General features: G+C 33.6%; 1 protein-coding gene across 3 annotated transcripts; it reads left to right on the forward strand.

Moving 5' to 3' along the window:
* The first annotated feature begins 36,838 nt into the window (after positions 1-36,838).
* GABRG1 (gamma-aminobutyric acid type A receptor subunit gamma1) lies at positions 36,839-98,209 on the forward strand. Of its 3 annotated transcripts, none has more exons than XM_006198094.3 (10): positions 36,839-36,977; positions 37,593-37,880; positions 53,125-53,273; positions 68,313-68,380; positions 79,894-80,114; positions 80,943-81,025; positions 84,091-84,228; positions 84,356-84,508; positions 89,203-89,414; positions 97,724-98,209. In XM_006198094.3, exons 2-10 carry the CDS (start codon positions 37,777-37,779, stop codon positions 97,991-97,993), a joined length of 1,398 nt encoding a protein of 465 aa, XP_006198156.1. In that variant the 5' UTR covers positions 36,839-36,977; positions 37,593-37,776; the 3' UTR covers positions 97,994-98,209. The 3 variants fall into 3 exon arrangements, with proteins under 3 accessions (XP_006198156.1, XP_072829837.1, XP_072829827.1); XM_072973736.1 differs by lacking the exon at positions 97,724-98,209 and adding an exon at positions 90,093-90,153; XM_072973726.1 differs by lacking the exons at positions 36,839-36,977; positions 37,593-37,880 and adding an exon at positions 51,648-51,717 and having other exon boundaries at positions 97,724-98,109.
* The last annotated feature ends 45,970 nt before the right edge of the window (positions 98,210-144,179 follow it).

Consider the following 144,179-nt stretch of genomic DNA (forward strand, 5'->3'; position numbering starts at 1 on the left):
CCTTGAAGATGTAATTAGTTAAGATGAGGTCATAAGGAAATGAGGTGGACCCTTAATCCAATAGACTAACATCCTTATAAGAAGAGGAGAGAGAAATACTTGAGGAGAGAGGCATAAGAAGAAGCAGGCACAGGATGAAGACAGCCATGTAAAGTCTGAGGCAGCTCGGAGTTATGCTGCTATCAGGCAATGGATGTCTAGGGCTACAAGGGGCCAGAAGAGGCAAGAGAGGATCCCCCACCCTCAAGACGCTTCAAGGGAGCATGGCCCCACCAACACCTTGATTTCAGACTTCTACCCTCCAAAATCTGAGGGAAAAATTTTCTATTGACGTAAGACACCCAGTTTGTGGTACTTTGTTTTGGCAGCCTAGGAAATTAATGCAAAGGTTATGTTAAAAATCATCATCAGCAATCTGATCCAAACAAATGCTAATAAGACATATGCCAAATATAATAGCACTTATTTCTAATCAGAGGGTTTCTACGTTTATAGTGAGACCCCCCCAAGCGTTTTCTTTTTGTTATATAGATCTCATCTCCAGTGTCATTGTGTTAAAGAGGTCTTTCCTGACCCTCCTACGTAATGTTTTACTTTTCATCCCTGCCCCTGAGTCACTCTCTATCAAATCACTTTTTGTTTTTTGATTATTTGATTGTTTATTTATTTTTGTTTTGTTTTCCCCTCATGGTATTTAAACTACCTGAAATGATCTTATTTACTTACTTGTTTTTATCTCCTCCTTGTATTCTAAGTTTGACAACTTGTCTGTCTTGCTCATTTATTGATGTGTTTCCAGACCCAAGAATGATGATTGACATATATGGTAAGTATACAGTCAATATATGTTGAAAGCAAAAGAAGGTAGGTAGATAACTGGGTTAGAGAAGCTGATATTTGTCCTTCTTAGTATGTAGAGTAGTTCTGAAATTCATCAATGAACGCCACATTTCCCCTGGAATACCCTTTGGATGAAAGATCTTCTCATTAAAGCTAAATAAATCTCTAAGCCACTTACCATCTTTCTATGGTGGCTCACAATGGGAACTGCCCTCTGTCTAATATCTAATTGATCCTAGTAGAACTGTGTTTGTATCTTTATATACAGCTCTAAATGATTTTGATAATACTGATTCAGAGAGTCACCCAGTCAGTATAGTGTGCAAAATAATTAATTCTATATGATCATCATTGTGTTACATAAAATAATTAGGCTTTGCAATTATTAAAGATAGCAATAATAAAATTTTATAGTTATTGATGACCTAATTAATAATGAATAGCAATCATTATCGGTTCAATAAACGTTGTAAACAAAAGTGCTATATTCCTCCTTTACACGTAATAACACTGAGGTTCAGTACTCTAAAAAAATCACAAATTCAATAATGACAAGGCCAGTTTTTCATTACAAGTTGTACTGATGCTAAAATTTGTGCACTTTAGCTCATAGTGAGAAAAAAATGTGACAATGAATATATGTATGTTCATGTATAACTGAAAAATTATGCTCTACATTGGAACTTGACACAACATTGTAAAATGACTATAACTCAATAAAAAAAAGTTTAAAAAAATTTGTGCACTTTAAACATTTTGCCTAATTGTTATCAGCAGCAAATGTTTATTGAGTTTTTTTTTTAATGGCTCACAGAGCTTGAATATAAACCCAAACAGTCTGGTTTCAAAGCCCATGTTTGTAACAAGTGCTCTAAGCAACTTCCTCTCTGGTTTTAAATGTTACTCTGGTCTTCAATAGAAATATACTGTTCTCTTAAAATGTTATTTCATGCTGCATTTTATATTTTTAAGGATAAATTAAACACAGTTGTCTAGTCAGGGACTCTCTTATAATGAATTAAGATAAATTTTGAAAATGTACAATTATAATCTGGGTGTTATAGTTCTCATACACGCTTACTGTAGTAAAATGAAGAAGAGAAAAATTTTAAAAAATCATTTATAATCCCTTCCTTTAGAGATAACTACTGTCAAGAAATCTTCGAATCAGAAACCAAAATGGTACCTAAAGGTAAGAGAGAAGGAAGTTTAGAGAGTATAAAACACTTTAAGCGCTCAAGAACAATCAAAAGGTGTTTTGATCATCAGGAAAACCATTGAAGCCTCCTCATTTTCACGTGGTGTTATAAATAGAAATCACCAAAATATGTGCAGAAAATACCATATAGCAAGGTCACTTAACCTTCTGGCGTCTCAGGTCTTCTTTGAAATATAAATAAAATAGGCCCTAGCTTACTTGCCTCAGGGAAGTTGAAGGATAAAATTAGATTAAAAATGTGACAGCTCTGAAATATTTTCTCTCTTGCTGAGCACTTCCCCACAACTGTACTCTGTTAGTCTGCCCTCTGACCTTTCTTCTCACTTGAGAATCAGTGTCTAAGCTGGGGCTCTCTTTGCCTCCTTCCTCAACACAGCATAGAAAATCACAGGACTGCATACTCTCTAGGCTACTTTCTGGCTCCGTGCTGTGATTTCTGGGAAGAAATTAATTCCAAATTGCTAGGAGGAAAAAGGCATGCAGAAAAATGTTGAAAAATAGCTTAAAAATGTTGTCTTCTGATGGTTTAGTGTGCCATTGGTCTAAGCTGTTCAGGTCTTGTGAATTTCTCCTTATTAGTAAGACTGATCGTCAAATAATGAAGCATTGAATTACAGTTGACCTTTGAACTGCGTGGATTTTGTTCAATAACTATATTGGAAACTTTTTTGGAGATTTGCAACAATTTGAAAAACCTTATAGATGAACCAAGTAGCCTAGTAATATTGAAAAAAATTAAGAAAAAGTTGGTTGTGTTATGAATGCACAAAATATACATAGATACTAGTCTAGTTTACTATTTACTACCATAAAACATACACAAATCTATTATTCGTGTATGGGCTAGGCTACTGTGAAGCCATCGTATTGATTACACTAGGCAACCACAAAGTAATCATATTGCTGCTTCTTCATTATTAACGCATGAATTGTTACACCTGTAAATAAACACAATTTTCTTTTTCACATTATCTTTTCATTTTTGACGTCTGGTGTTGGCAGTATGTATAACATCTAGTGTCTTGTATCATATAAGACAATATTGATACAGGTAGTGACAGATCATTCATCTTGTAAACAGATGATGCAAACTTACAATGTTGATAAACATAGTACAGGATTGTAAGTGTATTTTCTCTTTCTTATGATTTCTTTTAATATTTTCTCTAGTTTACTTTATTATAAGAATACAGTATATAATATAACATACAAAATTTGTGTTAATCAGCTATTTGTTACTGGTAAGGTTTCTGGTCAACGGTAGGCTTATTAGTAGCTAAATTTTGGCAGAGCCAAGAGTTATAAGTGGATTTTTGACTGTGAGGAGGGTTGGCATACCTCATCCTCAAGTTGTCGAAGGGTCAACTGTATCATACCTACTACTTTCTTCATTCTTGGGACTCTCATTTTACCATTTCTTACTTTTTTTTATTTTCAAATTCTCTTTCTTTACTTCTGTATTTTTTCTAACAGCGTTTAAATATCTCATTACAAAGGAAATCCTCAGCTTCTTATTTCTATCTTGTTCCTGCCTTATCTAATGTCTTGTTTTCACATATAGTCTCCTCACACTGTTGTCCATATGCAGACTCTAGTTACTTCCCTCTTCAAATATGTTTTCTTAGAATCCATCATGAAAGTAATGTACATAATGATTAACATTTTAAACAGGTTGAAAGAGTTTATAATTATAGCCCAGAGTCTCCATCCTGTTTCCCAAAGTAAAGTTTTCTCAGTCAATCTCAGGTCCTGGAGGAAACCCATTGTCCTCTGCCACATGGCCCTCTTACAGGTCCTCTCACAACCCGAGAGCTTAGTTCTTTAAGTTGAGAATGAGAATTTCTGCTGCTTTCTGTCTCATTTTCCAGGGACAGTCTGTATCTTTTTAAAAGAGGTTCACCTTTTAGATCAGGACAGGCTCATTTCCCTTTTAATTAACTCAAAGTCAATCATCTAGGATCTTAATTACACAAGTAAAATTCATTCACCTTTGCTACGTTCTATTGGTTAGAAGCAAGTCATAAATCCTACACACACTTAAGGGGGAGGCATTATACAACTGTGTGGTTATCAGAGCCTGGAAATCTTGGGGACGATCTTATAATTCTGTTTACTACAGATTCCTCAGTGTAATCTTCACATTTGAGTCTGTTTAGGATGGCTTTTCTATAGAGGTATTGTCCAGTAAACTCAATTTCATCAGTCTGCTTCTTTCTATCTTTTGGATGTGTGCCTTGTTTAACAGAGCTTTCCCCATCCTAGTATTATGAGAACAACATCTGTGGTTAGTGTGTTTTTCCAAGTGCTTTTACAGTCTTATTTCTTTCTTTATTTTTTCCTTTCTACATTTTGTATATGAATTCTTTGATACATCTAAATTTTTGTTGTTGCTTTTTTTGTTTGTTTTTTGTTATTTAGAGATCTTGCTAGCTGTCCTAGTGCTATTTATGGAGTAATCCGTTTTTGACCTACTGACTATAAATGCTACCTTTATCACATAATAAATACTGTAAACAGTTCATTCTCTTGCTAAAACTTTCATTCTATTTAATGGATCTAACTATTTTTTTTTCCTGCTCCAAAACAAAATACTTTTTATTTCTGTGTTCTTATACATGTATTTACTCCTTGGAGAAATATTGTCAATTTGTTTATTTTATTCAAACTTTTCTTGGATATTTCCAAATGTTTATTACATATATATATATATATATATATGTATTTCAGAAACAGCTTTCCTAAATACAAATAATATTGGTAATTTTAATAGGACCATAATATGACATATTAATTTAGGAATACTTTACACTATAATAATATTACATATTTTATTGATGAAAATGGATTTGCTTTAGTTAACTCTTATGTCCTTTAGTAGTTTTGATTTTAGGGCTCTTTATACATTTGGTTCAGCAGATGTCTTGAACTTTATTTTCATGTGTGATTTTTATAAGAGGTATGTATACTTTCTTTCCTTATACTTTTGAGTTGTTTACTTTCATTGTTTTTTTGCAAAATGACTTTGTGTCAAGAATCATTATTTAAATATCTTATTTCATTTCAATAGTTTTTAATTAATTATTTTGAATTTTCCAAGTATATAACCAACCAAGTGGAGATACTGATTTTTTTTCTCTTTCTTTTTCAGTTTTATTCCTCCTATATTTTGCTCTTGACAAATGACATTGAAAAGTGCAACCAAAAAGAGTAAATAATGATAATAATAGTGAATATTCTTTGTTATTTTACCATGGGTTCTATTTGTCAGAAATAAAGCATTAAGCTAGAAATTAGATTGAAATTTGTGTATTATGATACCAAATAAATAACCATCTAAACTATTTTAAGAAGTGCTTAAAGCGGAATTTGATATTGTACTTTATCAACTATATTTTAAAATTCCATTAAGTTGGTTATATGTTTATTCCAGCATATTATTATAGTGACTATTTTCTAATGTTATTAAACTTCTCTTGCTTGTGGTGTATTAATTTTAAAGTGCTGCTATAGCCTAATAATAATATATTGAATTTTTACATCAGAATATATAGGAGAGATTAGAATCTTTTGGTCAACTTTTTACCTATTTTCAACTAAATGTTATGCTGTTTTTAAAATAACTTTCCATAGAACTCCATGATTTAGAAGCTTTCTTTATCTCCTTATATTTTAAAACACTTTAATGACTCTAGAATGATCTGTTACTGGGGTGTTCGAAAAAGTTTACCTCTGAACTTTTCTCAACTCTAGAACAATGTGTATTGAACTTCATGGTGAATATGAATCATTGAGGATTTTGTCTGAATGCAGACTGATTTAAAAAATGTAGACTTGGATGCAAGATTCTCCACCTCTAACGAGATCCCAAGTAATGCTGGTCCTGAGGACACACTTTGGGTAGCAAGGTCTAGAGTTTTTTCAAGGTTAAATTTTCTCTGTTACTTTCATGACAATGGGTCTCTCAGGTTTTTTTTTTTAATTTATAGGGGTAAATTTGGAAGTTACATTTTTCTAAATTTTTTCTTTCATATCAGGTTTTAAAATCTATAAGAAAAAAGCTGAACAGATTCATAATTCTAAAAAAAGATTCTTCATCCTTATGGACTTGTTTACTTTTATAATATTATGAATTTAAATTCTATTTTATATTTATTTATTTTATTCTTTTAAAAGGAATATCTCTTGATATTAACTTATGCCTACTGATTTTATGTATTGCTTAATTTATGCTTATATTTAACTTTTTTCTGGTTTTGTGTTATTTTTTAAATTTCAATTTTTTAACATTTTTTATTGATTTATAATCATTTTACAATGTTGTGTCAAATTCCAGTGTAGAGCACAACTTTTCAATTATACATGAACATATATACATTCATGGTCACATTCCTTTCTCTGTGAGCTACCATAAGATCTTGTATATATTTCCCTGTGCTATACAGTATAATCTTGTTTATCTATTCTACAATTTTGAAATCCCAGGAAGACATACAAATGATCAATAGACACATGAAAAAAATGCTCAATATCACTAATTATCAGAGAAATGCAAATCAAAACTACAATGAGGTATCACCTCACACCAGTCAGAATGGCCATCATTCAAAAGTCCACAAATGGCAAAAGCTGGAGAGGCTGTGGAGAAAGGGGAACCCTCCTACACTGCTAGTGGGAATGCAGTTTGGTGCAGCCACTGTGGAAAACAGTATGGAGATTCCTCAAAGGACTAGGAATAGACTTACCATATGACCCAGGAATCCCACTCCTGGGCTTATATCCAGAAGGAACCCTACTTCAAAAAGACACCTGCACCCCAATGTTCATAGCAGCATTATTTACAATAGCCAAGACATGGAAATAGCCTAAATGTCCATCAACAGGTGACTGGATAAAGAAGAGGTGGTATATTTATACAATGGAATACTACTCAGCCATAAATACTGACAACATAACGCCATTTGCAGCAACATGGATGCTCCTGGAGAATGTCATTCTAAGTGAAGTAAGCCAGAAAGAGAAAGAAAAATATCATATGAAATCACTCATATGTGGAATCTAAAAGAAAGCAAACAAACAAACAAACAAACAAAGCATAAATACAGAACAGAAATAGACTCATAGACATAGAATACAGACATGTGGTTGCCAAGGGGGTGGGGAGTGGGAAGAGATAGACTGGGATTTAATTTTCAATTTCTTGAGTTAGATGTTTAACTCATATAATGTTAATTCATAATAACTGCATTATTACTTCATCATAGTAATAATCTTTAGTAATTTTATTAAGCTATACTATAAAATTCACACATTTCAAGTATAAAAAGTCAACAATTATTGATTTTACCATATTGTGCATCCATCACCATAAATCAGCTTTAGAATATTTCAGAATCCCAATATAATATTACTTTTTGATAAAAACTAGGAATGTTTTTCTACAGATTTTTACTGTATTCTTTAGCCTTATCATATAGTTTTACTTCTTAATGTCTTAATTGTTAGTACTTTCTAGTCATTCTGCAATTTTAGTGTTTTTGACCAATTTTTTTTAAATTAAGAAAGAAGATATATCTACACCTCCATATTATGTACTTGGGATTTTATTTAATATTTACTAAATTAACTCTTATTTTTATTGTACCATGTTGTAGTTCTCAGGTTTCTAGAATATCATAGCCTTCTGGTTCCTCATCTTCCCTTTTCTGTATTATTCTTAAGTCCTCTGGTCTCCTTTTACATAACTGTTTCCTGAAGACTTTATTACTTTTCTTATTTCCTCTCTCTCTCTTTCTCTTTTTCTTCCTGTTTCTCCCTCTCTCTCCCTCTCTCTGCCTCTCTCTGACCATATTTTTACATGGGTATTACTCAACCACAAAGCTTAATTACCACTCCTTTGTTAAGTTTCATACCTACATATCCACCATAAACTTCTTGCCAAGCTACAGACTTATCCAATGGCGGAGGAACATCTCCCTTGGAATAATAATGCATAAGCACCTAAACGTAAAATGTTCAGAACAGAGTCCATTGACTTTTGCACCTTATCCCTTAATACCCCTATGCCTTTTTGCCTATTCAAAGCCAAGTAAATTACAAGATACTGTTACCTGCCTTAGAAAGAAAGTCTTTTGTGCTGTATCTTGGGCATGTTGGTTTGGAGTGTGCTCTGCCCTAGTTTCTCTCTGCATTCATGTCCCCCTTCCTGCTTCTCCATTGTCAACTCCCTTCATTTACATAACTTACATTTCAGTGTATGGTTAAAGGCATGGACTCTGGCACCAGACTGCCTTCTTTCAAATCTGATTCAATCAGTGTGACTTTGAGTCTCTCTGTGAACTTAACCTCTCTGCCTCATAAAATAGTACAACCATTACAGGGCTGTAACAATTATTTAATAATAAACATATAAAGCAGTGGTGCCTGGCAAAAAATTAGAACCCAGGAAATGTTTGCTCTTATTTTAGGTCCAAAATTATCTTTTTCCCATTACAAAAATCAAAAAGCTTGAGAAACAAAAAGGGTTTTAGAATTTATTTGGCAAGAAAATCAACCCTAGCCTGATGTGGACTTATTTGGATACAAGACCTGATTTGAACTAAAGTGACACTATTATGTTATTTATAAATTACAGTGTATATTTACATTTCTACACAGAAATAGAAATGTTTTGAATACTTGAGTACTGCCCCAAATCTCATTAGAGATGTTACATAATATACTAAATATGTACCATCTTATCTTTCTAAAATGTGAAAAATTCTGATGTCAGAAATGCATCTGGCTCCAGGATTTCAGAAAAAGGATCATGAATTGTACTACAGTTTAGACCTTAGCTTCAGTATTACCCTCTTGTGAGAGCCTTTCCTGAATTCCGAAATATCTCTTATGTGCTGTAATTGTGCCTTAACTTTATCCTATCATAACGTTTTTGAACTATTTTATTTGTTTGTAAAGTGTGTGCTTTTTTATTCAACATAGTACCTGGCAACTAGTAGTATTAAGCAATTATGTATTGCAGACTATCTGAACAAATGTATTGGGTAGAACATCCTTACACCAAAACAGACAGTCATATTAACACTTATTTAGTGCCTTTCTGAGCAATAAATTTATTGCATAAATTCATTGATGCAACAATGAATGAGACACAGAATCTGCCTTTGAGTCAATTATAACATAGTGGTTAAAACAAGAATATTGACATGTGATTCACTTTTAAAGAGATTTATACTCTGATAGTGAAATCCACAAGGTGCTATGGGTACTTTGAAGAAGCACCTTTGGAATTCTGGAAATATTTCCTAGAAAAAAAGACATTTGAGCTGAGAGTTGAAGGAGGAAATGCTGTTAATTCCACGAAGAGAGAGTACTCTGAGAAGACATAGTAAGGCTATGAGCAAAGGCGTGAAAGCATGGAACTGCCAGATGAGCGTGAGGAATCAGAAGCATAATGATCTCCTGGCAATGAGGACGAGTAGGAGAGGAGATTAACAAGAGCCAGAGTCAACTGATATCTCTCCTGGAGATTAATAATCATTGTTTTTCATTTGTAAATGAGAGCTCCAGACAGCAAGTGATAACTGTGCATGAGAAGAATAAACTCTTCATCTATACTAATTGACTGACTCCTCCAAGGGAGGGTCCCCTAACCTGAGATTTTCTTTAAATTTAACCTTTAACTAACCATAGTTATTTGATGATTGGGTTCTATAAACATTGGTTTTCTTGTCTGAAAATTATACTGCTTGATTTCTGCCTCTTGCAAAGATGACAAGAGAGGAAGTACAAAATAATCTTTGTCTGAATAGGTGACTATAAAAAATCCAGATACAATAAATGTCTCAGTTATTATCAAGATGACTAAAGATTAGAACATCCTGCTTTGCAATAATTTTGTTAGTAATATTTTAAAAGAATATTAAAAAAATTCAAATTACTGCCCTAAGGAAGGTTAAGATTAGGATTTACTAGACAATCTTCAATATGAACAGCTGGACTAGTGACCTTTATTGCAGTAAGAAGAGGAGAATATCATCAGATCTCTAGAGAAATCCTCCATGTTGTTGGCTTTTACAAACCTTGTACACAGTGTTCAACCTTATTCTATTTAAAATACAGTTACGTGGTGCACCAGGAACTAACATAGTGTTGGGGTCAATTATACTTCAAAAACAAAGAAACTCAAAAAAAAAAAAAACACCCAGATTTGTGGTTATCAAGGGCAGGGGTGGGAGGAGGGGGGATTGGATGAAGGTGGGTCAAAAGGTGAACATTTCCAGATAAGAGAAAATAAGTACTAGGGATGTAGTAATGCACAGTACGATAAACACAATAAACACTGCTATATGTTACATTTGAACATTGTTGAAAGAGTAAATCATAATAGTTGTCACAAGGAAAAGTAGATTTTTTTCTATTTCTTTTTTTATATGAAATGGTGAATGTTCACTAAACTTACTGTAGTAATCATTTCATGATGTATGTAAGTCAAATCATTAGCTTACAGACTTTAAACTTGTACAGTGTCAATTATTTCTCAATAAAATTGGAAAAAATCAAACCAAAAAAAAAATACAGCAATTTTCACAATATTGATGACGAGACATTGAGTTAAAGCAGAGGAAAGAGATGACAAATAGAGCTGCAAACTGGTTCCTATTGTAGCTTCTGGTCTCAGACATCTATTCTGGTTCCTTAGTTCAAATTGTGCATTGAAAATATAAATTATTTTTTTCTGGAATATTTGGAAACTTAATTTCTTCCTGTAAATACAACAATGAATTGTGTTTTGCTATTTGACTTCTATGCATCACATTAGCTTTTAGGATGTAAAGAACCAAAGTAAGCAGGAAACCATGTCCACATGAGAGCAATAATAATCAACAGAAAACTGGTTGCATTGAACAATATGAAGACAAACCCACGGGACTTTCCTTGTCTAAATTTTTTTAAATCACAACTCCATTGGATGCTTGGTCATTGCTCAATATTGAAATAGGGTTATACCTATAAAAGTCTGAGAGGCAGAGGGTAAATATGGTACTTATTTCATTGACTAACAGAGAAAGGGTCATTTATTCAGACATTACCTTCAAAAAATTAGTTATCAGAAGGATGAGGTGAAAACCATAAAATCAAAAGTCTTCTAAGCATTTTATTTTCTCTTTAGATGTAATGGAGTCAGTAGAATATAAATTTCACAAGGAGCTACCTTGTATGTGGTTTATTCTGCAAGGACTCTCCTGAGCCTCCACAGTACCTGGAAACTGGCATGTGATAAAAAATAAAATACAATGTTAAATGAATGAATGAAGAATAACGGTAAAATGAGACATTTAATGACAAGGAAGGAGGGGAGTACTTATATGCTTTTAGTAATTACCTTATTTAACCCTCACAATAAGTCAGGAAGGTGGGTATTATTATCTTAGTTTTATAGACGAGAAAATAAAAGCAAAGTTAGAATGTACCTCACCCAAAGTATGTATGTATGAATTTATATACACGTATTCATACTATAAAACTAATGTGTGTATATATGCACATATCTATCACCTATTTTACCCCTTACCCACTTGTCCATATGCCTATCATCGCGTCTAAAAGATCACAGAAGCACAATAGATCCACCTTCTTTTCCTCTTATTAAGGGTCTTATACTTAACATGCAGATTAAATAAAATCTTGGAATGAATTAATATTTAGCTTTGTATAATACTATAAGGTCATAAGGTGATTTAAAAAGCAAAACTTTCTCTGCTGTCTCTTTCCCTCTCCTTCCCTCTCATATATAATGATGGATTTCTGTATATAATAATTGATTTGTCTAGCTTTCTTCTCAATGACTTAGGAAAAGACATTTGTGTTTCCAAATTTTAGCTACTTCACTAATTCAGAACTTTTATTCATTTCCATGAAAACCCTGGCATTTCTCTAGACTTCACACAAATTACAGGGTAATATATTTTCCAGGTTATTTGAATTTGTGTCTAGGGATATCAAAGGGACAAGAGCTTAAAAGATAGATACAGTGAATCAGAGAGCTAAGGAGATAAAAAATTTAAAGTAATATATTCGTTTTGATTGTGCTAACCTTTCCCGACGGACTTTGAATAAAATTACTTTCGGAAAAGAATGAGTGTTCAGAGGCTTTAGGTTGTTGAGAAAATGAGGTCAGTACATAAATGGTAGTTAAACAAATCCATAAAAATGATGACTTGAAATTCAAGTGTACTTGGATGAAGTATTTATCAAGTCATATAAAAGATGTTCCCCTAAGACAGGCTTCTTGACATTGACCATTTGGGGATTATTTAGCAAGGCATTTGAAAATATCTCAGTATATCATTTTCAGAACTCATTCTTTATAAATAATTCAACTACTTCATTGTGATTTGTGTTCATCTGAAAAAGATTTCAGGTCCTTTTTTGCTAAATACTGGGCCAAAAAGTGGAATCCAATTCATTTTATTTTCCAGTAATGAAAATATTACAAATTGTTCAGAAGAGAGACAAGTCCATTAGATAAAGAGTGCTGCTCAGCCTGATTACAGACTCTGTACTATTACATTTCTAGCCAGAAAATATAAAAATTTAAGTTTTTATGTAAATGGATGTGGATAAATTAATGTAAATCTCCTTCCAAGTTTGAGGTGGCTGTGTGACTTGATTTGACTAATGGGGTGTGTGTTTTTTCTGACTGGAAGCTTTAAAATCCACTGTATGATTAATCATATTTTGTTCCTCCTGCTACAGTAACCTTCAGGACGAGACAAGGTGGAGTCCTTGTCAGTCCAGGTCTCTGACTACACTGAGTAGAGCTCCTCTGCTGACCTTTATTGCACCTGGAACACACCTGAGAAATGTACCTGTTAATTCTGTTTTTGTTTGTTTCTGAAATATAATTTAGCCTCTTATGACTGGTACACTATAATTTGGAAAAATATTGTTTCTATATACAAATAGTATTTAGGCATATTTGAAAGTATAGAGAAAGTCACACATTAAAATAATTAATAGTTTTATCCAAAAATACTAAACACATATGCTACAGGTGCTATGGTAGCTAGGAATAAATAATCAATCATTGTGAATTATGACTATGTTAATTAAAATCTCATTCATGGTCAGTGAGAGAAGAAATCTGACAATAATTGTATGTCTAGTACAGTATAGGGGCCCAGTAGGCACTCCATAGACAATTTTTTTTCCTTTGTCTTTTAACTAGCAAGGCCATTAACGACTTTATCTTAAACAGGAGTTTAGAATTTGACTAAAATCAGTATTAGTCATGCAAACTTATAATACTGAGTTCCCAGGTTATTGCATTAATAAAAACTCACTCAGCTCTTTCTTTCAGAGTTTTTAATCAAAGCATAAAGCTCCAAATTATCAGTGATTACTTTCTCTAGTATAAAATAACCATACTAAAGGGTTTGTGTGTATTGATCACTTACAAGTTAATATAAATCCTGAATTATATGTTTATATGTTCCATTAAATGATTGATTTGTCAGTGTTGATATATCATATAGGCCATGTTTCCTCATATCTACATGCTTATACATATGATGTTTAACACACATTCACTGAGTGCCTAATAAAGTGCCATACACTATGATCAGAGACAGCTGTTACTCTTCTGGAAATGACCATTTCTGGATTTGTAAAAGAGGCTTTGCTAACAATTTTATATATTTTAATGTTCAGAATAGTATGTGACATAAAAATGATAGAAAGCAGCAACTAAACCTGATTGTGTTTAACGTATTTCCATAGTATACACTTTCTCATGATGAAAACGACCATTTATATCCAGGTAATACCCAAAGTCTGACAAATTTCTGCCACTATTCCTCCTGCCACCACTTTAAATTTCATCTTTATCATTTCACTGAAATGACCATAGGAACTTTTCCCTGACTTAACTACATCCAGTCCTCCTTCCTTCCATTAATTCTGCATTAAGTCACTAGAGTAAACCTCCTGTCTCTACTTTGTACAAATAAAACAAAGCAAGCATAGTAATACCAGAGTCAGCAATCCTAAGACTATCTTCAAATCTCTTTCATCTTCTATATCCAAGTAAGATGAACCACATATCCCTGCCTTACTAGAGCAGGCAGCTGTTGACCAGTATTTCAGCAAGGGCTTGTCTTTCCAAATACAGATTAAATTCCATCTTGAAGAATTTGTTCCATCACTAAACTCCTGAATCACTTTTATCCCATAAACCTCATTTGGTACTTATTATTTATTGCATAGTATTATGAATTCCTTTGTACTGTGTCCACATGTTATTTCTGAAACTAAATTTTAAACTTAGGGAAAGTAAGCATGTTGTGTTTCCTTCCAAAATATCTATGACACTTAAAGGGTACGTTCATCAATGTGATTCTAAAAACTGATACTTTACTAAATTTTTGAAAAAAAAAATCATTGAAAATTGGCATATTAGCAAGAATTTATATGAGAATACGAGAATTACCCTCAAACATGAGAAACAAGCTTACTAAATAAAAATGTTCTGAGAATTAAAAAAAATTATATTCCCTAATCTGCAGAAACTTTTAGTAGTCTTCAAGATCCCTTTTTGAGAAAACTATTTAAATAAGATAATTCATCTTTCCTCTCCAATGCCTAGCCTTCAGGCTTTGGCATTTATAAATCATTATCCAAGCAGGGTGACTTTTATTTTAGTATGATAACATTATCTCAAGAAGGATGGAAACAAAAAAGATATCAAAAGTATTTTTTAGAAGAGAAATGTGGTTAAAAAAGAAGAATGTTTGCTCTGTCAGAGCAAACAAAAGATAAGGTGGTAAAGAATTGTGTTTGTCAGTGAGTAAGCAGAGCCTATATGTTAATGAAACAATAGGAGATGTAGTTGTAAAATTAGATACAAAAACAAATATTGAAAAAGACAAGGAGAATTCATAAAATTCAAGGAACATGCACAGAATTTCAAGCCAAACTTTTGCCAGTGTTGTGGAGTTAAAATCACACATTGAGGAGGATCATGCCTTTCTCATTCTCTGGCACACAGTTGGGAGCAGAAAAACAGCAGAATAAAGGATTATAAAATCCCAGATGTTTTATGAGCAGATAGTCACTCTATCTACTTCTCTAAGAATCTCAGAGGCCAGTGGAAAAAAGATAGTTATGTCAGTTTACGAAGACTAACTATCCAATTGCTTAAATAGTTGAGATTAAAAGGTAAATCCTACAAATGGGCTCATACTCTTTTCTTCCAGATCACCTTTAAGAAGTTATAATTTCAGATTAATATTTGTAAAATACTTGGAACCAGAAAGATGTATCTGATTTTGAGACTTATAGAGAAATAACAAAAACAAATTGATTTCTAAAAAAATAAATAAATAAATAAATAAGAGCTTACAATTAAATCCAACACAATAGTAAATGCTTTCAGAGAGAGTTGATAAGGCAATTCACCTCTGGTGAACCTTGGTGATGATCAGCTAAAGGATCAGATTCTCCCTTGCCCAGTACACAGAGAAAACAAATTTCATCCATCCTAGAAACAGTCTTCAGTCATGGGGCTGTTACATCTTTAGAGTTCCTAGATTGAATCTCTGCTCTTCCTAGTATTTGAAAACCTAACTTTTCCCCTTGCTTTACCTCACCACACCAGATTAAATTTCTATACTGTACAGCAGACCTCCTCTACTCACACTTCCTTCAGTCTCATTCAGTCCACAAAACTCCTAAGGTTAGACGGCCATGTCTTTTTGTTCAACTGTAAATGGTTTTTCATGCCATGCCTCCAATCTAGAGATGGTGACTTGTGTACCAAACAATGGCAGGTGCCCAATCAGGCATCAAGTCTTGTCATAGAAGACTAAAGAAACAGGCAGCAAGCTGATTGCTCAAAAAACACTGCTCACTGTTCTTGATGACAACTCTGACTTCTTTTAAAGATGGAAAGAATAATATTTTACTATAAAAGAGCTCCAGGTTTGCTATTGTCACAAACCATCTTTGATGAAAAAATATTAAAATATATGGGTAGCCTCAGCACCAAGTGTATGCTGATAATGTGCAAAATTTTCAAAGGAAATGTAGCTTTAAATTCTTCCACTTGCCCTTAAAACACAGAAATAATCTGATCCACAGAGACTACTGGTCACTACAGGGGTGTAAATACCACCTGGGAAAAGTTTATTGAAGTTCCCACATGTACAAATGGTAGAATCATTACTTAACAATGTGTGCTAAATTAATGCCACATGGTATGGGGAAGACTGACTGCCAACACCCTGACCCACAAAGTTGTTGCTTTTGTGATATAAATATTTGTATTATGTTTGGATCTTATTCTCTGAAATTTTTCATTCTTGGTTTTATTTCTTTCTCTCTCCCTTTCTTGCTCTCTCTCTTTTTAAAACAGATTCCTAATGGGAAGACTTTCTTTTTCAATACAGGGTAAGTGTTCAGTCATATATATATATATATATATATATATATATATATATATATATAATGTATATGTATACAAAAATGTAGAGAATTTATATATAGAATGTATATTATATATAATGTGTATATAATATACTACATATTTGTATCTAGCTTTTATAATATAAAAACATTAACATTTTATATGTTTTCAAATGTTTCTTGTTTCTCAGCCTAAACATTCACAACTTCTATGAATTACCTGTCATAGATCTTTCCCAGGCACGGGTCTCACCCCAGTGGCTCCCAGTCTCTACATTACCATTATCATGTTCTCGCTCCTTGTCTTTCAGACTTGCTCATCTTTAGCTTTAGATTCTCCCTTTTAGTTTTAGGCTAATTTTTACTTCTGTTATTCTTACAGAATAACATATTGCCATATTGATGATATCTAGAAAGGGAAGGATAGGTACTTTACGTTTATGATGTGATTTTAGAAGGGATTTTTTTTTTTTACTATCCTTTTCTGATATTTCATTGTTAGTGTAGAGAAATGCAACTGATTTCTGTATGTTAATCTTGTATCCTGTTTTATTGTTGTTGTCTATTTTATTTTTATATTTTTATTTATTTATATTTATATATTTCTATTCATTTATTTATATAGTTTATTATATGTTATTTTTAATTATCTATTATATATACTTATATATTTTATTATTTACATATACACCCATCCTTGCTTAAAGATCATATAGTAGAATGCTGGTTTTCAAACTGTACTTTTTGCAACTCTTATTTAGGGAGCTGATTAAGGATTGCTCTGGTTGGATGGTATAGAAATAGAATAAACAACAGTGGAAGAAGTAGGCAGGGATACATGACCTGTGCCCATGATTATCCAGTTCAGGTCTACTTTAAGTTTTTTGTATATTGGGATTTGTGGTAAGTTTTTATCAGAGAACAGGGCTCTATAAATAAAACCAATAGCAAAGCAAAACAAAACCCAAATGTTTCAAAACAACTGGATATACTTCAAGCTCTGCATTGTTAGATGAAGGAACACAGTCCTTAAAATATCCTTTGATTAATGCCTAAGTCACCATTTTAGACCATTTCCTAATACATGTGCCAGTCCCCTTTATGCCGTGACACATTGCTTTGCTTTATGTTAGTCTTTATCCGTTCTATTTAATTCAGTTTATTTCAATAAACATATTATGCCCCTCCTGTATCCCATGCATACATTAAGCACTAGAGACATGAAGATGGATAATATGTGAATGCTTTCCCTCCAAAATCTCAGTGTACTTACCAGACAACAGAAAACATAGATTTCAGAATACAGAAGTAAATACTACTATGAGGTACATCCAAATAGAATTAAGGCCTGTTAAGGCAGGGGTATTTGAGAAAGGGCCTTTATTGCTGATTTTGTTCATTCTGGGTACCAGAATCTTAATTCTAATATTCAGAAAATATCCACATGTTTCACATATCAAGACGAAACAGCGTTAAAGTTCTTTCATTTGTGTTTCTTTACATCATGATTATTTAGTCTTGTCTTTGAGGAAGCCTGTGATCCCTTTAGTGAGAGGCTATAACAAAGCCACTTGAGCTGATGTTTGTGAGAATGACTTTTCATTAATAGATTCTGATGCCATGAGTTAGTTTATAATCATAAAGTACTGTCAATAAACCCATGCTTCTAATAAATTAGAACGACAAGAAAAACACGGAGAGGATATCTTTAAATTTGGGTAGAAAAAGTCATCTTAGTTATTTCGGGTATTCAAGTCCCAAGTTTCTTTTATGATTAAAGGAATCAATGTTTTTTTACCAATGGTATCCAATTTGCAATTTCCTTCTTTGATGTTCTGCTAGCATCATGTTACTTAAATGAAGCAAATATGCAGTTAGCTTTAAGCAGCTACTTAAATTCTTTTGAAGTATAGTGGAAAGCAGCAGGGTTTTGGACTTAGGAAGATCTGGGATTTAAACACTAGCTCTGCCATTTAGTAGCTGTGTAACCCTGGGCAACTTATTTAACTTCTCTGAGTTTTCATTACTCTATCTATAAAATAAATATAATCATATTAAATTGGAAGATTTCTTCTAGGTATCAAATGACATACTAAATATATTCAACAAAACCTAACATAGATCCTACTAAAAAGTAACTATTCACATAATGTCAGTTATTATTAATGTTATATACTGAAATATTTCTCAATTTTATTTTTTATTTTGCATATACAAATATCTTAGAATAATATTATACCTAATTTGAACTACTTTGTATTTAGAATATTCTAGAGGCTTTTACCCAAGACCAACCAAAGACATAAGGAAAGGCTTGGCTGCCATGAAGAGGAACAGAATAAATGCAGAGAAAGTCTGGTAACACAAGATTAGTTTATAACTGAAGATGGACCACGGCAATAGCAACTATTATCCCTGCATTTCACATGATTCAAGCACCAAGTAAGAAGCAGCAATAGTCTGGCACTTAAGGAAGGACAAGGGCATGTAGAAAGATCTTATCTGTGGTGTAGGTGTGCAGAAATTACTAACATTGAAAGAGAAGCAAGGCCACTGAAAAAAGCTGGTACTCTATTCCCTACTTTACACACAAGGTAAGGACAGCCCATTACTAAAAGAATTTGAAGACTATGCATCTGTATCAGTCAGGGTTCTTTAAAGAATTAGAACTAAAATGGTGTATACAAACAGATGCATAGAAAAAGATTTACTGTAAGGGATTTTCTCACATTATTATGGAGGCTGAAAAGTTCCATGATCAGCCATCACTAAGCTGGAGGCCCAGGAAACAACTGAGAACCATGAGGCCAGTGGTATGAGTTCCAGTCTGAGTCCAAAAGCCCAAGAACCAGAAGCATCGATGTTCTAGGGCAGGAGAAGTCAGATATCCCTGCTTAAGCACAACAAGCAGATTCTCCCTTCCTCTGTCTCTTTGTTCTAATCAGGACTTTAACAGGTTGAATGATGCATTTGTGAGGGCAATCTTCTTTACTCAGTCTCCCTATTCACATGTTAATATCTTCTGAAAATATTCTCATGGACACACCCAGAAAAAATGTTTTGCAAGCTGTCTTGGTATCCCTTAGCCCAGGCAAACTGACAGAGAAAATTAACAATCATAATATCTTTGAAGGTAATAATAACAATAAAAAAACCCAAATAGAGTTCAACTGCAAACTAAATTAGCTTACCGCCCTACACTGACAGCATGGCAAAAGAGGCATGACCATTTTCCAGCATAAATACTATTTACTTTAGTTTTTATTATTCCTGACACTTAAGAAAATTATGACATCTAAAAATGTAAGACAAAAATTTAAAATTATTGTCAAGAGATAAAGCAATCAACAAAATCAGACTTGGGGATGGTCCTGGTCTTGTATTATGAGATAGAGACATTTACATAAAATTAGTATGTTACAGGATCTACTGGAAAAGGTAGGTAACATACATATGTGAGGCAATTTTAGCAAAAAGATGGATAGTATAAGAAAGCAAAATAAGAATACTAGAATTTTAAAAAATGTCATGAGATAAAGAATTCCTTTGATGGATTTATTAGTAGGTTGGACATAAAAGAAGAAAGAAAGAAGAAGAAAAGAGGGAATTCAAGAACAAAGAAACAATATGGAACAGTCAAGTATATGGATAATTGGAGTCCCAGAAGGAGAAAAGAAAATTGGGGTACAGAAGTAATATTTGAAGAGATAATTGCCAAGATACCCACAGACTCTTAATCAGTATATATATAAATATATATATACACACACACAAAGAGAAACAAACTAACAAAAATTACGCACTTAGATACATCATAGTCAAAATGTGGGTGAAAAAATATTTCAAAAAATTTTAGCACAATCAGGAAAAAAAAGAGAACGTTACATACAAAGTAAAAAAATAATCTTATTGATCAGAAATTATGCAAGCCAGAATATAAAAGGATTACATCTTTAAATAATGGAGAAAAGTAAAAACACTCAAGGCAGAATTGTATGCCCAAAGAATATATCTTGCAAAATACTAAGATGAAATAAAGAACATTTTTTATTGCCAGCAGACTATTTTAAGAAATTTTTCAAACCATGTTAAGAAATATGATACCAGATAGAAATTTGAATCTAGGCAAAGAAAAAGTAATATGGGAAATAACATACACACAAAAAAAGACGCATATAGAAACTACATATTTTCTTATTCTTAATATCTAGAACATATTTCATTCTCCAAAGCAAAAATGTATTAATATAATGTAGGACTTACAACATATATAAAAGTAAAATTATGAGAATAATAGTGCAATGGGTGGGAATACATAATTGATTTATACTGTTATAATTTTCTTAAACTTTTTGTGAATTGGTATAATATTATTTGAATATAAAATCTGATGTTAAAGATAACTATTGTAAGCCCTATGGCAACTACAAGAAAAAGAAATACAAGTAACATACATAAGAAACTACATAAGAAAATATGCAATTTCTTTAATTCAAATTGGATTAAAGACTTAAATGTAAAACCTGAAAGCATAAAAACTCCTAGAATAAAACATAAGCAGTAAGCTTCTCTGTACAGGTCTTGGCAATGATTTTTATAATCTGACACCAAGAGCAAAAATAAGCAAGAGGAACTACATCAAGCTAAAAAGCTTCTTTACAGCAAAGAGAACCATCAACAAAATGAAAAGGCAACCCAGTGAATAGGAGAGAAATTTGCAGATCATGTATCTGAGAAGGAGCTAATATCCTAAATATATAAATAACACATATAACTCAATAGCAACAAAAAAACAAACAAACAATTGGGTTAAAAAATAGGCAGAAAATCTAAACAGACATTTTTCCAAAGAAGACATGCAGACGGCCAACAGATACATGAAAAGATGCTCTACACCATTCATCTTCAAGGAAGTGCAAATCAAAACCTCAGTGAGAAATCACCTCACACTTGTTAGAATGGCTATTACAAACAAACAAATAGCAAGTGTCAGTAAAGATGTGCAAAAAGGGAACCCTCATATAATTTTGATGAGAATATGAACTGGTGAAGCCACTCTGGAAAAGAGTACGGAGGTTTCTAAAAGAAGTTTAAAACAGAACTATCTAGCAGTTCCACTTATACAATGAATGCAAACAGTAACTCAAAAAGACATCTGCATCCTATGTTCATTGCAGCATTATTTGCAATAGCCAAGATATGAAAATGACCTAAGTATTCATTGATAGATGAGTGAATAAAGAAATTGTGGTATGTTGTGAGTATATTACTCAGCAACAAAAAAAGAATAAAATCTTTCCATTTCTGACAACATGGACGGACCTAGATGGTATTATACTAAGTTAAATAAGTGAGACAGAGAAAGATAAATACTCTATGATCTCACTTTAATGTGGAATCTAAAAAAACAGAAAGCAAAACCAAGTTCATAGATCCAGGGAACACACTGGTGGTCGCCAAAGGTGGGGAATGGGCTTGTGGGAAAAAAGGGTGAAAAAAAATATGACATGTGCCTCCTGGTATGATGCATGGAGAAGGATATATTTTTTTGTTTGTGTTCTTGCTAAAATTGTATAACTGAAATCTAACATGAGGAAATGTCAGAAAACTCCAGAGAAACATTCTACAAAATAACTTGTCTACTCTCTTAAAAAATATCAAGGGTAAAATACACAAAGACAGATGGGCTATAAACAATATTATTCAAACAAATGTCAAAGTTTGATTAACGCCTATAAATTAGATAATAGTATTGTAACAAGTTTTAATTCCTGATTTGGATCATTGTTCCTAGGAAACACACACAAAATTATTTAGAGCTGAGAGATATCTTGTCTAAACTTATCCTTAAATGGTTTCATAATAATGATGATGATTGATAACAATATTAGGAAGCAGAATATGTATATATGGAAAGAAAATGATCAAAGGTGTGGAAAAATCTTTACCTTTGGGACTATCACAGGAGGGTGCTCTTTTTTTTTATTATTCTTTTCTGTAAGTCTGAAATTATTTCAAGCTAAAAATTGACTAAATAAATAACTTCAAAAAGAGGTATAAGTAGTAGTGAAAATAAATGAAATCATAAAAATACTCAATTAATACAAAAAGACATAAAAAAGGATGAAAAGAGAGAAAAGAACAAATGGAACAAACAGAAAATAACTACCAATATGATAGATTTAAAACTAATCAAATCCAAGATTTGATTAAACTAAAATGGTCTAAATATCTCAAATAAAATGAAGGGCTTATCAGATTGGATAAAAAATAAGACTCAACTACATATGACCTACAAAGAAACTATGTATAAAGGTGTACATAGATTAAAAGTAAAAAAAGAACGAAAGGAGAAATAAAATAATAAAAATAAAAACAGGAATAATTTAAATTAAAAACAGAAAAACACCAAAGAACACCAATGAAGCAAAAAGGTGGTTCTTTGAACATATCAATACAACGGACAATCTTCAGCCTGAGTGATCAGAAAATCAAGAGAAAAAAAAACACAAATTATCAAAATCAGGAATGAAAGAAGTGGCATCTCTAGATTCTACAGGCTAAGTTTTCCCAATTTTTTTTCTTTAAAATGACCACTAGTAAATATCGGAATTTCCATGCCACAATACAGCCTCTGTAGCCTAGTACTGTTTGTTTGTTTGTTTGTTTGTTTGTTTTTGCAACCATTTAAAAATGTAAAAAACATTTTTTACTTTGTGGGGCATAGAAAAACAGTCAGTGGGCCAGAGCTGGCCCTCAGATTACAGTTTGAAAACCTAGATTAAAAGGATAATAAGTCAAAATTATGAACAATTTTAAGTCAGTAAATTAGTACAATTTTCTTAAAATATACAAACTTCCAATATTCACTCAAAAAGAAATAAATAACAGAGTTGACTACATACTTATTAAAATCATTGAGTCTGTAGTTAAAAACTTCCCAACAAAGAGAACTCTATGCCCAGATAACTTCACTGGGAAATTACTAACAAACATTAAAGGAAGAAACGGTACCAGTTATACATACATTCTTCTAGGCTATAGGAGAAGGTTGAGAATTTCCAACTCATTTTATGAGGAAGGAAAACACTACGAAATAATAACCCTCAAGAACACTGTATTAGTTTCCTCTGGCTGCTACAACAAATTACTACAAATTTGGTGGATTAAAACAACAGAAATTTATTCTCTCACACTTCTGGAGGCTAAAAGTTTGAACTCAGTATAAGTGGGTGTAAATCATGGGGTTGGCAAGGCTGCACTCTCTCCAGAGGCTTTTAGGAAGGAATGGAGTGTTCCAGAGGCTTTTAGGAACACTCCACTCCTTTCCTTTCCCAAAAATAATTTGGCATTTATGATAAAAATTGTCAGCAAAGGAGGAATAAAAAGGGACTTTCTCAACCTGGTTAAAGGCATTTACTACGTCCCATTCCCCAGTGCAGCTAATATCACATATAATGTTGACACATTTCTGCTAAGATCGAGAGAAAGACAGTGATGTCCTCTCTTACCATTATGAGTCAATGTCATAATGAATGTCCTAACCAGTGAAATGAAGCAAGAAAAAATTAAAGGTATAGAAATGGGAAAGAATAACTAAAACTAATTCATACTTTGATATAATTATCTACATAGAAAACCCAAAAGAATTTACAAAATTTCTCTAGTATCAATTAATGTATTTAGTAGAATTGCAGGAGAGAAGCTGCTTTACTAAAACCATTTCAATTTATATCAGTCATCAAAAAATTAAATTTAAATTTTAAAATTACTATTTAAAATAGGATGAAAATGACATCTACAGAAAAAAATTTAACATAATATATTCAAGATTTAAAAATATAAAATCTAAATAGACGGGAAATAAAAATCAAATTTTATATTTCTATATACTTACAGTAAACAACTGAAAATCAAAAAATATAATTTACAATAGGATAAAAAAGGGGAAGCACTTAGGAAAAAATCTAATAAAGTATGTATAAAATGAATATAATGAAAACTAAAACATCAATGAGAGAAATCAAAGAAGATCTAAATAAACAAAAAATTACTTGGAAGACTCAATATTATTAAAATGTCAGTGATTCCTAAATAGATTTGTGGATTCAAAGTAATTTCAAACACAATCCTAGCAGTGTACTTTTTTTTTATAGATTAATAAGTTTATTTTAAAATATTTATGGACGTGTAAAGAATCTAAAATAGTCAAAACCATTTTGAAAACAAAGAATGAAGTAGAACTCCCAATATCTGATTTCAAGACTTATAACAAATGTACTGTATTCCAGACAGTATGGTATTAGCATAAGGATCATTGGACCTGAACAGAGAGTCCAGAAATAGGCTTACATATATATTAGCAATTAGTTTTCAACAAAAGTTGACAAGGTAATAAAACGGAGAAAGAATAGTCTTTTCAACAAATGGCAATGCACCAGCTGGATATCTACATTAAAAAAAGGAGACCAATGCATACTTTGCTCAATACTCAAAAATCAACACAAATTGGATTGTAGACTTAAACTTTTAGAAACAGTCATAAGAGAAGATCTTTCTGAGCTAGGATTAAGAAAAGAGCTCTTAGATAGATCATAAAATCACAGACCATAAAAGAAAACCACATTGATACTTGTACTTCTCAAAATTAAAAATATTTGATCTTTAAAAGACACTAAAGAAAATAAAAAGACAAACTACAGACTTGGAGAAAATATTTCCAAACCATATATCCATTAAAAAACTAATATAAATCCTTATAATTCAACAACAGTAATAATGATAATAACAATAATACATTAGAAATGGAAAACAATTTTGAATAGACTCTTTACTTTAAGAGAGAGATGGATGGCAAACAAGCACATCCAAAAGGTTCAACATCGTTAAAGACCAAAATGAGATTTCATTACACACATGTTAATCAGCATGGCTGAAAAATGGCAATGCCTAATGTTGACAAGAATGCACAGCAACTGTTGCACACTACTTCCAGGAAAACAAATGGTGAAGTCACTTTGGAGAACAGTTTAGCAGTTCATATATAATACATAAGATGCATCTGTGTATATAATATAATTTAGTAAAATATACAACCCAGCAATCTTCACCCCAAGCATCTAACCAAGAGAATGAAGATATATTTCCACCAAAATAGACTGTATAAAACTGATTATAGCAGCAACTGGAAAAAGAAAAACATACATCAACAGGTGAATGAATAAACAAAGCTTGGTACATCCATACATTACATTTTGATTCCCAATAAAAGGAACATAATATTGACAGCATCTAATAGAGCAGAATCTAAAATTTTTTGTGGTAAATGAAAGACACAGAAACACAAAACTGCATATTTTGTGTTCTGTCTATATTACATTCTGGAAAAAGCAAAGTACAGAGATAGACATCGAAACTATAATTCCCAGGACAGGGTATGACATGGCTTGACTACAAAGGAGCATGGTGAAACTTGGGATAGTGGAAATATTCTACGTCTTCATAGTGACACAATTGTATATATTTGTCAAAACCTATGGAATCGTACTTCTAAACGGTAAATTTTACCATTTGGAAATTATCTTAGTAATCATGATCTAAAACAACCTAAGCAAAGTTATTTACATTGGTTTCTGTTAGATTTTAACTGTGTCAAAACTTCCCAGAACTAAATTCTGTCATCCAGTATATAAGTACATTTTTCTTTTAGCCTCATATTTTTTACTATCTTTCAAAAAATGCCTTTTAATTTTCTTTCAGGGTGACATTGATCAATTAAATCTATACTGTCCTTGTTTGGTTGACTAACCAACTTTAAATCCATACAGACTACAGCTACCAAACAGACTAAAACAACATATACTCCAAAGACTTCAAAGCCATGACCCTCCACCATGTCTGTCAGCAGCAAGTTCTTGCCCTGCAGTCAACTGAGCTATAGAGAGGGCTGATGGAGTTCTCTGAAAGCAATAATTTCTGTCTTGAATTCCAGTATGAAAAAAAGTAAACTTCTGAGGCTAATCCACATATAAATTAACATGGGAAAGTGATATTATTTGACCTTGTTTCCTGATCACCCCATTTCCTTTGTATTCTGAAGGTATATAAATACATGGTAATTGCACTGTGCTTAAAATTTAAATGATGTTGGTTGTGAGCCTAGAAGAAAGATCAGCATATATGCATGTCAACAGCTATATGAGTAATTTAGGGCAACAGTTCTTAACCTTTAAGGGAGGGGGAAAAAGAATCCCTTACAGGTAGTCCAATATGTGCTGAATCAATGAGAGTTTGATGGAACTTCTTCCCAGAAAAAAAATGCATGTATATTATTCGTGTAAAATGAAGTTCAAAGACTATGAATCCCATCCATCCTTATATTAAGAGGTCACCAAACCCTAAGAGAAGGATAATCATTTTGTTGGTTTAGAAATACTCGTTAAGTTCATGGAAATATGTTAATATTCTTATAAATGTGATAAATTTAGCAAAGCTGGTCATATATATAGTGAGCAAATATGTATTGACTGCATTTGGCCATTGTATATGGTATCAGTGGTTTCCATGCAGGCCTCTGTATCCTTTGCTTAGGTATCTCCTGAGAAGCTTCTTAAAAATACAAATTTCAGAATTTTACCTCTGAAACCTTGAATCAGATTGTATAAGGTGGTGGAATTTCTATTTTTAAAGTGTCCACTTAAACAGTTGGATTCGGAAATATGGTTCAAAAATTAATAAGTCCTAGGCTACTTTTCAGTGTTTATAAAAGCATGAAATTATCTAACATGTTCTTTAAGTTAAAATTCTTCTCAATGAGAAAGAATTATTGATGACAAATTTATTCCTAAAGACCATGGCAGATAATTCCATGCCTTCATAACCATTTAAACATTTGTTCTGGGCAGAATGATTTATGGATGTCTTTAGCAGCAATGAAGGGACTGTTATCAAGTGAATCACTGACTTCAAAGAAAAAATATTGTAATATTAAAATAAAATTCAAAGAATTTCAAAGAATTTTCAAAGAATAACATACAGATGTTCGTAATTCCTATGATGGAAAAAATATAGCTGAAATTAATGTCATAAAGACTTCTAAGAATCAGCAGTATTAATCAAATATTTAATTATGGGGAAATATTTACAATATTATGCATATATGTTGTGTAAATTTCTAGATGCTTTCTCCCCTTCTACTCTACTTGTAAAATATTTTAATATGAATTTGACCTCATTTTTTTTTATTTCTCCCTTCTATGCCTCATAATTTGTTTCAGAGAGTAACTGTCCACATTCGTATTCTTTGTCATTACCCTGGATAGCCAGACAAATATATTTCTCGCTTTTACCCATGAGATATAACATAATTTCCATGATTAACTTTCAAATCTTGTTTTGACCAACAAATATGCAATGTATCACAATTTTGAAGGGCTAAATTTGCACCAAATCCTTGTACCATCTCAGTTTCCAATGAGAATTCTCTCACCATATTCACCCTTAAATACCATCCTGTAAACCCGAATTTGTGACAAATCTTCAATTATTGATTATGTCTTCATGACTTAAATGTTCTCATTTCTATAGCTAGTTAGCTTGCAGATAGGTAGACAGACTGACAGATAATTCACAATTAACTCTTTTTGATTCAACAATTACAGTGTAGCCACTACAGCTAGGTATTAGGGACCCAAAGGCAACAGAGAGGGTCCCTGCCATAGAGAGGGTGTACCCTATGTTATGACAAACACCACAATATAAAATACCAACTGCTATAAATGGAACACATATACACTGTAGAAGTACAGAAAAATAGTTGTGGATATCTGATGATGATCGTATATATGTGGGATCTGTCCATAAATATTTAATGTAAAAATATCTTTCACATTGAGAGTCAACACATCAGACCTTATTTATCCACAAATATTTAGACACTAGTATTCTTGGAGACCTTATAATTTGGATTTCTTTCAGACCACCCTTTACTTTTGCTCAAAATGAGTCAGGCTTCTGTAAAATTTTGTGGGTGGTGGTGAGTCCGAAATGGCTATAGGTCAGCAGGGATAGCAATTGGAGAAGAAAGCTGGCAGTGAAGGAATAGGGAACAAGGGAAAACTGTAAACTGTGGTATTTCTTACAACCTCCAATCTTAACAACTCAAGTAATTTGCAGAAGAAAATGGCATCCTGGGAAGGGTCCTATTTAATCTGCCTGCTACCAGGTGGCTAGTTGATGACCTTGGGGAATGGTACCATACTGGGAACTAAGTATTAGTATCTGCTATTCCCTGGTTGGAAATTTGCCAAGTCACATCATACTTGGTGAATGTATGTTGTTAAGTCTGCACATAACATTCATCACTTTGTGTAAGAGTGCAGTGTGTAAGGGCATGGGTGACTGGGGAAAGAGGCTAACTGATACAACATATCATCTTGTTCACATGAATGTAAGGTCTTATTTTGCTGAGACTATCTTTAGTCAGAATTCACACAAGGAACGGAAAATATCTAGATATCCTGTGTTCCCTGTCTATCCAAGCATCTCTTCCTTATTTTTTCTTATCACCAATTTTCCAAATGTGTCCCTTCCAGTCTCTGACTTTTAGTCACAACCTATGAATTAATGTGGATACTGTCTCTGATAATCTCTAATTTCAAAAAAAACCAAAACCGAAAAAAAAAAAAACCCAAAAAACTATGTACTACTCAAAGTTCTGCCTATTGGAAGTTTCTTTCACTTTATTCAGGGGTGTCCTGGAATAAAACTGTTAAACTGAAGTTGTCTCCTTTTGGGTGGTTCTACCTAATCCGACAGAACCATTTGTAAATAAGGCCTGAGTGTTTTTTGTTGTTGTTGTTGTTGTTGTTGTTGTTTTCATCCTCAGTTAACTAGTCACAGAAAACTCCTAAAGAGACTCTAGGTGAAGTTTGAGAGATGGGGCAAAGGAGCTAGAGTAAGGGCCATAGGCATCTGAGTCACTTGCTGTCAATAAGTACAGTTCTTTTGGTGTGGACGGCACCTCCCCTAGGGTTAAAAGGAGAATTGGAGACTCTAAATGGTTTTCCAGTATTTAACGTGTAGTTGCTGCATACTTCGTTGGACCAAGAGCTGCCACACGACAAATGAAGGAGGAAATATGGAAGTAGAAGGAGGCTCTCTCCCTCTGGACCTTAATGGCCATAGGAAACTAAATTATTCTTTAGCTGCCAGTCAAAACCACATAAATAGACATATTGTGGGCTATAAACTGGATGAGTAGGGAGTTAGGCACTGGACAGGACCCATTCAAAGATGCCCTGGGGGCTACTATTTCAATGCCGGTCGTGCCAGCAAGACATTTTTAAAATAAAATATATTAGGCTATATATGAGGGGAATGAGTAATTGATATAATAAAGCTCCATCAAGACCTTTAAGGTTTTCATTAAATGTCAGGCTTTGATATATCTCCAAGTGCTGGACCTCTTCCTGTAAGTGTCTCATATCCTAAACAGGACTGTATTCCTTTGAATCATGGCTGCTTAAGGGTCATTTTTCAAAAACTCTTTCCCACCTTTGACATTTTTATGGGATGGCCCTTTAAAGTAAAATATGAAAGGTTTTCATGACAATGATGCCCTGGTATGTAGTCACTAAAATAACAGTGTTGGTTAACCTGAGGTGAGTAAAAGTGTCCTGGACAGAAATATAAATTATTTTCTCTAAAGCAGAGATCATGACTCATCTGTCATCCAAAAGACACTATCACCTACCAGTTCAAACATGGGCTCTGAAACCTGCCTCCCTAGATTCAAATCCCAGCTTTGCTGCTTGCTTGCTGTGTGGACTGGGAAAGTTACTAAATCTACTAGAACAATTTCCTCATCTGTAAAATAAAGGAATATAATGGTAACTGCCTCACAGAATTGTTTCAGGATGTTAATAAGATAATCAAATGTACTAAGATACACAATGTTTAAAAAACTGTGAGGGCTATAAAATTGTTAGCTCTTGATATTTTGCATTTCTTTGCCATACCTTCTTTAATTACTATCATTTTGTACTGGTCAGCCAAGAGTAATAATGATAATATCAACAACTAATATTTCTATGTCATTTAATAGTTTACAAAGAGTTATACTACGGTTATTGAATTTGATCTTTGTGCCCATTTTGGTAAGAGGGGTCATTTCCATTTTGTAATTGAGAAATCTGAGGTTCAGAGAGATGTTGTGGTTTTCCAAGGCTCACAAAAGTAATTAGTATAGACAGGATTTAAATTTATGTTAGCTGACTCCAAATTCCTTCCTTTTCAAAGTATAACTTAATTATAGTATTCACGACATTTAGAAGAGTTTACCCACCTGATTCCAAGTCTTTGCCATATATTGAGGGTTATTATGTGTGGCATTTTTGTGTTATCTAATAATATTATGTCAACTCTGCAAACTTCATATTGGTATCTTACACTTCTCTACAGAGAATAAATGCAAGTTTACAGAAATGAAGTATGATGCTAAAAGTTATAGAGATGGTAAATGTAGAAATGTTGTAGTTCATTCCTTCATTTTTTTTTTTATTCATTCAGCAAATGGCTATGATGGGGCAGTCTCCCAGACATTGGGGACAATGTAGTAAAGGAAAAAAGAAAATCTCTTGTCATCAAGGAGTGACAGTCTGGATAAGAGACAAAACTAAGCAAATATTTGTAAAATAGATTTTTAAATGATATTATATATATAATTCATACTATAAAAAGCTCAATAGAATGCAAACTCCATGAGAGCATGAAACGCTATCTGTTTTGTTTATTCTAACATGTTTAGTACATTGACGAGTGCTTGAAACCCTGGTGCTCAGTGACTATTTCTTGAATTTAAAAAATCAGTGAATTATAAAATACTGCAACTGTCAGGAAGGAAAAGCGCTGAATACTATTAGATGGCATACTAGAGGATTTAATTTAAATTTGAGAATTGGGGCTCCCTTGAGAACGTGCCAGTGAGGTTGAGACTGAAAAGAGACAAAGAAATAGCCAGATGAAGGGCGAAGGGTGAGGTGGTCTGATACAGATATAGGGAAATCATCTGTAAAACCCTAAAGTAACAATGAGTCATGGCAACTAACAAACAAACAAACAAAACAACCAAGTAAGGCCATTCTGGCTGGAACACCCTGAGGGAAGGAAAGAGCTGCAAAGATGGAGCAGGGGAGAGAGGCAGGGGCCAGAAGCTGGAGCTTGGCCCTAAGTACAACAGGCAATCACTGAATGGTGCAAACAGAGCATTGCCAGATTTCCACTTTTAAAAAGATCATGCTGGTAGTTATATAAAGAATAAATTAGAGGTAGGCAAGACTGAAAATGGAAGGTGCTGTCGTCCAGGTATGAGAGGATGCCTGCTTGGATTAGTTGGCAGAAGAGCTAGAAAGTAGTTGAATAATGATTAAAAAACAATAATAATAATTGTTAAGATTGAGCATTTCTTATGGGCCAGGCTCTATTCTAAGAGCCTTACATAAATTGATTAATTTAATTTTCACATCGATAATATGGGAATCAAGGCATTGAAAAATAAATAAGCTTCTTATTCTTACACAGTTAGTAGTAGATCTTGAGTTCAAACCCAGGCTATCTTATTTATGAGCCATGACCACTGCAATCTATTTACGTTGGATAGATTGGGGATAAGATTCGCAAATATTGAAGAGTTCATGATATGTTAGATGATACATGGATCTAGAAAAAAATACGAAGTTTCTGGTTTGATTCGCTGGCTAATACTTGTTTGATACATGTATCTAAAGCCAAGTAGAAATTCCTGGACTTGCAATTTGAAGGGATATATTTCAGTTTTAAAAATTGTATGTACAGTTTGGGAAATAGATGAGTCTACCCCATATGAAAGTGTGGTGCAAAAATAAAAGTGTTGAACTCATATCTGAGAAACTCCAAAATGTTGAGTTCAGATAGAACAAACATGTACAGAAGCCCAAATAGAGTTAGCTAAAGGTTCCTGAGAAAAACCAGGAAAGTACGGTATCCTGACATGAAGGAGTGTGTTGAGAGAGAGGGAATGGTCACCTGGGTCAAATGCAGATGAAAGATCATACAAGGTGATTGTGGGAAACCTCTACTGGATTTAACAACCTGGGGCCATCAGTGCCATGGCACAGAAACAGGACCACAAAGTTTGGTGAGTGAATGGATGGTGATGAAATAGAGAGGAATGGCTATTAGTGGGACTAAGGAGTAGGCATAAAAGACAGACGGGATGATGAGGTTAATGTAGTATATGTGTACATTTTAATGTTATGCATGAGAATATTTGCATGTTGGAGAGGAAATCAACTAGGAAAGAAAACACTGAAGATACAAGAAAGAATGGAGGAAACCAGTGGCAAAAGGTCAGATTCAAAAATTACAATACAGATACCGAAAGTGGGATGGACTTAGAGTTAGAAGTTACAGAGCCACGGCTGCCTGTCACCAGTGATCAGTTTCTGCCAGGTACAGGATTAAGGACTGACAAAGATTGACAAAGAAAGTGTGTGTCCCTTCAGTTTTATGACATCTCTTCATGCTGGCCCTCTCTTCTGTTTGATTTAAATAATAATCTTATTGCATAAACTAAAGCACATGAGTTTGTTAATGTTTTTTTTTATCATGGCAACCTGTAAATAAGAAAAATAATTAATTCCCATGGTCTGATGGGAAGGAATAAATCAAGCAACAACATTTGGATTTTGTCTATTTTGCGATGAGCACTTGAAACCTACGCTGTTGAAAGCCTTGAATGTCTCCAGAAATATATAAAAGGATTAAAGCAATCCATGTGTTTATTCATTCAGTTATACATGGAATACTTATTCTACAGATATTTATCAAGTAGCTATTACCTGCTAGCCATTGCTTGGGACAAAAGGGGTGATGAAAACAAAATCCTTGCCTCCATGGAGATTGTCAGATTTCCACTTTTCTAGGGAGAGGAAAGTACTAGACAAATGTACACATAATATTAAATATAGATTTACTATAATAACATTAAATATATACATTATATAGTGTCAGATCTGATAAGCACTATGAATCTTTAACATATAAAATTTAAAAACACAGAACTGATAATTTAGGTAGAAATAGATAGTTTTCAAAAATGTGTATTCCTATGATACAAATATGAAATGGCTGCTTTTAGTGGAGAGAATATTAGATGCACCTATAACGTAGAACCATTAAGAATGATGCCTAGTGACACATGGTGAGCACTCAATAAATAAGTATTAACTGTTATTATAGGACAGAACTGTACCACAGGCTAGCATGCAGTGAAAAATCAGAGAAGGCTCCTTGTGGAGGCGGCTAGGTGATGACACCTAAACTTAGTCAGGAAGATTGAAGAGAGACCAGGCAGATGAAGAAGAGGGAAGGCCTTCCCAAGTGGAAGGAATAGCAGGTGACAAGACAAGACCAACCCACAAACAAAAGTATGATACTGAGCGGTAAGTCTAGGAACCTACAATTGTGGTTTTGACTGAAGTATAGAATTTGTGGCCATTGGAGGAAAGGGTATCAGGAGAACTAGAACGTGATTCAAAACGGCTTCTTGCTCTGGAAAAGCCAGATTTCAGGACAGTGTTGAGAGTGGGGTGAGAACTCATGTCTTCTAATCATCTCCATCTTCCCTATTAGACTGTACATTCTAGAAATAACCCCTCTGTGCCAGGTTCTGTAACTGCGGGCTGGAGTTAATCAATTAGCTTTGAAACCTACTCTTAACAAGTAAACAATGACGAATAACATTTTTTGAGTAATCTCTATTATCCATGTACTGTTTAAAGCAATCCTCATGTATTAATCCATTTGATCCTTAAAACAACTCAATAAACTGAAAAGTCTTATCACCTTTCTATAGATGAAGAAACCAAGGCAAACAGCAGTAGTTCTTGGTTACCAATGTATTCTTAATTGCTAGGTACAGTGTCTGACATCACAATATCTTAATAAATATTTTGAATGACAAATTAATGGACAAGAGAATCAAGTGGAAACCTGGCTTTTCTAGGGCCAGGACTGCTCATTCTTAATTAGGTTGCTGTCTCACTGGTCATTTTGTGTGACAATTATAGGACAATGGTTTTCAAATGTTTTGATGCATCAGAACCTCTAGAGGTTCTCACTAAAAATTATAATTCTTTTGGTCTGGAAAAAAGCCAATTGCATTTTTAATAGGTTGGCAAGCATTTTATTCTAGGATGATACCTGGATACATTTTGAAAAACACACTGTTGTGAAATATGAGTTGATAGTCATTACAACTAGATGTAAAATTCTTGGATAATGGTTGTGGCTTAGATTGTCAAAGGAAGGAGAAGGGGTATGAGGACTTCAATGACAATATAAGGAAATCATCAGGTGCCGTGCAATCAGGCTACCTGCCCACTTCATCTGTAACTGCAGGGCTTCTCATCTTTGGCACTCTTAGCAGTTTGAACTCGATAGATCTTTGTTTTTTTTTTTTTTTAATTTTAACATGTATAGCAGCAACTCCAGACTCTACTCACTGGGTGCCAGTAGCTCACCCAACCCCTCAAGCTGCGACAACTAAAAATATCTCCACACATTTTAAGTGTGTCACATGGTCAAATTGCCTGGAATTGGAAAACCGCTGCCATAGTGGAAACCAGAAAGCTTTCTCCAGACTCTTCCTGATAGCAACTTCTGGCTTTCTAATCTAGAGTTGTATAAGACACTTCTGTTCTCTAAGATCTATAAAATCTGTTTCTCCATAAGTGTTCCTCCAAGAGACAGTATGGTTTGTTTGATGAGCACAGTGTACACTCTTGGCTTTGTTTGGAACTCACAGTGTCATCCTCCACTCCCACCACACACACAAACACACACACACACACACACCCACACACAGAGCTGGTTTAGTAAATCAAATGAGACAGACTGTCAGGGTCAAGACATGGCTGATATACAAAATCATCATTCCTTCTTCAGGTTCCGGAGGGCACAGATCTCTTTAACACAGTTTACAGGGAATTATAATTAACTATGACAGCAAAATAAGATCAGTTTCCCAGAAGATATATATTAAAAAAAGGGCAAAAAAAAATCAAAGGAAGAGACACAGAAATAAAAAAAAAATAGATAAAATTGCTTGAAAAAAGGGGCTGCAGTAAGTTTGAAATGTTTCAGCCCTAAATTGGCAAAAACCTAGATTTCAGAAAATACAGAAAATTTCCAAGTCTGGAAATTACCCAAGTCCTTTATCTTTTACAAGAATAAGCAGACAATGTGTAATTACTTAAGGATATATCCTTCACCTTTCCCCTCCATTAATTTCTCTTCACAGTTTTCAGCATCTTTCAGTTATGTATGAGAACAATATAAGTAAAATTTTGTTAAGAATTTTTGATGGGAAACTGTCAACTATTGTTGTATAATAACATGCAACATCACATTACCATTGATATAGGCAGAAATCTCACCTAATCTTAGCGAAATGCAAAGAGTACCTAGCCAAGTATTTGTTACTGCACACTTCTAGTGAAATAATTCCTAGTTCACTGGCTAATCAGAGCAGTGAATCAGTGTGTGCACCCAATGAAACAGACAGCTAACCAAAGCACAGATTTTAATTGACCAGAAACAAACAAACAAAACTACCCAGATTTATATTGACATCAACTTAACTAAATGTATTCACCTCAAAATCTATTATAATGAAACTTTACTGTTACACAAATTATTTGGTATGAGCTACCTTTCCTAACACTCTTTGTGGAAGAGAACAATGCTTCCTAATTAATAAGTAGTAGAAGATAAACAAGGAAGTCAATACCCATTTTCAGAGAAGACTAAAGAGATGGAGAACCAAAGAGGGGGAGAAGAACCCAGCACTGCATCATCTGTTTTTCTGGCAAGGAAATATCTGTAACCTTGTTATCCCCATTCAGCTCCTTTAAGTGCTTTCAGAAGGTAGGATAAAAAAGGTTACCTTAAGGTCATGCACAAACATTGTTACTTCTACCTTGAACTATTTTCTGGGGGACAAAGACTCTAAGGTAACTCATTGGTATATTGCAGTTCACCCATGAATCTGGTCAATTCCAGGTTGTTGTGAGATGATCGATGACCCAGCCAAAAGAGCCCAATCCCAGGGCTTTGGTTAGAAGCAGTGATTTAGGAAGGCATAAAGGCAGAAGATGGCTGGGCAGAGCAAGCCTGCTTGCACCACCACCACTGTCTTCGCCTGTACAGTGGTTCAAGCTGCCAGAGGCTTTCTGGTTGCCACGGCAACTGTTGGGCTCTGCTGCAAACTCAAAGCAGAGCCTCTGAAGTTAGGTATCAAACACTGGAGCTCAACAAACGCAAAGGGGAGAACAAGGATCACCCGTAATAGATCTACAACTCCTATGGCTAAAATAACCTTTTTAAAATCGGAATTTTGTTCACGTTTTTGTATAATGAGGTAAGTCTTGCCTGGCATTGTTCATTAGTGTCATCTTCTGGTGCAAGGAGAAAGGAGACTGCAAATCCTCTCACTTACAACGGCAGCGGAGGGGGTGTGGGTAGGAAACGTGATTACCAGGAATGCACCGAGCCCGCTCTTTCATTCATTCAGTTATATATTTCAACATATGCTGAGAGCGTATTTGTGTCAGGCATTGTGCCAGGTACTGGGTCTGCAAAGAGAAGTGAGGTACCGACCCCCACCTCAACACACACAAATTAACAATAATTAACAAAAATTAGCATAACCTTCGCAAGCCTGGGGAAAACCGGTTAGGCACTGCCAGCTCTCCACGGGTCCCTCTTGGAAGACAGATTCAGAATCCAAACACGCAAAGGGAAAGGAGACCCCGGAAATAGAGCTGGGCAGGAGGGAAGGCTGGGGGAAGAGGGAAGCCAAGTTCCCCTAGGGATGGAAGTCTGTCAGGGCCACGCAACTGTTCCTTTGAGGCTGGTAGGGAGAAGAGGTTTGTTTTTCTTTTAGAAAGACGGAGCCCTTTCCCCTACTGGGCTCGATTTCTAGTAGGGGAAGCCCCACCTCTTTGGGCTTTTGATTGGCCCTACTCTTTTTCAGATAATTTATGCCAGCATCCTCTCGGTCTGATTGGCTCCTTCGCTCGATTCCGCTGGGAGTCGCATCCTACCTGGTTGGGAGGTGTACTGCCTTCTCACACTCCGTCCTCTCGTACTCACCGGGCTGCAGCTGCGGTGGGAGAAAAAGTCCTGGTCTGGAGAACTGAGCGGAAAAAGCGATCCTGATGGGTTCTTGGAAAGCTCTTCTCTTCTCCCCTTTTCTTCTGTGGAGTCAAAGGAGAGGGGTGAGGCTGATATTCCTCTTACTGACTCTGCATCTGGGAAACTGGTGAGTTAAAAACTATTCTTTGGTATCCCCCCCCCTCCCCTTTCCCCCTCACTTCTCTTTCTTTCAAAAATCATTCTAGGTTAAATAAATTTCATTTCCCTGAGCATATGTGCAATATTTTACCATCATTTTATTTTTGATTAGATCTACTCTTTTGCAGATAGAACAAAATTAGCCTATGTATGAAGCATAGAGATTAGCTCAGTTGTTTTTGACTTGAAGCACAGTAGAAACTAGTAAAGGTTCAGTTACTGGGAGTGGGGACAGGAAGTAGAAATGATTTTGCTACTGCCTTTGGTGATTGAATGCCATTGATGAACTTTCTGGATGATTCTGCATTTTAAATAAAAAGTTATTTTAGAAACTTGTTACACAGCATGGTATGTATGATGCTTTTTTATTCACTAATATTGCTTTCTCTCTCTCTCTCTCTTTTTTGCTATTCTAAAAAAAAGCAAAATTTTACATCAAGGAAGATTCATAAATATGGCTAAAAATCCATCAGGGTTGAAAGTGTGTCATATTTAACTTAGAAATAATTATGCATATTGAGCTTTGAATGATTTTCATTTTACTTGGCTGTGTACAAGTAAATAAGAATTGTATGGTGATATGAAAGCTCTGGCTGTATGTGTGTGTGTGTGTGTGTGTGTGTGTGTGTGTGACACACAGAGGGAGCGAGAAAGTGAGAGAGGGAGAGCGATTACCAACCCCCAAGCCTCCAATTCAACAGGAACAATTCTTGAGCTGCTTGGGCTGTAATGCCTTTCAAAAAAACTTTGAAATCATTCTGCTAGAAAAATAAAATACTCAGATATCACACCTTGATATAGGAGTAGTGGGTGAACAAAATTAAAATATATTGATTGAGACATAGATACTATAAAGGTCTTGGACAAACTACTCTTATCATGTAACTGTGTTTTGTACAAATGCACATTTAAAATTATGTTAAAGTATATGTGATCCTGCTTAGAACTCCAGTAAAATGCAGTCACTTACAGAGATGGAAACATGTCTTTATAACTACTTGCATCATTGCTAAAGTTAATTATTATGATGATTATTTTTAGCATATAGCTAGAGTGAAGTTTTTGCCATTACTAGCAGATTTTTCTCCCCCCAAATAGAGAATGGATTAAAACAGGGTAAGTAATATTAGATTTGCCAGAATATGTTTGACACTCAATGTGTTTTAAATATTACAGTTTTAGTGAATTTACCCCTTTCTCTTAGAAACTTAAATGTTCTGCATGGGCACAAAAATACTACTTGATTAATTATTTCTTATGTATAACTTGTGTCATAATGGTCTATTTCTTTGAATATATGATACAATTATGGAAGATATTTCAGTAGACCATGTTTCAGTGCTCTCATGTATCTTGATAATATCACAAATGAATCTGTGTTGTCAAAAGTAAAAACAGACTTACTTAGTGGTGTTTTGAAATATCAAACTGTATGCTCCTTTATCTTTGTAAGTGCAAGTTTCTCTGGCAACCTCATAGATAAGCTGCTTACTAAAGGCCACGCTGTCTATCTAAAAAAGATGTTTGGGTTTAAAGAATACATTTTGTTCCTGAGTATATTTACATTATGAGCATCGTAACTAGTTTCAGAACTGTCTTCAAGCTGCTCAGAATTAGAGTGGTGTGGTGCCAGGGACAGAGGTGGGCTCTGGCAGACAGGAGACATGATTCTATGTGTCAAGAGCCCTTAACCTCTCTGAGCACAGTTCCTTCATCTAGGAATTGGAGGGTAGTAGCACAGCGTTTATAATTTCTTCAAGTTTTCATGTTCAGTATGTCTAAGATTTGAACTGAAACAGAAAATAACTCAGTGCTGGCATCACTGGCATTTCTTAGTAGTTTTCAAGAGGGAAATTCTAATTGGGAATGCTCTATACTATTTTCTTGCCATATATATGAGTGAGTGAGAGGGAGAGATGGTTATACAGTTAAAATAAATCATTTTATCATAGTACTATAGAGAATCTGGATTATTCTGGCCAGTGATTAAATACATATTAAAAATAAAGCTATATGTTACTGTTGTAAATTAGCTCTTAGGGCCTCAGTTATGACAGTGTATGTCTTCACTTTTCAAAGTAGCTAGCTACAGTTGTGGTGAACTTTTCATCCTTTTAATATTTAGTTGAAGATAACGGATGTTAACATGCATAAGCATTTACATTCGTATTTTCTTCTTCCTTTCTCCTTTGGAGGGAACCTTTCTAAAACTAACCACAGATGGTTCTGTTTACATAAGACTATTGATATCTTCTGCTGGAGTCTAAATTAAATCTTCAAAGTCACCCATTTTGGGATTTACCAGATTGGAAGCTAGTATTTCTTGTATCTAATCAGAGACAGTAGCTTATTTCCTCATTAGTTTTCATCAGGACCATAAAGGAGGGACACTTTATTGATTTTTATATTGCTGAGCTATGAAAACCAATCCTGTTGTAACTAAAAGCTGTAGTCATGGTTCCTATGTTTCATTCTCTGTGAGGCTCTATGGCACCTTGGTAAGTGCTTAAAATCTCTTATGCTTGATTTGACTTATTTGTAATGTTGAAAAATATAATTATAATCAGACTTTTGAAAAGAATTGAAAAAGTGCTTTGAGATTTTAGCTCTTCTAAAATGTAATTTATGATATGCTTTGACTAAGAAGTTATATTTTGAGATAGCTCAAGGAAAAATAACTCATTTTTGTTTTTTAAAACAATTTCATGAGTCAACAATCATACAATTTAGCAATCAACTGCCCAAATGACAATATTTAAATATAATTGCTTTATAAAATATATTATTTTCAAAAAATTTCAGTCATGTATTTTGTGGCTGGTAGTGCATGATTTTTCTTTAAGCATTTAGATTTTTGGCCTCATTTTCTAATAAGATATGGAAGCAAACTTGAGGACAAAATGACTAATGATGCTCTATGATAATTAAATATTCAAAGAAGAACTGAGAGACAAAATGATTTTGAAGCTAAAATGTAAAATTCTACAATAAATAAATCCCCTATGGATTGAGTCCTCTAGGTATGCTCTTCTAACATTTTATCCTGTTACATATACTGTGGGACACACTTTTGGTTAAGCAACCGAAGGAAATGTTTTGATTTTTCATTTAAAAATGAAACAGACAAATCTAATATTTTATATTTATACAAAGGTGATTAAAATTTGTCTAAGAAAATAATAACGAAGGGGGTTCGAAAGGAAAGGAGACAAGACAGGGTGGAAAACTGAAAAAGTGTCTCTTGAGATAGTATCCAAATATGATGAATTACTGCCATGGGGGAAGGAGGAGGAGTGGGCATAAATTGAATGTATGGACCTCAGGAGAATAATTCACATATATACATGCTACCAATCCTGGACTTGAACATTAGGTGTAAATTTTAGTTTCTGCTTCCCACTAGGGTGATTTCAGGCAAATTTGTGGGGAAGAGAATCCTCATTTGTGAATGGTAGAAATTACATCTACTTTTTCAGCTGTTTCAAGACCAAAAGAGAAAATTTGTGCAAAGTATATGGCATTTACAATTTTAATTTAAATGACATAAAAATAGATATTCTTGGAATCACAGTAATCCTAGTATTATTTATTCTAGTTAAAGTTGTTTAAGTCAAGTAAATGCCTTGAATCCTTTGTGCATTATTAAATATGTTTTGGTTTATGGAAGAGATCATTCAGTCTTTCATTCAACAAGTATTATTGAACGCCTGCTATGCACTCTACACAGTGCAATTTGCTGGGTTTACAGTGGTGAATAAACTAGTCTTCAGTACTAACCATGTGGATAGTACTTGTGCCTAGTACTCTATATGCGTATGGCCATTCTACTCACTGCTAAGGCTTAGATTTATGGTATTAATCAAAGGAAAACATCTTCTAGTCAAAAAAGGGAAATATACCTTCAGAACTCCAAAGATGAACAAAGGCATCTACATTTTTAAGGTTAGAGGGTGATGATAGAAAAGATTACAATCAAGGAAGGAGATTTAGAAAGCCATGAAATTACTCATCAGCAATACCAAAAAACCATGAGGGAAATAAATGTCTCTAAAATTCTAAAGACAAATGTCCAACTGAGAAGGTTATACTTAGCCAAACCATCAATCAAGCGTGAAAGGGAAATAAAGCCCAGATACTGCTATTCTCCCCATTTTACAGATGGAAAAAACCAGGGCACAGCCATTTTTGGGGACTCACTAAAGATCATCTTGCTGTTAATGCTGAATCCAAAACTCAGAATCATGTGCTCTGTGCCCAGCGCCTGCATCTTAATCACCTTTTCTCTAAAATTACAAATGCCATGTAAATCAAAACATTCATCATAACTGTGGATGAAGGGGCAGAAAAAGTAAGTGAAGGAGGGTAAGAAGGGAAAAGGAAAAGAAAGGAAAGGAAAGAAAGGTTAATGCAATTGACAGAAGCACAATAAGTATACAATCCACTGTGTATCTATCATATAATCTGGAATATTATACGCAATGTTGTATTAATCATTTTAGGGGAAATATCAACAAACTGGAGTACTTGTTCTAGAAAAAAACACCAAGGGATAAAGAGTTAAAAGCAAGAATTCAGAATTTAGATAAATTTTGTTGAAGAATCAGATATTTTTTAAAGATGCTATATGAAATCATAATTGAATTTATTATGTATAGATGTAACAGACAAATCATAACCAAGTAGGGAAAGCGACAGCAAGGCAGATTTTCATCAATACAAAAGCCCTCTAACAAAATAATAGATGTCTTAGACTTCAAGCAGAAGCTTGTTAGAGATCTTGTATTCTTTGGTAGGCAGATGAAATTTATATTTTTTTCTATTTTTAAATATCTCAGAATCTAATTCTGTCTGTACTAAAATAGTTTAACCAACCGAAGTCTCATGTATCAGGAAATAATCCTAGCTATTAAATCATTTAGTAAACATTTATTGAGCATTAGCATTCATTCAACAACTATTATACTCAGTGCCTACTATGTGCTAAGCACAGGTCTGGGAACTGGAGATAAAGTGGTAAGCAAGACATAATCTTTGCCCTAATAGTGTTTTCATAATGTATATAGGAGACACACACACACACACACACACACACACACACACACACACACACATATGATAGTATATACACACACAGTGTATATATGACAGTGTATATATATATATATATATATATATATATATATATATATATATATATATATACACATATACAACACATACATATGAATGGTAGTATGCATGCTGGACAAAGAAGGCAGAGTTCCTGCCCCCACTGAACTTAGTAGTTAATGTTGGGGTGGTCTATTGATATAAACAAGTACAGACAATAAAATGCCATAACTGCTACTCAGAATTCTAGATGAGCTATAGTGGGGACATCAAGAAGACCGTCTTCAATCACAACTCTGGGAAAAGACTGAATGTTCTCACCTGTGATGGGCAAAAGTTCAGGTTAAGTGGTGGTGAAAAATATACATAGAGATATAACATTACTATTCTGTGGCCAGAGGTATGGTCTCATAGTGTGGTAGGCCTTTTGAAAACTATATTCCTAAGGTACCTTTTACTTTGGTCATCTAATATGTGGATTAAAATAACAGCATTCTATTAAAACCTATATAATATAGTTTAATAGTGAACTTCTGAACTGTAGGAATCCTTCCCTTCCAAATACAATTCATTTGGAGATTTAACATTTCTCTTTATTTTTAGACAAACACACTGAGTACCAAATATTTCAAGTAACAATAGTAGAGACGGTGCTAGGAGGGATATAGAAGGAGAGTTAACATAGACCCTGCACTCCAACCTGTAGTGGGATAGGCATATCAGAAAGTCCATGATGAGAACATAGTGGGTTTAAGTTAATGTCTTAATATTGGTATGATTAGCGAATGATTTGGTTCTCCACGCAGCTATAAGTCTGCTAGAATCAAGTGCTCTAGAGAGCAAGTTAATCTTTGGGTAGATTTCCAGGACTATGACTTGTGGTTGCAGAATCTTTGAACTGCTTCAATGTAGGGACATCGTTTACCTATCAGTCATCCTAGACGTGTAGAGCTATCAGAATAATTTTCCAACACATGAAGAAGAGCGTTTGGAGTAAGGATTACCTTTTCAACTAAATAGCTATATGACTAGAACAAAGTAGCCTCGTTGGTTGGATTACATTTAAGTGTTACTCAGACATTTGTGTTTTACAAACTAACTTGTTACTCTGTGCAAGTGGCTTATGAGTGTATATTTGTTTCTGTCACTTCTTTGGTAACAATTCTTTTTGAAAAACCTTCATATTGTCATAACTGGAGTTGACTAGAAAGAGCGTTTTGTTGTTTCAGTTCTACTCATTTGTAGTCTCTCTTTTCTGAAGCGGAAGCTCTGAGAGAATACTTATGCCAATGAAAATATTTCATCTCTCCTTTTATGATGCCAAGACTTAGGAGAAAGGTATATCTTTCTGCATTCAGAAGAGTAAATTCCCATTTCTTCCTTCTATTTAATTTTAAGATCCTTTACTATGTTTTATAATTTAATAAGCCTAAATATTATGCTTCCACTTTGCAAAAATTTTAGCAGCCTTACAGAATTTATCAGATGCATAAGAACATCAAAGGCTTAGAGAATGTCAATGTCATGAAGATTCATGTTGTTCATAAGTTTAATTTATGTCAGTTAAGCTCTATGGATATAAAGTGGTGTTGGTTTTAATATACTTTCAATCCAATGGTAATTTTTTTAATAGACTGTAATGAAAAGTCTGTTTCTTTCCTTCCTCCAAAAAATATTCACATGGAAACAGTCCCCAAAGAATATTTATAATTTCTGGGTATTCTCCATCCCCCTGAATACTATTCTTTGGAGGCATGGTTCCCAATTTTCTAAACTCTGTTTTAACAAAACAGAGTTGGCCAGCCAAAAAGCAAATAAAAAATTCCAAATTTGGCAGAATATATTGTTTTATCATTAGTATTTGCCTTTATTTTAATGATCAATCACTAAACTATATAAATTTCATAATTATAAGCAGAGGTGTTAAGAAAAAATAATCTCTGCTTTATTTTATAATTTTTCCATTTTTGTTCTCTTTCTAAAAATATGCCACTATACTAACTGACATTTTAAAAATTTATTTGATATCTATCTATACCTTTTCTCATTAGCTATTACAATTGTACATTCTTATATCTAGTCTAACCAGATCAAACTATGTTCTAATAGATTTAGGAATTGTCCAGACCCCTTTCTGAAACAAACAATGTAGTGCTCTGTGCCCAAATCAATGTCTATTGTTGTTAATTTCCTAACACTGATGTAATTTGAAGGATGCTATGTATTCTACCTTACCAAGGAAACTACTGAAAATTCACAGTGGATGAAAATGTCACATTTTATTTTTTCTCCTAGATTAATATTTCACATCTCAAATTGTGGAACCATTAATATACAGTCCAATTTCGGTTCTATTCTGTGAACATAAAATGTCTTTAAATGTAAAGCTTTTTACCATAAATACTTTAGACCTTATTTTCATTTGTTTTTTTAACTAAATAATTTAAATAATCTCTAAGTGATATATATATGTACATACATATATGGTTAAAATATATAGGAAAAACCAAAACTTTTTTCTCCTTATGTCATGTTTTTTATCATATACTGTTAATAATAATGGAATAATACTTATTGTCAAAATTACTAAGCAATTTGAAGCCTATACTTCCAAATTTTTCCATAAGTTCAGATAATATATATACACACTTGTGTGTATATATTTTATACAAATGAAATCTAATACTTGTTTTTGTCATACAACCAATATCAAAGATATTTATCTAGATTAGTACACTTAGCTGTACCTCATTTTTAATGTTGAAGTGGTATTCTATATTGTGGAAGTATCATAATTTATTAAATTATTCCATAACAGTCTCTTTCATTTTATTATGAACATTGTTACTATGTACCTATATACATATGTACATGCTTTTAATGTCAATATTTCATCAGTGTTGCCAAATTACTTGCTAGAGAGGAATTTATTCTACTAATGGTTATAAAAATACAATTTATCTATATCAACACCAGTACAGAATGTAATGAATCTTTTAATATTTTGTCATTATGATGGCTAAAATTTGTCAGATTTTAAATCTATTTTCCCTTGCTACCAGTAAATGTTGGCATAATTTTATGTATTTATTAGCTTTTGTCCTCCTCTGAATTCATGTATACCAATTATGTTGTAAATATCTTTGTCTCAGTTTATCCTTTGTCTCTATTCTTTGTCTAAATTGTTTTACATCATCTATTTTTTTTTTTTTGGTCAGATTTTTATTTTTTTTCTTTTCCTGATTTGGTTACATGTTGCTTAGAAAAAGCCTCCTCACTCCAAAAGTTAAAAAAATTCAGTATCTTATTTAATAGTCATATATTTTATTTAATATATTTTGATCTTTAATATATCTGTAAGTTATTATGTAAATAAGAGTCTAATATATTTTTTATAAATGGCTGAATAAGTATTTCAATCCAATTTACTGAATAATTCATCCTTTCATTTCTAAACTGACTAGTCATGTTTATTATATATTAAATTTTTGTACTCTTGGGATCTGAATTTGAATGTTTGATTTTGTTCTCATTGATTTCTTTATGTATTACCACAATATGATTTTCATTATAGGAACTTTATTTTGTTTTCTATTATTCTGGCAGGGCAAATTTCATCTAACAATTCTATTTACCAATAATTTCTTGTACACCCTCACATTGATTCTTCCACTTAATTACAGTATAATTTTAACCTGTTACATAGGAACTATGGATGTTGATTGAAACTTTATTAAATTTATAAACTAATTTGAGAATTATATATTAATATTATTTTATAGCAAGAATGTTTACTTTGACTTTTTTTTTGTTCTTATGTTCTCCAATTAGTTTTTTTTTTTGTTTCTTCACATAAACCTTATACCTTCCCTGTTATATATTTTTCTTAATTATTGTATAGATTGTGTTGTCATTGTGAATGAAATCATTTTTTTCATGATGGATTAGTACTAGGATTAGAAAGCTACTGTGTTTTGTAAAATTAATTTTATATTAGTTTAACTACACTGATCAATTCTCTGATTAAGTCCAACATTTTTAGTTGTTTATTTTCTTGATTCACTGTAATTTTACCTATAAACAGTAGGATGAGTTCTAATATTCTTTCCATTTATTCATTTATTTAGTAAATTTTTAAACTGAATACACACTATGTGTCAGGCTAGGTGCCAATCGTATCACATTGAAAACCTTAAGCCCTGCTTTCTATGAGCAAATAGAGGGTTGTGAAAAATAAGGTAGTGATTAAGATGAAATGTGATTAATTTTATAGTAGACTTAAACACTGGACAGATTCAAGCATATAGTAAAGCATACATAGTATTCTAGGCCTGCTTCCCTTCCCCCTCCTCAAATGTCCAAAGCATTCTTCTCCATGTGTGTTAAGAGATGGGTCCCCTATTTCTTTGTGCTAATAAGAGAATCACAGAATTGAGTTGACTATCATTTCACCTCTCTAAAGCTCTAAAAGTTCAAATCTATAACTTTGTTATTTATTACTCTTCTACTTATTTTGCTTCTCCACTAACTTTCATGTGTAATAAAACTAATTCAGTGCTACAACCCTAAAAAGAGCTTTGTACAAAAGAATAAGCAGCTAGACTATAATGGCCAACAAAAAATAAGACTTTAAATTTTTTTTTAATTTTACTTTTATTTTCTTTGACTTCCAGCTCTAAAATCAGTGCCAACACATATTTTTAAAAAGTTAGCTCCTACAGTCATTGACATTAAGTCTACTCAGAAACATTAGAACAGATATGTTTCTTTCCTGAAACTTGTCACTTAACTTATAGAAATGTATCTGATGTTTTACTTATAAACACTAATTTGTCATGAGCAACAGATCATTGTTGAGGCCTGGCTTTGAAGTTCCATCTGCACTGTCCTAACACTTTAGTGGGCATCTTCCCCAAGGGTCAAAACCTGGACATTTACATTTGCAGTCTTTCTATGATACTTTAAATGAACTATATACAGGGTACAGCTATACAATTTATCACCCAAATTAAGTTATTTGTGAGTGAAAAGAGGGTGTGAGTTATTCCAAGAAAACAGGCATAAATCAAGATTGTTCTGGGACAATCTGGATGAATGTTTACCGTACATATGAAAAATAGTTTATATTGACTGACTTGATATAGACATAGATTATTTTTTTCTAGCTGTAAAGATGAATTCTTTTACATAATTCTATGACTTAGCATGCCTTGTCTTTACTTGACCTGTCTCTTAGTTATCATCAGTTTAAAACTTTTGCTTACTATATTAAGAACAGCAATACACTCATTAAAGTACCTTTTTGCTTATAATAATTTATTATGTAATCAGATAGATTTGTAAATGTATAAATAGCTTAGTGAGGCAAAAAACCAACACTAACATGGATGACTTGAAAACCTTCTTTGGTATAAATTTGCAAGTGTCAATTAAAGACAGTGAGAAGCAAAGGCCTCAGAGAGGCGGATGCCAAGATGGGATTAGACATTTAAGAGATATTTGAGAAAACTGCCTGTGCAAGGGACAGGAGTAGAGATGGAAGCAAACAGAGAGAGCCTTCAGATAATGATGGAGGTCTGACCCCTGTGAAAGTACAGGGGAAAGAAGAAATTTGGGTCAAAAGAATCTCAGGCTATAGAGTTCAAAACAGATTTTGGCCAGGCAAGTGGGAGTCATCCAACACAAGCTGACCTTTAGAGGAGGCCCTCTGCAGGAGTGGGTCTGCACTAGCATTGCAACAATATTCAGTTACTGCCTGAAAGCAGCCTGGGGGAGCTTGGATCTGGTGCAGACACAGGGCTGGTCCCGAGGGCCAGCAGCTGGGCTGTCAGTCAACCACGTTCCCTCCCTGGGAGAACAGAGTGGCAACTTTTTAGGGCTGCCACTTTTGTTTTCTTGGCAGAGTAGAAAGCCCTACCTTTCTCTATAAAAGGCTCTACTGAATTACTTATTTTGTATAATTAGAAATTTATTTCAGGGCACTATCTGGTGTGTAGGAAGAAGTAGTTCATTTTTAGATAGAAATTATTGTCAGAGTAACTCCTTTTCATGTACTTACATTACAAAATTATGCAGAAGTTATAGTATACAATTAATATACAGAAAAAAATTAAACTTTTTATAGCTCTACTAGCATAGAATACTTATTATATTCATTATGCTGCTTTCCTGTTAAATCTTTAGTCATTTTATACCTAGGTTTTTATAAAAGCCAATTGTTATGTGTGTTTTTTTATATAACATTACATTATGAAACTAATTTCATATTTTATAGACTCTTCACAATCACAAACTGGATGGATGCATCCACTATGTCATATGGATGCAGCACAATTTGCTTAAAATACTCCTATTGTTTAAAATTTGTGCTATTATAGATAACACTGTGATAAGCATCTTTGTACAAGATGGTTTTCTGTATCACACGAATAGTTTTCTCTTTTATTAGAAAATAAAATCATCCAGATCAGGAATGCAATTTTCTTTGTCTTTTTGTTTTCAGCAATTAGCACATTTGTCGTACACGGTATTTCTTCTATAAATGAATTAAAGCATTGGACTGAAGTTTGAGCACAGACATTAGAAAATCTTTTTCATCAGAGAGAGTGTGTGTGTGATTCCTTAAGATTATTGTTCTAACTTAAAACTGAAAAGCAGAGACTAAGCTTCCAACCTATGCCCCTACTACTTACTTATCAGAAGTGTTGCTGTATTCTTATAAATTAGAAAACTCAAAATCCAACCACTCTGGATTGTTTAATAAAGATAAAATGATACTATGGAAACCTCAAAAAAAAAAAAGAGAAAATGAGTCTCTAAACTAAGTCAACCTTATTTTAAATCCTGGCTCTATTACTTAATAGTGTGGATCCTAAAGACCCTATAAATCTATTTTTTCTCTTCTGTAAAATAGGAATAGTCATATTTATTTCATCGGATTACTGTGGATCAAATGACATGACAATACAGAAAAAAGCTGTCACACCGTTCCTGAAACATGGCAGGAACTTAATGGTGCATTCTAGGCACTCAACAGCTGATAACAACAATAAAAAGCATGCATCAGTAAAATAAACAATTAGTGAAATTATACACTGAGGAGTCTATGTATTTCCAATAATGATAAAATTATACTTATTCAGATTATTTGAAAGAAGTGCTTGAGAATGAGTCCAGAAATTTCCAGAGCATTATCTAAGAAAATATGGTATATATGATAGATACACAAGTTTATACTGTATAGCACAGGGAACCATATTTGATATCTTGTAGTAGCTTATGGTGAAAAAGAATATGGAAATTAATATATGTATATTCATGTATGACTGAAGCAATGTGCTGTACATCAGAAATTGACACATTGTAAACTGACTATATTTCAATTAAAAAAGAAAAAGAAAATGATACATTTTTCCCCAAAATGAGTGTTCACTCAGCATATTTAAATGTTACCAAATCTTCTAGCCTATGAAACACAGTGAGACATCATATGCTATATGACATACTAAATTTTTAAATCATGACAAGCAATATATAATACCAATATGATAACTACTGAAGGTAATTTAGAAAGTGTGGAGAAAAATGTAGAAATGTTACCTATAATAAAATTTCCTTTCTGTTATTACCCAGAATGGGGAACGTAAGCTTTGTAATATCACCGAGGTCAATTTTCATATTAGCTCTGAGCCAGCTGGGAAAAGAGTAATGTAAATCACTATGAGCATGGGCTTTTTGGATTACCAAGTTGTTGCTACATTAAAAAATAAGAAAAGCTTTTATTTTTTCTGGGAACTTCTATTTGACTACAATCATATTTCAAAGAAAAGCCAAGTTCTTATATGTGCAGTATTCTGCCTCTATCCATCAGATGTTTTATTCTATAAAACTGGGATTTAAAGCTAAATAGATGACCTAAAATTTTGGTTGTTGACAATATCTCAGCAATTCTAATTAAGTAAAATATTCCTGAAGGACACACCAGCAGGGATTCTTAATACTTCAATACTTTAAATGCTTTAGTTTATAAATGAATGTATGTATGTACTTATGTATACATTTTATTGAGAGAAAAGAAGAAATTATTTGAAGGAAATTATATTACTATATTTCAATAGTATATTCGTTTTGAAATTAAATACAGTAAAACAATTAATATACATGAGTAAGTACTTCATTAAAAATCTGTTAACTGAATGTACCCCAGGAATTCATATAGGGACAAAATGTACACACTGTGGTAACAAACTACCCCCAAGTCTCACTGGCTTACAACACCGAGTGTTTTTGCTTAGGCTATGTGTCCATTGTAGGTCAATGGTGTCTCTGTTCATGTTGCCTTCGCTCTGGAAGTGAAGTGGTGGAGTGGTAGCCTCTGTCTGAGTATGGCTGGTCTTCTGGCAGGAGAAGCGGGATATGGTGACTCACGCACTGACAATAAATCTTCTGTTTCATAGTGATGCATGTTACATATATTCCACTAGCCAAAGCAAATGCATGCCAAACCAGAATTTAGTAGGGATGTATAATCCTCTTGCAGAAAGGAGTATTTCAGGTCACATGACCAAGTGAGAAGTCCGTGGGGTAAAAAGTATAATTCTCTAACAGGAGGAAGAGGAGAAATACTGAGAAGACTAATGCACTCAATTATGCTTTAATAATAACTATCAATACAATTATTGTGAAGACGAAATGAGGTAAAAATACTTTAAAAGTTAAGCTTTAATTTACAATTTTAATTTATACTCTTCAAAAGGATAAAGAGGGTGGATGTTAACTAAGCTTACTGTGATAATCATTTTGCTATGTATACATGTATCAAATCATTGTGTTGCACACCTTGAACATATATACAATGTTATATGCCAATTAAATCTCAATCAAACTGGAAAAGAATTTAAAAGAATAAAGGAGGGGAAGGCTGCATTAGGTAAGATGCTTAGGTCCAAAGCAAAAGAGATCTGAGTGAATAGTGTAGAAATATCAGTTAAGGTTAATGAGATAAACTTGGATATCTTCTGTGGGAGGGAAGCCCATCTCTGAAATATATGTAAATAAATAATATACATAGATTTACCCGATTTTACCAATACAAAAATTTATATATATTTTTCCACTGAAGGACTAAGATTTAGTAAAGCTGGCTGTGTGAAGTCTAGGATGATGTCATTCAAATGAAGATGGGGTTACTTATGGGTAGTAAAGAGAGGAGTAGTTTGCTACTTTTGATGAATTGTAGATGAATATCTATATTACTGCATGTTTCTTCCACACTTCATAAGTTAAGCTTGTTAAACACACAGGTGTAGCAGGAAGAGTTAGCTGGAGGATCAGAATCTGATTCTTAGTTTTGCACATAAGTAAGTTTGTGCTTTGGTTAGTTCCTTATTGACTTCAGTTTTCTCATTTACAAAATAAAGGCAGTAGGTTATTTGAGTCTAATTTCTAGTCCTAAAATGTGATAATCATTCTCTTGAGAACAGAGAGTGAGTTGTCCATCAACTCATGATTTGATAATAAGATACTCTTTGACAACGTTCTTGGAATAGATGTCTGAGTTCTTCTGACTTGAAAGGAAGAAACATAGATGTGTTCAACAACTCTTCCTCTTTTCTTCAAATCCTGCTTCACTCATCTTTCCTTAAGTCTTCTTTTCTACACATGCATTTTAAAATACATTTTACCAGACTGATTATTGCAACGTTTCTTGTATTTATTTATCTTTTAATTTTTACTTTTGAGTGTGATGGTTTAGAGTCATTACACATGGTTGTGCAGGTTGTGTACTGCTCAAACCTAGTGCCACTAACATTATCAGTGCATAATCTCTCTGGCCTTTAATGACTATTGTAGGGCTGGCCAACATTTATTTTATCATATTAATATTATATTACTTTTCCTTTCAACAAATTATTCACTTTTGAATATTATTATATCATAACAGCTCATATGATGAATGTGTTCATCTTACTGAACTTGAAATATTTCTAACACATTTTCCCTCTTGTTACTCCCTTATACAATTATAATAACCTTAAACTATTTTTTAGATACATTCTTTGGTTGAACTTTCTATCAAACAAATTTTTCTTTAAATTCTTTAGTGTTGATAAAGCAGATGATGAAGATGATGAGGATTTAACAGTCAACAAAACTTGGGTCTTGGCACCAAAGATTCATGAAGGAGATATAACACAAATTCTCAACTCATTGCTTCAAGGCTATGACAATAAACTTCGCCCAGATATAGGAGGTAAGTCTGACGAAACCTTCTGGCATTTTGGTGACTATGAAAGCCACATTTACTGATGTTACTTTGCAAGTGATGATATTTTATCCGTTTTCAAAATTACATGTCTTTTTAATGACATGCTGTACTGACTAAGACGGAGATCAATGTTGATAGTCCTGGTTTGTTTCTGATACTGGGGAAAGCAATCTATATTTCACTATTAATTACGATGTTTGCTGTAGGCATTCTCTCTCTTTTTTTTTTTTTTAAGATTCTCTTTGTAGTTTCTTTCTCTTCTTATTTTGCTAGGGTTCTTTTTAGCTCCCTAATGTTTCAGATGATTTCTGTGCATCTATTGAAACAATTATATTGATTATATCTTGCCCTTTAGTCTACTTACTGTTTGTTCTATAACTAACTTTGACTGATTTTTTAAAACTTAAACGAAGTTTGCATTTCTGTACTAAATGTAACTTGGTTGTGACATGGTAATATATTTAAAGTATCACTAGATTTAATTTGATAATATTTTCTTTCGGAATTTTACATCTATATTCGTAACGGGCATTAGCCAGTTACTTTACTTTCTGTAATGTTTTTTTCAGTTTTGGAGTCAAGATAATGCTAGCATATACAAATGAATTATGTTTTCCCTTTCTTTTCATCTCTGAAAGTGTTATCTAAAATGGATACTATTTCTTCCTTAAATATTTGGAAGAATTATTTGGTGAAGTCACTTTGGCCTAGAGTTTGCGTTTGGGGAAAAATTTTTTAACATTACAATTACTTTAATAGTCAGTTTTGGGTTATTATGAAAGAACTGAAATTTTCAAATTTACTAGTGCCAAATTATTTCATAGTACCTTTTGTGATTTTTTTAATCACCCTTAGGTTTTGAGGGTTTTTTCCCCTTTGCCATTACTGCTATTAGTAATCTATTGTTTCATTTATGAATAAAACTTAAAGGACTTTAACATTTTTCTTAGTTTGTCATAAAATCAAATTTTGACTTTGTCAAATTTTTTATTGAAAGTTTTCCTAAATTTTATTATTTTACACTATTTCATTCATTATGTTAATCTATTTTTCTTGTATTTAATATCATTTTCCTATACTGTTTTAATTATTTAATTTCAAAATAAAATTTAGACTTAGTAAAATTATGTCTATACATGGAAATTTCATAAACCTTTCAACCATAATGTTGACATTTTACATAATAATAGGACTGTTATGTAAATCAATAAATTAATATTGATACAATACTATTAACTAATCTATAGACCTTATTCAAATTATGGCAGATACATCACTAATGTCCTTTTTTTCTGGTTAAGAACTCTAACCAAGATCACACATTGCATTTTGTTCTCATGTCTCCATACTCTCCTCCAATTTGGTGTAGTTCTCAGCTTTATCTGTTTGTTTATTGAACATGGTACTTCTAAAATGCACTGTCCAGTGGAACAACCCTTAGTTTGTTTCTTATTTTCATTACTGGGCTGCATTTACATATATTTACCAAGAATACCACAAAAGTGACACTTTGTGCTTTCAGTGTAATGTATGAGGAGGTATGTGATGTTTATATATTTTATTGCTGGTGATGTTAACTTTGGTTTAGTGTGATTTTCTTCCAGGTTTCTCCACTGTGAAGTTATTATCTTTCTTTTTTTGATTAATAAATTGGTTATGAGGAGATACTGTCCTGGTAGAAGCTATGCAAATATTTCTCAGCACACTTTTGCCCATTCAACTAGTCTCCATCAATGATTCTTACCTGAAAGAGTATTACTATGTGCTGTTTGCCACATGGTAACTCAATATTGTCATCATTCCCTCTACATAAATTAATTGTAATACTACTATCAGGAGGAGCTATGACTTGTCCAAGTATTTATCTATTCACTTTGTTTATTTTGTGTAGACCTCTAGATACATGTTTTATTTTATAGTTTACAATCCTTTACTATCATTATTTATTTTATTGCTCAGAATAAATTTGGCCACTGGTACATCCTATGATTTGACTTCTCTGTCCCTTTACATGTTTTCATCATTTTCTGAGTGTGTCCTAAATTTCCAGCATGAAAGATATTTCAGGCTCATCTTGATCCAGCAATGGAATTCACCATTTTTCCAAGGAACCCTGGTTCCTCTTTTTTGTAGATTTGTATTCAGAAATCAAGCTCTGGGCACTAGGTGTGTTCATTAATATTGGGTGTCATTGCTTCTTGACCCTCTCAGTGGGCAGAAGGAGAAAATATATGTTCTACCTATACTGGCACCTATATTTCTGTGTCTATCCTTTCGTACATGTATTATAAATCACAAGTCCATATTTATATACCAGTAGCCCTGATTCCAATCCAAAGACCATGGGGTTCATTCTAACTTTCCCTTTTCCTTATTTGTAACTTCTTTTTCCACCAGTGAGACACCTGGCTCTCATTTACCCATAGTATATTTTCTTATTTGTTAAATTCCAGTAAATACATAAAGTAGTTCTCAATTTTAACACATTATCTATGAAAAATTAACTGGAATAAAGTATTCATGTACAATTATTTTTGTCTTTATCTTTGGAGTAGTAAGCAAAATACTATTTCCTAAAGTTACTCAGGTTAGTTTTTTTCTTCCCTTTCCCCATTCAGTGTGATTACGTTACTCATTTTTTTAACATTGGTTTGAGTGTTACTGGTTATATTCTACTTCGAGTAGAATTCATTCACACTTACTTTTAGTATTTGTATGGTTTTATTTTGTATATTTAATTCCCTAATTCATTGAAACTTTCTTCCTACATATGGTATAAAGTATGAGTCTAATTTTTATCTTTTTCAAATGGCTTTTCTGTTGACTCAGCATGATTTATTAAATAGTCAATCTTTGCTTCCATTATTTTAGATGTTGACTTTATCATACATTACATTTCCTTATATACTTTGGTTATTTATGACCTTTCTATTCCATTCTCTTATCTTGCCACCACACTATATTAATAGTAGAGATTCAACAGTATATTGAAACTAAAACATTTAGTATTAATGCCTTATAAAACTAGTCCAACCTCATATTTTCATTTTGTTTTGTTTTCCCTTTTCAGTTTTTCTGGCTATTGCATGTCTTAAAAAAAAGAGAGAGAGACAAAGAAGAAAAAAAAGAAAAAGACAAAGAAAAATGAAAAAGTTAAAAATAAATTTAAAAATTTTAAAAAAACATGATGAGCTTTATTATCAACAAATTTAATTACCACTAAAAAAGACTTGTTGGTATTTTTATTTGTATTGTGTAAAATTTGTAAATCAACTTTGGGAAAACTAACGTCTGTATAACATTGAGTCATCTAACATGGGAACATGGGTTGTCTTTCCAATTCTTCATGTTTATTTTGTATCTCTCAGGAATGTCTTAAAGATTTACTCAAAGATTTTTTTTACAGTTTTTAAACTGAATCCTAAGTATTTATTTTTTTCTGCTGTAAATTGTGTTTTCTCAACCATCAAGTTCTCTGATTATTGTTTTCATATATGGATACTACTGATTTATGAATGCTCATTTTATATCTTACTATCTTCCTGTTACTGATTTTATATTAGTTTAAGCATTGTTTACAGAATACACTATCATACCACACACAAAAATGTATTTTATTTTTTCTTTACCAATTCATATGCAATTGATGTCTCTAGTCTAAAAGCATTGGATCATAGTATCTAGTATGTCTATGATAATGAATAATAGTGAAGAGAATGGGTAACTTTGCCTTGTTCAGGTTCTTATGGAAATGACTCTAGTGTTTCTTCATATGCATATTCACGTTAAGAAATTATCCATCAATTTGCGTGATTTTGTTTTTAAATTAGGATTTAGTGTTGAAATTTATCAAAGGCTTTTTCAACATTTCTGGAAGTAATTATGAGTTTTATCCTCCTTAAATCTATTAATGGGGTATATAATATTAACTGAAACAATTTGCATCCTGAACTAAAGCCCTCTTGGCATGATCTATTATATACTTAATGAGGCGTTGGATTCTACTTGCTAATATATTATTTAGTATTTTGCATTGGTATTTATAAATATCTGTCTTCCATTTTAGTTTTGAGTCCTTTCTTTATCTTTTTAAGCTATTCTTCTTTATATTTGTTTCATGAAAGGGAGTTTTCCCTCATTCTCAAAGGCCTAGCACTTTATCCAGGTGTTAGCATCAGCTGACTTTCGAAAGTTTGGTAGAATTCCATTAGAAATTCATCCAGGTCTCATGCTTTTTGGAAATAGTTAATCACTTTCTTTTCTTATGGAAATTGGTTTGTTAGTGCTTTCTGTTCTAACAGGGTGAATTTTGGTAATCTGTATTTCCACAGGAAAAATCATTTTTACCTAGGTTTTCAAGTTTATTTGCAAAGAAGTCTTCAAAGTACCCTCTTAGGATTAAAAATATATATACACTATTTTTTTCTGAGTAAAGTGTGGAATTTAATTCATGTTAATGTATTAATATTTTTTCTTCCAGTTTTATTGAGATATAGTTGACACACAGAGCAGGTGTATAGCAGGATGATTTGACTTACATACATCATGAACTGACTATCTCAATAAGTTTAGTGAATATCCGTCAGCTCAGATAGATACAATATTGAAGAAATGCAAAAAATGTTATTTTCTTATGATGAGAACTCTTAGAATTAACTCTCTTAATGACTTTCATATATAATATCCAGCAGTGTTAATTACATTTATTATGTTGAGTTTTGTAATATCAATACTTATTTATCTTATAATTGGGAGTTTGTACCTTCCAGCTGCCTTCATCCAATTCCCCCCTCCCCAACACCTTCACTTCTGGTAATCACAAATCCAATCCCTTTTGAATTAATTTGTTTGTTCTACTTGTTTTGAAGTATTTGAAAGTGATATATCTGATAAGGGCTTAATATCCAAAATATACAAAGAACTTATACAGCTCAACATCAGAAAAGCAAACAACTGATTAAAAAATGGGCAGAGGATCTGAATAGCCATTTTCCAAAAAAGGCCTATAGAAGATCAACAGGAACATGAAAAGGTACTCGATATCACTAATCATCAGGGAAATGCAAATCAAAACCACAATGCAATATCACCCCACACCTGTTAATAATGGTTATTATCAAAAGACAACAAAATAACAAGTGTTAATGAGAACGTGTAGAAAAGGGAACACTCGTGCACTATTGATGGTAATGTAAATTGATGTGGCCATTATGGAAAACAGTGTGAAGATTACTCTAAAAATTAAAAATCAAACTACCAATGATCCAGCAGCCCTGCTCCTGGGTATTTTATCCAGAAAAAACAAAAACACTAATTTGAAAAGGTATATGCACTTCTGTGTTCATTGCAGCATTTATTTACAATAGCTAAGCTAGAGAAACAACCCAAGTGTCCATCAATAGTTGAATGGATAAAGAAGATGTGATGTAGATATACAGAGAAATACAGCCATAAAAAAGAGTGTAATCTTGCCATTTGTGAAAACATGGATGGACTTCCAGGGTATTGTGCTAAGTGAAATAAGACAGAGAAAGACAAGTACTGTATGATTTCACTTATATATAAAATCTAAACAACAAAACAAATGAACAAGCATAACAAAACAGACACAGTTGTAGATACAGAGGACAAACAGGTAGTTGCCAGATGGGAGGGAAGTAGAAAGAGGAAAGAAAGGTGAGGAAGATTAAGAGGTACAAACTTCAGCTGCAAAATAAACATCAGGGTAGGAAATGTACAGGGTAGGGAATATATTCAATAACTATGTAATATCTTTGCATGGTGACATATTGTAACTAGACTTATCATAGTGATCATTTTGAAATATATAGAAATATCAAATTACTATGTGCTGTAACAAGAACTAACATAGTCTTGTAGATCAGTTACCCTTCAAAGACAATCAAGTGTATTATTCTTGGAACTTAAATAATCTACATATTTGTTGAAAGAGCTATGTTAAAAATCTTATGACCATCAATTTATCTATTTTTTTAAAAGTCCAGTCAGTTTTTGGTTTGTACAAATTGAGACTGTTTTAGGTACATACAAATATAGGACTGTTTTACCTTTCTGTTGAAGAGAAGTTTCATATTTGGTTTTTGTTTCATATAATTAAGTCTGACAGTCTTTTTATTTTCAGTGGAGTGGTTAGTACAGACATACTTTAGATAGTTATTGTATATGTATTTTAAATCTATTGCTTTTATATTTGTTTTCTGTTTCTCTAATCTGCTTAATCCATTTTATACAAATTTTATTTTTCCTCTATTCTTTCCCTCTTTTGGATTCATCAATTAGTTATGATTTCATTTGCTCTTTACATTATCTTATACATATATATATAATTATTTATCACTTTTAGTGATTAAAATATGCATTCTTTATTAGATTTAATCATACAGGAATAAATTTATTCCAATTTGAGGACCTTATAAGCCATTTACTACATAAACTCTAGTCATCTTTTTTGCAATTATAGTTACATATTTTCATTATATATTTTGAAATTCCAAAAGACACTATTATTATGATTTTAGAATATTCAACAATTCACTTTTACCAAAAAATTACCCTATCTGGTATTCTTTCCTTTTTTCAATGTTGTGTTTCCATTTAGAAACATATGTCCTTGGAGTTTTCTTTTGTCTCCTGGCAGCAAGTTATTCCAGTCCTTAAATGAAAATATTCTTCATGTTGCCCTCATTTTTGAATGATATTTTCAATGGATACAGAAACCCAAGATGGCTGTTACTGCCTTTCTAAACTATAAATAAGCATCATACCATCTTCTTGCTTCTATTATTTCTGTTGAAAATCACTTTTAAACATTAATGTTGCTCTTCTAAAGGTAAAATATCTTTTATCTCTGGCTATTTTTAGTTTGCTTTTTTTTTTTTGTCTTTAGTTTTCTGCAGTTTTATATAATATCCCTAGACTTTTGTGTTTTGTTTTTGATGTACGTTTGACGAGGATTCACAGGGCTTCTTGAATCTCTCAATTTCTTTGTGACTTCATTGCAGATATGTTTGACATTTTCTCGATCTCCATTGCCTCAAACACTTTTATTTTTTTTCATTATTTCCTACTTTGTGTTTCAGTCTGTTCTTTATTATTGACTTTTTCTGATTTAATAATTCTCACTTGCAGTGTTTATATCTGATTTTTAGAGAAATTTCAGGTATTTTATCAAATTTGCTGTCTTTTCATCTATTTTCTCATATGTCTTAATCACAGTTATTTTAAAGTCTTTGATAACCACAATATCTTGATCACATGTGTGACCTTCAAAGGTTTTTATTTTTCATTTTATCTCTTGGTTAAAGGTGATTTGCTTCTGTTTCATGGAATTGACTTAATTTTTTATTGAACAACAATAAGGTGTATTAAAAATAATGGAGATTCCAGACGATGTTATTTTCCTCCAGGAAGGATTTAATTTTGTTTGATGAGTCAGGATGAGTTAAGGAATACAAACTTCATTTGGCCAAAATTGGTGTATTTCCTTTCGTAAAACTTTCCTTTCTCCTGGGGCATAGCCATTTGAAATGTCTCAACTGATAGCCTAAGATTTTAACCAGGAATTCCCCTCCCTGCTGGCCCCAGACATCCCTGAAATAGCTGAAATCTTCAGATATTACTTTAGAGTTCAGTAGCTGATTTATATTTGTTTTCTCAGTATCGCACGATGTAAATACACAATTTAAGAATTAGTAAATGCCTTAAGGGCAAGCTGCCTGTAGAGTGTCTAGTTTAATTTCCTGTGCTTTCCTTTGTCCCAGGGAAGTCCTAGTTGTCTTGACAGACATTCACTCCAATTTTTGTCCCTTCAGTCCAATGAGAAAGTTACAAGCTCTAAGCCACTTTGCTTTGTTTAGACACTATTTCTGTGCAGTGAAACAACAAATGCACCAAGGGGAAGAAGTGGCCAAAGAATAGTGTAGAACTCACATCACTGCAATTTTTATTTTTCCCAGGAAATTGTTGCATCAAATCGTGACTGTCTTAGCTGCAATGTGATTCCTTCAATGATCTCCATTTTTATATTAAATTAATGTATAGTTTTATTTAAATAAACCGATAGTTGTTTTTATTGAGATGGTTAATTTGATACCAGTTACTTATCACATGAAAAAGTATAAATCCATAAATACTTCCACTTCACTCATCATATTTTACTATTATTACTTGACACTCTCTTTTCCTTCAATTAATGTTAGTTCCCAGAAAGCAGAAATCACTCTACTCCTAGTTGCTAATATGATGCCTGAAACATAAACTCTGTTCACTTAATATTAACTGAATGAATATTTTCTGAATAGAACCTAGTATGTAAAATCTTTTTTATTTCATGGGTAGGTATTTTGACAGTTGCTCTACTTCATGAATTTAGCATCTTAACTGCATTATTTCAGATCAAGATTTGTTCTTTCAAATGCTACATACATCTGTTACATCACTTTGTTTAATAGATTAGATACAATATGTCCTAAGTCCCTTGATAATTATACCAGGCACAGTAGCTTTTATCTGTGCATCTCATACATAATGAATGACAATTGTTGAGGTGATTTGCCAGCATTCCTTCTGTCCAAAATTTGTCTTAGCATCTTTCCTCTTCATTGATGGTATGAGAACAGATTTGATCAACTTACTGAGGACTTTCAAACTTAATGGGGAAAAACATTAAGAGCTTTTGCAATTCTAGTAAAGCTTCAATTACTTTATGTCCAAATTTCTTTTTTATTATTTAAGAAACTTTTCAGATAGAGTTTATAATTTCCAAATTTCCAAAAATTATAGATTTCAATAATTTAAATAGTTTGATGAAATCTAAAATTTAATATCCAAACAGAATTAAAGCTACCCCTCTCCCAGGACACATGGTAGACAAATGCCACTAGAAAGGGACTTGGGGTAAAGAAGGGAGGAGGTATGATCTGCTTTTTTTATTACATCTATTTGATTCTTCTGGGTTCTTGGTGATGAGAATATGCAATGGAAATGAGGAATGCTCTCTGGGCCCATTTAACTGGGTGCAGTTGAAACTTGAGTCTTGATAGTCTTTTACTCCTTTTGGGGCTAACACCAGCTGGCCCTTGGTGTCCATTGAGAGACAGATATATAAATGATGACTCTTTTATAGGTAGGAGGGTAGGAACATTTTGTTGTTGTTGTTGTTCATAGGCATTTTATACTGCTCTCTTCTTTGATATGGGAGACCTGGATGTTTCTCTATATTTTCCACCTGCCTTAGTTCCTTTCATTAACATTCTAATCTGGAGATATGTGCTGTTGGTGGTCAAAAAACTGATAAGATGCCTCTGTCTCAATTATGTTCTTTTGGTGTAAATTATACCCACAAGAAAATAAAATATCCTAGACATTCTAAAAAGTCAATGTGCAAATACTCCACTGCTGCTTTTTGTTTAAATCCCATCATTCCTCTCCAACTTGCTTTCCCCCTTATCAGATAAAGCACCAGCAGCAGGCTGCTAAGTTGCTGCCTACACAGACGTTTAACTACAGAATGAGACCAGTTTTTTATTCTCCTAAGAAGACATTCCAAATAATTAAATTTATATATATATATTCAATATATAATGTTATATATAGATATTAGTAAGTCATGTATTTATGAGTATTGAATACTTAAAATTGGTTATTGGCTATTGAACACTTGGTTAGTATGACTAAGCAAATATATTTTAATTTAATTTAGTTAATTTCTATTTAAATGTAAGTAGTAATATACACTATGCAGAGTAGCATTTAATCTGTTCACTTCAGAGTATACATAATAAATGACAAGTTTCTTCAACAAATGGTGTTGGGAAAGCTGGACAGCTACATGTAAATCAGTGAAATTAGAACACACTCTTGCACCATATACAAAAATAAACTCAAAATGATTTAAAGACCTAAATATAAGACATAGCACCATAAAATTCCTAGAAGAGAAATAGGCAAAACATTCGCAGACATAAGTCATAGCAATATTTTCTTAGATCAGTCTCCCAAGGCAAAAGAAAAAAAAAAGCAAAACTAGACAAATGAGACCTAATTAAACTTAAAAGCTTTTGCACAACAAAGAAAACTACCAACAAAATAAAAAGACAGCCTATGGAATGGGAGAAAATATTTGCAAATGATACAACCAACAAGAGGCTACTATCCAAAATATACAAACAGCTCATACAACTCAATATCAAAAAAAAAAAAAAACCCAAAACAACTCAATCAATAAATGGGCAGAAGCCCTATGCAGATAGCCAGTAAGCACATGAAAAGTTGCTCACGGCGCTAGAGAAATGCAAATAAAAACCACAATGAGGTATCACCTTACACTTGTCAGTATGGCTGTCATCAAAAAGTCTACAAATAATAAATGCTGAAGCGGGTGTGGAGAAAAGGGAACCCTCCCACACTGTTGTTGGGAATATAAACTGGTGCAGCCATTATGGAAAAGAGTATGAAGATTCCTTAAAAAACTAAAAATTGAGCTACTATATGATCCAGCAATTTAACTCCCTGGCATATATCTGGAAAAAACAAAAATTCTCATTTGAAAAGATACATGTGCCACAATGTTCATAATAGCACTATTTACAGTACCCAAGACATGGAAACCACCCAAATGCCTATCAACAGATAGTACATATAATGGACTATTACTCTGGCATAAAAAGGAACAAAACATTGCTATTTGCATTAACATGAATGAAGAGAATATTACACTTAGTGACATAAGTCAGAAAGAGCAAGACAGATACTATATGATATCGATTATATGTAGAATGTAAAAAGTAATACAAATGAATCTATATACAAAATAAAAAAAAAAACTTATAGTCACCAAAGAGAAGAAGGGGTAGGGAGGAATAAATTAGGAGTTTGCAATTAACAGATACAAACTATTGTACATAAAGTAGATAAGAACAAGGAGTTGCTGTATGCCATAGGGAATTATATTTGATGTCTTATAAGAGACTATAATGGAATATAATTCAGAAAAAATAACTGGATCACTATGCTACACATCTGAAACCAACATAATATTGTAAATCAATTATACTTCAATAAAAAAGAAATTTTACAACAAATAAACACATAAACAAATAAATAACTTAATTGTTGAAGTGATCTTTGTAGGCATTCTTTTCTACCCAGAATTGGTGTGAGAATCTTTTCTAGCTGTCTATGTTAGTACCTACTGGCTAAAGTATTAGTACAGCCCCTCCGCTTCTATTTAGCCACATGTCCCTTTTCATTCATACGTATCCAAGTGTCTGTCTGTCCCATGTCACCTGGGGAGGGGGATGGCCAGTGTTAGTTGGCATTCCTTTGTTGTTAGTAAGGCCTGGGAAGAAGTCTCTGGACTCAGACATGACACCTCTGGGTTGAGATCCTCTACTGTCTATTCTAGGGCAGTAAGACATTCATAGTTCTTTCAAAGTCTGTATGTTATAACTGCCATACCCAGATCAGTGGGGCTATTTCTTTTTTATGCATTCTGTGGCCATAGGAAAAGACCATTAAACTTATTTTCTAGGATTCGAGTTTTTGACTGAACTAAATTAATTTTAATATCCAAAGTGACCAAAAGGCTACATAAAATGCTAAAGATATCTTAGATTAATTGGAACAGAGCATCCAAGGAGGTACGGTTAAAAACTATTATGAAGAAAATATTTTTTAAATTCATTTTAGTTTATAGCTTCTAATTGATAACCAATTACCCACCTCTAGAATTGGCTTTCTTCAGTTTTGCCTTAGCTACCTGGAAGCTGATTTTTTTTTCTTTTTCCTTCCACATCTTAGTTTCTGTATTACTGAGTTGCCTGGAATGTGTATTTCTATTTCCACTAGGAGTTTATCTACTTATATTCTAGTGAGATACTTAAAGCAAAGTAGTTAGAAATTACAGCACAGAAAGAAGCCTGGTAAAAGTAATTCATCTTTACATTTCTTCCCTCTGTCTATCAAAAATGTAATTTGCTGTGGCAGTACATGGTTTTCTTAGTCATTGTTACACTATCGCAAAAAAGAGATCTTTGATCTTCCTGTGTGTTGATGAATTAAACATAGTTTGTGCCCATTCTCTAACCATCATTTAATGAGTTTGGAATAGCAAATTACTCTAAGTTTAATTTTTTTTTTTAGTTTTGGGTTGAAAGATGATGTTTTCCTTTTTAAAATATCACTGAAATCCTATAATTGAATGAACTTTGGACTGAGAAAATCATGGAGCCCAGAATGTACTGACTGAATTACTAAGAAAACTATATTTAAGTGATTTCATCCATAAGTACTGTTCATAGTACAGATTAATAAATGTAGTAATAAGTCATCATTAAGAAACAATTAGAGATTTCTGTTGTTTTTCTCTTTACTGTATATTTTGAAGAATATAAGAACTAGCTATAGTTTCAAAATTAATCCAAAAAAGTTAACTTTCAGATTTATTCTACTCAAATACCAGCATCTCAAAGTTATAAAATGAGATACAGAGTAACTAAAAATACTCATAGTTTGCAAATATATATACATACTGAATTATTTATTGAATATTGTATCTGTAAAAAGTTCTACGTTGGACTCACTGATGTTATCCTCCTTTTGTCCTATCCCAGAAGAACTTGATTTATGTTCATCATGAATTACCTTAATGTGGTTCAAGCCCTAATGCCAGAGTTAATATTTTTGTAACATGTATATTTGTCTTATTATTAGCTAATGAAATGTTAATATCAAGAAACCAGGGTAGGTTACTCATATCTAAAACTTTCTATACTGTAAAATGCGAGAACTATGACCTACAAATAAAAATGACCTCAGGAATCATTTAATTCTTGATGTAGACAAGTGTTCAGCCCCCAGAATCATGCAATAAAGAGCAGGCACTCAGTATTTGTTGATTTATCAGATGAACTGAAGAAAAATCTAATCAAATAAGAGTGGTACATTGCACTTAACTGCTTATAACTGATAATAAATATACTTGCTAATGAAACTAATAAACCTATTGTCTTGTTATTAATTGGCTTTCATAAAAACCACTCTGTAAATCTAGTAATAGCTTAATTATGTGATATTTATTGGCTACAATTCATAGCTAGTCAAAATAAATGGCAAATGATTAAAGGACTGATCTCAGAAGTCCTCAGCTTAAGTTAAATTGTGAAACCTATAAGTCATAGAATCCGTTTTTATTTAAGAAACCTAGCAGTTGGCTAGTAGATGGAGTTACATTTTCATGTATCCTATAGATCCAGAGTTTTGCATACTAAAACTATTTCTAACAAGTCTCATTTATTTTTCTAGCTAAGAAAATATGTATGCCATTTAATAAAATAATTTATGGAGGGTAAACAAACTATATAAATGTCGTATGCTTTTCCATGTGTAGGGTTTTTTAATTTCAAAGATTAAAAATAAATATTGTTTTAAAGTAATATAGACACTATTTTTCAAAATGCCTCAAGTTTTCATTGAAGCTTGCCAGTTGGAGGCTTTGCCAGACTAGAAGTTACCAAGACCGCCTTGTCCCATCCCTTGGGACTGGATCGGGAATCAGACAGGCAGACTCAGCTATGCATAAGAGGAGAAGGTTTGTCCTGCCAGGTCTAACATAGTGTCTGAATTGTAAGAGTGGTAAACACTAGGTCAGAAAGGGAAATCACATAGTTTAGAAAGGATAACAGTAAATATTACTAGAAACATACTTTAGCAGAGAAACTTTCAATGTACAAGATGGTTTTTCTGCTTCATTTTATTTGCATTATCTCTATATAAATCTCCATGATACATATGGTAGATTTTCTTCTCACGATTTTTTTTTTTTTGGAACCCTTTACAAGCATTCCTCAACAACTATTTGCTGAATGGATAAACAAACTTATCTTATTTGGTGGGGAAGTAGGGAAAAAAAGAAACTATGTGAAAATGTTTTTTCATAGCAAACAAAAAATCTTGAGTCAAAATTGTGATTATTATGGTAAATCTCATTATAGGAAGCCACAATACCTGAAAAAGGTTGAAAGCCCAAACCACAATCAAATATGTATTACTGTGTACATTAGTTAATCATATCATTTGATGAACATTTAAAAGGCTGACCTGTGTTACACATTTTGATAGAATATAAAAATATTGTATATGTCATTTGAAGACTGAGAAAACACGAATGATTATGTACAAAGCACAACAGACGAAGTCCATAGTGATGGCTGTACAACATACTATTGAGTATTAGATAAAAATACACCTTTCACTAGAACCAACCATCAACAACCCAAAGGAATATTGTTAACAAGGGAGGAATGAGATGTGAACAAATTTTATTAAGTCCCTCATAAGAATCAGACCTGGAGGTATATGCTTTACATACATTTCATCTTTTAATCATAGCCATGCTTCAAGTTCTAGTGTGTGCAGGAACTGGCTTATAATGGCTCACAATAGCCATTTATTATATATTGTCCGACTCTGCATTCAGTGGCTTCACATTGGTATCTTTAAATCAGTCACTGTGGGAGTATTTACAACACTGAAATCAGAAAAAGCTACAAATCAAGGCTTTATTTTCTCCGTCTCCAAGAGCAAGGTTGTTAGCATTTACTGGTGCACCACTGATTTGCACTAAGTAAGATTATATAACATATTTAGACTCTAAAATCCATCAAATCCTAAAATTCTATGACTACTGCAGAGCAAATTATCTAGCAATTTTTAATTGCATTAACTTTCTTAATTTTAATGGATAATTTAGACAGTTTTAGCATTTTTAGGCTGTACATTGCAATGTTTTTAGTCAAAAATGGTAATTTTTAGTTACATAATTGATTTTTAAACAGAAAAGGTTATTGTGTTTATCTAATAGGCTGTGTTTCTTCATGTCATAATGAGAAATGTTTTACAAATGAAATGGTAAAATATTAAAATTATTAAGAATTATTTAAATAATATTTATTTAACACAACATCTGATTATATCTTTGACTCTTTTTGTATGGATATTTTGCAGTGAGGCCTACGGTAATTGAAACTGATGTCTATGTAAACAGCATTGGACCAGTTGACCCCATAAATATGGTGAGTAATGAATATTAAAAATAGCTATCAGGCATAGAGTTATGAAGTATATATCATAATAGTAAAATGAATACGTGAAAAATTTTGGTAACTAATTCTGAATGAATTCAGGGCAATAGGTTCAATTAGTTCATTATTTGTGCACAGGCTGACTCCAAGGTATGGAGATGACTTTACAGATGGTGGAGGCATTTTCTGAGATAGGGAACGTAGCCATATGTGCCCTCAAATGCTAATGGCACATTCAGGAACTGTCCAGCAATGATTTGGATTTTAAGTTCAGGAAAGAAGTTAGGATGGGAAATAGAACTAAATTGGGAAGGGAAGAGAGACAAGCAACCTAAATTATAGCTTAAATCCTCAAGAAAAGATCCAAGGGAGATGCAGATTAAGAAGAGCACAGATCTAAGGATCAGATGGTATAATGAGGTCAAGCCTACAGAATACAGCTGGAAGAAAGAAGTGCAGAAAGGAGACACAGAAGAGTCAGAGAGGTGGGAAAAGACAAGATGATATTATAAAATCTCAGGAGTATAAGAGGATGAAGAAGGAACTAAAAATAAATTGTCGATGTACATGAGATTCCAATGATAAAGTGATTAAATTGGGCCCACTGGTGTTGGTTGCATGGTACTAGATAACTCTGTTAGATGAAATGAAATGGAATTGTGAAACGTTATGCCTCTCCTCCATCCTCAGAATTGGTCTTGTATCCAACTTCTTGTCACACAGCCCTGAAATATGCATTGTGTAGGGATAGATATGCAATCATGTGCTGATTTCAAGATGATGGAGAGTAAGTGATTATTCTTACCAGTTAATTTTAAAATGAAGGTTAATTTTATGAACTCCTAGCTTGAGAAACCTGACTTAGAGGAGAATGAGAGGAGTATGATGGTAGAGAGGGAAGAGAGAGGGTATAAGAGAAATATGAGCAAGAGAGAGACTATGAGAAAAAGTCAAGGGAAAGTATTTTAGGATGGAAAATGACAAAGTATGTATCTATACTCTATCTCTTACACATAAATAGTTTTTATTATTATTTAAAAAATAGAATTAACATCTCCATATAACCCACAGTCATTATTTAAAGTAGTTTGAAATGCACTGTTCCAAACCCTTATCCCATTTCTGTGAGTCATACTACTGGGTCCCATTCAAAGGATTCAATCACGTGTTATGGTCATCTCTTTTCATTTTGTCACCTGTCTCTCAGGTGCCATAACAAAGTGCCAGGGCCTGGATGGCTCAAAGAACAGACATTTATGTCACTAGCTCTGAAGGACAGAAGTCCAAATCAAGAAGTTAGCAACTTTGCCTTCTTCTTAGTCCTTCCTCTATGGTAGGCAGATGGTGCCTTCTCACTATGTTGTCATGTGGGCTCTCTTTAGTGCATCCCTCGTGCTCTTTGTGTATCCAAATCTTGTCCTTTCTTATAAAATCAGTAGTCAGATTGGATCTGGGTACACCCTAAAGACCTCATTTTAACATAATTGTCTCTTTAAAGGCTCTATCTCCAAATACATTCACATTCTGAGGTATTGGAGATTAGAGCTTCAACATATAAATTTTGGGAAGACACGATTCATAACATAACACCATGCAAAGATAATTCTCTAACACACTGTTGATTTTCTCCCTCATTTCATTTATTGATTATTACAACAGTCAAACTATCTCTTTATTACAGGTTTTAACCACTTTATACTTAAATAACCATCATTACATACCTAACAATTGTCTGTGTTTGCTTATTCCTATAGTGTTACAGTCATATTCAGTTTTCCTCTTACTCAATATGATGTTCACATGATTGTCATTAACTTTCACAGCTGCCTATATTGATTACCGTACTGACAGCATTTTGGCCACCCCATTAATGGACATTTTTGTTGCCTTAATACAAATGAATATAAATTGGCTGTGGATAAATTGAACCTGAGAGTCTTAAAATAGAAGCTAACTCTCAGGAGAAAGGCCTGGAGCAAACATTTGTCAGGAAGTAGCTAAATCCCTGAGGAATCAGCAGAAGTCTTAAAGTAAAGGGAGAAGGAAAAAGAAACAAATATCAGAACTTGAGGAACACATACATTTAAGGACCTGAAAGATGAAGCTTAGCTAGTCAATTAAACAGCAAAGTTGGCAAGAAAATGAAGATAAATCAAGGGAACAGAAAGTTTCCAAGAGTGTTTTAGTATTACATCTACCCCAAACAAAAGTTCTATACAGCCACTTGGTTTTTGTAATGATAGAACATTCTATACAGCTGTGTGCATTAATTTAACATTATGCAAATATGAGATTTCATAAAGTAATGCCTTACTAAATTGTTAATTTTCTCTTTAAAAGAATCTTAAAATGTTCATTTTAATGTTCATAACGAATGCTTAGATAAGCCTCTTTGGGCATATAAAAGTCTAAATTTTCCTGGATTGTATATTTTTTATTTGGGGATTTGTTTTCAATTGAAATGAATTTATTAAACAAAAATGTGGTCATTAAAATAAAGAGAAGTAGGATTAAAGACTGAATTAGCATTCCAGAAATACTTTGACAAGAATGGCTATCAGGAGGCTTCAAAGATGATCTTCCTGTATAAAAGTTTCATAGTATAAAAGATTGAGTTTTCCCAGTGGGGCAATTACACACTTGTAACCTTGGACAGTGATGGCTTTTTGGAAAACTAATTAAGTGAATTACGATTAAAACTGGTGATACTAAAGCAAATACAAGGAAAAAAAAACTATGGAATATTTGATAGTGTTTATTAAAACAAGCACTGTCATATTAGGGATTAAGGAACCATTTACATAGAAGACTATTTTAACAACAATGCAGGAAAATTAGAATTCAGTTATTATAAAATGAACACAGTTGTTTTGACTGTGAGTGTAATCAAGCAAGTAGACTTTAGTGTAATTAAGCAAGAAAGTTATTTTCCCTCTTAACTGCGCATACACTTAAGTTACTGGTAAGGAACAAAATTAATATATAGGTTTAATGGTTTTATTTTTTTAAATGAGACAAAATTTGGTTTGGTGCAAAACAGCTGTTTATTTTTAAGCTTGGCTACATAAAATAGTATCTCTGTATATTACCGATAAGACCTAAAACAGTATCATTCTCCAATAGGATATGTTTTTCTTTTTTTTTTTTAACCCAAAGTTAGATTAATAGCTTCAATCCTGGTGTCACTATCAAAAAATTGGATATTCAACAATTGCATGTTGAAAGAATGCATAAATTAGTCAGTGAATAGATTGTTCCTATAATTTCTATTTTGAGAATTTAAATGAAAAATGAATAATATATAGAAGATTGAAAAAAATGGCTAACTTGAGGAGAGGCTGTCCAACTATGCATGCTCTGAACTATTTAAATGTAAACAGCATAAAAATATACAACCAAAACTAAAGGCAGAAATGGTAATAGAAGTTATTACACTGGAATTAAAGTGTTTTTTAACTTCTTAGTTGTTTAGGTTTTGAGGAAATTATGCATGTCACTCTTTTGAGTAAATGTCTCAGGATAATTAAACTGCAGTTATCCTCCGGTAGCAAGTACAACCTTCAAGGGTTACAGCAATTCTCTGAATGAAGTCAGAATCAATGAAAGCTCTAGGAATCCAAGTGATACTACGAGAATCTAACACAGGGGGAGTAAGTACAAAACAGTTATAATTGAAAATTCCAGGCATAATTTGGACATGGGTTTACTCATAGGAACTGGTGCATGCTTCTGTAGTTCAGTATTAAGAGATTATCAATATAGGCACTTTGAAAGTGTCAGACCAGAGAGAGAAACAGCTATAAAAAAACTGCTCAAGAATGAGATTCCAATTCATGTTTGCAGAACTTAACTTTTTATTATTCTAACTGCCAGAGGCATAGGTCACATGTCCTAGAATATGGTTCCAAAGCAGGTTAGATTCTTCTCATGTGGAACTGTGATTTGTCTTGGCAATGCAGACGGGACTGAAGAATGAGGGCACCAGCTATGAGGACAGCTTAGAAAGGAACCGAGTGCCTGCTGGAGATGATGCAAGGGGGGAGCAGGACACAAGTTGGATTAAGTGAATTTAGCAAAAGACAAGTTGTTTTCTCTCAGGCTAGTATAGAAATATTTCACCATAATGCTCCGTTTTAGACTCCTTTTAACAGAAAAGGAAAACCCAACTAGTCCCTAAAGAAGAAAAACAAATCCTCAAAAATGTGGGTGGAACTACAAACATTATAAACACTATTCATTACTGTATGGAAATATAATAAAGGATTTAAGGAAATACAATGAGGGGAATAAGAGATTTTTCCCAATAACCACATTTTCTTCCATCATTTAAGGGGAATGGTCAAATATCCAGTGTGCATATGGAGGGGGCGTAGGTAGAGTTAAATCATCTATCTGAGAATGATGAGAACTGACTTTTAAGACTTTTTTTTTTTACTTTGTCTTGTTTATCAAACTCATTTTCCATAATAAACTCCCTAGACAAATAACTTGTGTTTAAATATTCTCAATATATTGAGAAAGCTGATGATCAGAGAAAATGTTTTTCTCCACGAATTTCTTGCAAGGAGCACATTTCTTCAACATGGTTCATACAATCGATGCTAATGTTCAATACGTTCATCTTTCCATTGCTCTCTGTCTCTGCATCTCTCTGCCTTTCTCTCTGTCTCTCTCTCCTTCTCCCCCCGCCGCCACACCTCTCCTTCCTTCCCTCTCATTTTTGTTCCTCCTGCTTCCAGATTTAAGGAAATAAAGCCCTAAGCTCAGCTTCTATGTATCATAGTAACCTTTGTTCTTTTCATTTTACTGTATTAATAGGAAACAGTCACTCCTTGCCAGGAATTATGAAACAGCAAATGCATTAAGTTTATTTGTTTGGTTTGTACAATATTTTAAAGCTTGCTACCATAATTTTAATTTCTTTTCTTTTGCATATTATGTTAACATTTATTTTTAGAGTGGGTACCCTAAAGTCTACTTTATTTACAGGCTTTATCTTAAAATAATACAGAATTTAGGTATTTTTTGATTCAACACCAGCAGAGAACAAAATTATAAATGAATGAGTGATATTGTCATCTCTATGCTTCTTTGATCCAGAATGCTCCTTTGCCCCATATATAGGAAGTTAAATGTTGCAGTTGATTCAAACATACCTTATGATATACATCTTTACCTCTTTAAAATCAAATTATTTAAGTTATATAGTACCTCCCAAGGTTTTTCAATAATGAACTCAAAGTTATTAGGCAACAGCTTTGGCTGTTTCATGTCTTAATATAAAATTTATTTATGCAAGGAGAGTGACAAATGTTATTGCTTTCCTAATATAAAAATACAGAAAAACAATGGGTATCTAAGAAAAAACAGTTCAGCACATATGGTGATAATTTAACAGGGCCTAAGATAACTTCAGAGGGGTAATATTTTTACTGTTTTAGAAGATTACATTCTAAAATTCTGTAGAGGTATATTTATTAGTTGAATGTTAAAAACCAAACTTCCCTTAAAGATACACACTCATCAACACATGTTCTCCTATAGTGTTTATATAGAGAGCTTATATTTAGAGAGAGGACAGCCTTTATTTTTCAGTTTGAAGAATTCTGTACAACTCTTCATCTATGCATCTTTCTCTTCTCTCTTTTTCTCTTACCTTTATTTTTTTAAAGTCAGAAGCCTAGAAAACATTAGATATAAATGCCTTAAGAAAGGGATAGGATCTTAAGTCAAAATTTTCCAAAATCCTATAAATGCAAATTGTATTTAAGAAAAGTACAATTTTCTCCCATATTGCTCTGATTCAGTAATCTGGGATGGGGAGCTAGAATCAGAATTTTGAAAATGCTCTTCAGAGTCTCATCAACCAATTTGGCAGCCACTAGCTGAAGCCACTTTCAAATATAAATTTAGCAGGAATTAGGTGGGATTAAATGAAAATAACAAAGACACCAATAGATTGGAAGTATTTTTATGAGGATGGGTCATGGGACAACACCATGCCCATCTTAGCCTTCATTCCTGTTTATGCTCAGAACGTTTCTTAAAAAGTTCATTCCTATTATTTTGTAACAGCCTCACGATCAATAATAGTCTCATGATCACCGCGTCTTAAAGCAGGGAAAGATCCGAATGATTATCCTGTGTAGTGCCCTCATTTTTCCATTGAGAGAAAGTAAAGAACCTGCTCAGCATTGTGCTGGTCACAGAACTGGAACTATGATATGATTTCCAGACTCAGTCCAACCAGTGTTCTTTAGATTACATCATATCTTCTCGCTACAACACACACTTTTGATGTGTTAGTATTTGTTTTGTTGACTGTCTGAAAACTGCTTAAAATTACATATACAATTAAAGACAATGCCCCATCCCTTATTCAGTATGTTACTTTTATGTTTCTTTTTTCAGTTCAAAGGCTTTAAATAATGTATTAAAAGTTCAGGTTTTAGAATGCCAATGAATTTGGACTAACATAAATTACTCTGCAGTATAATTAAAATGTAAAGGAGAGAAAACTTGTTAAATGCCTCCACTTTTGATATTTTGCTGTAATGGAAATCATGACAAATGTCTATAATGGGAACTGTGCAAACTGTGTGATAGGTTTTGGACTTTCTGGTAAGAGCATTCAGCTCTGTGATATGTACAATGTGATCCAACCTACGAGGTAAACATCAGAAGCCAGTACTTCAATAAAGTGCAAACAATGCTATTCTAGTAGTATATGGATAATGTCAGAAAATTCTGATTGCATTTTTGTGTTAAGATTTGGACTTGTAACAATGAGTGGACCACAGAATTGACTTACTTTTTAGAGATAAAGTTCTCTCTTTAATGTTAGTATTCAGCTGTGTTTGAAAGGTATAGCTATAAAGTTCTTTGGGGGTTTTGTATATTTGTATTCTTTTATTCCCTCTTCCCAGTCCTATATCTATCTACCTTACATATCAAGTTGATATGTTACAATTGATTGGTCAGTTTTAAATAACAGCTGTCAAAAACTCTCCCAGATATGGAATATCCTGTGTACTTGAGGAACGTACATTCCCTGACAGACAGAAAATTCACACATTTTTCATTATACGTGGCTTGAGTTCTTTTTCTTCCTCATCATGCCCTGTGTTTTACTACCTCTGTACTTCTCCCCCTCTCAGCATTTATTGACTGACCTCAATATTATCTGAGTGTTCGTATATTCTTTAAAATTCAGTTTAAATACAACTTCCATCATAAAGTCTTTTTTAATCTCCCATAGCTGAAAATAATCCCAACTGTTTCTATTTCTCTTTAACTTCACCTCCTGTAAGTTTTATTAATTTCCAATTTTGATTATGTATATATTCATAACAAGAAGTCTTCATTTTCATCTTTGTAAATCAAGAATAATATAGAAGTAATTCAAGCACTGAAAATATTTGTTAAAAAGTTAATTAATGACTGCACATGGGGTTATGTACCCTTGGCAATCTACATTTAGAGGCATAAAAATAGAACCCATGGGGTTGATAATTGAACCTAGGATTTATGTCTACTTTTGTATTATCTCTCAGTGAATTGCTGGTGACTTCAGTGATTTAAGTGCCTCACATAACCTATTCGTTTCTTATTTCTTTTTCCATTTGACAGATAGAGTAACACCAAGATTTTTACTTATCTTGTTGTGATAGTATCAAGAAGTTAGTGCTTTTACAATAATTGAGCAAAGAAGGGCAGAATCTTATGAACTCTTACCACTAAAGCTACTCGTGCTGGGAATTAGCTACACTTGAACATTTTCTCCACATGTTTATAGCCTTAGAATCCTATTTACTGCTAACCATTGACCCACCATACTATTTTGGCCATGTGAATTGATGGTTTAGGGAGAGATTAATGCCAAGGCGGAAAGACCAGCTCAGGATCAACCAAACATCATGACAAAATTATGTACTTACATTAATTACTTAGGTCTGCATTTTGCATGAAGTTTCTTCCATTATTAAGACAAAAATACTGAATTATACAGTGCTTTTAAATGTTAGACAAAATACATAACTGTACAGCTGACAGTAAATCAGGAAGACTACACTACACACACTTTTATCAATTATTCTTTGATTAATTGAGTTAGAAATCAGAATGGCTCACTTCTTCACCTTTATATTCACTAATGCTCTTTTCTGGACTAACTTTCAAGGAGACAAAGTTAGTTTCATAATGTACATTGGATTTTCAGCATTAAATGCACTGCTCCTCATCTTGAAATGTTTATCCTAGAAGCTATTGTTCTTGTTGTTCTGAGTGAATGGAAGTTCCTCTTCATGTTTCTTTTGCTCAGTTATTATGCAGGTAATTATAACCTCTCAATAGGAACATGAAGTACAAGGACACAGTTTGATCACTTACTGGAAATTACATTAATACAAATGAGCAAACAAAATTGGATTTTTCCATTACATATAAAATGGCACAAACTTTAATAACCTTCTTATCTCAACGAGGCATTTATTAAGGATTAGCCATTTAAAAGCACTTGGAAATATTAACCTCTGCAAAATGTTTGGGAAGGATAGATTATCAAGATGTATGCTCTGTATCTTTCCCTTCTTGAATTCAGGTTTAGGGAACTGTGAGCAGAAAAAAATTTCACAGTTTCCCCAAAATCTCTGCTTGGGAGAGTTTGGGACTTTGGAAACCGTGACTCATGCAACAGTGATTAGCACTTTTATAAACAGGCATGCTAAAGAAGATCACTGCTAAGAGGATTCACATCTGCTTGCTCTGTCCTCTCCTTAGACAAGTTAGTTCTCAAATGCCATCTTTAATGCCCTGTTAGGAATACTCAGTATACCTATGAAGTAGCTTGAGATTTCCTCTATCAACCACTATTGCATCTTTGCCAAGCCATAATCCTGGTGGGTATGTAAACTTCTTCCTTTATCTTAAGCAGTGTCTGCTGTTTGATTCCTTACAAAAGTACAATGTAATTCTGGTATACAATGTAGATTAAATACTCCTTGTAGGATCTACCATAGAATGAATGTGACCCTCCTTTCTATTTGTATTTACTATTAAAACCAGATACCATATCATTAACACAGGGTGCACTTTTAGACTCTCAATAGTTAATTATTTGTGTCAGTTGAAGAAGCTGCTTGGGCAAACCATAATTTATTCCAAAGAAAAGACATCTAGCCTGAGAAGCAGGAGTTCAGAATGGGGATTACAGATAACTGTTGTGAAGATGTCTAAGAATTTTCCCCAAGGTTCAGGGAGGAGGTAAACCAATGATATTATAAATGGGAGTCCACTGGCCCTCCTAAATGCATGCCCATATTACATACCACTCCATTAAAATTACTCAGCAAGATGATTAAGCACTTATAAAATAAATATTCTTCATTATTATATATTATGAGATGTTTTGCATTATGACTCAGTTTGAGTTACAAACAATTAGTACATCATCAAGGTTGTGGCTCTGGAATGTACAAGGCTTACATAGTTGCAACGGTACTTTCAGCCCAACTTCTAGAGCACAATTTGATTCTATGCCATCCCACACTAAGTTTTAATCGTCTCCCTCTCGAAGTTACTCTGGCAACCCATGGCGACCAAGACTACATGAAGATGGGGTCATGATGCAGTGTTTTTGTGCTCAAGGACTTCATGTCTTCACATCCATGCAAAACAATGAACGACACACAATAGATGTTAAACATGTAGGCGGATTATTGAATGATCACTAATTACATTATCATATGGACAAATTATCCATAAAAATTTAATAGATTTTAATCCCTTTATACAGTGTACTTCTCGTGCTCAAGTACATAATGTCTAGGCCTTTGTTGGATTTTAAATAATTACTAATAACTATATGGCTTTGGCAAATTACAACATTGTTCATCCAAAAGAGATAAAATGATAGTGTTTAAGGGTATTAACTTGTAAGGAGTATTAACTAAGCCATAAAGATCTAATGTACAGCATAATGAATATAGACAATAATATAATACTATAATTAGGTAATGTGATAAATATTTCTACAACACTAATCATATCACAATATATAAATATACCAAAGTAAAACACTATACAACTTAAACTTATACAATGTTATATGTTAAATTTACTCAATTAAAAAACTCATCAAAATAGATAAAATGAGGTTTTCCTCTCAATTGACTTTCTGTATTCCAGTTAGGTAAGCTAAAATTATAAATATCCTGCCTGGAAACTAGGATTTGATCCGCCTTCCCTATAAACAAGTTGACTCCTAATTTGTTTCCTTATTATTCTCTCTGCCATTTTTTAAAAATGATTTCATTCATTAGTCAAACTCCCAATTATACATCCACTTATTATATTAAATATTTCCCACCAGGTAAATTGGACAAGAGCTAGCATTACATCAAGAGTGAGCAACCAAACTCCCCACCACAAGTGACTCATATAAAACCTCGTGTTTTTCAACTTACTCTTTTCTTTCCCTTTTAGTATCAAAGTTGTGCCCTCACACACACATATATATATAATCATTTTCTTTTCTCAGTAGCATTGATTATGCATTCTTATTAATTCCATCAGATAAATTTTGATGCTTATAATATGGCAGGTGTTCTGTTAGTATATCAAGATGGGTTATATACCTGATCGCCTACTCCTAAGAACTCTCTCGTGACCGTGCAGTTTCCTGCTGACAGTCACTTGCTGAATTAGGGCAGAGCCTTTGCTCTGATTATGACCCTTAGCATGCCTTACTTTGACCACCATTATGTATGGTTGTTATACATGTAAATTTGGTATTCAGTCTGCAGTGCCTCAGTTTTTATATCATCTGCTCCATGATATAGGGAGAACTATTTCATGTCTCTATTAATAAGTGTTCATTGAGAATAAAGATTATTGTAGTACTTACTTCACAGATTATAGTAAGGATTTAATAACATGATACTTGCAAAATGCAACATAGTACTTGGCATATTGTAAGTCCTCAACAGGGCTTTATGTGTGTGCATGTGTGAGTGTGGTTGCTTTAACACATTTGAAAACAGTGGATCTAAATAATTGTAATTAATTTTTTGGACAAAGGACAAGGTAAGGGCTTTTAGATAATATGGTGAGTGTTTGTATCTTGATTTTGTAGTTTCTGATTTTTTTATGTGACTTAAGTACTCATAGATATTATGAAAGTAAATATAATTGTTAATCTTAAAATAATTGGCTTTCATATTTAATAACTACATCCTACATATTATAAAAATCTTGAAAACAATTTACTATATATAAACCACACTGGGTAGTGGTAATTACCAGAAATCTTGGATTTTAATTTACATGACTCATGTAAACAATAAAAAAGGAAGGTAAAAATAATGGTGTACATTTTTTTCTCCAAAAAGACTGAGCTTAAGTGCTGTTTACTTAAAACTTTAAAAAATAAAAATCTAAATTTCTGAAGAAAATGTCTAAAATAATGGCTTTACTATTCTGTCATTACTCTTCTTTTTATCTCTTAGGAATACACAATAGATATAATTTTTGCCCAAACCTGGTTTGATAGTCGATTAAAATTCAATAGTACCATGAAAGTGCTTATGCTTAACAGTAATATGGTTGGAAAAATTTGGATTCCGGACACTTTCTTCAGAAACTCAAGAAAATCTGATGCTCATTGGATAACAACTCCTAATCGTCTTCTTCGCATTTGGAATGATGGACGGGTTCTTTATACTCTAAGGTATGACTGTTAAAAAAATATACAGTTGCTTTAATTTATTTTCCATGCTAATATGTGATCAACTCTTAAATATACCTTTTTTCAAAATTGCAAAGGAAGAACTTCTTTTATATGCTAAAATCTAAAATAGTGAAATATTTTGGAAACAACTGTTTAAGCTCAGAGTTACTGGTATGTGAAAAGGACTAAAAGCAAAGAAGAAAAAATCCTTGATTTCCCTTCTTTGAAGGTGAAGAGGTTGTGGCATAACCTCCTGTTTTTTAACCTATAATGCAAATGACTGATGGAGATTTTATCTAATGAGTCCATTCTGCCATAACATTTTAAAATACTCTGATTTTTCAATGCTGTAGTAAAACATCCCTAAGAAAGGATTAAAGGTTGATGTAAGATTCAAGTTTATTTAACTCACTGTCTTGAACATATCTACTTATTAAGAAGCATATCCTTAATGGAAAGATTTTTATGATAAAGAGGGAAAAAATCACCATACTTAACCATGTACACTACGTCAATCTTCATGTGTATGTACATACATACGTGTTTGTTGAGATCCTGAAGTGTAAATTTTTAACAGTAAACACAGATCATACTTAGATTAATTGGGAGGCATCTTAGTTGATTGAAAAGAAAAATGTGAGAAGTTTCTTATTTATTTATGAATGTTATTATGTTACTATTTAAGATTTTGAGAACTCAAAATTATTCTTTCCAAGTACATCACATTCTATCATTGTCAGCCAAAATCATGTTTTAAAATTAGACAAAAGATTTTTAATGCTTGGAATTATTTCTTGTTATTTAATATTTATTTTTTCATCTGAATAGATTGACAATTAATGCAGAATGTTACCTTCAGCTTCATAACTTTCCTATGGATGAACATTCATGCCCATTGGAATTTTCAAGCTGTAAGTGATAAAATACTTGCTATTTTCATAGAACATTATAGTTTCTGATCTTGATTATTTAAAAATGTAAAATGAAATGAGATGAGCTACAATTTTTACAGTTTTCAGAAATGTGGGTTATGTCCAACTTTTAGATAAAATTACAAATGACATATTTGTTTCTTGCTTTTAAATTAAAAAGTGACAATAAATGCATAGTGAATGTATATATTTTATTATATCATTCTTTACAAATCAGTTTTATCCAAGTACCCTTTTGCTATTTTGATTAAATAAAGGACTATTGAAGATAGGTTTATGTTCAAATATTTTTACACTGCCATGAATAAAAAGCTGAGTCAAATTTTATTCATATTCCTGGAGGCCAGATTTAACTTTATTATTGGTGAAGAATATTTACTACATGAATAGCAAATATCTGAGAAGACTTTAATGAGGTGGAAAAACCAAGGTAGAAATAAGTTTATTTTATCCAAAAGAAGGAATGAAAGCCAGAGAAATGATTAGAGCAAAATAATTTGTATATAAAACTTAGCATTTTGTTCTAACGAAATAGTTACAATCTTTCTATATTAATATCAGTTTTATTTTGTATTTACTAACATATTTAGCTTTACATGTGTTTTTATAAAAATATTTTTTCTAGATAGTATCTAATTGAGCAAGTCTTGACAACATGTAAAACGACTTTAGAAAACAATATTGCCTATGTCCAGAATTATGTAATGCTATTTCCCTTTTTGAAATTCGTTTTTTTAGATATCACATTCTAGAATCTATTCACAGTAGATTATAAGAACTCATAAGTATTATCCTGCTTATTCACTTAACACATTCCCAAATATCTTCTGTTATCCCTTATTAACAATTTTGTCATTTCTTAATGATTTTTATCTCACTAAAACATCTTTTTAAATTCATAATCTAACATTTCATTGCTTTGACTTTCTAACATTGACTTCTCAGTGAATAAAATAGGCAAGTCACAACAAAGACTTGATTAATAGGAACATTCAAGGAATAACTGACATGCAAATATTTAAAGATTTAGCAATTATTGTACTCACCTCTAGATACCATGCCTAAATTCTTTGCGTGACATCTCTTTAGCTTTGATTGTCATTATTGGGAATTAATATTCTATCCCTGTCAGTGCAATTGGGTGTCACGGACATAAACATAATAATTATAGCTAAGTTTTTTCAGGCACTCTGTATGGGTCCAGCAGAGAATTAATCCTTCTCCATCTAATGTTAAACAACAAATATATTGGGAAGATTTCAATAAGGCTCCCATTTTAAAAGTAGATATCATGAGATTTAGAGTGGTTACATAATGAGCTCACTATTTTTAATTTGTGCCTACACTCCTATATGCTATAACTGTACTCTGTTGTGTCTATAATTACATTTAAAAAGAATGGGAAATATGGAAAAACAAGGTGTCTAAACCTTGAGAACAAGGGAGAGAAGACGGAGAAAGAAAGAAAAAGATCCTTAAACAGGCCAGCAAAGACAACAGCTATTTCATCACATGGCTGATAAGGGAGTTGATACACAGTTTTTGAACTTTCTCAAGGTGATAGTGAATTCCGTTTCTGTAATATGGTAAACCAACCCATTTGTGGAAAACAGTTTAAAATAGTTTATTATTAAAAACTTCTCAAAAACGTGGACGTGATCACTAGTAAGGAATTTTCAGCCACAAAAATTGATGTCAGAAATATGAATTTTGGAGCCAGTTTTGACCTGAGGACATTTGTCAAGCAAGATAAATTTGAGCTTTGATGTTTACAGCCTTGTGGAATAAAAATGTAATAAAACGTGATCTCTACGTACAGCTTAGGGTAACATGAAAGAGTGTCCCCCATACACACTCACACACATGTACATACAACCACTAAGGTCTAAAAGGAAATTTACCTCTGCAGTCAGCATACCAGGGTGAAATAACTCCTTGAGAGGATTTAATCACAAGCCCACCCCAACATGGATTGCCCAAATTTCCTTTGCTTGACTGGACCCAAAGGCCTTGTGGATTTCTGACATGTAGCAGAAACAAAAGCATATCCTTTTTGAAAGCATTCATTTCCATTCTAGACAGTGACAGAGAAGGCAAAGACAATTTAAACACAAATGACTAACAAATGTCTACTATCCAGAGTATATATAGAATTCAAACAAAAAAGAAAGATAAAAAAGAAAACCCAATAAAATAATGGGCAATTGAACAAATAGTTCTCTAGGGAAGAAATCCAACAATCTAATAAACACATGAAAAGATGTCTAGGTTTTATTTATAATCAGGAATAAGTGAAATAAAATTCTCTGTACAGACTAGTAAAAGTAAAGAAGGCTGCCAACATAAACTTTAATGTATATATCAATCTGCATGTACTTTCATACTCTGGCTATTGCGAGATGAGGTTAGTATACTCTCTATGGAAAAAAGATTGACATTGTCTCGTAAAATGGACATTATAAATAATCTATGACCCAGCTATTCCATGCTTAGATATGTATCCTAGAGGAACTTTTGCATATACATGCTTTGTGAGGCATATACAGTAATGTTATTTGCAGCAATATTAATAATAGCCAACAGGAAATGTTACAAGTGTCTACATAGTAAAACAATAGACTAAATTTAATACAGCTACATACAAGAGCATGGGTGACTATTACAAATATGATATTAAAAGAAGTAAGTTATAAAATAATGCATCCAGTATGGCAATAATCAAGTAGAGTTCAAAAAGAACCTAAACCAAGTCTTATTTTTCAGATGGGCTGTTTAGAATATCTGTAACAAAACACACGTCTTTTCCTGGATGCTAACAAGGTTTTATTTCTTGATTTGAGTGGTTACATTAATTATCATTAATCACTATATGATTATTCTTTAAGCTAAACATGTAAATTTTATGCAGCATTTTTCTATAGTTGACGTATAATAAAAAATGAAGAAGCATTTCAGAGAATTTAGATGATATTGATATTAAAACAGTAACAGATTTGGATCTGCTAATGTATATGTTTTAATTTTAATTTTAATTTTGTACCTAGATGGATACCCTAAGAATGAAATTGAGTATAAGTGGAAAAAGCCTTCTGTAGAAGTGGCTGATCCTAAATACTGGAGATTATATCAGTTTGCATTTGTAGGGTTACGGAACACAACTGAAATCTCTCACACAATCTCTGGTAAGAAGAAAACATAAGCCAGTGACTAATGCTATCATTAAATGGCGCTTGTATTTAAACCTATGATTTGGAATCTATACTTATAAGTATTTTACAGCTAAAAACAAAACTTTTTTTTTTCTTCCAGGAGATTATATAATCATGACAATTTTTTTTGACTTAAGCAGACGAATGGGATATTTCACTATTCAGACCTACATTCCATGTATTCTGACAGTTGTTCTTTCTTGGGTCTCTTTTTGGATCAATAAGGATGCAGTTCCTGCAAGAACATCATTGGGTATGACATGTAATATTATGCTTCAGTATCATAAGACTTTTAGTAACATTTTAACATGATGAAAGTTTACAGTTTAATATATTAGAAATATTCCTCCAGCTACAGTCAGGCAAAAATTGACAGATACTCTACTGCAACATGATGTTGAAATAAACATATGAAAAACAAGTAGGAAATAGAATCGTAAAGAGCTTGAAATTTCAGAAATGTTTTTAAAATAGGCCAAGGAAAGCATGAATAATCACCAAGAATTAATATATGAAAGGCATATATAATCCTAGGATGTTAAATTTGGTCAATATTTTCAATCACTTTTCAGCAAGATTTTATTTTATTTTTTAGCTGAATCACTAATAGCCAGTATTTGTTGACTGGTGTGTGCTTAGAAATTCCCTGCTCTTACAATGGTGTTAATGAACAGTCAGCTGTTCCAAAGGGCAGGTCGCTGAAAGGAACAAGAAGTTTCCAGGCTTCTGTAATCCATAAAATGTGTGATTAGTCTACGAATATTTTTGAGAGTTGCCTGTACAGTAACATTGATTAAAAGAGTAATTTGTAATTCATACATGATAAAGCAGACTTGTCCTTTCTTTCTTTAGCAATCTATTGTGATAATCAAAATCATGTAAGAAAACGTGTCTAATTACTATATATTTTTAAAAGAAAATGATAACCTAAAATCATGTATTGATATATAAAGACAACTTAATGATTAATTGATTCATTCCCGACAAAAGTGCAAGATATGAATCACACTACTAGTAACTGTGTCTTAAAAAACGTAAAGTTGGGACAGTTTCTGTTTTCAACAATAAAGAATCTTTCATGTGTTTTCTATGATAGCTGGTAAAGAACTCCATGTAATAAATATAATAAAATGCAAATCACATAAAAATGGCAAGATAAAATCTGAGGCACCTAGTTCTATCTTGGAAATGCAGTTCCTTGGGAGTCTAAATAGAGATGCAGACATTGCTAGGGGACAAAATGCACTCATATCAGAGTTTTGTTTCCCATGTTATTTCAAACTATTTTATGTTTCAAGGTAAATAAATTACTTTAGATTTTTTGTATGCTACAAAATACAAATATTTGCTTTACTTATTTTTCTTAAAGTGGATGCTTAGATTAAAAAGAAAGATTAAAAATCTTCTTTCTAACATTAGCATTTTGAATCTATAATTTCCCCTCTTAGGAATACTTTAGCTGCCTCTCACAAACATTTAATGTTAAATTCTTATTAAAATTCAGTTTGAAATATTTTATGATTTCCCTTTTGATTCTATTTTGACCAAAGGGTTATCTAAAAGGTCATTAAACAAATTTCAAATAAGGGAAGCCATTATTAATCTATATTATTTTTATTAATTTTTAATTTACTACCATTTTGGTCAGAAAATACACTTGGGAAACATTTTAGTCTTTTCAATTTTATTAAGATCTTGGTTAATGTTCTATATGCACTTGAACTTACTGTGTATTCTGTAGTTAGGTGTATTGCAAAATACAAATATGCTACAAAATTTAAATATTGTATTTTGTTTTCAAACATTATTCTCATATTTTTCCTCAAAGAGAATTTGAAAGGACTGTTTCTGCCGTTAGGATTACACAAAGCCAAAATTCTATGCCAGTGTCATGACAGAGAACAGCCAATTGTGGAATTATGGCTCTACATGAATCCATGTTTTTTAACATTGCTATAGCAACTGTAAAGATAAGCCATAGCCAGATCTAACTTAAGGACTATCTCTTACAATTGTGGGTCCTAAGTGGCTGGAGGATCAGGCTTTGTTTGTTTTTTTTTAAGTATACATGCATACATACGTCTCTGAAGGGCAGTTTTCTGAGCTCATTTATTCAATTATTATTATCGCATTCTCACAAACATTCATCAAATGCTTTCTGTGAAACAGGCAGTGTTCTAGGTGCCGCAGTGTGAACAGTGAACAAATATGGTAAAGTGCTCATGTCCATTTTAAAATATAAAACGTTTGAGCAGGGTGTGCAGGTAATGTACAAATATAAAAAGCATATAATAAAATGTCAGTAAGTAATAAAGGCTAGGAGGGAAAGCAAAATAAATGGCTAGAGAACGCCAGGGGGTGTGGGTGGATATACTGTTCGCTCGTTCATCTCATGGAGTCAGACTAGACCTCTCTGAGGAGTGGGCAGAGGCCTAGCGAAGTGTGGGAGGTAGCCTGTGGATATCCGCTAGAAGGAACCACAAGGTTCTGAAGAGGGATCTTCTTTGCTAACCATGCTTGAGGTTCAGAAAGAAGACAACTGTGTCTAGAAGTAGCCAAGTAGTGGTAGAAAATGAGATTGGAGAGATGGCCAGATGTTAGATCAGATGTCTTACTAGTGGGTCATTTTAAGGACTTTGGATTTTATTCCAAAGGTAATGGAAGGTAATGGAAGGTTACTGTAAGGTTTTGAGCAGGGGAAGCCATGGAAGAAATATCAATGAATCTTCTTAATATTTAAATGTGTTCTTACTTTCATGGACTCAGAGATATTTTAACAGAAAATCCACTACATTATTTTAAGCTAACTTCTGTGATAACAACTACTAAATTAAAGAAATAAATGTGTGGGAGCTAAGTTCTGCTGTAGTTTACCTTAATTTCTGAAATAGGAATGTAATAACATTTTAGTTAATTGAAATTTAATTTGATCATTGATAATGATATCAAAGAACACAGTGGCCTGAAGGTTTTTGGATGTTTTGTTTTGTTTACTTGAGAAGCCAAGAACACCTTGGGAAATCTGCCTTTGTCTGACTATGGGAATGTTATGATTTAATAAGTTACCAAAAAAAAAAATAGTGCATGTTCTACATTGGAAATTGACACAACATTGTAAACTGACTATAATTCAATAAAATAAATTTTTAAAAAATGAAGTAATAGAAGATTAAAAAAAAGATACAGAAAATCTGAATGAAATTACAACTACTTGACCTGATTGGTATTTATAAAACAATACACCTAACTACAGAATACACAGTAAGTTCAAGTGCATATATAACATTAACCAAGATCTTAATAAAATTGAAAAGACTAAAATGTTTCCCAAGTGTATTTTCTGACCAAAATGGTAGTAAATTAAAAATTAATAAAAATAATATAGATTAATAATGGCTTCCCTTATTTGAAATTTGTTTAATGACCTTTTAGATAACCCTTTGGTCAAAATAGAATCAAAAGGGAAATCATAAAATATTTCAAACTGAATTTTAATAAGAATTTAACATTAAATGTTTGTGAGAGGCAGCTAAAGTATTCCTAAGAGGGGAAATTATAGATTCAAAATGCTAATGTTAGAAAGAAGATTTTTAATCTTTCTTTTTAATCTAAGCATCCACTTTAAGAAAAATAAGTAAAGCAAATACCTTTTGTATAAATTTATTATACAATTTATTAAATTACTGTGCCACATTTTTTTAGATGAGAGGCACAGAAGAGTTGAGAAACCTCCTTGAGGTTATGGAGCTAATAGATTGGACATCAAAATTTGAATCTAAATTTGCCTACATGACTTCCAAATCATCATACCTGTATCATCTTTTTTTTCAATCCTGAGTGATGATGAAAATAAAAAGATGGAAATGTGAAAGGAATTATTATTAAGGCATGTTTCAATGTAGACATGAGGGAAAGAGATGGCTATTGCCTTCACCATACCAAAGACATCCTTTCTATTTTTTTCTCAACCCGAATATTTGGCTCTATAAATATTCAGCCAAATTAAGAATCATTTGGCATTATGAGAGTAAACAATTCCACTCATGGTGTCTTATTTCATGAGAGAAAGAATGAGAATGAAGGCAGTTTAGATAGGAAGAGATATAGTCTGGACAGCTGTGAGTTAGGGGGCCTAAAATTTAGCCTCCACCTCCCTTAGGTAAGAACCATCAAGAAGGTCATGGATAAAGAGAAACAGACACCCCCAAAAATCTACACAACACACCTGGGGTCCAGGAGGCTATCCCAATTTTATACATTCAATCCTTCAAAATATGAAGTTTTAATCTGTGCTTCAAAAGTATTCCCTTGATACCATTTTGCCTGTTTTCTTTACTGAAACTTCAAGACTAGAAAATAGATTTACTTCAAGTTATAAAACATACTATACTAGTTTGGATTAATTTTAACTGTGTGGCAGGAAACCTAAAATCACTGTAGATTAAACTAGGTAGAGGTCTAGGATGGGTTCTGATGCTCTGGCCATTGTATTCCAGCAGAAACAATGAAGAAGGAAAGAAAGGTATTGCCTGTCTCTTTAATGGCATCTTTTGGTCATTAATACCCTTTGCCTATTCTTCTTGGTGAGATCTCAGTCTGTGGCCACATATAGCTGAAAGCAGCTGGCAATTATAGTTGTTCTTCCAGGCAGGCACAGACCAGCTGAAAATTGGATGGTGTATTATTATGGAGGAAGGGAAGGGTGGGTATGGGGTGTCAACTATTTGCAGTCCAAAGAATTTAGATGATTAAAACTCACAGATGCAAAGAACACGTTGAACACAATGTCGCTATGGTTACCAGAATTTTTTTTCTGTAAATCACAGGTAATCACATTCTTTTGTTTCCATTGTTTATTTCCACTCACAATATTGCCAAGCCAGCTGGAAGGGTAAAAACAGTCTATGTTATTTTTCATCATCTGTGTCCCTTCCCCTCCTTCCACAGGTATCACTACAGTGCTGACTATGACTACGCTGAGCACAATTGCCAGGAAGTCCTTACCCAAGGTTTCCTATGTGACTGCGATGGATCTCTTTGTTTCTGTTTGTTTCATTTTTGTTTTTGCAGCTTTGATGGAATATGGCACCTTGCATTATTTTACCAGCAACAAAAAAGGAAAAACTACTAGAGAAAGAAAGCTAAAAAATAAGGCCACGGTATGTTAAAAAAAAAATCCTCTCTTTTATTACTGTAAGAGATACTCTTTTGAGTTCTCATGTTATACTTTTTTAGACTGATATAGATGCTTGAGGTACCCTGACAAAACATAAATCATATTAAGATCAAACTCGGGTACTGAACATTGCCCACCTACAAAAGTTTACTTACATTTTTCCCTAGAAAAGAGTCTTGGATCACCTTTATGAAGAGTGGTTTCTCACACTATGAAATTTTCCCTAAGTGGTAAATTCTTTGTATCTGAAAAATTATTTTAAATCCCCCTTTGAATCTATTTTTGTGTTAGGATTTGGATTTCTAACAGGGGTGCCCCACAAATTTAGCTAAATTTTTAGAAATAAAGATCCCTCTTTAGTGTTAGTGTTCAGCTGTGTTTGAGAGACATAGCTTTCTGTGTCATAGAAAAGACATCTTTTTGGCTTTTGTATATTTCTATTCTCTTACTCCCCTTTCCCAAGCATATACCTACCTTAACTTATCAAGTTGATAAATTAGAATTAATTCTACTGGTTCTAAAATACTTTAATATTGGATAATTAACCATAATTCTTTTTATAATGGCAATTATAAGAAACTTAAAGTAATATATAACACTTACTGGGCATGCCAGAAACTCCTCTAAGCATTTACATGCATGATTTAATTTATGCTTGTAGATACAATTTCAGTAATTTGCACAAGGACAGCATTAGGAAGTGAAGGACCCAAGACTCAAACTCAGATCTTTTTTAGTGCCAGAGTTCAAGTTTGTAATCCTTCCTTATGTTGCCTGTTCTCATAAGACTCAGAAAAATAAACATCTGTTTCTCCAGAATTGACAAAAAAGACACTTCATTGCTGATTCCAGTAAATGTTTTCAAAGAAAATTTGTTCCAAAATGTCTTTAAACATGAAAACTGTATAAAGCAGTTACGCATGGGTGCAAGCTTGTAAGCCTACCATGGTGTGTATATAATGAAGCTTGGAGATTTCCATGTTCTAACTTTGTAAGTTCTAGGAATCAATGTTTTTTCTACCTTTTCCCATTTCTCATTAGTTTATTTATAAAACTTTGCCATATTTTAAAATTATATTTTACTTTTTATGTTATACTCCAAGGACTTGCAATTTGTTTTCAGAGTCCCACAATATACTAAGAAAGAGCACACTGTTGGTGATAGGCATTTGAGAACATACATTGTAGAATCAGTCTGTGACTCTCTCAGCATCACATGATTTTAGCTTATCTACAGGACATGCTATGGCCTCTGAATGAACAAAGCATCAGGGGGCAACAATTTCAACCTTAATATCCATTTGCTTAATTTTTAGTTAAAGAAAAACAGACATTTGCTATACTGTCTTCCGTTAATCAAAGCCAGGCATCCTCTCTGGATTTTCCACTTCATCATTTCCTCATCCACAGCTCTGTTCAATTGCTACCTTGACTTTTTATTTTGGGAAACTGTGAATGAAAGTATTTAGAATAATACTAATTAACATTATAAGCCAGGCAATGTACAATCTCACATGGATTCTCGAATTTCATTCTAAGAATATGTAATAGGGGTACTAATATTATCTAAGTCCATTCAACCAATAAGTGGCTATTGTAGGACTGCAGATAATCATTTTGACTCCAGATCTGTCTCTCAACCACATTACCAGACATCTCATTTACTCAGGAAGCAGAAACATTGGAGTGCAAACTTTAAAATTATGATGTTCATTTAATCATTTGTTTATCAAATACTAGTTAAAGATACTCATGTTCTAGATATTGTTCTAGAATAGTTATCCAAGAAAAACATCTGTATATTGAGTATTTAAATTTTAGCATCAAGCCCAGGAAGCAAAATACTAAAGACGAAAAATTAAGGAATAAAAAATTAAATAAGTGCTTTGAAGCACTAAACTGCAAAATATCAAAAAGTTAAACTGACATGTAATTGACTACCTGGGTACAAAAAATATATATTTTATTTAGAGCCATCCAAAATAAAATTCTGTAGTCTGTTCTTTCTATTCAGTTATATGCTTCATGAGCTCCTTCAGTACTAAATGACACTTGGAGTGAAAAACTAGATCAGTAATCAGATCTGACTCCCTGCCTAGCTCAGTGTGCAGCCATATGGTCTTGCTAATCAGGTAAATCAGAACACACTTTTATGAAGAATAGACAACTCTGCTTGCTGTTGTCTCAAAATGTTCCATTTAAGGGCTTCGTAGGATCTGTCTTTTTCTTCCGCTCTGCCCAGGAGAATCAAATGCAAGTCTAGACCCAGAAATCTTGCAGCATCTTGCCTTTATACCTGTTTCAATTGTTTGTGAGTTTACCTTCCTTTCTCTTTCTCTCGCTCTCTTTCTCCTTCCATCTCCCCACTTTACTTTTCAGGCTTAAAATTCTGAATGATTTGAAATCCAACGTTTCCCTTTGCTTCACCAAATTATTTATGACAATAGGCCAGGACCAAAGAACTTGCTTTCAAAGTCACTGAAAGTTCAGCATATCAGTTATTAAATGAAACTAAAATCCCCATCTTGACATCTCTTTGACAGCTTAGCTGAGAGTCCCAGAAAATCCCAATTTATTTTACTTAGGAAGACATGATATTTGAACACAATAGATTTTTAGCTTCCATGACCCCTCTAAGAAAAACATAACTTAATACAGATGCTTTCTACTTTACTTTCCACATTTGGCCTTTCCTCTCTCTTTCCCTTTCTTGCCCTTTCTCCCTCTCACTCTCCTTTTTTCTCCCCTTCCCTTCCCTCCTACTTTCCTTCTTCCCCCTTCCCTCCTTCCTCCTTCCTTTCATTCTTCCTTTCTTCCTTCTGCCCTTCTCTTATGTCCGTATTTCTTTCTTTCTTCTTTATTTTTATTATTGTGAATGTCAGTAACATTTTAACTTGGCCCATATTACCATCCAAAACATTTTGTTTTGTTTTTATTTCTACTCACTGAGAATATGATTCAGATGTTTTTGTGTCAATAACTTATTTTCAAGAAAATCTAGTAAGTTAACTATGTTGAAGTATAGAATCAAGATCCTTTATTAAACAGGTAAAGATCACAGAAAAGCAATAGCAGGAAACCAGCCAACTAAAAAGGGTATTTCACGTTGAAACACAAATATTCAGCCCATAAATAAGAAATCTCAGAAAACCATGTTATATCTATATGAGGGACCTGATATACCCATTTGAGGATAGAATTTGCTTATTTGTTATCTCTCAATTGGTTAGAATATTAAGCAACAGAAGTTTATTTCACTAACCTTGGATAAGACACTTTGAAGAGAGTAACAATAGAATGTGTTCTCTGCATTCAGGGATCTTTAAATCTAATTGTAGAAAAACACGTTAGAAATGTAAACATAAGATAATAAAGTATAAGACAAATAACAGTTCAATATAAAAATCAAAAGTAAACAAAGGATATTAGCAATTAGGTAACTGGTTTCAAATACTTCTTCAGTCACAGAATATTTTCTATGATATAAGTTAAAAATATTTTAAAAGATGTTCTTATTGAATGAGAGACAGGTACGACAAGGCTGACCTAAGTGGCCTATCCTTTGCACTGAGGAAATTTGGAGACATCATGTAACATGGCCTGTGATACACTGACTTATTAGCAAGCACATCACGTTGAGAAGAGGCTCTGTAAACATAAGCCACAGTGGAGCAGGTAGCCTTCTTCCATTTCAGGTGTAAATAACATATTCAAAATGTATGTAAACTAAATCTTCCAAAAGTAATGTGATAGAGAAAATTACAGAGAAAGTGTGACAATGTTGCACTAGTTCTTTGGAGAATAAGTTGCAGTTTTCAGGAGAAGAGATTAGAAAGAGTAAGACAGAAGAAACCAGGTGAGCCAAGTCGAGGCGACTTCACGTATGAGAATAAAAAGTAGATTGGTATTTTTCACAAGCTGCTGGTCTAATACAACAGCTAGCCACTAGCCACATGGCTAGGCTGATTTAAATTAATTAAAATAAAGCAAAATTTAAAATTCAGTACTTCAGTAGCATTAGTCACATTTCAAGTGCTACCTGTAACTAGTGGGCAATACTGATACAGAGTATTTCTATCATTGCAGAAACTTCTATTGGATAGTGCTGGTTTAGCAAATAGAAATATTAGGAAAGAAAATAATCCAGGTTGAGGGTAGAAAAGTGGTTTATGGCCAAGATATGGAGAGTCTCCTGAGTCACGTCAAGAAATTTAGATTTGGCCCTATCAGCACTGTTAAGTCATGCATGTTTTTAAGCAAGATGGCATATTTGTATCTGTTTTTGAAAGACAGTTATTGGTAGTATAGAGTACATACCTGAATGACAAAATAATCAGTGAGATAAACTTAAAGACTATTGCAATAGCTCAAGAAGCAATATATTACTGAGAGTTGAACTAAGGTATCAGAATGGAGATAATGTATAGAAGGATTTTTGTTATTGTTTTTGTTTGTTTTTTGTTTTTGCCCACAATCCCGAACCCATAGCACTTTCTCCACAAAGGAAAGATCTTATTTTCAGTCAGTGCATATGTATATGAATAAACATTCTTATACCTTTCAGAGCACAAAAATAATGAAAAGCTGCATCAATACAAAATTTCACAAATTATAAACTTTCTTTCCTGTAATGTTATTTGGCAAAGCTCCCAGGAAGGATTATTAGATATTGGTGAAATGTGAAATACATCAAGAAAGTTACTTGTGCGTTGTTGAAACAAATTAAATTACACAATATATAAATGTACAAGTGAAGAATAAAATTCTCTGCTCCACAACTTTGGTCCCAACCCTCAGAATTAGTTGTATTTCTTTTCTTTTCTTTCCTTCTTTTTTCTTTTCTTTTTCTTTTACTTTTTTTTTTTTTACTTTCCTCTGATAATTATTTCCATTAACTTCTAATTTCTGAAATACAAAAACTGAGACCTCAGCATCACCCAAATCCACCTCATATCTGTTTTTAACACTGATGTGGATTTTGTAATTTTTGAAATCCTGACTGATACTTGACTAGGATTTTGTGAAAGTGAAGTGGAGAACACCTATGCTTAGTGTGGCATTCTCATGTGCAACATTTTAAATTATAAATTTAAAATAATAATGTTAGTATTTCATAGTATCAATAACATGGCCTAATAGTGTTTGCTAATCATATTGCTAACACATAATACATTATTAATGGTATCAGTATATAATCTAAATAGTAATTATAGTATTCTATAAATGCATACATAAATATACTTTGTACATAAATGTTTTATTTACTATTTATTTGATATTAGTATGTCTTGGCATTTAGAATATATTTTATGTGCTTAACTATATGATTAATCTATAAGTAGTAGAATATTTAAGCTATAACCAGACACATACATATCTTTAATAGGGGAAATGGGATTGATGTCTCAAAATGTTAAGTTCAGCTATATGTTTAGTGACTTTTTGAAATAACAAAAAAAATGGCATATTCTCAGAACTATTCTCAGAACTACATCATTTGAAGTAAAAGAAAATTCTATTCCATTGTGCTGTTTCTTTTTTATCATTTAAACAGATTTATTTTATTTATACAATGTTTGCTATTTTGGGGGCAGCAGGATCTTTATCTGAGAAATTATAAGGTGGGTTATATAGTTGTACTTCAGAAAAGTGAGGTTTGCAATGTGTACAGTCTTCCAATCAATTTGTCAGTGGTTTCCAGGTCACAAATCTATGTATCAAAACTATTTTACTGGTAATGTGTCAGCTCTTTGGCTATTTTTCTTAGCACATAAAATTGATTTTTAGTCATATTCATCATTCAATGAAGCGTAGGTTCTTTGAATTTATGAATTTGTGGTGTTTTGGAGGAAGCAGCAGGAAACTAGAAAAGCATCAATCTAAAGGGTCACTGCAGTAGACACTCTCCATGATTTTAAGCACCAGAGATTAGTCCATTTTTTAAATGTCCACTTGCAGATTTTTTCCATTTTTGTGCACTTTAATCTTTAGTTATCTCTCTTATGTACAATTGCTCTCTTCCATCAAATAACCATCTTTCCACTTATATAAGGCAGTTCTGAGTGATATATGGAATGGATTTTATGCCTTATCATCTTGAAATTACCAACTAACAAACTGGTATTTTAACCAGTTTCACTCCGATTAACATTAAAACATAGGTTATAAACATAGTAAGTGACAAGAAAATGAATACCAATTTGTCTCATTTCTGTACATAATTTTAGTGCTCCACTAAAATTAGGAGTCTAGTCAAGTATCCCCAAGTATGAACCTCAAAAGATGTTATTAACATTTAATAATATACTGCCTCTGTTTTTTTTTTTTTTTAAATGCTGCATCCAGGCAAGGGGAGTCATGAATTTATTTGTGTTTAAGGCATTGCTTCTTATCTTCAGGCTGCATATTTTGTTTCTAATATGGATATTACAACTTGTATGATGCATTTAGCTTTTTAAAATATCACTGTGATTTTTTTGCTTCTTTTTCTATCTACTTAAGGTTTAATATTTAGTGGTTTAGATTTTGTATTTCTTACAAATAAAATGGGTTTAAATATAGGTCCAAATTTTGAGAAATTCTCATTTTTGTGTGTTTAATTTTCTAGCTCTTTCTCATACAATGTTTAATTTTCATGGCTTTGAGATGTATTTATTTCAAAATTTAACATGAAAAAATTTCATAAACATTTTCATTAGAATTTAAGGTCAGGTTAAAACTATTGTTTTAATTTCAGCATTGTATTCAGTGTTTAGATCATAAAACCACTGACTTATTTATAAATTGTGAGATTCACATCTTAAAGTAACCCCTGAAATACCTGGAAGTCCTAAGAGATGAAGAGTTACTAAAATGGCAATCTTCATTCATATTTTACTTGCCATTTTATTCATGTGTTCATTAATGTATTTCTTTCCAGTAACATTTTCATAAGGTCCAAGTTTCTGTTGTTGTTATTATTGTTTGCTTTAGCACATATTTTATAGCCAATTTTGATATATCCTCTTCAGGAATCAATAGTAGCAGCGGCAATTACAACAACAATAAATGCTATTGATTGGCAGCTAAATACGTGCTATGTTTCAAATATTTTGCTTGGTGCTTTATGTATATCATCTCATTTAATCATCAAACAGTCTGTGTATATGGTACAGCAAAAGAGCAGTGACTTCCTGTTCAAAGTTGCAGGACTCTACTGGGCAGAGCTGGAATTACAGCCTAAGTGATGGCTTTAATAGTCCAACATATCCAGACTCCAAAATGATGGCTTTAATATTCCACAGTATCCTGGCCATGCTTCAATTTTTATATTTTTATATAAATTACAGCCTAAGTGATGGCTTTAATAGTCCAACATATCCAGACTCCAAAATGATGGCTTTAATATTCCACAGTATCCTGGCCATGCTTCAATTTTTATATTTTATTTTTTATATTTTATATTTATATTTAATTTTATAAAAATTATTCTTATTATTTAAGTTTTATTTAAAACCTAGTACCATAAAGACTTAATTTGACATGAGTCCCAAATAATTCTGATAGTAACAATAGCTATTATTACTGGGCAAGACATAGCACTGATCATTTTACATGTTATGAAACTTACTCATCACAACCATCACAAAAATCAGGTGCTAAAATCATTTCAGCTATGAAGACAACTACATTGGTAGAATGAGCAGAATTGTGAACACCAGTTGTTCCCAAATTTGAGTTTTTAACTCCTGCACATTCTTTCTCCCAAATACGTGGCCTTGCCCTTATCCACGACTGCAAACCTCATATCATTTTGATTCATTCACAGCTTCTCAAAGTGTTCAGCTTTATCAAAATATCATCTTTACTATCTATCCTTGCTATTACTAAAATAAAGTGCAGAATGTAACCATAGCAAACCAACAGATATTTAGAGCACTGTAAATGTTACACTGTAAAATATCATAAAAATATATAGTTTATTCTCATTTTAAAATAGGATTCATGGTTAACTATATTTTAATAGATCAACTTTCTAAATGTATAAAATATGTTTCCTTTCTGAGTGTTTTTTTCCTGCAAAATCTTTGTAATGTAAAATAATGTTATGTGATACAAAGTAAATCATGGTTTAAAACCATGTTAGGACTGAATATTTGTCTGATTTGTTTGATATTTGTTTTGAATATTTGGAGAAAATAAGATTATTTTTATTTCTTATCAGTCTTTTAGAGTTTGCCTTGAGGGGACAGGTTGATCTTTTTTAATGCTGGATTTGTTTTTTCCTCAAAACTCATTCATTGTTTTACTCAGATGTCATCTGGACTCCATCCTGGATCTACTCTGATTCCAATGAATAGCATTGCTCTGCCCCAAGGGGAGGATGATTATGGGTATCAGTGTCTGGAGGGCAAAGATTGTGCCAGTTTCTTCTGTTGCTTTGAAGACTGCAGAACGGGCTCATGGAGGGAAGGAAGGATACACATTCGCATTGCCAAAATCGATTCCTATTCTCGAATATTTTTCCCAACGGCTTTTGCCTTGTTTAATCTGGTTTACTGGGTTGGTTATCTTTACTTATAAATTCTACTCACTAGGCAACAATCGTATGTCTGACTAAAGCCAGTGTAGTCTGCTGGACTTCAATAACATGAAGTTTAAATTCAAAATGCAGAGAAACCAGTGGTTAAAATATGAAGTTATTTTAACTATTTTAAGGCTTTCATAGGTAAATAAAGTAACAGCTTTCAGATTAATTTACTTAAATTTATGTAAGATGGATTAGTTGGAAAATCCAGTATATTAAAATAGTATTATATATTTGTACTTTAATTTTCTTTATTTTTGCACATATTAGGCTTTTGAATTTATAAGTTCTGTGATTCATATTTCAAAGACGAATTAATTTTAATACACATTTTATTATTTAAATATAATCTGTCATTTGTTTGTAATGGTAGCCTACTCTAATGTGTAATATTTATGTAATAATTTTTTGCCTAGAAAATATTGCTAATTTGATTTTTTTTTTCCTTTTTATTTGTGTGCTCTGTTTGGAATAGAGCTAGTTGAAAATATAAAGCCACAATTTCCTTTTATTGATTTCTAAGAAGTCTTACTCCCAAGAAGAAATTAATTTATTTCTAAATTGTTTATTAATTAAAGAAGAAAAGGTCAGTTTTTACCTCATCTTTAATCCAGTTTATTTTCTGCTAAAATATTAAATAGAACTGGTTACAGATTTGGTGATTCTCAAACCTGAATGGAGATCATCAAACTCGTTTATTTTAAATACAAGATAAAAAAATAAGAAAGGATGTTACATTTAACCATTTTATTCTCTGCCTCATAGTATTTATGAAGAATGAAGAGATGAAAACTGAAATGTTTAGATCTACCAACACTGAAAGTAAATGCAGAAATAATTGGTTTTTTTAATCCTCTACAAAAGTGTTACATTCCTTAAACTGACAAAAAAACATAGAGGAACAGAGTTTGTATTTACTCATTGTGGCTAAAGAATTTGTATCTAGCAAACTGAGTTGAAATTCATGTTGAGGATATGGTCTTACATGCATACTAGTAACATTTTTTGAGACCAGAAGTGTTCTGGAACACAGTTTTAGACCTGTGTTGTACATCACCTTTCCTAGCTCCTAAATTCGGACCTGTTCAGTGTTGCTACTTTTTTATAAATTGTAATGATATTCTCTTCTCTAGAAAATAAAGCAGGCCCCAAAATCATGGTCATTACGATCGTCTCTTCTTTAGAAAATGGGAGCAGGCACAAAAATCACGTTAAAGGTGGAGTTCTGCTGGAGGCACCTCGAACAATCCCGCGTGTGAGAGCGCTCTCGATTCTTAGTCCTACTGCCATTTAAAGCCTATTGGTTAATGTTTCCCAAATGTCTGTTTTGTTGTCAGGAAAGGCAAACTTAGGCTTTAATTATTCTATTCCTGTAACTAGTTTGGCCTATCAACTATGGGTAAGAACTCTCTAGTCATTCACCATCACCTAATTATCTGAAAAGTTACCAGAATGATCTTGGAGATAGCCTTTAAAAATTATTTCCATTTGCCAAGAGCAACTATCAGGATGAAGCGTTTTATGATCAAGGCCTAGCTCATGGCATGTGGAGGAAGCTATCACCTGTGCACCTGTCACTCGTTTTTAGCACACTTCCCCACGTGGTCAGTGAATACCTGACTAGGCTCTGGCATGGTTATACTTACATTTTTAGAATACATAGTGTTCTTTTAAATCTAAATACATTTTACTGTCTATCCACCACCTACATCTGAATTTTTTCACTTTGCTAAAAACCTCAGAAAAAAAGTAATCATGATAAATGATAATGCCCAAATATCCACCGACACTGCTTTTTTTGAATGGAGAGCCAAATTAAACTTTGGCCATGTATATATTCACTTACAAATTGCTCATGCATTCATTTCTATAACACTGAGTATTGATGGATATTCTTAAAGTAAACATCAATCTCAATGAATATATGTATGTTCATGTATAACTGAAAAATTGTGCGCTACACTGGAATTTGACACAACGTTGTAAAATGACTATAACTCAATAGAAAAATGTTAAAAGTAAACATCAATCTAAAGGTAAATGGAAAATGAAGTACCAGTGAAGAATAAATCATTTCACTAAAATATCATGGCTATTTACATTCTCTAATCTATAGCCGGCTCATTATAATGGGGGCAATTTTAATTCTGGGATTCTTTCAAGTCTATCTGAGCATGACCATATTTAAAAATACTTAAAAATGCTTAATATAAATAGCTTTGACTGTCTCACTAGTGTTCCATTAACTGGGCTTTAAATGTTGACAGTATTTATAAGTGGAAATAAAATTGATAAAAATATGACAGATGCTTTTCTCTATACAGCCATTGTATATACCATTAAAACAAGTGCTTTGTTTTCAAAGCCAGTGGTGTCTGAGCAGTCCTATCTGAATATGCAGATCAAAAAGGGAAGTGTACAAATATTATTTCTAAAAATGAGATTGTAAAAGTGAAAATATAGCTAGATTATTTTTACAAGAAATCAAGTAGGGCTTACTTTCAAGGGGAATGCAGTCTAATCTCTGTTTCTCTCTTTTTGCAAGTATTAGTTTTTTCATTCTGAGAAATAGTTTTTTTTAAATCCTCTTTCTCTAGACACATTGTATCTTAATTTTATTGGATCATGGGCACTTGTGTTTCCTGGCAGCTTTAAATGCTTTGAACGCGAATATAGACCAAAAAGAGTGGATATGGAGGAAGGGAAGGATAATTGGAGTAGAACAATTTGTAAAAGTGCTAATTCACATACAGTCATCCTCTAAATATGCGATCAGGTTCTAGAATGGAGAACGTGAGTATGGAGAAGGGAACTTGTGACTGGCATGATTGTACTGTCTTGGATTTACAATTGCATGATAATATTTTATCTATTCTTGAACTGCATAGATAGACTCAGTTGAAATCAATTCCTAAAATGTCAAGTAGTTTCTGAGAAGAAAATAAATAAAAGAACTTAGGTTAACTGAGAATTCAGTAAGAACAGGGCAAATTTCAAGAGTAAATCTAACTAAATATGAAAGTGTTAGTGTAAGGAGAAATTAGGCAATTCATTGGATGCATTATATTTTAAAGATAAAGTTTTCATTAAAGAGTTTTAAAAACTGATTATCGGAAGGTTAAAGTACAATCAATGCGGATAAATATATAGACAATTCCCAGGGACCTCCCCATTGGCGTGTCTCATATTCTGATATCAATATTTAATCACAAAATATACCATATTTCAGCATAAGAAGAAGACCCAAATTGAGGGCTGCATTCTTGCCAATGATTCAGTATCAACAAGAATGGTTGATGGTACTCTCACATCAAGGACCTGTGATTGTAAGATGTGAAATTATATTTCAAGTCAAGTTGTGAAGAAACGTAATCTAGTACTTTGATTATTCAAGAGATTCAGATAGGATGATTTGAGTAAAATTTAAACTAATAACCAGTAATTGAATAAACACATAATAAGTGAATAAGCACGTGTAAAATTATCAGAGTTTTATATGCATGCCTATTCTCATTGCTGCAAAATTTCCTGTCTCAAGATACAACATTCACAATTATTTCGATCTTAGCACTGAAGTTCAGACATAGATATTTAATGATTTAGAATTTGTCTCACCACAAATATTTTGAAAATAATTTCCGACCAAGCTATTTTTCTTTATATTACCAAATGTATTTAACTCCTCGGTGTCACACCAAATGAAGTCCAGGCATACTTGGTATTATGTTTCTCTTGGTCATCATTGTTTTTTACTGCTAAGAAGTCCTTGACAGGCCACTGCAAAGTCACAGAAACCATCACCAAGTCTCTATCAAAACATTCCAGATGGAGTTTCCAGACACTGTTAACCACATTGCTCTAGTAAATGTAAGGTCATTGTGCTTGCATTTTGGAAATGACATAACCTAATCCAAATATTTATGCAGCATTTTCTATGTATAAAGAACTGATTTAGATACAATCGGGAATATAAAAATGAACTCTCCAGGAGAAGAGTATAATGTAATCAAAAGATTAGTGATACAATTTAAGGGAGGGAGGATAACCCTGGGAAAGCTTCTTGGAGAATGTGTATTTAGAGATGGGAGCTTGAGAATTCAGTATGTCAATAGGTGAGGTTAACAGAGACTACATTTTCCAGTTAAGTAAACAGCTTGAATAAAGAAGCAGCAGCATGAGCACAAATAAAAGTTACATTTTAATTGAAGGTTAAGATTCATCTAAAGACAAGCAAAGATGAGGCTAGAAAGACTGGTCAAACCCTAAGGCAGAGAGGCAAGAATAGGAACTTCAGGAGGCTGGGTGATACAAACTTGTGAAGAGTTCACTAAGGTACTTGAGTAAAGATGAACCATCATTAATACTGCAGACGTTTCACCTTATTGGTGTTTTATGTTGGAGTAAGATAAGCCAGTTAGGAAGCTACTGTAATACAGGAGGTGAGAGAGAATGAAGGTCAGGATTCTGGTGACTGAAGTTCAGTGGACAAGGGGGAAGACAGATCCTGAACTAGAAAGGAAAAGTGGCAGCATGAAGCTGAGTAATGTGCTGTGTGTGACAAGAGAAGGGGTCCTGTATTGAATAGTAGGTATTTGTGTGTAAACAGACACTATAACACCACAAGGAAATTCTGAATATATTATAGTCTTGTTTGCTGTTACTTTTAACATTTTAACCAGATTTTATTTTTCCTACTGATCTATGTTTCCCACATTAGGGATGACGAAAAAGAGTTATCTCCTGAAGCAGAACCATAAGGCAGGTCTGTCCAGATTGTTATTATTTTTGTAAAAGTCTGTTCCCCACTAAAAGGGCTTTGTCTTCAAATAATTTGCTTTTTTCTTTCTAACTAAGAAAAAAAATGTATTTGAACAAAGAGAGAAAAGGGGGGAACTGTGAACAGAATTAGGCTGCTATGTGACCAAACAAATCCAGGAAGTTGATGTCTGATTCTCAAACAATTTCTGAAATATATTTCTCAGAACAGATTAATTTTATTGTTGAACAGTGAAATGTACTTGGAATCTCTGAGCCTCAGAATGGTTGAGTCTGTGATAACTGTGATTCAGTTAAGCCAAAAAGGGCTAAATAAAGGACTTTTAAGATATGGTTGACCTAAATGGAAGTTGTTTGGATCTTGATAAACCACTGTAATAAGTTATTTGTGTCCATTAAGTGTATGTAGTCACTTCGTACAGTAAAGTCTTATGGCTTGTGATTGTAATGGCTTCTGTCATTTGCTTCTGCCTCACCATTTTGGGGAGTATTTTGTGAGTGTGGCAAAGGTATCTCAATTTATCAGTCTTCTGTACATTAATGATTCTAAGTGCAAAATAAATGCAGTAACTTGTTATGAAATAAAGAATTACATTCTCTTAAAATGTGTCTTTTTTATAGTTTTCGTACAGATATGTCCCTTTATTGTTTGAGTATGTAATCATGATTTTAGCATTGAAGTTAATTTCTGATCAGTGTTATCTCACATTTTTTTTTCATTTAAGAAAATAAATTTAAGAGTTTCTCTTTGGTAGAGAGTCCTGAAAATGAGTTACATTATAAAAGGATAGGCAAAGATAATTAATGTTTATGCATGATTTTCACTGCAAAGACTATGAATTTCTGGATTGTTCTAATAACCTGTGATTTCATCCTAGTTGGAACTGCCAGATAGTATTCCACAAGTGAATCCATGCGCACAGTATACATCAGCTAGGATTAATACCTGGGTCTTTCCAAACACCCTGTGTTATGAAAATGTATTATTTCATTTGAAGAAACAGGGAAGGAAAAAAATGCCAGAAAATCAGGGAAGAGGTTATCTTCTGCCTCACCCTCCTACTTTTCCCTTCTCTGCCACTAAAATATAGTACTTTGAAAAAAAATTGTGGTTCTTCCTTCAGGCCCAGTGCTGCTTTTATAAATAACTGAAGAAGATGAAGGGAGATTTATTGTTTCTTGAGCACCTGTCATGTGTCTGGAACTTTAAATGTGTCATATATTAATAACGTATTCTTCAAAGTAAAGAGCTCTAACTAACAGATGGAAAAACTGAGGTTCAGTCTATTAAATTCATTCTCCAAGTTCACATACCTGAAATTAAAGATAGGTACCTCTAGCTGTACAGACACTTCTCTTTCAATTACACAGAACTACTCTGATGACAATGTGATTGTTCATATTCCAACACAAGAACAAATTTTCTTCTCATAAGAGATGATTAGACCCAAAAAGCAACCTACTCATTTCTGTTTAAAGCACAGAAACCTTACAGTATTCTGTCAGAACATAATCTTTGTTATCTCCTTACTTGTTATTTACAATGTGGACTTAATTTCAGCTGAAACATTTTAAACAAGTACTACAAGTGTTCTGAAAAATTACTCCTGATAAACAATCAAATATAACACAGACTACCAGGCATGCTTCAGAAATATCGCAGGTTCAATTCTAGAGCACCAGAATACAGTGAATATCACAATACAGCAAATCACACAAGATTTTTGGTTTCCCAGTACATGTAAAAGTTATGTTTACAGATGCTGTAGTCTGTTAAGTACACTATAGTGTTATTTCTTTAGAAGTATGCACCTTAATTAAAAATCTACATTATGACTGAAAAAATGCTAACCATCTGGGCCTGCAGCAAGTCATAATCTTTTGGCTCGTGGAGAGTCATGCCTCCACATTGATGGTGCTGACTGATCAGGGTGGTGACTGCTGAAGGCTTGTGTGGCTGTGGCATTTCTTAAAGTAAGACAACCACAAAGTTTGCCACTTCAATTGACTCTTCTTTACAAGAACAATTTCTCCCTTGCACGGAATGCTGTTTGATAGCATTTTACCCACAGTAGAACTTCTTTCAAAATTGAAGTTAACCCTCTCAAACCCAGCCTCTGCTTTATCAACTAAGCTCATAGAATATTCCTAATCCTTTCTTGTCATTTCAACAACAAAGTTTGCTGTCTTATATGGGCATGGTTTGTGGTGCCCGAAAATAATTACAATAGTAACATCAAAGATCACGAATCACAGATCACCATAACAAATATAAGAATAATGAAAAGGTTTGAAATATTGTGAAAATGACCAACATGTCATACAGAAACAAGAAGTGAGCAAGTGCTGTTGGAAAAATGGTGACAATAAACTTATTTGGCATAAGTTGCCCCAAACCGTCAATTTGTAAAAAACACAGTATCTGCCAAGCACAATAAAGGGAAGCACAATAAAATGAGCTATGCCGGTACTGACTTTTTAGAAAAAGGGGTGGCACACCATGGCCACAGCAATGATTACTGGCACATAGTCAAACCACTTTGTTTACATACTGAATATGACTGCCTTTGTACTATACTGGCAGAGAAGAGTAGGGAAACGGAAATCAAACGGCCCATAAAGCCACATTACATATTTATCTGGCACTTTACAAAAAAAATTCACCAACTCCTGTTCTGGCATAACTTTATTGTGCCATTTTAAAAAGACACTACATTTTTTTTTAAAATACATTTTCTTAATTTTTAAAAAATAATGCTCTGCACTGTACTTTATCATCTAAAATCCTCTCAAAGAGACATTAATCAAAGATATGTTCTCTTTTTTGAATCTGTAAAAATCTTACTGTAAATCTGTTTTATTAATGAAAATACATGCTTCATAATTATGTCAATGTTGTCTGAAGTAGATAAAGTAGATCAATCTAGAGAAAAGATTGACACAAGATGCTTTTAAGTAAAAGAAAAGTGATTAATGCAAATGTTAAAGTAATGTTAATATTTTCCGTCTTGAGACAGCATAAAGTGTGTTTCCTCATTAAAGTTGTTTGTGTCAATATAAAAATCTTGCTTTTAACATTTTTCACAGTATTAAAATCCAAGCAGCTTTTTCTGAATAATTTCATTGGAATAAATATTTAATTCACTTTGCACATTACTCACGTGCTTTTCTCTGGATTTCAGGATGTGCATTTCAATTATTAAAATTTACATTTCAAATAGTCACAGAAATTTGTTAAAAATTCTATAATCTGAATAAAAGAGGAAAGCTTCTTTATGATAGTACTACGACAGGTAACCATAGTAATGACACACTCAACATTTACCATAAATAAGATCTCTGAATATTGATTCAAGTATGCTATTAAGAACTGTTTATATTCATATTAAGATTTAGATTTTTAATTTTTTTAGCCTTTAACCTTTAAATTGTTGAGCTAAAATTTCAATTCTTCATTATGACTTGTCTTTTTAAAAGTTTACTCTCATAAAATTTTTGAAACGGTGAAAAACTTACTTTGCATTAATCTTAATAATTAATATTAGCATATTGTTTTCCTACGCAAAATTTTAAATTAATGATCGAAGGTGACCAGCAGCAAAGCCTATGCCACATGAGAGGCCAATACTAAGCATTCTATTTGGCAAAGGAGAAACTGTGGGCCAGAGTTCGGATGGCCCAGGCAACATGACACACATCAAGCTCAAGTCTTTTGTTTGTAAATTCTGTATTTACAATGAGTTTAAGGCATGTTATAAAAGAATTGAACCATTTGTACTGCATGCATAATCCCTCCTACCTTCCCTTACTTTGTCTTCTCAAGGGTGAGGAAGGAAGGCAATAAAATGTGTCTTAACTCAGTACTTTCTATGTGTTTTTCAGTCATGCTCCCACAAGGAGAATAACAGGATAGTTTAATTGTGTGATTTGAGTAGGGTTTAATAAAAGGGCACTTTATAAAAGCATGGGAAAAGCTAGAAAAGCCTCCAAGCATCTTCCAGAATCCTGAAAGAAATTCCAGAAGCAGGAGCTGGGTCCAAAGAACCAGAGGGGAGGCAGTAGTTGCAGGGAGCAAAAAAGAAATAGCTGTGGGCAGAAGGGCCTATGACAGGCACTGTGACCTTCAGTTGAAGGACACTGACAACCTGTGGCAATCCTTTTGGAGGGAACCTGTGGAATAAATACCTTGGTGACATAATTTCCCTTTTTCCCTCTGATCTTCTGCTAGTCTCCTCACTGGCAAACCTAACTAGAAACCATAGAACAAGAGAGCGTTTGATCCAATCCATACAGGTTGGTTTCCTAGAATGTGGAGCAGAGGGTATAGGCTGGAGGCATTTGGAAAGGAAAGTGAAAAACACCCATAACAATGTTTGAGGACACACTGAGGGATTCAGAACTGATTATAGTTAACAAACCTGATGGTCAAATAATTACTTTCTCTCTACCTGGAAAACAAGAGCTAGACGCAGCCCCGGGCAACTCTGAGCTCTGTGCCTTTCCCTGTACGGTCACTAGCCATGACTGGACCAGGATGCATCAGCAGACTTGACCTGTGCATCAGATAAGCTTCTCTGTCTCTCCGGCTCCATTTTCTCTGATACAGGCAGGCATTCTTTTTGCACATTGGTGCAGTAAATCTAGGTGTGTTTGTTCTAAGAGCAAAGGGCTAATTTACTAGATTTTTTTCAAATTGACACTTGTTGCCAAAATTCCGGTTAGTATAAGTGTTTTTTTTTTTTCTTTGACTCTATTGTACATTTCTTTTTCTTGACAATTTGAATGGAAGAATTAAAGCAGGACCAAGAAAGACAAGATCCAGGTCCTTCTAGCTCTTCCTTTCTAGGTAAGGTTACAACAATGAATATGATACAGTTTCCGACTTCAATAATTACTGTAAACCGGAGTGAAATAGTACATACTGAGTTTTACAATGTGCCCAGAACTATACACAAAAATTCAATCATGCATGAGGGTGAAACTTGAAAATGTAGATGGTACTGACTGGTCTGCAATTAAATATCTGTGATACACAAGCATAGCATATTTCAATTCTGATTTAACCACCTTGGGCAAATAACTGTAATACAGGAAACTGCAGGTGACACACTGAACTAAGTATAGTGAGAATAAAGCCATGTTTTTCTGTAAGGAATTGTGAGGGAATGGCTTCTGACAATAAATAAGAGTGGCTAATGAAATATAATATGACAATAAGAAAGAGTAATTTTAGCTAGTACACAACGTATACTTGACATCATCCTGAGTTTATTCATAATAACAACATCCTTAAGTAGTTACTATTTTAATCTGCAATTTATGTAAAAGGAACCTGAGGCACAGAGTGGTTGAGATACTTGTCCAAGGACACAGAGAAAGTGAATAGTACCCCTGGGATTAAACCCTGACATGCCAGCCTGACAGCCTGTTCTCTACATCACTCTACAAGCTGCCTCTCTATGCATCCAGGCCCCACATACTCAGCCTAAGTCCTAAAGTATTACTATAAATATATATATATATATATATATATATATGTAAGATATTGTATATATTTATAATCACTGGCATTGGAGAATAGAGTCAGCCAAAGATACATGTCCAGGATGGGATTCAAAACAGATTTCATTAAGGGGCTGACAGATCAGAGAAACAAGATTATATTAATCTATATAACTGGAAAGTCAAAGGCCAAAAGTTAATTATCCTAGCATGAGACTGCAGAGATGCAGGAAGAAATAAAAAATGGCAACCTCCAAATGGAATCGACATATTTCATGTTTTAAATTCTTAATTAATTAATTAAAATTACTTCTATAATGATCCAGCAATCATATATATATGGCCACATAATTACTTTCTGGAGATATATATATATGTCTCCAGAAGAATTGAAATCAGGATCTCAAAGGGATATTTGCACACCCATGTTCTTTGCAGCATAATTCACAATGGCCAAAAAGTGGAGGCAACCAATAGCTATAAACAGATAAAGAAAATTTAGTATATATATACAATGGAGTATTATTCAGCTTTTAAAAAGAAGAAAATTTTGTCACATGCTACAACATGGATAAAACTTGAGGACAACATACTAAGAGAAATAAACCAACCACAGAAAGAAAAATAAAGATTTCTCCTGCTATCCAAAAGTAAAGCATTCCTGCAAAAAACTTTCCTAAGATAAAAGAGTGTAAAGCAAAGAAGCAATTAACTTAAGACACATCTTGCTAACAGAGACATAAAATAGATGGAGACAAAGTACAGATGCTCACAAAGTTGAAAGTTATGGTGGCTTAATGCTGAGATGCGGAGTGTGGTTCCTGGAGGAGGGTCTTGGTGGTGCTATTCTGGCTGTTCACGGTGAGCCCTGCCTCTATAAAAGCTTGCTGCAAAACCAATGCTGAACACTATTTTCACTTTTTGCCTTATTTTTGTAAAGCAAAAATTCCCTTAGGATTTATTCTGGCTAGCAAAATCAGGTACCCACGTAGGTCTTCCCAGAAAAGTGCAGTGGCATTAAGTGGACTTTTGAAAAGCAAGGGATACCTGTACTGTAGATTCCCCTTTATGAAGTATCTAAAAAAGTGAAATTCATAGAAACAGAAAGTAGTATGGTAATTGCCAAGGGCTTGGGGAAGGGGGAATGGGAAGTTGTACAATGGATATAGAGTTTCAGTTTTGCAACACGAAAAAAATCTGCAGAGCTGTTGCATGATACTGTAAATGTAGTTAACCCAACTGTACAGGTTAGGATGATAAAATTTTTATGTTTCTTTTTTACCATAATTAAGCATATGTCTACATATCTATCTATAGAACATAGATATTCAGAAGAAAAATTACTTCTACAATCTTCTTTGCAGACTGGATATAAATGTGTAGTATCAGCAACAGTCATTATATTTTGGAAAACCACAAACCTTCTGTAGCAAAAAATAGAAACAGCATTGAAATTACACAGAATTAGAATCAAATCCCAGCCCTTCCTTACTTCTGGGTGGTTATGGACAAACTAACTTTATAGGCCTTGTTTTTTTTTAATCTAAAAATTATATTATATACTACAAAGGATTTAATAAAGATAATATTTACAGAAACGTTTGGCACCTTGCAGATGCTCCAAAATTGTTAATATCTGCCCCTGATGTTTATGAGAGGGGAAAGACTTATGAAGGGGAGATTTCTTGAAATAATTAGTTTTTGATCCAGGACTGTAATAGGAAGCAGCTTTATATAGCTGTTGAAAATATGACTGAATTCAGACGCCCAGTTTGCAGCCCAGCTCCACTGGTTACAGACCACAGGGCACCAGGAAAATTACTTAACCCTTTCAAGCCACACTCATCCCAACTGTAAACCATGGATGACAATAAATGTACTGACTCTACAGAATGCGCAGCAGACACTGTGAAGTGAGTACCGAAAAATAAGTACAATATTGGAATATTTGGGTGTTCTCTCTAGTGAGCTTTTCTTATTCTTCTTAAGAAATATGCTAGGCTGCTGTCTGCACTCAGTCCTTAGATTTTTCAGCTTTTGGCCTTCCCCTTCTTCCTCTTGGAATTCAGACAGAAGACTAGGACATGTAGAAGTTGATGTACAGAAAAAAAGAATGATTGTTATACCATTGCTGGACTGCTTATTCCAAGATTTCTTGTTATGAATTTAAAAAAATAAAAAAACCCTCTGTTCTTTAGGACACTGTACAGGCTTATTGCAAGCATTAAAGGAAGCAAAAGTAAGAAAACAGTTAGCACGGTGACTTGCCTGTAGCAAATTACTGACAGACATGTATGCCCAGCTGCATGTGGACCTCACAATCCTCCTATTTCATTTTCTATGATGCTGAGCATATGCTGGAAGACTGCATTGGTATCAATCTGCGTGTAAGCGATGATCGGATGTTTTTATCACTTTCTTAACCTTTGACAATAAATACATAATAATGAAGGGCCAACTGTATTACAGTTTTCCTCAGTTTTTACAAAGCTACTTTCCATTATATTCTAATTGATGGATTGAACGTGAGGAAAGTAGACATTCAAGAATGAGACTGTATTATAAAAATTCCAAGTGTTTGTAAAAAATCATTTCTGGGATAAATTTCACTGTTGCAGTAAAAAAAATTGAATCTGCATCTGGTTTTGGACTATTTTGATGAGCTTAAAATATCTTGGGGGGAGTACAGTGTGTATACCATATGCTCAAGTTTTAGTTCATTGATTAGTTTATTGAGCTGTGCTGACTTCCTAGTGTAAAGCTGATTCATTCTGTGATTCATCATAGAGAAAGCTAATAAGCTGAAATGCTTTTTATACTCTTATGGAAAACGTATGTTTCCTAATGGTCTTTAAATGGGGTAGTTTTCAACCATGACCTGCTTTCCTTGAACTATCAAGATGAAAATTAAAATAAAATTTAAACTAAACTAAAACGATACATTCTGCGGGGAGCCACTCGTGACGGAGGGCTGCCGCGCACAGAACTTGGGCGTAAAACCCCAAAGTGCAGGGCGCCAGGCTCTGAGATTGAGGCTGCCGAGCACAAAGGTTGGGCCTAAACTCCCACAGTGCGGGGCGCCCGGCTCAAAGGTCAATTGAGTTAGAACAATCTCTGTCCCGCCCCCCTTTTACTAAAGAATACACCAGGTGCGCTAGTGCTTGAGGCCATTAAGTCACAAAGGACCTTCGGAAGGAGAGATACAATCGGCACACAAGTTAGTGATCTTAATCTGAAGAACAATCACCTGAGTTAATAGTACACGAGTCACGATGTTAGCTTAGAGGAACATTACCTTAGTTTATGATCTTGGTTTCGGGAACAGATAATTTTAGTTTGTTGAGAACAGTAAACAATAATGATGTCTTTTAAGTTAATGATTTTAGTATACATTGTTAATGTACCCTAAAACAATACCGTTGCCTACGTGCAGGAATGTATGAGCTAATGGGTTAAAATCATATAAATTAACTGCTAGAAATAAACTCGTCGTCCACTCTTGACCTAGCGTCTTGCGGGCTAGAGTGAGACCCTCTCAACCCCAACTTGTCTTGTCTTGCTGTTTCTTTGTCACGTCTTTCCTTTTCTCAGTCCGGCAGCACAGGTTTCTGGACCTGATCGATTGTCGGCTGGCACCGACAAGTGGCGCCCGAACAGGGACCTGAAATCTGGACGGAGTTTGTTGCAGCGACCGCCGCGGAAGAGAACGGAGAGCTCTCGGATTTAAAGTGAAAGTAAGTTTCCGCGGGGAGTGTATTTGAGAGTATGGGGCAAAATAATAGTAAAGGTTTATTCGTACAAATGCTTAGAGTAATGTTAAGAGAAAGAGGAATTCAAGTCTCGAAACAGCGTTTAGAACAATTCTTGGTTTTTGTAGAAGAAATTTGTCTTTGGTTTCCTGAACAGGGTACTGTTAATTTAGAAACTTGGAAGGTTGTTGGAGTTCGCCTAAGAGACTATTATACTGCCAATGGTCCAAATAAAATGCCGGCTACTATACTTCCTTTATGGCTACTAATTAGAGATTGTCTCGACCCAGCCACTGAGGGAGAGAAATTTGATACTGTGAAAATAGAAAATATTGAGCCCTCTACTCCTACTAATCCAGATTTTAAAGAAATTCCTTCTGCTCCTCCTGCAGTAAATGCAATTGATAGTCCTTTTGATTCAGAACTAGATCCAGCTGATCAAGAGGAGTTAGAGGATCAAACTGCCCGTTACCACAAGGACGAGGATCCTTGGGGCATCTTTTTTGAAGAAAATAAAACTTTTGACATGTCTAAGTTTAAAGATATTATTACGGAATGTGTTCAACAGAATCTTTCTAAGAAGGAGCAGAAAAAGCCACCAATAATTTCGTCTCCTCCTCCTAGTTATTCTCCACAGGAGGAGAAGGCATCAAAATTTGTTGTTTTAAGTCCTTTACAACAGGCGTTACAACAAGCTAGTAAAGAAGGAGAACACATTCCTGGTTTTTCTTTAGTATATCCAGTCCTTGAGGACGCCCAACAGCAGAGATACTATGAAACTATTCCTTTTAAACAATTAAAAGAATTAAAAATGGCTTGTGCTCAATATGGACCTACTGCGCCTTTTACACAAGCCATTGTTGAAAGTTTAGGAAATCAATATTTACCTCCAAATGATTGGAAGCAAGTGGCACGTGCCTGCCTATCTGGTGGAAATTATCTACTTTGGAAATCAGAATTCTATGAAAATTGTGCAGCTACAGCTAGTATCAATCAGAGACAGGGCATCCAAGTTACATTAGAGCAGTTAACTGGAGAAGGACAATATCAAGATATTCACTCTCAATTGGGTTATTTGCCTGGTGCTTACCCTCAGATAAATGCAGCAGCCTTAAGAGCATGGAGAAAGCTGCCCAATTCTGAAAATAAAACTGAAGATTTGTCCAAAATTCGGCAGGGACCTGACGAGCCATACCAAGACTTTGTTGCTCGCCTTATGGAAACTATTGGTAAAGTGATAGGAGACGAGCAAGCAGGATTGGTTTTGGCTAAGCAATTAGCTTATGAGAATGCTAACTCTGCTTGTCAGGCCGCTCTAAGACCATACCGAAAAAAGAGTAATTTAGCTGATTTCATACGAATCTGTGCGGACATAGGACCATCCTATGTTCAAGGAATTGCCTTAGCTGCAGCTTTACAAGGTAAAACAGTTAAAGAGGTTTTGTTCCAACAAAACCGCCCAAAGAGAAATTTTCAAGGAACTTCCAGGGTAGCTGGCCCTCCTGGTAGTTGCTATGCATGTGGGCAACTGGGGCATCGAGCAAATCAATGTCCCAAAAGAGGGCAACAACCGCCTGGTCGAGACATATTAGTAACCAGTCCTGGTTTATGCCCAAAATGTAAAAAAGGAAAACACTGGGCTAAGGATTGCAGATCTAAAACTGATATAAATGGACAACTTCTGAACCAGGGAAACTGGGTGAGGGGCCAGCCCCAGGCCCCGAAACAATGCTACGGGGCAATTCAGGAGACTGCTCAGGTCAGCCACAACCCGTTTCTTCCCGACCAAGTATTTCAGACCTCTATAGAGCAACCCCGGGAGTGCAGGATTGGACCTCTGTGCCACCACCTACACAGTATTAACCCCAGAAATGGGAATGCAAGCCCTCCCTACTGGAATTTATGGGCCTTTGCCTCCCGGCAGTGTAGGATTATTATTAGGGCGTAGCAGTACAACTATGAAAGGGCTACTTGTTGCTCCAGGAGTAATTGACTCTGATTTTGAAGGAGAGATCAAGGTAATGGCTCACTCTCCTCGAACGATAACGGCCATTCCTGCGGGCCAACGTATTGCTCAATTAATCTTGTTACCTACTCTTACTGTTGGAAAGAACAAGTCTAATTTTAAGAGAGGTACTGCAGGTTTTGGTTCCTCTGATGCTTATTGGGTTCAACAGATAAGCGATCAGAGACCTGAGTTAACTTTAGAGATTCAAGGCAAAAAATTTAAAGGCATTCTAGATACTGGAGCAGATATTTCTGTAATTGCTGCTTCCCACTGGCCTGAACACTGGCCAAAGCAAGTTGCTCTCTCTATGTTACAAGGAATTGGTCAGTCTCATAATCCAGAACAAAGTTCCGCTTTTCTTTCTTGGAAAGATGAGGAAGGACATTCTGGGATATTTCAACCATATATCCTTCCTAATTTGCCTGTTAATCTATGGGGAAGAGATATTATGTCAAATATGGGAGTATTTTTGTATAGTCCTAATCCTACGATTACTCAACAATTGCTGTCACAAGGACTATACCCAAATCAAGGCTTAGGAAAGTATAACCAGGGAATTACTCAACCTTTACAGGTTAAAGGAAAGAGAGATAGAAAAGGCTTAGGGCATTTTTAATGGGGGCCTTTGATCATCCTGCAGCTCATGCAGACCCTATCGTATGGAAATCCGATCAGCCTGTGTGGGTTCCTCAATGGCCCCTTTCTCAAGAGAAAATTGCCGCTGCGAAACAATTGGTGCAGGAACAATTGGACAGCGGACATATTGCTCCTTCTAATTCGCCTTGGAATTCTCCTATATTTATTATAAAAAAGAAATCTGGTAAATGGAGATTGTTGCAAGATTTACGTAAAGTAAATGAAACTTTGGAATTGATGGGTTCTTTACAACCTGGTTTGCCTACTCCTATGGCGATTCCTGAAGGAACTTATAAGATTATTATTGATTTAAAAGATTGTTTTTATACTATTCCTTTATATCCTGATGATTGCAAGAGATTTGCATTTAGTGTTCCTTCTACAAATTTCAAGGAACCTATGCAACGTTATCACTGGCTGGTTTTACCTCAGGGTATGGCAAACAGCCCCACCTTATGTCAAAAGTTTGTTGCTAGAGCGTTACAGCCTATTCGTCTGAAATACCCAGACGTTTATTTGATTCATTATATGGATGATATTTTAATTGCTCACTCTCAAGAAGGTTATTTATTAACTGTATTTGATCAAATGCTGATTTCTTTAAAAGCCTTTGGCCTTCAAATTGCTGATGAAAAAGTTCAACGATTTTGCCCGTATGCATATTTGGGATTCCGTTTACATAATTTTACTTTTCAAACACAAAAGATTCAGCTACGCACGGATTCCCTCTTAACTTTAAATGATTTTCAGAAGTTTTTGGGCGATGTTAATTGGATTCGTCCCTATTTAAAACTTTCAACTGGAACTTTAAAGCCTTTGTTTGACATTCTTAAAGGAGATACTAATCCTCGTTCTCCTAGAAAACTGACTGCTGAAGCTTCTTTGGCTTTACGTGAAGTAGAACAAGCCATTGAAAATCAGCAATGTACTTACTGTGACTATAATCAAGAATGGGGACTACTTATTCTACCCACTCCTCATATGCCAACTGGAGTGCTTTTTCAGCATAGTCCTATGTATTGGATACATATGCATGTGTCCCCTTCAAAAGCTTTAGCTGCTTATCCTGATTTAGTTTGCTCCTTAATTGCTGAAGGACGCTCTGCCTCAACCTTATATTTGGGAAGAGATCCACATTATATTACAGTTCCATACACCGGAGAGCAACAAGCTCATTTGCAACAATTTAATGATTCTTGGGCTCTTGCTCTAGCTCATTTTACAGGGCGCATTACTACCCATTATCCAGCTGATAAATTGATTCAATTTGCAAAGTTGCATCCATTTCTATTTCCAAAGAATACTGTTCGCTCTCCTCTTTCTTCAGCTATTACCGTATTTACTGATGGATCATCTAATGGTATGGCTGCCTATATCATAAAAGAGGAAACGGTTTCTTGGCAGACGTCGCAAACTTCAGCTCAAGTTGTAGAATTACTTGCAGTTCAGGCTGCTTTAATAGCAGTTCAGCATGTGCCCTGTAATCTTTTTTCTGATAGCCAATATATTATTCGTGCCTTACAAATTTTAGAAACTGTTCCCTTTATTGGCACTGTTAATTCTTATGTCAATCGTTTGTTTTTTGATGTGCAGCTTCTTATCCGCAGTCGTCGTCATCCTTGCTATTTTGGTCACCTACAGGCACACACTAATTTACCTGGCCCTCTTTCTGAAGGCAATGCTAATGTTGACCGAGCTACTCAACTTTTTCCAGCCCTTGAGGCGGCAAAACAATCTCATGCGCTTCACCATCAAAATAGTCATAGCTTGCGGCTGCAATTTAAAATTCCTCGTGAAGCTGCTCGTCAAATTGTAAAAACCTGTTCTGCCTGTCCTACTACAATTTCTGTCCCTCACTATGGAGTAAATCCTCAGGGACTTTTACCTAGTCATCTCTGGCAAATGGATGTTACTCATATTAAAGAATTTCGTAACACTCCATTTGTCCATGTCAGCATTGACACTTACTCAGGTTTTATCCATGCTACTTTACAAACTGGAGAAGCAAGCAAACATTGTATTAATCATCTTTTAAAATGTTTTTCTGTTATGGGCCAACCTCGTGTGCTAAAAACCGACAACGGCCCTGGCTACACTAGCCGAATGTTTCAACGCTTTTGTCAAACTTTAAAAATAGAGCATAAGACTGGAATTGCCTATAACCCTCAAGGGCAAGGTATTGTGGAGCGCTGTCATCAAACTCTTAAAAACCAAATTCTAAAGTTAAAAAAGGGAGAACTATATCCCCTTACTCCACAAAACTATTTACATCATGCTCTTTTTATTTTAAATTTTTTAACCTATGATATCAAAGGCAATTCGGCTGCCCAGCGTTTTTGGAATAAAAAACCTTCTCACCATCCTTTGGTGAAATGGAAGGATCCATTAACCGGTCAATGGGCTGGACCTGATCCAGCTCTTATGTGGGGAAGAGGCCATGTTTGTGTTTTTCCAAAGGATGCCGACACGCCGCGCTGGCTACCGGAAAGGCTGGTACGCCAGACGGAAAAAAGCAATGCTGACCAAACTCCAGTGACTGCAACTTCAACATATGCCACAGAAAAAGAAGCAATAGACTTATATCAAAAGGTGCCACCTCAAGCAAGACAGCCAGATTCTGATATTACTGAACGGCTTACAGGACAATTTTACCAAATATGGGACCAACACATGTGGGTTACACCGGAATCTGGACAATTGACAGGCCCAGCGGACATCTGCTGGGAACAACGAGAACAACCATGTGGATTCAATGAGAAGACTCTCTCAAGAAAAGACTGGAAATATTTGGGATATTTATCTCAAAGATTTTGTAAATGGACCATAGATGTTACATTTACATGTAAAAAGCCTTTTGTATGGCCCGGTTCAGACTGGAATAATCCAGGCTATCGTTGGGTTGCACCTAATGGTACAAAATGGATCTGTGGAACTAATATTTGGCCTTGGTTGCCCTGTGGTTGGGTAGGACGCTGTACATTGGGATTTGTTATAGCCCCTGGTAGAATTGTAAAATCTGTACAAGGGGTTCCTGCTAATATGCCTAATTTACATGCTCGATGGACTCGATCAGCATTTAAGTGGTATGATTATTTAGCTGCTATCTTTGTCCCTTCTTTAGGAACTGTGGATATTATGACAAAAGTTAATGCTTTAACTAATTTTACTCAAAAAGCTTTAATTGATGTAAAACATGCTGTGGAAGAAATTAATGGTGAACAAAAACTTATGAGAAAAGCTGTATTGCAGAATAGAATGGCTCTTGACATTCTCACTGCTGCGCAAGGAGGAACTTGCGCTATTATTAAGGTAGAATGTTGTGTGTTTATTCCTGATTTGTCTGCTAATATTTCTCAGGCAGTGGATGATATGCAAGAACAAATTAAGAATATGGATGCTCCAACGCCTTTCTTACCAGCACAATGGTTTGATTGGTTTAAGAGTGACTGGTGGAAACATGCTCTGGTGATTGTCATAGTAATTTTGATCCTAATTTGTATGGCCCCTTGTATACTCTCTTGCTTATCTGAATGTCTGACGCAACGTTTGCTTGCATTTTCCCGTATTCATCGTCCTCCGCCATATAGCACCTAGGCTTTTATTTAATAAAACTAAAAGGGGGAGTTGCGGGGAGCCACTCGTGACGGAGGGCTGCCGCGCACAGAACTTGGGCGTAAAACCCCAAAGTGCAGGGCGCCAGGCTCTGAGATTGAGGCTGCCGAGCACAAAGGTTGGGCCTAAACTCCCACAGTGCGGGGCGCCCGGCTCAAAGGTCAATTGAGTTAGAACAATCTCTGTCCCGCCCCCCTTTTACTAAAGAATACACCAGGTGCGCTAGTGCTTGAGGCCATTAAGTCACAAAGTACCTTCGGAAGGAGAGATACAATCGGCACACAAGTTAGTGATCTTAATCTGAAGAACAATCACCTGAGTTAATAGTACACGAGTCACGATGTTAGCTTAGAGGAACATTACCTTAGTTTATGATCTTGGTTTCGGGAACAGATAATTTTAGTTTGTTGAGAACAGTAAACAATAATGATGTCTTTTAAGTTAATGATTTTAGTATACATTGTTAATGTACCCTAAAACAATACCGTTGCCTACGTGCAGGAATGTATGAGCTAATGGGTTAAAATCATATAAATTAACTGCTAGAAATAAACTCGTCGTCCACTCTTGACCTAGCGTCTTGCGGGCTAGAGTGAGACCCTCTCAACCCCAACTTGTCTTGTCTTGCTGTTTCTTTGTCACGTCTTTCCTTTTCTCAGTCCGGCAGCACAGGTTTCTGGACCTGATCGATTGTCGGCTGGCACCGACACATTCAATGAAGTAAACATGTGACTGACTCTTTGAAAGCACATGAATCAAATCGTATTTCCAGAGTTCCATTATTTCCTGAACCAGTTGCATAGTAGATTGCATTTTCCAGAAGTGGTTGCAACAACATTTCCCAACATACATTTTTTTTTAACAATATGATTTTTTACCTTCCACCAATTAAGAGGTAGGACTTAATTCAGTTACTTATTTCCTAGAAAGTCCTGCAGTTTCTGGCCTTCCCAACTTCTACAAGTTTGTCCAGTGCCATTTCAAAGACCCTGAAGTGTTCACAGCTCAGAACCTTGGCATAACTTATTATTTCTGCTTAGACTATTCCTTCCCCTTTAAATTGCTTTGTTGGCTCCTGCTTATATTGTAGCTCTAAGCTTAATTTTAATGTAAAAAGAGGCATTCTCTGTTCTCTATATCTAATTGATCTGAGTCTTATTTATTCACTCTGTAGCACTTACTACAAGCAGGAACTTTAAAAAGTATTATACACACACATGTTTATTCATTGATTGATTGATTGTCCACTACTTTGTAAACCTTAGATAGTCAGGGGCCAAAATAGTTACCACATAAAAGGAAGCTAATAACTATTGTTTGAAAAAAATCTTTGAAATAATAATTCAAAAAAGAAAAAGAGTCGTAATTATACCTTGATTACAATACAATGAATGTACAAAATTCATTTTCAAAAAAGTATGGGATGCAGTATATATTTAATCCAGTAAATGAGCAGTATTTAATGCTATCAGTATCAATAAAAAAATAGATTGAAAATTCAATAAAACAATACAACAAATGCAGGAAAACCAGAAAAGAAAAATAGTAAAGAGAAAAATTATAAATTGATAAATGTAACATGAATTGATAAACACAGGCAAACAATTAAAAAGTAAAAAAAGAAAAATCACTTGTGAAACAAGAGAGAAGAAAAAAGATAACTCATGTAACCAAAGTTGAAAATGTAAAGAAGATAAACCATCAACTAGAGAAAGAATTGAGACATTTTAGAATTCTCTGTGCAATTACACAATAGTAACAAGACAACACAAAGCAGGCAGGATTAACATGAAAGTACTAGATATTACAACAACACGTGACTCAAGGGGAAATGGCACTGGAGTCAGAGACAGTTAACTAGGAATTATCTTATATTTCAAGGAACACACTAGAAATAAGGTTTAAAAACCTCTCAATTTGAATTTTCCAGAAAATATATTTTAAAATCTGAAACGAAAAAAAAAGAAAACTATAGACTTGTTGCATAATTATAAGTAATATATTTTATATAAAATTCTAGCACATAAAATTCAATAATCGTAGTGCCACTGTTCTATGACTGACTGTGAATATTCTTGGGCCATATGGCCAAGACCTTCTAAAATGATAACCCAAGAGAGTTGTGATCAGCAATACCTCAATATCTATACATTTTACAGAGGAGCACATAATTACATAAAGTAAATGTTAACAAAGATCACAAAGATGTTGCTTCACAGAGGATTTTCCCAAAGCTAAATTTCCATTGCCACAGGCTATCTGTTATGACTTTCATATGACAATTTACAACAATATTGTTAGCTCAATATTTATAGTAATAAATGTGCACATATGCAAATATGCTTTTAATATTTCAAGGAAAATAACAGTTGGAGAAAAGAATTTATACATTATTTCTTTTAGGCAATTTTTACCATTATTGTAGACATTTCAAACCAAGTTAAGTACTGAAGGAATATGTATGTACTAAGGGGTTATCAAAAATAGTATTTTTGAACTTACAAAAATTAATTACAAAGTTGAATAGTCTAAGCTTATATAATCTTCCTTCTTTAATTTTTCTCTACCATGAGAAAATTTCACTGAGCACATTTTATTCATAGGCATCTTGAAAACATAATAAATGATTTCATGGATGTCTTGATTCCACTATTTGGAAAATTCCTGGCTAGGGAGGGGAATGAAGGTAGAAAATGGAGCCCTGTCAGTAAAGAAAATCCATTGTCAACATGTGCTTAAATAGTGGCAATGCTTGAGACATTATTTCATTCAATTCCTGCAGTCTCCTGTGAGGTAGTTATTTTTAATGAGATACTGAAAGTTTTGGTACTAGAGTTATCTGTTCAGGTCATGTTGTTGGTAAATGGCAGAGTTAAGACTTGAACTTAGATTAGCCTGACTAAATATGGTGTACGTGTGTGTGTAGTGTGTATTGTTTTCCTTCTTTCATGGTTTGATATAGAGAAGAATAAAATATATTTTTTTGTCATTTGAATTCATTTTTTCCCTAAAGAAACCCTTAACTTTCGAACTCAATATACTTTTCACTTCTGTTCCCATTAACGTGAATGTGATTTTTATAAGTGTTTTTAACAGAACACTCTTCTCACAAGATGCTTTAAGGCTGAATAAAGATTTGGTAGTCATTAAGTTTGGAAAATACTGTATTTTCTATCTCCTTTCATGAGACAGATGATGCACAATTTTGAAGCTCCTGAGAAGTCCAGCAATGAAGAAGCCTGTCTAAGCAGTTTCCTTAAACTATTTGATCACAAAATCCTTTTCCTATTTTGAAAAGGGGAAATCTAATCAAACTGGAATTACATAGAATGCATTTTAAGAAATGTTCTTCTAGAGTATATCTACAGAAGTATGTTCTTGAATTTATCAATGTGGCCCTTAGGAAGGGGCAAAGCTAGATGGAACATATTTTCACATGTCCAAACTGTACACAAAGTTTCTTTGCTGCCTTGAAAAAGAAGAAATCCAAAGATAAATTTTTCTGGCAAGATCCAAAGGAAACTTCAGCCAAAGTTGGCTGATGGGGCTCTTTGCTGCCCCCAGTTTACAGCTTGTAGGTGATGATTCAATATGTGTTAGTTAGGCAGTAATAGCCAGTGGATTAATAATCACCTATAAAAGCCCCATTTTAACACCAAATCTGGGAGACAAATAAATTGCTGCCTCTGAAGTCCTGAAAAATGTGCTTTTCCTTATGTAACAGCAATGCTTTCAGTGTAAGAAGACTTGAAATTACAATATGACAAACATTACTGTATGTCTAAGAGCTGTGTTCACTGTACATCTACCTCTTGTTGAGAAGTTTAGTTCAAACTTGGATGAATAGAGTACTTGGAAATGCAGACTTTAAAGTTGGCACATGTAATACAATGATTGCTAAAGATGATGCTCACTATTTGCTTATACAAATAAAAACGTACAGAAATCCTTTGCACATCCTGAATAGTCATATAATTTCTTTAGTTAGAGATGATAAACCAGTTCAAGCCAACATTTCTTAAAACTATATAACTTTAATAAATGAGAAACTATACATATTAGTGATCCTGCTTCTTTTAGAATTTTGTTTCTTTCCTGATTTTATGTAAATAAATTGGGAACATGTTAAAAATTGCTTAAGTCATTTTTTTCAAATTTCTCTCAGCTCTCAATATACACAAAAGCTTTAAAGTTAAGTTACTTTGACATAAATTCATTGACATATGTACTTTTGCATTATTTTATACTACTTATTTAACATAGGTGACACAATACCTCCGATTTTTTTAAAAAAGTATCCAGTCTGCAACTATTCACTCAGCCCTTTCTTTTTGCTAGATATAATCTTAGAGGTTTAGAATACAAAAAAAAAATGAAGAATACACAGTCTTTGTCATCAAGATGCTTATAGTATAAATAGAAGGCAGGCATGTAATGAGACATATGAGTGAACAGTGTCAGAGGAGCCATAGAAAGATAATAAAGTGAAGCATTATAGAGCACAGAGAATGAAGAGTTTGATACTACCTATAATGTTTGTAAAACCTGATGCTTTTCAACAGTTGCATTTAACCTTCAACATTGCATCTTAACCACTAGCTAAAATTCTGTGAAGACCGAGGCACATTGTATTTTATAATTTAGGAAGAAACTAATACGTGAATTAGAAAATTTCACAAACAGAAATACCATTGTATTTCCTTACACTAAATTCAGACTTGTGGCAAAGATAATGCCTCCATGGTAACAGAAGGACCGATGCACTGGATGGAGATTTTTTCATTATTGAGAGATGTGAAAAGTAGCCTCTTCTTCCTATTTATTCAGTCCTAATCCTGGACAGTGTGGAGAAGGCAGAGAATGCCATAGACTTACAACTTAGCTGCTTTAGAGGTAAGATGAAGATGTTGGATTATATGATTATTAAAGGGCCTTTGAAGCTTAATAATTTACACGTGTAATCCTAATTCCATTAAGTAAGAACAAGACAGAATAAGAAAGAAGCAAGAAGGAGCAGGAGGGGGTGCCCAGTAGATCCCAGGACTGAATAAATTCTTTCAATCAGAGAGGTGTGTGAGAATGAGCAGGCCAGGTGAGGGCTCCTACCCAGTCCTTCCTGCATTATCGCTAAAAATGGCAGGAACCTGGATATTACTTCAGATATTTACTTTTGAAAATCCTTTCTCTGATTTCCATGTGGTTGCACAGGAAAGCCAAACACCTACACTTACATCTCTACTCCTTGTTGAAGTGCCAGCACACAGAGCAAGGAACTGAACAGTCAACCTGGAGGAAGCACCGTCTCTCTCTAGAGAGGGTAACAGGTTTCCGTTTTTGCTTTGATGAAAGGTTCCTGGGCTCAGGGGAAAATATTCCACAAATCTGAATGAAATCCCTTTGGTATGAAATTTGTGCACAAACCTGGAAGGAGGCAGTTTTCATGTGGCTTGGGGCTTTCTGATGAAAATTTCACATCGCTCTGGTTTGTCTGTTTCCCCCAGGAACCCTCACAAATAAGCCTGTGTGAAGCAGTTCCCAGCAGACATTTCACTTTATTAGCTTTCCTTTCTTTCTCCTGTGGCTGCTTTTTATCTTTCTCTTTCAAACTCATGCAGCCTAGCCCCTCAGAGCTACGTGTTAGGTCAAAGCGTTACTGCACTGCTCTCTGAGGGCCCATGCGGGGACGGGATGCTCCTTTCACTGTAGTACATGAACTAAACACTCTGGGCACACTTTTCTATCAGAAAGCTCACTTGAGTCCATCTAGCCCAACATCTTTATTTGCTACAGATGAACCTGAGGCTCAGAGAGGTTAAGTGAAATTGGTCTCCCTACTCCTATGACCTTAGTGACTCAAGTATATGTTCTCTCTTCCTCTGTTTGCTACACACTTACCTAAGTGTCTCACTGTCTTTAGATCTGCCTTTTGCAATCCACTCTCCACATTATGAGAATTTATTTTTAAAAAATGCATTCTTCGTGCCATAAAATCTCTAAGTCATCCCATTGTTTTAACCCCTTAATTTCCATCCCAAGTCTGTGACAGATCTGGCCACTTCTTATTGTATTATTTAATTATTTCATTTTAGTGGAGGGGAGGTAATTAGGTTTATTTATTTTTAGAAGAGGTACTGGGGATTGAAACCAGGACTGGCCACTTCTGATTTCCAGCTTGAACTCTTCTCACCTCTTTTTCTCAAGGGCTGTCCTCTTGCCTTTTTGACCACAGCATGTTTGTTCTTGCATGGCCTTGGGGCTTGTAAATGCTGATCTCTCACTCTACAGAAACTTCCACCTTCCACTGAAGTCTTAACACCTAGAGGTTACAGATCAGAACTCAAATGTCACTAATATCTACTGTGTACTGCCTTAGTTCCCTGCCCCCACCTCCCACTCTTCTCCCAAATACTGCTTAGCAACTATAATATGCATTGTGATTTTTTTAAACTGTATGTTTATCCAGCAGACTATGAGCTCCATCAGAGCAGGGTTTTTATTTGTTCTTGCTAATTGCTATAAGTTATGTAATTAGCCCAGTGTCCAGCATACAAAGGACTTAAGATATCTGCTTATAAAATAAACTGGAAACAAATTACCCCCCTTTCAGTCTGATACTCTTTCCTCCATTCCATATATTTTAATTTCACTTGAATCACTTACAATCCTATAATGACAGTCTGAGTTTATTCATATTCCTAGCCCTTTTTACTACCCTTAAGCACACTGTGGTTCCAGTTTAAAGAATTACCTACTGCTTCTCTCAAGCACCGCTTGATTTGTGACTTTGTTCCTCTACTTCCCCCTCAATCTGATGAAATCCTATTCACAGATCACCACCTCTATAAAGCCTTCCCAGATTGACACTTTTGTGTCTCCACTGTATTTTCTCTGTACTTAGCACACATTTCCAAGTCCAAGAGGACTTCTCCTACACATATTTGTCACTTACTTCCAAGGTATTATTTTACATATTTGTTTGTATGTTTGTTACCCTAGTACCTTCAAGATTCGTAGATTTAGGGATTATAATTTACTCTTCTTTTTTAAAAAATTGAATTACAGTCAATTACAATTTCTGTCAATATCAGTATTTATCACATAATCTGATGCAAATTAAGCTTAATAAGTGCTTCTTAAATAAATAACAAAACTGGTATGATATTTGTACCTGTTCTTTGTCCCTTTAATTTCTGCAAATAAGAGAAGAGGGGCACTCCATGTAGCATAAAGCAAGGCACATACATTTCGTGTCAGAATGCCCCAGGGTTCCACTTTTACTGTTTATGAGCTGAGTTACCTGAGGCCACTCACTTTACATTCTGAACTTCAACAATTTGATCAATAAAATGAGTTGAACATAAATAAAATAATTAAAAAATTAAGTTTAAAATTAACATATTTACATGAAATCCATTGTGACTCTTACAAGAATGAATCCAAAGTGTTTTTTAATCAGTGACATAATATTCTGATGTTCTTTTATTATTATAAATATACAGATTAAAAATGAGATCAAAAATTTTCCTGTAGCATTAATTTATTTCAAATGTTTTTTATATTTTAAAGAATTATGATTATTTAATTAAAAGTAACTTAAATGTTTATGAAATATCTTTTTCTAAAATAAAGTTTTTCATTTTATAAATCATATATGCTCAATATATAAAATATGAAATATTTACAAAGTAAATGGGGAAATGACACAGAGTCAAAAAGGAGGATGTATATTGTTTAGGCGAAAAACCTCACTGGTAAGCAAAAAAATATATACTGTAAAAATTTAAAAATTTTTATATCTGTGTAGTAAAGTAAAGTAGTGTACATATGGGAAAATACAAGAATATTTGAAACTTAAATGTGTAACGTTTTGCATAATGCTGGTGGGAGTGTACATTCGTATTTCTAGTAGATCTATGAGAAAAATTAGTATAATCAAATAGTCTCATGTTTGTTGCGAATATTCATCCTACTTTATTCTTCATACTGACTTCTGATATTAAGAATTATTTTGCGTGGTCACTGCATATGCTCACTCTTCCATGTGGTTTACCTGTATGAACACACTTAATCCTCACAACAGCCCACCCACGGGGTACTGTTATCATTCTTACTTTAGATATAACATACAGCGAAGTTAAATAACTTGCACTGGCAAGTCAGAATTATCACCAAGATAATCAAGGTGATGTGGCCTATGCTCTCTGGCTGTACATCATACTGTCTCAAGATCTAAATTATTCATAAAACGTGATTATTTGAAAAATAATTTACTTTGTTTTACATTTTTTTACTATTCTTGATGTGATTCAGAAAACAGCTCTTTTTTTAAGTAATAAACTACGTGGTTCCACCAATTTAGATTGTTGTACATTAGCATATTTAAGTTCCCAATTTTGAGCTCTTTAGATTTGTCCCAGATCCTGTATGCAATTTCTAAGAATTCAGATGTCTGCAATATTTTAAATTACTGTAAAAAATCAAGAATCTTTTAGCAGATTGGAAATATGAACAAAAGAATCTCTTCTAGATTCACCATGCACTCCAACTTAATAGATCTGGCTTTGATAAAGTGAAGCTATACTTGTTCAAAACAACCTGTTGAACTCTCATTTGACTTTTATGCTCTCTGGAATGAAATTCAAAAATATCAGCTATATATTATTTTGAAATGTCATCATTCATAAACATTGGGTGTACTATTTTATAGGATTCTCTGACTTCTCATGAGTTACCTGTTTGTAATTTTAAGATAGCAAGTACCATGTGAACATCAAACAATATGATTTATTAGATAATGTGGTGACAGAATAATTTACAATGCACATTAAACAAGCCAGTGCATAAAATAAACCTTCCAGCTTGAATTTTTGTACACAAGACAAAGACTATTTAACTAGCATCAATACAAAAGATACTACTTACAGCTCTCTAATAGAAAAGCAAGGGGGAAAAAAAAAAAAACACCAAAGCAAAATCCATCCCGATTACTGAAAATGCAGACCTTGATTTTGAAAGAAAGGGCAAACTGCATTAAACACTCCAACATGGGAAACAATATGCTATTTTCCTCCATAGCATGATGTGATGGGCATTGTGTTTTATGACCAGGGGTAATGTCCACCACAGGAGATATCAGAGGGGGATCTTATTCTGAAATGTCAACTCTAAAGCCCTGAACAGTGTATTCACAGATAGAATGTTTAGGTTGGCCAGCTTCTCCCCTACCATTATCAAATAGCAAACACGTCATTCCTGAATGATGAGTTAACAACACATTACACTCCCTTTGCTGTCATATTTTAATATAAAACTGTGCTGAATATTTTATCTTACATATTATATAGCACCGTAGTATATATTGATAATCATATGTAACATGTTTTAAGCACTTACCACATGTCAAATTTAACTCTCCTAGCAATCCTTAGTGGTAAGTGGTGCTACTATCTATTGTGAAAGAAAGAAAAATATGTCTTTAATGCTTCTTTTGATCCTAAGATATAATGTTTCAACACCCAAAAAACTTATTACTGTACACTCATCCTTGCTATCATTCCATAACTAGTAACTGATATACATACTGAAGGCACTGTGGTAGATTTAATTACTGAGTCAGATTTATGCAGTGAGGAAATTTCAAAATCACTTTTTAGAAGTTTTAATGAATGCATAGGAAGAGTAAGATGAGATAAAAATATTGTAATGTTGACATATTCTATACAGTACAAAACATTTTATTATTATATATTACTGAACTAATTTTTAATGGAAAGACTTTTAAGTTTTATCTCCTTCAAATACTGGGGACAATAATTATTCCCATTAGGGAATAAAGTGCTGCTTAATATAGTTACAAATCAAGACAAATGTATTGATTGGCATATGTTCTGTTTTAATGAACAATCAGATTTCCGTTGGGGTTGTTAATCTTTGATAATTGAAAAGAAAACTTCAGTAAACACATTTAGCAGATAATTTATCACATTAGCATGCAGATTTCCAATCACAAGTCCGTATGGGACTCAAGCAGGAAGACAGAGGGAGGGGGGAGGCTTGGGAATTGATATGATCAAAATATAAGGAATTGAGAGGACCTAGACCTAGAATACTGCACCCACAGATCTAGAATAAAGAAGCTTTGGTCTGATTCATACCCACAAAGTATCTAAGGGCACTGGTCTGGGAGGTGGTACCCACCACAGCAGACTTTATGTACAAAGAGGGAGGGCACAAGATTAAGTTCCATTGAGGTCACAGTGAGTAGGGTCTTGTCAAACGTGGAGAAGATACTTCTGAGGATTTAACAAGTTGTTACAGCTTCCAACAAGTTCAGGATGAAATGAGGGTATAATCTAAATGCTATTGCAGAAATCTTGTCACTCTGTCTTTTTACACTTGGCAGAGAGGAGAAAATGGGGAGCAATTCCATTCAGGCCTGGGGCCTCACTTTATCCATTTCAGATAATGGGCTTAAAACAGAAAACAAAGTGCTGACTCTATCCATTGTATCCAAGGGCTTCTAATATGTTACCAGGGTCATTGTCACTGGCCTGGGGACAGAAAGGGACTATATCTGCATCTGTCAGGCCTCATTAATTGGGCAACTCAGCACAGGCGTGGAGAGACAGACACCATAAAGCATCACGATTCGGTTTCTTATTCGTCAAATAATGACCATGAGATCCCTAGGAGAGAATAAGGTCTTAAATACGCAAGTAAAATCCACCAGTGAGAGACGGGTGAATATCTCTGCTTATAATATCTTTTCACTAACTCAACAGATCATAATTGAGATCTGTTTATTGTTGCTAAGGTTAAAGCTATTAAAAAGTAGTAGATGCTTCCACTCTAGCAGGGCAAACTCAATTTCTCTTTTCCTTTCTACAAATCAGGAAACAATTTATTTTACAGACAGAAGTTTCCTGTGTATAGATTGTTGTAGTGAGACTGAGGAACATTGAATTTTGATGAAGAGTCTTTATATTATTTCCTAAAAGGTTTTAGGATATTATTCCCTAGATACAAAATCAAATGTGGATTTTGCTTGTAAGGATTTTTGCAGAAATTTTATTCCAACTAAGTGTGACAAGTTGTCCTGGAAAAGCTTGAATACAGTTGAATAGCAGATTAGTTTTGCTCAGATTTCAACTGAGGATAGCTCAGCCCAACATGCTTCTCCATTCATGGCACTTTATCATCATCAATCTTTACAAGTCCTCTCTCATATTTTATATTTTATTTCAGTTATTTCCTACATTTTATTTTATTTTACACCCATCCTGCATTTAACTAGATTCTCACTGTCCTATATTTATCAGGGAAATAGATGGATAGATCTTTTCAAATATATGTAATACTGATGAGTATGTGTATATGTTTTAATTATATTTTAAGGTAAGTAATAAACAGTTTTAAGAATTATTCAGGTCTTAATATGTGCGGAGCACACTTCAAAGTGTTTTTCATATATTGACTCATTTAATCCTTAAGATAATTACATAGGGTACGTACTATTATTTTCTCAATTTTTCGGTAACTGAAGCACAGAGAGGTTATGTGATTTGCCCTAGGTTACACAACTAACAAGAAGTCATACTCAGATTATTTGGCTTCAGAAACGAGAAGTTTTAATCCATCTCTATGTATGCTGCCTCTATATATGTTGCATTGTGTTGTAAATACTTTTTCTATATCTTAATGAAAAATTAAGATGCTGTATTTTAAAGGTCAGTCAATATTAGTGTAAAAATATTATTCATTGCTTTGAATTGTTCCTGTTGCAGTAAGCATTCTGTAAAATTCCCTTTTGAGCCCATTTGTGTTTGGATGTGGAGTGGAATTTTTGGGTCATGCTATACACGTCATTACATTTTATGACGTCATGTTAAATAAAGTACTCTCCAAAATTGTTGTACCAGTTCTCATTCCAAGAGAAATGCATGCAGGTTACTATTTTATCACATAATACACAACCCCTGATATTTATCCATGTTTCCCAGTCTGATTGAAGGCATATCACTGTGGTCGTAATTTGCCATTTCTAGGACTAGAGGAGTTAATTGTCTTTTCATATAGTTTAGCCATTGGGATTTCTTTTTTATTGTAAATTAGTTGTTCATAATCTTTGTTTATTCTTAATGGGTTTGTTTTCTTGTTGATTTTTAAGTAGTTTCTTAGATATTTTTATATTCATATAGAAATATATTTTTTAATTTTAAAATTCCTTTTTTTTTAATTGATAGTTTTGGTGTTACCTAGAATAGTCACAATCAGAAATTGCAAACACATATCTTTAACAGAACCAAGAAATTGGGTGATACTCACAGATTACGGAGACTGAAACAAAAAGAATAATGACAAGGACAGCAAATCCACACGGAATATTAGTGGAAAAAAACTAACACTACATCAGAAAGTTTACTAAGCATCGCAACTCACTGAAGTAAGTATTGTCATCCCTGTTTTAATGACGATTAAACTGGAACTCATGACAGTTAAGTTACCTATCCATACGATTGATAAGTGAAGGTCAATGGTACTTGGGGTAAAGTATGATATAGTGGGTTCCCAACCTTCATTTTTACCAGCAGAACAAGTGATTCTGATGGATTTAGTTCTTCGTCAGCACTTAAGAAAGACTGTCTATCTAAACCCTACATTTGTCAGACTTTACGACAACTGCTCTATGTGCAGGGAAGAAAAAAATATCAAAACATGAGTAAGGAGGGAATCAAGAACTTCTCTGGCCGTGTCACCCTTCTTTTCTCTATAGATAAAAATGCCCAAGTATCTCTCAGTCCACACATAAAGAGAAAGGTGTTTTAGCAAAATATAACTGAAAAGAGAAATCTTCTATCAATCCAGCAAACCTCATAAACGAAGTAGAGAAAGAAAATAGTTTATTTCTGTGTAGGAATTAGCAGAATGGCATGTGTATCACAGGCAATCTGCCAAGAGGTTTCAAAGGCAGAAAGAAATCTCAGCTTCTTTTATAGCCAAGTAAATACAACCCATTGCACATATGTTCACAGGATAAACAGTAACTAGTCCTCAGGTAGGAGGACATGACATTATTGATCACACGCAGTGTGTCGCCTGTGATCACCTGGCAATTGAGGTCACCATCTGTGTTAGTTAAGTAGCTTTATTCCAAGGGAAGATAAACTTTTCATATCTTTATGACAGAAGATAGCTTTGCAACTCGAAGCTAGCAAGTTAGGCTCCTATCCTCCCACGGAAACGGGGAGATAGGGCCCTATCTTCCTTGGATGCTTGCATTCCAATGAGATGGTTTCCACGTCCTTGAGAAAGCCATTTCTGGGTATTTATATAGCCAACAAAAGACTTCTTTAGCTTTTTAGAAGGTTTACACGAGTTTCAAAGAGACAGAGAAAGAATTTCCAAACTTTCTAAACCAAATGGTCTAAGAAAAGGGAGTGGAGGGAATTCTTTTCCTTTATTTTCAATGTGAAAAATTAAAACTCCTATTTTTAATTAGTATTTGCCCTAATTCTGCAATTAATACTCCTGGATACTCTACAGTGTCTGGAGTGTCTTTTATCCATTGGCAATCATAAGGAAACGATAAATCTAATAGGGTAAAACAAGGCATGTGCATTGATAAAACATTTATATGTATTAAAACAATTAGTACTCACCACAACCTATGAGCGCAATACTATTATTGTCCCCTTTTACAGATGAGGCAACTGAGGCACAGAACTGAAATAATAACTCAGAGTAGCCTGGTTCTGAAGTCTAGGCAATTAGCCACGCTTGTATCCTGGAATCCCTTTTACCTAAAATTTTCTCTTTCTCTGCCCCAACCTTCTCGTATCTACCACCTCTTCTTAAGAAAATTTTGATGACACATTTAATTCTGAAAAGCACTAATACTTTCTTTCCAGACACATGAGAAAAATTTTCTGAAGGAACCAGACTACTCTGACAGCAAAAGGCAGATATTTATTTCAGATGTTTAGAATTTGTGCCTAGTTAACTTCTGCTTAACAAAACAAAAATTTACAGAGCATTAAGACAGGGGAGACAAAAGACAAAAAGAAGCTTGCCTCATAGTCATTGTTTCTTCTCATTATAAAGTATACAGCATGGCCTTTTAAAATCTGAAATAGCTTATTATATTTCTTTTAAAGCAAAATCTATTTGTATAAGACAACAGTGCCTATGAGTATACAGCTACCAAAGGAAAAATCTTGCCTGCCAAATATATGTTTTCTTATTAAATCTCCAAGGAGTGAAAATTAAGTGTAGGATTTAGGCTAAACACTGAGAATAGTTGAAGAGGACAAGGTCCTGGCCTTTCGAAATTTACAAACTAATGAGGAAGGTGGACTCATTACCATTCCAAGAACTGGTAGAGTTACAAAACCTCTTTTTCATCTATTACCTCATTTGGTCTTCATTGCAACTACTGACGGATGTCTCATTTTAATTCTCACATTGCAGGTAAGTAAATTGGGGCTCAAAAAGGTTAATCAATTTGTCCGAATTTACACTCTAAATGAGAGGCCCAAACCAGAACTTCTCCCTAAATCTTATGCTCATTCCACTCCAGCTGCTTAATTTACTAAAACTGCCTTTAAAACATAAAACCAAGATTTTTAATATTAAACAATGAACCAGTATTTTACTAAAAAGCATTTTGATTCATTTCAAAAATCTAATCTGGAGAATGTCGTGGACATCTCTTTTTTGTGTGCTGCACAGCATTTGTTTCATCTGTACTCTGGTAGCTGCACCCTGGTTTTCACGACGGTTAGAGCCCTAGCTGTCACTGACCTTGGGGATTGCAGGGAACACTGTGGCTCCAATCCTTCTGAATTCCTGTATGCCCCTGCCCGGTTTCCATGTGCCTTTGCTTCCAGTGGCCTGTATTTAGACTTCTCTTCAGAAAACTGCCCTCAGGACCCTGGACCCACTCTGGATCCCTCATGCACAGGAGGTCTGGAGTTTATGTTTATCCAAGATCAGTAATGGAAAAGCGTAGGAGTAAGTTGAAAAGTGCAGGAAAAGGATGAAGACATCTCTTTTTGGACAGTTCTTGAAACATACCCCCTTTTCTGGACTCTGCCTGAAATCACATCCTTGCTTGGTTTCCTTCCCTTTCCTGTCTTCCTTTCTGCTCTCTCCAAGGAATATTGCCTTACTTATCTACAAGGGAACCTGGGGAACCTGACCGAAGACAGAGGTGTAGCCTGCGTCGTGACCTTGTGCCAGCTGGTGACTCACATTCTCCTGCCATGGATTTGTGCTTAGAGTTGATATTCAATTTAAACCAACAAGGTAGAATAAGATTTCCCTGGGAATCCTGTGGGAGCAATCACTGCCTCATCTTAAGGAAACTGAAGCTGAGAGAATATAAAGTTTTGATCTCCTACAGCTAGTTTTTTTCTGAGCCTGGTGGAGAGTAAAGCCAAAACATTGAGTCAAGTTGAGCCAAGTGGAGGGAGAAAACAGATGCTAAGGCTTTCATTTACGCCAGTGTATCAAGCTGTGCCTGAAGGCAGCCCTGCCTCTGGACTTAGATACCTGAGCCAGACAATTCCTCTTTTTGCTTATGCCAGATTGGTTTACATTCTCCAAAGAATAATGAACTATTTCCTTATTAGTAGAGGAAATTGAAATACATTTTTCAATTGATATAATGTAAGGAATATTGAGTCCATTTTTTCTCAACAATGGAAAACTACTTGAAACCATTCAGTATACTCAAATTTTAGGATTATGTATTTAAAAGTAGAGAAGAGGACATTGCCATTTTTAGCTGTTTTTATAAATTTTTCTATCCAAAGATAAAAGGCTTTCTCTGAAATGCCATTTTTCTGCTGATAAAAATTCTGTCTTTGGCAGTAAAACCAGGTTGTAAAGTTAATACAATAGTGCAGTACAAATGATCTTAGTAATTTTGCCCTAAAATAACCCAAGGATTTATATATTGTATATACAATGCTTTAAGTATTATACTATCAATTACTATTTATAAATGTTGAGAGAGGAAGGGGTAGTATAATTAATTCTGAACTTAGAACACCCTCACTGAAAAGAGATAATGTTATTATTACCATTATTATTATTAATTAAAAGCAGTGTATAACCAAGAGTTTGAATTGTAGAGTGATACAGGTTCTGGAAATGTATGCAAATCTGACAGATTCTAGCTACTTGTTTGATTTTTGGGAAAAAAATAGCTTTTCTGAGACTGAATAGCCTTATCTATAAAATGAGAATTATGTATTTATATAATTACCTCATCTGAGGAGTAAGTGAGATAATTCATTTCAAATTCTTAGCACATGTTGGCCATATAGTAAAAGTTTAAAATTAGCAATTTCTATTACTTTCAAGGGGGAAATCATTTATTCACATTTGTTACATACACTGTTTTTTCCTCAAAAATATCTCTTAAACTCAATAAGTAAAAAGCCTAGATAGCCAAAAATAAAATATTTGACATCATCCCACATCTCTGGAGAGGTTCTCAGTGCTGTAAGCACCGTGATCAAATTCAGATGTGTGGTAGACTTTTAGGAGGTGCATGGGAAGAGTTCACTGAGTTAATAGATGCTGCTTCACTGTGAAGATGGGCTAATGTGACATCAAAAAGGCGTGAACATTTATTTTTAACCAATCAACTATTTGATTTATCTGTATGACATATTTGAATAAATATTTAACTTTTAATGAATATTTCATTTCTTTTACATTAATGAATTACATTAATTACATTGGTGCAATTATTAGTAGTAAAAAATGGGCAAAAATCATAACTAACCACTGTAGCATTGTGAAGTTCTGAAAATTATGAAACTGTTTCAATATATTAGCACATTTAACTCAAAATATTTATGGTCAAGATGTGGCAGTACTATTCCCACAACACAAATTAGTACACTGAGGCTGATAGAAATAAAATACATTAAGTTGTAGTCAGATACTTAGTCTGCTGCTTAACTCCACTTTCTCTGAACAAATATTACTACTTTGAAATACTCACTCATGGGGTCTATGATAGAAACTGAGTGAAGGAAAATTTGCAGATTAAGCTCTTGACAAGCCTGTGCAGGAGATTTCTGTATGATCTAAATCCAACCAAATTTGATATCTAGGATGTTGAGACTACAGCCGTAGACAATGGCTTTATTCTGAGGAAACAAGTAAAACGGCATCTGCCCTTCAGAGTGCTCTCATGGACTTGTGTAAATCAGGAAGAATCCTATCAGTTATTTTAGCTGAGAAAATGTAATATGGATCATGGCAACTAGGAATTGGTTTTTAAAAGTGATAATATTGTAAAATAGCAAAAACAGAACACTAATGCAGTGGTGTTCAAAGTGTGGTCCATAGACCCCTGGGGATCACCAAGACTGTTTTGTGGGCTCTGTCTTGTTAACAAAAATTATAATAATACTAAAGCATACTTTACTTTTTTAAGTCCTACTCTGGTCCTCGAGTGGAGTTTTTCTACAAATATGTAATGTAGTGACATCATTGCTGATGATTAATGAAATATGTGCTTGTATATTGTGCTTTTCAGAATTACTAGATGTAGATTTGGGTCAATATATATTCCTATTTAAAGATCATCTCAGCTTGATCGTCTATTTCTTACAAGGCTATTTTTGGTTATACCTGCTATAATCTCTATAACCACATGATTGTCCAATAAATAGTTACTTTCTTTCGAAAATATAACACGAAGTAAGTGTACTTTGTTACCTTGCTTCATGATATTATATATTTTTTCAAAAATTTATAAATTTTCAAATACCTTGTATATCTATTATTATTTCAGAATTTATATTCCAATAGAATATAATTTATAAGGCTTTTGTTTTGGTCTAAAAAGAGAGTTTAGAAGACTTGCTTTCTCAATATAGTGTACTTCCTCTAAAGGGGCTTTAAAAAATGAAACTGACATAGAGAATTTTATCATTCATAAAAACAAATCTACCAAAAAAGCTGGGACAAGCTTAAACATGACAAAAGCTGTATTTTCTTCATGTTTAAAGGTGTTAATATTTTGCTTGATTTCATCTTATGAACAAATCTTTTCTAAGAGTATTATGGAGCCAGTTAATTTGTGTTGTTATCAGAGTAAGAATTTCTTCAATGGGCATATGAGAGACTGGACACAGCAGAAGCGGTAAAATAAGTGAGCTTGAAAAGAGGTCTGTCAGAACCAATGTTTTAACATAAAACAGTCATCGGAGTCTGAGGAGTGTGAAAACCGCTAGTCAGAATAACTACTTGAAAAGACAATGACCATTTTTTAAATTAATAAGAAGAAAGAAACCACAATTATTAGACCGCAGAGAAATCCAAGACAGAAAAACACAAAGAAAGAGACACTTAGACATGTCATAATCCAAGTACTTAACACCAAAGATAAAGAGAAAATGTTGAAAAAGGCCAGAAAAAGGAAGAAACATTAGAGAGAGAGAAATAATGCGTTACAGGAGACTTCAGAAACTATGAAAGCCAGAAGATAATGGTAAAAGATATTTAAAATAGTAGGATAAAAGTACATTCTCAACACAGAAGTCAATAATGAGTGAGAGTAAGTTCAAAAATCAAGACAGAATAAATACTAAGAGAATCTATTGCCTGCATACCTTCACTCAAGGAAATATTAAAGGAAGTACTTCAGGCAGAAGAAAAGGAGGCTGGATGGAAATTTGGATCTACACAAAAACTAAAGAGCACTGAAAATACTGGAAGTAAGTGTAAATATAAAGATTTTTTATTTTTCTTAATTTCTTTAAATATAATTTATAGTTGTATAAACATATTAACACAGTATCATGAGGTTTATAGCATTTTACAAATAAAATGTACAAGAATAATAGTATAAAGGATGGGAAGGAATAAGTGTAAATATACTGCTGCAAGCTTTCTATTCTATACAGAAAATAGTATACTACTACTTTAAGGTAGACTACAAAAATGTCAAACTTTGTTAATAATCATCAAAAGCTGTAAACAAACTCCATCAAATCATCAAATGTTAAATGGATAAGTAAACTGAGTATCATGTAATGTAAAGTAATGAACTACTGATATGTGTAACAACATGGAGGGTTTGATTGCATTATGCTAAGTAAAGAGTCCAAACACAAAAAAAACTGCACACTGTGCAATTCTATTTACATGGCATTCTGAAAGTGTAAAACTATCTGTGGACTCTGCCTATCAGTTGTTGCTGGAGCTGGGATTCACTTTAAAGTGGGACAGTGGAACATTTAGGGGTGATGGAAATGCTCTATATACCGATATGGTGGTGTTTATACAACTTGTATACATTTATAAAATCTTCTCAAATTATATACTTAAAACAAGTGGATTTTGGGGATATATACATATTACACACAGAAGTGTATGTAATTAAACCTGACTTTACATAAAAATTTTAAGGCACAATAAACCACCTTTGTACTAGATAGCTAGTTACTTCAATGGAAGATTCTCTATTCTTTTTCTGTAAAGTGAAATGAAAACATCTATCTTTGATGGATGTTATAAGTGGCCCTTGATAAGCATGAAATCAATATTAATGGCTTTTATTGTCACTATCAATTTTATAGAGATTGATATATTACAAGTCTTGCATATGTATACATCCTTTTATTGACTTATCAAAAAAGCAAATCAGTTAATTTTTTTTGTATATACAGTGGAAATAAATAAAATCTGCCAGTTTAACAGGAATTTTCTGAGCCTTGTGATAAATTTCTAATTTTTAAAATTGTTTATATTTTATTTTTCCGTTTCTACTCTTTATTTTAGTATAGTGTATATAATGAAATATTTCTGAAACATTTAGAATGAGTTTATGGAAGAATATTCAGACTTGGAGATACGTACTCTAGATATTTTAAAGAATATATTCAAGATAACAATTGTGTTTATGGAAAGACCTCTTATTTGTAAAAATGAATAAAAATGTCTGGAAAGATAAAACTCCAAAATTTTAATATTGTTTAATTCTGGGTTGTGAGAAACTAGTATTATTTCTACCTTTTTACTTAATTATGTTGTCTGTTTTTCATTTATTTCTATGATCTGCTTTTCAAATAAAACATTAGTTTTATAAAGAAAAATGAGCAAAATTAAATTAAAATATTGCTAATGTTGCACATATTCATCACAGCTAGAGAACACACAAACACAAACAGAAATTTGTTGTTTCTAATTGCTTGATTTAGTATCTACACATGGCAGATTTGCTGAAAACCATCTCTCACTCAGAGTACAAGTATGGGTTAAAAATCGTACTTTCCCAACATATTCCAGAGTAGCGTAAGTCAGAAAATCTCAAGTACTGCCACTAACCTCATTCTCTAAAAGTTAAAACCATTCCCTCTAGAAAGACATGAATGTAAATAATTTAGAATCCACAACCTTCTCTTCTGTAGTACATAGTTAAAAAACAGTGTGTGGGCCTTTTCTGTAAAAACAGAAATAAATAAAATCTGTCATTTTAAAGTGATTTGTCAAAGTCTAGTGTTCAGTTCCTTAGATTTTTTATTGTTTATTTCTAAATTTCCCCCTTCTAGTTCTGGTTCAAAAAACCTCAAGTTAGAAAGAATATTAATCTGAAGCATATAGCAAACCAGCTATAAGTGACTTAAAGTCTTCGGTCTTTGTCTTAGTCAAGTCTCTGAACTTAAGAGACAAAGTGTCTTCAAAACTCCCTTCATCTTTCTGAGACCTATGTGCCTTATATAATAATTAAAGTTAGAATTAGGTAAATGCTGATGCTTGTTCAGTCTTTAAAATTACATTTTATACTTTTGCAGCCAAATTCCTATAGCTAAAATCAAATTTTAAAAGTCCCAATGCAGATTAGTGTGTTAAATATATTAATTATAACTTCTTATGTCTGCCAAGACCATGTAACCAGTGTTACCCCATGAGTAATACTCTAAAATTTGTCTGAACTTTCCTAAGTGATCTTTATATGCTTTTCTCTGTTGAGGGTAATAAAATATATTACTTTGAAGGTCATTAAAGATATTAGCTCCATTTAGAGGAAATGTAAAATAATTTACATTTCTTCCAAATGTATGTCAACTTGTTTTGGCTCTTGATAATTCCATAGAATGGTCTAAATATTACTTATAAAATCTTAACAAGAAAAAAAAAGGAATAATTAAAAGGAAAGAGGAAGGGATGTAAGAAGAATGGAAGATAAATATAATTGTTCTTGACCCCTTCAGAATATTTAACTTACGGATGTCTTAGCCCAGATTCTCTAAAAATCAGGACTGTACAAGCAAAACCTTAGAACAATTTAAGGGTGAGTGAAATTGAGATCTCAGAAAAAACAAGGAATAATGGAAAGTGAGCTGAGGATGGAAGAAGACCCCCATATAAGAGGGTACATTTCTGAGCTGGCTAAAGCCAAGTAACAAGCACAGCCAGTTGCTTAGTGTGAGTGGTATCTGAAAGAACCATCATGCTGGAGAAAGTGTCTTTGTTTTTTTAATCTCCCACTGGCCAAATTCCTCCATGGGGCTCTTACAGCTGGAGTTCCAGGATTTTCAGTTCATTCTAATGGGACATCTTCGAGGGAAGCTGATCTCAAAGTTCAGAGGCAGCCTCCAAAAGATCCCGTGGTGCCTTGTGACTCAGTGACAATAGAAGAACTCATGGTAGAAGGCAACTGGTGTAGGTAAAGGTATGAGGTGAAGCACTGCCTACTTATGTCAATGAACAACATGGCAGATCAGGAGCCCCAGCCTGAGAGTCTGCTACCCAAGGAGGGAGATTACCCTGAGCACCACGACGTGGCATCAGGGCTCAAAACGACTTCCATTTAATGAAATTAAACCTACTAGAATGAAGATAATTCTAGATGATCTTCTTGGAGATTCATCACAAACATAGAGCAGAAACTGACACATGAGCAAACCTGCAGAATTAGGTAAACTGGGTCCAACACCTGGATGCAATAATTCCCTATTTCTGTACTTTGCCTTATAATTATTATATAATAATATTTTTGTTAATCAGCACACATTTCTAATGTATTCATGATCTGAAGATAGGTGACATTCTGAAGAAAGCCAGTATACTGAAAATCAATCTGCAAGGAAGTCATTTATAACTGGAAAAAAATAGCTCTGTTTGATAGTCAGGTGGATTTACTGAAGAAAACATTCATTGCCTGAAGTATTATTTCAGGTCGTAAAGGTCAGCATGATACTATAATTTCCACCAATTAGCTTTTATGCAACCCTTCGGTGGCCAATGGTAAAGATTATTTTTAAATGACATCTAAGGATGAGTTTCGACTGGGCATAACACTTTTTGGCAATGATTGTTTTGTGTTTTTTAAAAATAATATCAAAAAGGAAAAATAATAACTAGCAACTGTATCTCTTAACTTGATTTTCATATGTTTACAAGACTGGAACATTAGTTCTTGGAAATGTCAAAAGTGTGTCTTTCAAAGAACTGAGCCTTTCTTGAAAGAGATAAGAAGCCATGAAAACTCTGCCGAACAATGTTAATGAATGACTTGTTTCTCCTCATGTAACTGCACAGAAAGATAAGCCATGAATCATAAAATCTGTATTTCACCTTTCTTTGATTTGTATTCAACCTTAGTTCACCAATATCCTATAAGTTTTCTTGTCATTAGAAGCCTTCTAGCTGCCTAGGTAATTCAGAAAAAAATTCCTTGTGTGTAGAAGGATCAATGAGATTTCAATAGATTGGTAGACTGCTTATTAATTTAAAAAGTATATTTTGGTGACACAGAGTAAGTGCTTCAAGATTCCTTTGAATTCTGAATCTTCATTTATATCAGAATCCAGAATTCAAACAATTTCCCTAAATATGAAATGATCCTTGTATTATATAATTTTGTCCACAAATGTGGCTGAGGTTGTAGTTTCTCTCTCAATATTTGTTTACTCCTTTTTTAGTAATAGAACCCCTAAATATTAGCAAAGTACATGATTGTCATAATAAAGACCATATTCCCTAGTCTTCCTTGCCGGAGGGTAGAGCCACCTCACTAAGTTTGGCCCATGGCTTGAGAACAGAAGTGAGTGCACACTTCTCAGGTCCTGTCTTTGGTGGAAAGGAGAATACCCTTCACTTGCCTCTTTATCTCCTTCTTCTGGCTGAAAGAAGCTCTAGTGGTAAATGTAGAAAATGTAGGCTGCAACAGAGACAGTAATGCTCACCAGACATTCTACGTATTTTCAACATATCCCCAACCCATGTACGTAGGTAAGGCCAAATGACTACTTCTGTTCAGAGAATTGTGAGTGGAAGTGACCTCTAACACCTCCTGGCTCAGGCAGGGAAGAGAACAGGTGCTAATCTGCAGTCTCTCTTCCTCTGCAGTGGTGACCAGCAAAGCTCCATACTCCCTTTGTTGATGCTGTAAGATCCTTGAGTCTCCATCATCCCATGTCCCCGAGTGACTTTGTGGAGCAGAGCTTTCTGCTGATGATATGCTACAGAGCAAGCAGAAAATAACCTTTTCTTACATTTAGCCCCTGAGAGCTAAGGGATAATTTGTTAATATATAATAGCTTGTCTCCTGACTAATGACTGAATAGAGGCAACATCCTATGAAAGACAGAACACAAAGTTGAGAGAACCTGGATCTCCAGCACTGTGAAGTTTTCACATCACTTTTGGAACCCTAACAGAGTTAGTTAAGAGAGAAAGAAACACCTTTCCCATTTAAACTTCTAAATTTATGGCCTTATATATGATGTTCCACAGTAGCCAAAGAGTCATTTACCAAATTTGAATTTAAATTCTTTGATGTTTACATTTTCTAAAATAAGAATTACAATTGTACATAATAAGTTAAAATAATAGTTAGGATGCTAAAAATCATTATTTTGAAATCTCCTTTGAATAATGATCTCTGAAGAGATTCTCATCCAAGATGCTTATTTTTTTAAATATACATAACACACCTAATTCTGAACTTAACATTGTCTCTTTCACTTAGTAATGTACCTTCATTTACTACATTCTAAGATTAACATATGTCAAATAATTATGTACATTACTTTGTTAACTCTTCACAATTCTATAAAATAGACACTATACTTAAATCTCAATTTTATGGTGAAAAAACCGAGGTATAGTGAGGAAGGCAACTTGCTAAAAGTCACATAGACAATAAATGTCTGAGATTCAAACCAAGTTTTTAATGATTCAAGAGCCTAGTCTCTGGCCATGATAATACATTTGTGTTGGTGGTGAGATAAATGCACACATGATTTAAAAAGTCCTTTTTTATTCTGTTAATTTGAAATGTATTTTTCTCTCTTTCTCTTGCTTTCTTTATTCTTTCTCCCTCCCCCCTACTTTTTTCTTTCTTCCTTCTTTCCTTCCTTCTTCCTTCTTTCCCTTCTTTTCTTGTGTTCTTGAGTTCTTTCTTTCACGTTTTCTTCTTTTAAGAATGAAATCCATGCAGGGTTGCTGGGTTTGCCTCACGCCATACGGCAGTACGGCACTACTGTATGAGAAATGTTGAGCTCCCTCTGCTTGCATTACTCCTGGAAAATTACTTTTTGAAAATAGCAATTCCATTCTGGAGGACTGCTGTGCAGACAACTCTAAGGGCAGGGTCAATATCCTTTTCATTGTCCCTTTCTCTTCATTTAGTGCAGCTGCCTGGGCTGCTCCTTGCCATGTCCCTGCATCCCAAGTGGCTCGACAGGCAGTCCCTCAGTGCAGAGTGAGAAGCCTACGAACTGAGCTGGAGATTGTTTCTGGGTAGACTCCCAGGGTGGATGTGAAACAGATGGCAATGGGAGAAGAAAATTTCTGTGCTGCTATTGCTACTGACACTTTTAATATAATTTTGATATGTTAGCATAATGAAATATGTGATAAATGCTAGAATTACAGAAATAAAGAGCATGAGCTTGAAAAAGGTGTTTCAAAGGCTGGAAATAAACAGCGAATACACATGATTAAGGCCTAATAGAGATATATACACTGTAGCAGGAAAGAGAGAGGTGAAACTGAATTTAGTCACAAAAAGGAGAAGGTAAGGGGATAGGGGAGGCTCTGGGAGGAAGTGATCATTGCTCTCAATCTTCCCTAATGAGCAGTAGTTAGCTAGGGAGATAATAGTAACATTATGTTGAGAAGTATAAAATTGTTATTATGCAATGATTTTTCAGTTATAAAAATGGCAGTTTCTCATGGCTTAACCTAACCTAGCATATGCTATTCACTGATCTAGGACTTTTTTAATTATCAATTTATGTAGCTCTCATAACAATTGTAGGAGTTAAGTATTGCTGTTTTACACTTAAGAAAATTGTCATAGAAAGATTAAGTATATTCTTTAAAAAAAAATCAATAGAAAAGCCAGGATTGAAACTCAGGTCTGGCTCAGATATTTTCTTAAAAGCACTGATTTGCAGTTAAGACAGTAAAGGACACTTCTTTCCTCTTTAGAAGTGGATGATTCTGTTTACATATATTTACATCTAATTCTTATACATTTCCAACATTCGTATTAGCCTACAGTCCTCCTACTACAGGAAAGGGGAATGTTTATTTAAAATATCTATTCATTGTATATTCAGAAATAAAAGTCTGTCTCTTGATGGCCTCTGGATCATAACATCAACAAAGTAATACTTTTGGGACATCAAAACTTCTACGTTATACAGCAAAATTGTATTAAATTCATTAAGAGTGTTTTTTCTCAGTTAAAGGTATCTGTTTCAAAGACCTAAAGGTTTTATTGTATGTGTATGTGTATAACCACAACCAGAACAGTAACAAGAATTTTAAAAATATTACATAAGCCCATTTACAGAAAGAAGAGAACTTTGATTTCTAGTAAGTTATTAAGTCACCGTTAAGTGGGGAAAGATCTTCCATCAT

Source organism: Vicugna pacos, chromosome 2 (assembly GCF_048564905.1).
Source record: "Vicugna pacos chromosome 2, VicPac4, whole genome shotgun sequence".
Taxonomy (NCBI): Eukaryota; Metazoa; Chordata; class Mammalia; order Artiodactyla; family Camelidae; genus Vicugna; species Vicugna pacos.

Bases quoted from the DNA above. Each gene is read 5' to 3' on its own strand.
- GABRG1 (XM_006198094.3), top strand. From the start codon at position 37,777: ATGGGTTCTTGGAAAGCTCTTCTCTTCTCCCCTTTTCTTCTGTGGAGT. The intron at 84,509-89,202 runs GTATGACATGTA...CTCCTTCCACAG, and splicing joins TCCTGCAAGAACATCATTGG to GTATCACTACAGTGCTGACT. The intron at 89,415-97,723 runs GTATGTTAAAAA...TGTTTTACTCAG, and splicing joins AGCTAAAAAATAAGGCCACG to ATGTCATCTGGACTCCATCC.